This window comes from Sphaerodactylus townsendi, linkage group LG08, assembly GCF_021028975.2.
Source record: "Sphaerodactylus townsendi isolate TG3544 linkage group LG08, MPM_Stown_v2.3, whole genome shotgun sequence".
Lineage (NCBI taxonomy): Eukaryota > Metazoa > Chordata > Lepidosauria > Squamata > Sphaerodactylidae > Sphaerodactylus > Sphaerodactylus townsendi.
The window spans coordinates 10173566-10281860 of NC_059432.1; the positions used below are offsets into that span (position 1 = coordinate 10173566).

At 46.7% G+C, this 108295-nt stretch overlaps 1 protein-coding gene across 1 annotated transcript; it reads left to right on the forward strand.

Annotated features, from left to right (window-relative positions):
• The first annotated feature begins 12527 nt into the window (after positions 1-12527).
• RET (ret proto-oncogene) lies at positions 12528-103412 on the forward strand. The gene is made up of 20 exons (XM_048506854.1): positions 12528-12741; positions 23049-23294; positions 25561-25893; positions 27623-27864; positions 35009-35210; positions 37907-38106; positions 43187-43445; positions 44732-44857; positions 48029-48139; positions 52307-52420; positions 55925-56178; positions 66539-66686; positions 72653-72760; positions 78200-78414; positions 78500-78622; positions 81713-81783; positions 88033-88170; positions 92491-92590; positions 99323-99470; positions 101293-103412. The coding sequence occupies exons 1-20, from the start codon at positions 12528-12530 to the stop codon at positions 101448-101450; spliced, it is 3510 nt and encodes a 1169-aa protein (XP_048362811.1). The 3' UTR covers positions 101451-103412.
• Positions 103413-108295: the final 4883 nt, after the last annotated feature.

Here is a 108295-nt window from a genome sequence, read left to right on the forward strand (position 1 = left end):
ACACACCTTTTACCGCACACGCACGCACGCACGCACGCACACACACACACACACACACAAACTTTCAAATGGATGGGGGAAGTCCAGGATGTTGAGTTCTGTGGAAGAGGAATATACAACCCTACTAACATCTTTTTCTGAGACAGACTATAGCAAACTTTTCAATTATTTTATTTTGGAACCTTGTATTCTATTGGGGCAGCATCTTGCAATATGGAGGGTAAAGGACATATACAGCGTAGGACATATACAATATGGAGGGTAAAGGACATATACAGCGTAGGACATATCCAGAAGATGGGATCAGCAACCATCTGTCAAAAGCTCTGTGACATGTTTAGTTTGACAGAAAAATCAGTATATGGAACACAATCCAGCAGAATCTAAAGCGTCCACTGGGAACTTTTGTATGCACTAATATGTGCTAGTTTATAGATCCAGCAGGAGCTGCGTGGCTTAGTGGTTAAGTGCTTGCACTGCCACTCACAGGGTCAGCAGTTCGAGCCCCCTGTGGGTCAGATATCCTGGCAGCTAGCTCATGGTCAATTCAACCATCCATCCATTCCTTGGTCGGTAAATGAGTACCTAGCGCATAGCTAGGGGGTAAAGAATAGCTGGGGAAAGCAATGGCAGATCAATTCCCACAAAAACGGCTTGCCTATGAAATCACTGCTTGCAGTGGTACCCCAGGGTCGAACACGACTGAAGGGGAAACTTTACCTTTATAGATCCAGCATCTGTGCATGTGTAGCAACCCCAACAGCTCAGCCTAGCCTGATCTCATCGTAAGCAGGGTTGGTAATTGGATGGGAGACCACCAAAGAAGGCAATGGAGAAACCTCATCTGCTCATCTCTTGCCTTGAGAATCCCATGAGTTGGAACTTCATGGAGTCACGAGTCACTTCCGATTTGGCACTTTCTTTTAGCTTTATACATACGTGCATGATGAAGCCTTGTGCTCAGAGGTGGGATCCAGCAGGTTCTCACAGGTTCCCGAGAGTAGGTGACTAATTATTTGTGTGTGCCGAGAGCGGGTTACTAATTGGTGATTTTGCCACGTGATTTTTGCCTTAGTGACGCCCCTCCTCTCAGCAGTAGCGCACAGAACTTGAAGCAGTCTTGCAGGAGGTGCACCGGCGTGCGTAGCAGCCTGAGCCTGCGTGCATTCATTTCCTGCCCAAGGACTGGCACAACGGCTGCGTCCTTGCCACATTCCCCGCCCGGAATGCCTCCACACGCCCCATGGTGCCCCGCCCAGCCCCATTGGCTCTACGCCACTGTTTGAATCCCACCACCATGGAAACCTGTTACTAAAATTTTTGGATCCCACCACTGCTTGTGCTTCTTGAAGTGTAGAACTTCTACTGAAACTAAGGTTTCCTATGGGCTGTTGCTTGCCAGGAGGGTGATGCCAGAAGTTGTGGAAGCCCGTGTTTACTTTTGTAAGCTCCTTGGGCAGTTAGTCAATGAAAGAAAAAAGAAAGTATTCGGGCTCTGATATATTGACAATCTCCACTTGCAGATAGACTGAGAAGTTGTGTCACTTCTATCTTGAACTCCTTGCTTCTGTTGACACAGAGTAGACCCGTCTGTACTGGGTTTTTTTTTTCCGTTCCAATCCCAACATCACTGGGTTTTTTTAAAAAAAATTATTGATATTTTGGTTTGTTACAGATTTATATTATACATCTTTATATTTCATCCTCCATATCCTTTTACCCCCTTTCCCCCCTTTCCCCCCTCCTCCTCCTTCTTTTCTTCTTTAAATGTGCAGCAGCTAGGTCCATTCCTTCTTTTTTCTTAATCTTCTTTTCCAGATTTTTTCTTCTCTCTGTGATTCCACCTTCTGTTTAGCCAGTCTCTTTGAATCTCAGTCCAGATCCACTTCCTTTATGTATCTTTTTGTTGTTTTCTTGCCATATTTGGTTTCTTGACATTCACGTCAAAAAATTCCAATCTGCATTTGTTCCCCATATATATTCCAAACCATTTTCTGTATTCGTCCAGATTCTTTTGTCCTTCCACCCTCATGCTATTACTGCATGGGCTTCTGATCATAAGTTTAAATAGCTTTCTCTTTCTTTGTTCTATTATTGTATAATCCAGTACGCCTATGAATAATAGATCTATATTTCCGTCTGTACTGTTGAGACACCTTGAGAGTGGGCATTACAGAGACCATTTTGAAGGGGTTTCCGTTTTTTATTTTTTGATCCAACAGACCTAAAGACTTCTTAGGTGACTGGATCAGATGTGCGGGATTTGTCAAAGGCTTTCACAGCTGGAATCACTGGGGTGTTGAGGGTTTCCAGGCTGCATGGCCAATGTTAATAGCATTTTTTTTGTTTTTTTTTTTTTTTTTTTTTTCTTCTCTCATAGCTAAGCCTTCAGAGGCCTGTGGCTGGCATCTTCAGAGGATCCTCTGAAGCTGCCAGCCACCGATGCAGGCGAAACATCAGGAGAAAATGCTACTGGAACACGGCCATGCAGCCCGGAAACCCCACAACACCCTGGTTGTGGGATTTGTTCCACCCACCCTAGTGGAGGGAGAGGGAGGGGGAGGGAGGGGGAGGGGTGGCATGCAAGGGAGGGGAGGAAGGAGTGTCATGCAAGGGAGGGGAGGGGGCCCGACATCTGGACATGGCCCACCCACCATAGCAGAGGGAGGGAGGGGGAGGTGTGGCATGCAAGGGAAGGGGAGCAAGGGAGGGGAGGGGGGAAGGGGGGAGGGAGGAGTGTCATGCAAGGGAGGGGAGGGAAAGGGAGGGGGCCTGACATCTGGACATGGCCCACCCACCCTAGCAGAGGGAGGGAGGGAGGGGTGGCATGCAAGGGAAGGGGAGCAAGGGAGGGGAGGGGGAAGGGAGGAGGGTGGAGTGTCATGCAAGGGAGGGGAGGGAAGGGGAGGGGATCCGACATCTGGACATGGCCCACCCACCCTAGTGGAGGAAGAGGGAGTGGATGGAGGAGAAGGGGTGCCATGCAAGGGAAGGGAAGGGAGGGGTGGCATGCAAGGGAGGGGAAGGAGGGGGAGGGGTGGAATTTGTTTTGACATGACCTGTCTTTTCAACATTACTTTGCCATGACTTGGATGGCCCAAACTCGCCATCTCTCGTCAGATCACGGAAATTAAGCTAGGTCGGCTCTACCATGTACTTGGATGGAGGACCACCAAGCAAGGCAGGAGTTTCTGTTCAGAGGTAGCCAGTGGGAAACCACCTCTGTCCATCTCTTGCCTTGAAAAACTCATTGGGAGTTGTGACTTGACAGAACTTTCCTGCACTTTCCTCCACCGTCCGACCTTTAAGTGAGGTAGTTCACAGTTCTGTGGTTGGGTTTCATCAGTAGACCCAGCCAAACTGATCATCTGGATCCGTGCTTCTATAACTTCCAGACTGGATTGTTGCTGTAGGTGGGACTGTCCTTGAAGACCGTATATAAATGCCAGTTCATACAGAATGAAGCTGCTCTTATTGGAGCACCTAGATTTCAACACAACACAAGCCTTTATTGGCGTATAAAACAGGACAAAATTTTAAAACAAAACAAGGTTAAGAAATACAGTTAAAATTACTAATTTCCAGTATAAAATTTGCAGCAGTTTCACAGAAGAGTACATCAGAGCTGTTCAGGAGATTGGGTATCTTATAACACTCATGCCACTGAGAACATTGCAAGAAAATGGAATTCATATATTTCATGCGTATCTGATTGTATTTAGGGCATCGAAACAAAGAATGGTCAAGTGTTTCTAAATCCGTGAGTCATGTCAACATGAATGCAAACTCTTTTTAGAACGCTTCCATATTCTTAAATCTTCCTTCTCCAGCAGAGCTGATGGCAGCACATTACATCCTTGCAGCAGCCAAGGCTCTCCTTCTGGGTGGGATTAATCAGCAGACGAAGATATGTTGCCATAATTCCACGCCGCATGGGATTAATAATGTAGTCGGAGAACAAGGTTGTCTTTGGCAGCACACGTGAAGGTCAAATTATGAAAATCAAAGATCCAAGAGCCTATTTCTTAACTAGTCTTGAAGGTTTCCACCTTTGTGAGCATAAGGAGTGATTCCAAGGGGAAACCAATAGCTTCAACCTTCCTAAAGATCAAAAGTGTATACCATTCTGAAATAAAGTGATCTGATAACAGAGAGGGAATATAGCTATTGGATCCCACTAGAAAATGTATATGCAGCCAATATTTTATGGCCCTTATCCATGCCAAGGTTTCTAGAGTTGTTTGGCCCATCTCAATGCACAACGCAGCATAAGGCACACATCTAGGGAGCCCCATTAGTTTCCGAAGGAATTTGGAATGCACCTAGATTTAATCATGCCATCCCTAATTTAAAACATCCACAGTGGGTTATCTTACGTTTCCAGTTTCAGTCCAAAGCTCTTTACAACTTCAGTCGAACTTCAATCTTTTTGTCTTGGACGGCTTGTAAAAAAGCAGTGTAAATTTGACCCAGATGTATAGTGATGCCATAAAATGGCCAATAAAACTAGATTATGCTGGTCTGCGTGTCCCTCATAGCAAAATCCTCTTCCCTTCAATAGGACTCTCTTATCCAGCAGTTAAATCTCATCCACTTATTCCTTACCTATTGAACTTTACTCATGGATGGGAAGAAACCATCATTAGAGTAGACGCTGCATCTTTCTCTTCCTAAAAGGAGTTAGGTATTTAGGATACAACCTCCACAAATGCGTTCGTAAGGTGGCGTCGAGTTGCAGGTGGTTTATGGCAACCCTTTCAATGCAATAGGGCGGCGAACAGATGCAATTTGCCATTGCCTGCCTCCGCATAGCAACTCTGAACTTCCTTGGTGTAGAACAGGAATATCACATCTTGTTGGGGCAAGCAAACAAATCATGCTCACCCCTCTCTGTCGGAATAATGCCGGAACAGGGGCACATAGCCAAATATCTTGAATTATTAACTGAACCCCAACAGAGATGGATTATCACAAGGGCCAGATCCAATACCTTCCCATCGGCCATTACAAAGGGTCGCTACTTATCCATCCCTCTCCAGGATCGGGTTTGTCCACACTGTAAAAATCAAGTGGAGACTCTTGCTCGCATTATTCTTGACTGTCCGAGATATGTGAGCATCAGGAATTTCTCTCCCAGGCTGGCCCTAGACCAGTGGTGGCGAACCTTTGGCACTCCAGATGTTATGGACTACAATTCCCATCAGCCCCTGCCAGCATGGCCAATTGGCCATACTGGCAGGGGCTGATGGGAATTGCAGTCCATAACATCTGGAGTGCCAAAGGTTCGCCACCACGGCCCTAGCCAAATCTGAACGTGACCCTGACTGTTCTGTTGTGGAGCTTCTGTTAAACAACACAGATGTCATGCTCTTGGAAAAAGTAGCAAAATTTCTTTTACAAGTGACAGAACTTTCTAAGTAATGTATACTGCTATATACAGTCTTCCTGTCTGCGCTTTGAATGTACTCTTGATTTGTATTTCAAAAATGTCTGGCAATGCTCTAGAACCTATTTTTAAATGCCAAATAAAGGTTGTTGTTGTTGTTGCTGTAGAACTTCCTTGGTGGTCTCCCATCCAAAAACTAACCAAGACTGACCCTGCTTGGTTTCGGCCAAGCTAGCCTGGGCCATTCACGTCAGGGCAAGGGTGGTGATTTAGTAAACCTGAATCACCTGAAAACCCAAACAAATTTTTACTGAAACAAACCCAGGTTTTTCAGCAGAACCTAGGCCCGTGGTGGCGAACCTTTGGCACTCCAGATGTTATGGACTACAATTCCCATCAGCCCCTGCCAGCATGGCCATGCTGGCAGGGGCTGATGGGAATTGTAGTCCATAACATCTGGAGTGCCAAAGGTTTGCCACCACTGACCTAGGCCCTTTCCACATGGTCCAATAAACCTGGGATAGCAATGGTAAAAAACCTGTTCGGGGTGGGGGGGGACGGGACTTTGCACGGATCCCAACCCTAAAGCGAGTCTGCCCCGTGTTATTTTTTCCAAAACGCGTTATTCAAGAACCACACTAGCCACGATTCCTTTTTGAAATCCCGCATTGCAGCTGCTTCCAAGCAAATGGCCGGGCAGGGAGGCACTTTATTTGGCTGCACGTTCCGTTCTAAAATCTTCCCGGTGCCCATCTGCGTGGCCATGCAGGCGCAAAGGGTCGTAACATCAGATAGCATGGCTGTGGGGGTTCACTCGTGCATTCCTGCGTAGCTATGCATCTGTGGGAGGTAAATAAAAAAATAATACATGCCTCTGTGCGAAGGCACGCGCCCCAGCCAATTCGCTCGCTGACCACGGGACAGCCAGCCACGCAAATGACCCGGGGCCATGGCGGATTCATTTATCGCGGATGCAACCCGCTTTACGTTCGCTGTGCGTAAAGGGCCCTAATTCGCCTGGTGTTGAAAAAAACTGAATAGGTTTTTTGGCTTTTCCTTGCAAAGCTCTCCACTCTCTGCACGCAACCCCCCTCACACACATCCTGATAGGGGAGGGAGCTGGGTTGCTTGCAGAGTTCAGAGCACTCTAGTCCAGTGGTGGCGAACCTATGGCACGGGTGCCAGAAGTGGCACTCAGAGCCCTCTCTGTGGGCACGCGCAAACAGAGTCGCCCCCCCCCCCCATCTAGGCTGGCCTGGGCCACTGGGCTCGATTATTAGCATTAAACCTAAGACCTAGTTTTGGGGAGGCAGTGTAGATAACCCTGTTTAGCGCTGTTAAACCCCACTGATTTTCATGCGAAGAACTAAAGCGCGATCCTTTACCAGGGAGTAAGCTCGGTTGTTGGCAATGGGGCTTGCTTCTGAGTAAACCCTCCGACTACCACCAAGCTTACTCCTGAGTAACGCGCGCCTCAGAACCAACCGGTTTTTCTAAACTGAAACCTCAGTATTCAGGTTAAATTGCCGTGTTGGCACTTTGCGATAAATAAGTGGGTTTGGGGTTGCAATTTGGGCACTCGGTCTCGAAAAGGTTCGCCATCACTGCTCTAGTCTGTCCCCGGGGTGGGGAGTTCTCTCTGCCGCCGCTTCTCAAGTCCTCGTGAACTAGAGAAGCAATAGCAAGGAGAACGGCAATTTCTCACGTGTGGGTTTTTAAAAGAAGAAGAAGAAGAGTTTGGATTTATATCCCCCCTTTCTCTCCTGCAGGAGACTCAAAGGGGCTTACAATCTCCTTGCCCTTCCCCCCCTCACAACAAACACCCTGTGAGGTGGGTGGGGCTGAGAGAGCTCAGAAGAACTGTGACTAGCCCAAGGTCACCCAGCTGACATGTATTGGAGTGCACAGGCTAATCTGAATTCCCCAGATAAGCCTCCACAGCTCAGGCAGCAGAGCAGGGAATCAAACCCGGTTCCTCCAGATTAGATACACGAGCTCTTAACCTCCTACGCCACTGCCGAATAATTTAACCTGAATAATTGAACCTGAATAATTTCAGTTAAAAGCCGAAAAAAAGCTGATGTGTCAGCTTTATTCGGCTTTACCAAGAAGTTCTAGGTTTTAAAAACTCGAACCCGATATTTACTGTTCACAGTTGTTTGTGCTCAGCCCTTGTCAGGGCAACCTCCACATCACTGTAGGCCAGTGGTGGCGAACCTTTGGCACTCCATATGTCATGGACTACAATTCCCATCAGCCCCTTCCAGCATGGCCAATTGGCTATGCTGGCAGGGGCTGATGGGAATTGTAGTCCATAACATCTGGAGTGCCAAAGGTTCGCCACCACAGCTGTAGGCAGATCAGCCTTTTAGGTACTATACGTGGTTGGGGGGGGGGTTCCTGCTCCAGGAGAGATCTTCTTTATCTATGTTCCACTTCTGTTAATGACGCACATCTGGCTCCCAATTCAGTGTTCACCCAGGCATGTTTCAGTTTGGGTTTATTTTAATTGAGACACCTGTCATGTTTATCTGTGAAACGTTTTTTCCCCCCCGCACTTCAAATAAAAACTTTTGTTTAAAATCAAAGTCTGTTTTTATCAAACGATGTTCTGGGCAGGTGAGGGAAAGTTGGCCTCATGGTACTCACAATCACCGGCCGGCCAGATTTTTCTGCAATCTGGGAAAACCCATTGCTTTTGAGCACAACTCTCTTGGGAAAAATCTTATGCCAATCCATAGGGGCTTTCTGACTCAAACTGTGTTCACCTTTACGCACTCTCATTATAGATTGAAAATATTTGTACATCACCTATTAAAGGAACCAAACGCCCAAAACCAGACTGGAGGTGATGAAGAGAAAGTGCAGTACAACAAAAAAGCAATAAAATGCATAAAACCAGAGGTGGGATCCAGCAGGTTCTCACAGGTTCCCGAGAGTAGGTGACTAATTATTGGTGTGTGCCGAGAGGGGGTTACTCATTGGTGATTTTGTCACGTGATTTTTGCCTGAGTTGCGCCCCTCCTCTCAGCAGTAGCGCGCAGAACTTGAAGCAGTCTAGCAGGAGGTGCACCGGCGTGCGTGGCAGCCTGCGCCTGCGTGCATTCGTTTCCCGCCCAAGGACTGGTGCAGCAGCTGTGTCCTTGCCACAGCCCCGCCCAGGAATGCCCGGCCACACCCCCGTCGTGTCCCCGCCCAGCCCCGTTGGCGCTACACCACAGTTTGAATCCCACCACCATGGGAAACTGTTACTAAAATTTTTGGATCCCACCACTGCATAAAGCATGTAAAATCACAAACAATGGCAACAGAATAAAAAAACCAGATCACTCAAGGACTCTTCAAATCCGTTTTGCAGCTATTCCCAATGCAGAATGTCTGTACTGTTGATAGAAGCCATTTCCAGAGTATTGCAGCGAAAACAGAAAATTCTTTGGAATGGTCCAGTGTAATTGGCCCCTCCTTTCAATGGAGTTTTCAGGCATAGTTATTGGGAGAAACGACGATGGTGGATATTGGGAGGGGACCTATAAGTTGTCTATGACCTTTATTTTTCCAGCATTTTCCCCCAAGGAGACAAATGAACCCCATAACTTATTTTGAAATTGATGAAGGAAAGATCTTGTGAGATTGGAACAACTTGTGAAGAAGACATCCCTTAGTGACTCCTGGCCAGGATGACTAAAAGTACCCGCCAAATTCAGAGGCAGCAAATTGTTGAGTATCAGTGGCAACATTGGAGGAAGATGAAGAGGAATTTGGATTTATACCCCACCTTTCTCTCCTGTAAGGGGACTCAAAGGAGCTTACAAACTCCTTTCCCTTCCTCTCCCCACAGTAGTCAGGTTGTGAGGTAGGTGGGGCTGACAGAGTTCTGAACGAACTGTGATTAACCCAAGGTAACCCAGCAGGAATGTAGGAGTGGGAGAAACAAATCTGGTTCACCAGACAAGACTCCTCTCATATGGAGGAGTGTGGAATCAAACCTGGTTCTCCAGATCAGAGTTCATCTGCTCTTAACCATTACACCAGTGATGGCAAACCTTTTCGAGACCGAGTGCCCAAATTGCAACTCAAAACCCACCTTGTTGGCACTTTGTGATAAAAGGTAAAGGATCACGCTTTAGTTCTTCACATGAAAATCAGTGCAATTTAACAGCGCTTAACAGGGTTCCCTACACTGGTTCCCCAAACTAGGTCTTAAGTTTAATGCTAATAATCGAGCCCAGCGGCCCAGGCCAGCCTAGATGTGAGTGGGGGAGGGGTGATTTCCCCTCCCCCCCCCGACAAACTCTATTTGTGCGTGCCCACAGAGAGGGCTCTGAGTGCCACCTCTGGCACCCGTGCCATAGGTTCGCCATCACTGCATTACACCATGCTACCTCCCAAAGAAAGCCTTCGCCTCAGCCCCGTTTGTTGGACCTCTGGAGAAACTGGTGGGCTGCTCTGTCAGGCAGGTTGCTAGACTAGATGAACCACTTGTCTGATCTAGCCGTGCCAGTATGGTGCAGTTGTTCAGAGAGGTGGACCCTAATCTGCGGAACTGGTTTTGACTCCTCACTCCTGCACATGAAGCCTGCTGGGTGACCTTGGGCTAGTCACAGTTCTCTCTGATCTCTCTCAGCCCCGCCTGTCTCACAAGGTGTCCCTTGTGCAGAGGGGAAGGGAAGGAGTTCTTGAACTGCCTTGAGACTCCTTACAGTTGAGAAAAGTGGGATATCAATCCAAACTCCTCCTCCTGTAAATGTATTTGTTTGGTTAATGTACTCGTTTGTTATTTATACCTTGCCTTTCTTTCCAGAATGGCTTACACCACAGGTGTCAAACTCGCGGCCCTCCAGATGTTATGGACTACAGTTCCCATCATCCCCTGCCAGCATGATGCTGGCAGGGATGATGGGAACTGTAGTCCATAACATCTGGAGGGCCGCGAGTTTGGCACCTATGGCTGACATCATTCCCCTACCCTCCATTTTATCCTCAGAACAATGCTGTGAAGCAGGTGAACGTGAAGAGAGGCAGTGTGGTGAAGTGGTTATAGGTCAGACTCGCATTCCCATTTGCTCCATGGACGCTTGCTGAGTGACAGCCACACATTCTTAGACCTGACCCTGGCTAGTATTTGGATGGGATGCCTCCAAGGAATACCAGGGGCGTGGCACAGAGGCGGGCAATGGCAAGTCACTTTTCAGGTCTCTTGCCTTGAAAACCCTATGGCATTGGTGGCGAACCTACGGCACGGGTGCCAGAGGTGGCACTCAGAGCCCTCTCTGTGGGCACGCGCAAACAGAGTGCTCCCCCAACACATCTAGGCTGGCCTGGGCCGCTGGGCTCGATTATTAGCATTAAACCTAAGACCTAATTTTGGGAAGCAGTGTAGGTAACCCTGTTAAGCGCTGTTAAACCCCACTGATTTTCATGCGAAGAACTAAAGCGTGATCCTTTACCTGGGAGTAAGCTTGGTTGCTGGCAATGGGGCTTGCTTCTGAGTAAACCCTCCTAGAGTCGTGATTCACCCGTTGGAAGAGTTGCACAGTTGCTTCAGAGCAAAGCCTCCGACTACCACCAAGCTTACTCCTGAGTAACACATGCCTTGGAGCCAACCGTTTTTTCTAAACTAATACCTCAATATTCAGGTTAAATTGCCGTGTTGGCACTTTGCGATAAATAAGTGGGTTTTGGGTAGCAATATGAGCACTCGGTCTCGAAAAGGTTCTCCACCACTGCCCTATGGGGTCACCATAAATCAGATGTGGTTTGACAACCCCCCCCCCCCATTAGTTATGCTGAGGATGTGTTATGCTGAGGATGCGTTAGTTATTCTGAGGATGCGTGCCCGGACCAAGGTTACCCAGCAAGCTTCCCTACCGGAGTGGCGATTTAAATCCCAATCTCCCAGATACTAGTCTTGCACTCTAACCACTATGCCACCCTTCCTTTGCAGCTTTCTGGGTCTACACAGAGTTGATAGTTCAAGGACCTTAGTGTATTTGAAGAGCTGAAAGGTTAAAAAAAAGTATTCATCCTCTGTTCAAATAGCCATCCATAAAGGTTTCTTCAAGCTGATGTCAGTGTCTTTAATTCCTTTCAACGTTTCCAGTCACACTTACCTAATTTTCTTTTCTGGATGAATGCCCAGCAAGAAAAATGACAGAAAGATGTGCAGTTGCATTAACATGACACAGACACACACACAGACACACACACACAAATTCTGAACAAAAGCCCAGGGTTTATTTTTGTTCCTGCTTAGCATCAGCCACTCGGGAAGAAGTTTTCTTTGGGAGTTTCCTATTATAGAATCCACAAAAACAAAGTATAGTTACTTATATTTTTAACCAACCTCTCCACTGAGGAGCTGAGATCATTGGATCTCATTTCTGTCTCCCCTCCCTCCATCTTATCCTCACAACGGCCTGTGAAGTAGGTCAGACTAACCCAAAGGTGACCCAGCAAGCTTCACGGCGAAGCAGGGATTGGAACCGAGGTCTCCCGGATCCGCATTTAGCCTCCTAGCCCCTACCGTATCGAGCTACAAAAGTGCCTGCAACAGGTGATAATTTTTTCCTACAGATTGTTCCATTTGCATCCCACCTCCTCAGACATTCATGTGTGATCTATTTGAACAAGGTCTAATAATGTCAAAGCCAACGTACATAGGCCTGAAAAGAGCAGTCAGATTTTCTCATGCAATATAGCAACAGACTGTGTAATTAGGCCTTGTGTGTAATTAGGAGCAGCAGTGGCGTAGCAGGTTAAGAGCTCGTGTATCTAATCTGGAGGAACCGGGTTTGATTCCCCGTTCTGCTGCCTGAGCTGTGGAGGCTTATCTGGGGAATTCAGATTAGCCTGTGCACTCCCACACACGCCAGCTGGGTGACCTTGGGCTAGTCCAGGGGTCGGGAACCTTTTCCCTTCAAAGAGCCATTTGGCTCACCACCACCCCCGCTTACCCCCCACCCACTCGCTCGCACACACCCCATCCGCTCCCCCGCCCACTTGCTTGCTCGCCCCCCCCCCCCGCTCACTTCGGGCCGCAGGAGGCAACCAGCGGGACGGGTGGGAGGCACAGCCCACGGCGCGGCCTAGCCAGCCATGGGCGAGGGATGCACCCGCCCTGCAGGCAGCAGGGCGGGCAAAGATGGGGCTGCCAGCTCGGCTTGGCCGGCCACCGGGAGAGCGCCCGCCCCGGAAGCAGTGGGGCAGGCGGGAGGCACAGCCCGTGGCGCGGCATAGCCAGCCGTGGGCGAGGGATGCACCCCCCCTGCTGCCTGTAGGGCGGGCGAAGATGGGGCTGCCAGCTCAGCTTGGCCGCCGGAGCACCCGCCTCGCTAAACCAGCCGGGCAGGCGGAAGGCACAGCCATACGCCGCCCAGCCAGCCGGGCTTAGGGATGCTCACTGCCGCCTGTAGGCGGCTAAGATGGGGCCAGCGGCTCGGCTCATGGAGCCACAGAACAGCAGCGGAAGAGCCGCATGCGGCTCGTGAGCCGCAGGTTCCCGACCCCTGGGCTAGTCACAACTTTTCGGAACTCTCTCAGCCCCACCTACCTCACAGGGTGTTTGTTGTGAGGGGAAGGGCAAGGAGATTGTAAGCCCCTTTGAGTCTCCTACAGGAGAGAAAGGGGGGATATAAATCCAAACTCTTCTTCTTTTCTTCTTATGTAGATTTCTTTTCACACCCAGACATACACACACACTGACTATCACATGCACACATTGATCCCCCCCGAATAAGCATGAACTGGATTGTCCTAGTTTTTTTTTCTTCAAATATCTTCCTGATATCTGATACAGGTAAGTATCTGTAAGTAATATTTAATCTGTATGTCATATTTGGTCTGTAAGTTATATTTAATATTTGCTCTGTAAGTTACATTTAATATTTAAAGTTAGCCTTGCCTGTGCAGAATGAAAATTAACTGCGTTTAACTAGACGAAGTACAAAACCCATTTGTGCTGTTATATATGTGCTATCCACCAAGTCATGCGCAAAACCCTAAATGTTCTATCGTTCAGGGCCAGTGGAGGTAGAACGTTTGATTCTCTTCTTCAAGTGATGCTGACCATTGGTTACAGACAGGTTAAGTTGAAATAGATGAACCAAAGAGTTGCTGTTCTCCAGGCTGGGCCTGAATTATCACTGGCCTTCAAACTACAGGGATTGGTTCCCCTGGAGAAAATGGCTGCTTTGGAGGGCGGGCTCTATGACGTTATGCTGCGCTGAAGCCCTGCCCCTTCCCAAGCATCAGTCCTGAATCTCCAGGAATTTCCCAACCTGTCGTTGAAAACCCTAACTCACTTTTCTAGCAATTATCGTGTGAATGAGAAAGAAGTTGAAGGATAGTTCTGGCAACAAGTGACTATAAGGTTCTACGTACAGCATAGGTGTCAAACGCGCGGCCCTCCAGATGTTATGGACTACAGTTCCCATCATCCCATCATCCCCTGCCAACATACTTCCCTTGCAGACGAAGTATGTTGCTGTTGACGTCCACCAGATGGCACTGTTGCGGAACAAAACTATGGTTCCAACTGTCACAGGTGTGGCATGTACACAATACCTCTCACAGTTAGGCTGAAATGCACCCCTAAGAGATGTGTGTATGAAAGGTTATCCGTTTCTACTTGACTTTTGGTTCCTATGTGGGAGGGGGGGGAGAACTGGGCAGAACGTAGCTTGTTATCATGGTTTACCTGGGACAGGTGTGGTACATGAGCTAGGTAAGTAGCTTAAAACACACTGGGAGACATGAGCTACATTGTGTTCAAATTTCAGAGCGTTTGGTCCATCAAACCCCCAGGCCCTGCCTCACCTTCCCCTTCCTCCGCTAGGGTGGGTGGGCCATGTCCAGATGGCAGGCACCGTCCCTTTCACTCCAGGTGGCAGGGGTTTTCAAAGGCAGCATGGTTGTTTCCCTTTTATCAGAGGATGTTGCTTTGACTGCCAGCAGATGGCGCTGTTGCAGTACAGAACTGTGGTTCCAACTGTCACAGGTGTGGCATGTACACAATAACTGTCACAGTTGTGACATGTACACAACAGGAGGTGTGGAAACAGTATGAGAACCTGGCTGCATGCGAATGTGACATTGTGTGAAAATTTCAAAGTAATCGGTCTAGGCGTTTCGGCATTAGAGCATCAGTAACAAATACACTGTTAGCTTTTTATAGGTTTTCATTACCTGTGGTAAATTGCAGTTCCAAGTGGAGAAAAAAGGCAGGTAGTGTGCCAAGTGGCCCTGTTCAAATCGGACAGGGGGAGCAAGTTTTCTTGGCTGCAGTGACTAGGGTGGAGAACTCTGTCCAATAGTCGGCCTTTTCATTTTATGTAAGCTTCTTTGTAGGACAAAGCGAATCCGCTGGCAATAGTTAATAGTTAACATGTATATTGTTTGCAGATTTTAACTTCTCACGACGTGTTTTCCAGATGATCTACTTGTTCCACACCCAGTTCAATGTAAATAGCACTTCCTTGGGTCCAAAGGAAAAAGACTCTCATCCCTCTTCATAGACGTGCAGTACAGTAAAGGATATTCTCTAGTCCCTTCTTCAACATCCGATTGTATCGCGAGCATGAACTCCACAGGTAGAGTTCATGGATCAGACTGCTACTATACAGCTGTGAACATGACATATGAGCATTCTCCTTAACTAGGAGCAGCAGTGGCGTAGGAGGTTAAGAGCTCGTGTATATAATCTGAAGGAACCCGGTTTGATTCCCAACTCTGCCGCCTGAGCTGCGGAGGCTTATCTGGGGAATTCAGATTGGCCCGTGCACTCCCACCCACACCAGCTGGGTGACCTTGGGCTAGTCACAGCTTCTCAGAGCTCTCTTAGCCCTACCCACCTCACAGGGTGTTTGTTGTGAGGGGGGAAGGGCAAGGAGATTGTCAGCCCCTTTGAGTCTCCTGCAGGAGAGAAAGGGGGGATATAAATCCAAACTCTTCTTCTTCTATATGAGTCAAATCAGTTCAATACTGGCAACGTAATAAGAAATAAAGTATTAGAACATTTCATACTTGTGCACTAAGCAATACGCATCACTTTCCTGGGAGACAGAAGATGTGTCCATAGGCCCATAGATTTTGCTGTTGCTTTTCTTCATAACCTGTCAAAAGCGTAAGTGAAATTGACTTTGTGCAGATTTCCTTCCGAGACCATCAACTACTTACGCCTGTCTATAATTTTAGGCTGCGACGGGGAAACAGCAGGTAGTTAAATATTTGCAGTGAAACCTATTTGTCAGTCATCGTTAATAGACGTAACCATTTTAAGTCCTCTCCCTGGTCCGTCCTCCCGTCCTAATTGATTGCTGAAATCTGACCCTTAGCCACAAATAGCATATTATTAATAGCAAGGTTCCATGTTTGTCTGGTTACTTCATTATCTCTCTACCTAAACAAGGGCTCGGCTTAACAATTGAAATGGATAGGAATATAATTATATTAATAACAGGAACCTGTTTTCAGTCAGATGTGGTAACTTGCTGGAACAAGAAGTGGTATTTCGCCCCCACAGTGGGGCCCGGCTTGCCCTCGGTACACATAAAATGCTATCACCTGAAAGTACCACCAAATAAGAAAATTTTGAAATTACGCTATTTGAATCTATACCACAGTGATGGCGAACCTTTTCTAGACCGAGTGCCCAAACTGTAACCCAAAACCCACTTATTTATCGCAAAGTGCCAACACGGCAATTTAACCTGAACACTGAGGTTTCAGTTTAGAAAAAATGGTTGGCTCTGAGGCGTGCGTTACTCGGGAGTAAGCTTGGTGGTAGTTGTTGGCTGTGCTTTGAAGCAACCATGCAACTCTTCAAACGGGTGAATCACAACCCTAGGGGGGTTTACTCAGAAGCAAGCCCCATTGCCAGCAACCGAGCTTACTCCTAGGTAAAGGATCGCACTTTAGTTCTTTGCATGAAAATCAGTGGGGTTTAACAGCTTAACAGGGTTACCTACACTGCTTCCCCAAAACTAGGTCTTAGGTTTAATGCTAATAATTGAGCCCAGAGGCCCAGGCCAGCCTAGATGTGTGTGTGGGGGGGAGCGATTTCCCCCCCACATGATGAACTCTGTGCATGCCCACAGAGAGGGCTCTGAGTGCCACCTCTGGCACCCATGCCATAGGTTCGCCAACACTGCTATAGCACTTAGAACTTAACATTATTGATCATTCTGAAGTGGTGGGAAAGACATACCTTAAAGCTACTATGATCTGGGTGATTGTTGACTCTAATGTCACATCATCTGCTGAGGTGGACTGAGGGAAACTCTGAACTATCTGTCTATAATATGGGGTAAGGTTACCAACCTCCAGGTGACAGCTGGAGATCTGCTATCATAACTGATCTCCAGATGAGAAATATCAGTTTCCCTGGAGAAATTGGCTGCTTTGGAAGGTGGACTCTGGCATTATACCCTGTTGAAGTTGCTCCTCTCCTCTCCCCAAACCATGCCCTCCTCGGGCTCCACCCCAAAATTCTCCAGGGATTTCCCAATCCCATTGCCAACTCTGTGTCAGACTCTCGAACGTGGAAATAACAGAGACCGTAGGAAAGTCCAAAAGCAGTTTATTCCAGGTGATGCGAAGAGTAACAATGTAAAGCAGGATCTGAGCTAGAGAGCTCAGATCCAGGACTTATATTTTTACCCCCCCCCCCGTTTCGCCCCACACCAAATGTCCATTACAGTTTCTACTACAAAACTACAAAGAACCTTGGAACCTTTCACACCTCTTTGAAGATGGGCAGGCGCCAGGAGATTGCTAACAGGAGATTGCTAGGAAGGGAAGAGGGAAACAGGAAAACAATTGCAAATCACACACAGCAAGACATCAAGATACTGACAGGCATGGTCCTGATGGTCTGGAGATCCTGGAAGACTGGAGTGACCTGAGGAGAGGAGGACTTGGGAAGAGTTGGGAGCTCAGTGGAGTATAATGCCATAAAGTCCACCTTCCAAAGCAGCCATTTCTCCATCTGGAGACCAGCTGTAATTCAGGGGAAACTCCAGACCCCATCTAGAGGTGAGCAGCCCAAGCAAGCACCTGTCTGGCTAACTGCACTTTCGTACCATTATCTCTAATGTTCAACAAACACTTACCGTATATACTCGTGTATAAGTCGACCCGCATATAAGTCGAGGCACCTAATTTTACCACAAAAACCTGGGAAAACTTATTGACTTGCGTATAAGTCGAGGGTGGGAAATGCAGCAGCTGCTGGTAAATTTCAAAAATAAAAAGATGACAATAAAATTACATCAATTGAGGCATCAGTAGGTTAAATGTTTTTGAATATTTATTTCAAAGAAAACCAGTAAACTGGCTCTGTAAATGGAAAAGAGGGTCAACAAGAACAATATGGTATCAACAATAACTCTAAAAGTACAAAAACCTTAGCTCAACCAGCAATGGAAGCTAAAACACAAGAGTTAAAATCCTTTAAAACTGGATTCCTCATCATCATCTGTATGTCCAAATGTAACCCAACTTAGATTTTAAGAGGGATATTATCTACTATTAGCTTCCATTGTAAACAATGGGGGATGGGGCATCCCCTTTGGGGATCAATAACTTTGGATCCCCTGACCCAAACTTCACCAAACCTGGCTGGTATAATAAAGAGACTCTCCTGATGAGACCAGCTAGGTTTAGAAGTTTAGCTCAGGGTCCAAAGTTATGGACCCTCAAAAGGAGTAGACCCATCTACTAATAACCCCATTGAAAACAATGGGAATGGGGCACCTCCTTTGGGGGTCCATAACTTTGGACCTCCTGAACCAAACTTTACCAAACTTGGCTGGTATCATCAGGGATGTCCTCTGAGGGTACCCTGAAATTGTGGTGCCACTAGCATAAAAACTGCGCCCCCTGCTGGCCGGCCAAGTAAAAACACACACAAAAAATTAATGACCCACATATAAGTCGAGGGGAGCTTTTTCAGCATTAAAAATGTGCTGAAAAATTCGACTTATACATGAGTATATACGGTAAATGATTCGAAATAAGCTTTTATACTCTGTTGAACTTAACAACGTAAACAATACGTACATATTGTGTGATAATCATTGTGTGATAATTTACGCATTATTGGGTGGTAATTTACACAAAGATTCCTAAACCAAGTAGGCCCTCTGCGGAGGGCTCTCGGCAACAGATTAACATGAACAATATGCACATGGGCTGTTGAGTGACTTCATGAAACCTTTACAGTGCCAGTGATCTTGTGATTAAAAAAAAATCCTTAAGGTTCATTTATGCACTCCGGCATAAGAACGGGCTCTCCAGGATAGAGACTCCACCAGGGGTCTGCAACCTGCGGCTCTCCAGATGTTCATGGACTACAATTCCCATCAGCCCCTGCCAGCATGGCCCATTGGGGCCGATGGGAATTGTAGTTCATGAACATCTGGAGAGCCGCAGGTTGCAGACCCCTGCTTAGCCTGACGCTCTGCTCTGGTCTCAATGCCTCAATGCCACTCTGTTCTCAATGCCAAGCAGCAGTCGCGTAGGAGGTTAAGAGCTCGTGTGTCTAATCTGGAGGAACCGGGTTTGATTCCCAGCTCTGCCGCCTGAGCTGTGGAGGCTTCTCTGGGGAATTCAGATTAGCCTGTGCACTCCCACGCACGCCAGCTGGGTGACCTTGGGCTAGTCACAGCTTCTCGGAGCTCTCTCAGCCCCACCTACCTCACAGGGTGTTTGTTGTGAGGGGGGAAGGAGAGAAAGGAGGGATATACATCCAAACTCTTCTTCTTCTTCACAGTGCCAGTGATTTTGTAATTAAAAAAAATCCTTAAGGCTCATTTATGCTCTCCTGCATAAGAACTGGCTCTCCAGGATAGAGACTCCACCAGGGGTCTGCAACCTGTGGCTCTCCAGATGTTCATGGACTACCATTCCCATCAGCCCCTGCCAGCATGGCCAATTGGGGCTGATGGGAATTGTGATTCACGAATATCTGGAGAGCCGCAGGTTGCAGACCCCTGCTTAGCCTGACGCTCCGCTCTGTTCTCAATGCCAAGCAGCAGTGGCGTAGGAGGTTAAGAGCTCGTGTATCTAATCTGGAGGAACCAGGTTTGATTCCCCGCTCTGCCGCCTGAGCTGTGGAGGCTTATCTGGGGAATTCAGATTAGCCTGTACACTCCCACACACGCCAGCTGGGTGACCTTGGGCTAGTCACAGCTTCTCGGAGCTCTCTCAGCCCCACCTACCTCATAGGGTGTTTGTTGTGAGGGGGGGAAGGGCAAAGAGATTGTAAGCCCCTTTGAGTCTCCTGCAGGAGAGAAAGGGGGGATATAAATCCAAACTCCTCCTCCTCCTCTTCTTCTTCTTCTTCTTCTTCTTCTTCTCCTCCTCCTCTTCTGGCGACTGGCAACCCTAAATAAGGCATGCTAATACTGGCCTATTAATTGGACCATATGTTTGAAGCACTTTGAATACTGAGAGTACCACAGAAACGCTTGTTGAAATGGGCTGCGGGAATGGTTTTGGGGGGACAGGGAGGGAGAGAAAAATATATTTTTTTTAAATCACGCTGTTTATTAAAAGAAGGGTTAGAGCAAATGTCATGACATGAATTTACAATTGGTTATAATTGACGGGGAAGATTTCCAGGGTTCAACCAAACACTCTGACGAAATGAACGAGGACTTGGGAGGGAAAGAATAAGGTAGCCATGCTTAGGTGTTCTGTGAGGAAGGGAAGGGGCAAGGGAGAATTGGCAGAGTTGTGCTTGTGATATGAGAATTTATATTCTTAAGTGTGTGTGGTTGTGTGTGTGTGCGTGTGTGTTCCAGAATGGCACATTTAGAAAAGATTAATGTCTAATAATGTGTCATATGCAACACATTTGGTAAAGGCACAAAAAGAAAATGCCTATAGTGTCTTTTTCATAATGCTTTCCCCCCATTTTGCTACTTTATGGCTCTTCTCTGTTCAATGACAAACTATTCATAAGTGTTCACCTGCTTTATTACTTCATCCCAGATTATTAGTTGAACGAACAATATGCATTGAACAAATACGCAGCTATAATTCATGAAGTCAGCATTCATCATGGCATCCGGTGATGTCATGGTTCATGTTTTAAGAGAATTATGTTTCAAAATGGAAGCATGGGTCTGTGATTCACGGTATTCCCCTGGATTTTCTGTGGCAACGGGCAGGTACTGCTTGGCTCAGTTGTCAAAACAGTTGGATAAATGCTTGTTGTTGTGTTTTCTGAATCCAGTTCCAGGTGGCTGAAAGCTGGCCTTGCTCTAGATCAGGGGTCTTCAAACTATGGCCCTCCAGATGTTCATGGACTACAATTCCCATCAGCCCCTGCCAGCATGGCCAAGTGGTAGGGCTCATGGGAATTGTAGTCTATGAACATCTGGAGGGCCATAGTTTGAAGACCCCTGCTCTAGATGACGTCTCTGTGCAGTGGGGTTTCTGGTTGCCCATGTCGGTTTTCAAGCCCACCCTTAGGAACTCCCAAGACGTCTCTGGCGTAACAAGGTCACCTGACAGAGCAGCATAAATATAATGTCTTTAGGATGTTATGAAAAGATCCGTTTGGGGATTTTGTGTTCCCACAGCATGGGAGAACACAAGCGTTGTCAGGCAAAACGAATCTTTTTTTCCCGCCTACTGCACGGATCTCCTATCAATTTGACAGTGGGACCCACTGTTTTGTGGGCTGCAGGAGATTCTCTGGGGAAAACCGCATGGAGATTTCCTCTCCTTGCAACTCTTCCATTTATCATTCATTCATTCATTCATTCATTCATTCATTCATTCATTCATTCATTCATTCATTCATTCATTCATTCATTCATTCATTTGGTTTTTGTACCTCTCTTCCAAAGCTCAGGGCAGCTTACAATGCAATAAATATCCCAATATAAAATTAAAGCCAACACTTACTCCAATATTACAGTATTCAGCTCTAATCAAAGTGCTTAGTATCAGGGAGAGAAATAAATGTGGTATTCAATATCCATTGAGAATACATAGCATGGGATTCCTTGTTTTTATCAAAACCAGGATCCACAAACATTTTGAGTCTTTCTGTCCAACATGCGTATGTAAGACTTGAAAATGTCTCTTGACTGTTAAATTGATGAACATCTTTAGTGCAGATATGTTACTTTACAAAGAAGTGCTGATCTGATAACCACCAATATTGGGTTCATGATTTCTATTTGTTTATCTTTGTACATATTTCCTGCCTTTCACCAAAGTCCCTGGGCGGGGTACAGTCATCATCTTATTTAGCCATTGGAATCATATTTAACCATAATTATATATAACTACTGGAAGAAGCATATCAGTTCCTAAGGTAATTACAAATAGGAAAAGTCTAGAACGGAAATGACGGGATATGGCTTCCTTTATTGACTCCGTTCATCTCATGTTGGATTTTCCCCCTTACCTTTTCCTAGCATTATTGCCTTTTCTAGTGAATCTTGTCTTCTCACGATTAACCAAAGTTTGATAGTCTCAGTTTATTCATTTTAGCCTCTAGTTCAGGCTTCACTTGATCTAGCTCCCACCTGTGTTTCTCCATATATTATGGTGGTCCATGGTATCCATAAAACTCTCTTCCAACACCAAACTTCAAATTAATCAGTTTTCTTCCTGTCACCTTTCTTTATTGCCCGTTTGAAAAACTAGCTTGGCCGGTGATCTTGTGCACGTTGGTGTTCTCCATTGCCACCGCCGAAGTATTTTATTAAACCGCTATCTTTTTTGTTAATAGTTTTGACAATTTGGTGCCTACGCCGTGTTTAAATTATTTGAGAGAGATAATACCATCTGCGTAAGTCTTGTTGGGGTTGGTGCCTGGTGTGCTTTTGACTTTCCTCTTTAGCTTTAACTTTATTTGTAGTGGTAAGAAAAGAGCTGTACTCCGGTCAGATGAATTGGTTTAGTTTGAGTCGCCGACCTGTTCCAGTTGGCGTCATCCAGACAGTGAGCCAAAGAAAAATGCTTTTCATTCAAACACCCTATGGCAGGGCTGTCCAACTCTGACACTTCAGGTTCATGGACTACAATTTTATTGCTTAATAAACCCTGTTCAAAGGAGAGCCATAATGCTCGCCAGGTTTAATGTTATGCCTTCTGCCTTGTTACATGGCAGATTTAATAAGCAAGAAAAGGCTAAAAGATTGTGCCCATGTAACGATGGCTCAGTTGAATCTCTGGCCCACCAATTACTCACTGTCTCAGATTCAAGGAAATCAGATCCAAGTATGTGAATCTCACTCCTTTACATTTACCCCATCTCCCCGATTTAATTAGATTACACTACTTGTTGGACAACCCTGATCCTTCTCTCTGTATGACAGTGGCAGACTTTCTCCTGGAAATTACTAAATGCCAGTAGATTTCCTTCGTCCTAACACGTATATCCTGTATTGTATATGCTTTTTAATCTGTTTTTATTATTGTTGTACTGCTGTCTATGCCAATAAAGGCTTGCTTCGACTACAATTCCCATCAGCCCCTGCTGGCATGGCCAATTGGGAATTGGCTGATGGGAATTGTAGTCCATGAACATCTGAAGCGCCAGAGTTGGACAGCCCTATGGCTTTGTTCAACGTCATTTCCAAATAGGTCTGCTAAGATCTCATGCATATTGCAATAACTTCGATCAATGTCTGTTCCTTTCCAGTGGCCTTTGGATTGTACTTTCCCAGGAAGGAATACCAGGAGAACATCTACGTGGACGAGTCAGTGGGGACTCCTTTACTGCGCATCCACGCCTTGAAGGACTCTGAGGAGGAGGAGGCCCACTTTGGGATCTGTCCTGATATCATTATCCAGAGAGAGATGCATAAAAACCACTGGTTTCAAATCCAAGAGAATACCGGACTGATCTCCCTCAACAGGAGTCTGGAGAAAGACTTGGATAAAATCCGTAAGTCACACCCGTGATGTCCTTGCTACGGTGGTGGAAACAACTTATAAGCATAAGCATTAAGCATAAGCATAAGCATTTATTGTCCTTGTGCACGCACAACGAAAATTTACAGCAGCATTCCTCAATGCACACAATTTCAGACTCATACCCCATCCTCACTTTCCCCTTCCTCCACCCATCCCTACACAGCCCCAAACACATCAACACGAAGCCGCGGAGTTCAGCATCGCCACAGCTCTAGAGTAGAAGCTGTCTCTAAGCCTCTTTGTCCTAGTTTTGATAGACCTGTCTCGTCTGCCGGATGGTAACAGTTCAAAAAGAGAGTGTGCTGGATGAGACGGGTCCCTCAGAATATTTTGGGCTTTCTTTAGGCTTCGGGAATGATAAGAGTTCTTCCAAGGAGGGGAGAGGGCAGCCGATAATCCTCTGTGCAGTAGTGATCACCCTTTGGAGCGCCTTCCTATCTGCCACTGGGCAACTGGAGAACCATACACAGATGCAGTAGGTGAAGACACTCTCTATAGCACAGCGGTAAAAGGACACCAGGAGTTTTCCATTCAGTTGTTGTTTCCTTAACAGTCTAAGATATGATCTTGGTCTTACTGTCCAACTGGTGGAGTTTGCCCACGGTTAGGTATCATATGGATGCAGTCTTTTCTTTTTTCGGTGACTGCGGAGTTTTCAAGAAAGTCTTGAGAATGAGTTTAGGGTAATTTATCATTAACAGTGAGGTGGCATTCGAGAACACTAGCCAGGTTTGTCTTTTGCAGCCCAAGAATGAAGTCACAACCAGCGCCGGTTCCAGGTTTGGTGGGGGCTCAAGCAAAAAGAACCAGCCCCCCCCCAACCAACCATGTGCCTACCATCAGCTCGTGTATCTAATCTGGAGGAACCAGGTTTGATTCCCAGCTCTGCCGCCTGAGCTGTGGAGGCTTATCTGGGGAATTCAGATTAGCCTGTGCACTCCCACACACGCCAGCTGGGTGACCTTGGGCTAGTCACAGCTTCTCGGAGCTCTCTCAGCCCCACCCACCTCCCAGGGTGTTTGTTGTGAGGGGGGGAAGGGCAAGGAGATTGTCAGCCCCTTTGAGTCTCCTGCAGGAGAGAAAGGGGGGATATAAATCCAAACTCCTCCTCCTCCTCCTCCTCCTCCTCCTCCTCCTCCTCTTCTTCTTCTTCTTCTTCTTCTTCTTCCTGGATGCTCCCCACCTGCCTGTACGCCCTCCCACCATTAGCACTCATTGCCCTCACTCGAGAGCCAGCCTGATATGGTGGGTAAGAGCAGTGGACTCTAATCTGGGCAACCGGGTTTGATTCTCCTCTTCCCCACCTGACTAGAGGACTGTTATCCAATGAACTGGATTTGTTTCCACTCTCCTCCACATGAAGCCCGCTGGGTGACTTTAAACCAGTCACAACTCTCTCAGCGTGGTGTCGTGGTTAAGAGCAGGTGCACTTTAATCTGGAGAACCGGGTTTGATTCCCTGCCATGCCACTTGAGCTGTGGAGGCTTATCTGGTGATCCAGATTAGCCTGTGCACTCTAGCACATACCAGCCGGGTGACCTGGAGCTAGTCACAGTTCTTAGGAGCTCACTCAGCCCCACCCACCTCACAGGGTGTTTGTTGTGAGGGGGGGGAAGGGAAAGGAGTTTGTAAGCCCCTTTGAATCTCCTTACAGAAGAGAAAGGGGGATATAAATCCAACTCTTCTTCTTCACAACTCTCTCAATCTCACCTACCTCTAAATACCTGTAGAGCCGTTGGTCTGTTTAATGGTATGCATTTCATTTTTTATTTTATTTAAATTTATAAATAGATTAAAAAATGAAACGAAACACATATGTTTGTTTTTCCTGTTATTCTAACACAAGAGAAAAATTAAATGAGACCACAAACTATGTAAGTCAGCCCTGACTTGAATTCCCACCCCCACCCCGGTACCTATTCAGAACTGTAGATAGGAAAGCACTAGACAGGGGGTGTCCAACTCTGGGGCTTCAGATGTTCATGGACTACAATTCCCATCAGGCCCAATTGGCCATGCCAGCAGAGGCTGATGGGAATTGTAGTCCATGAACATCTGAAGCCCCAGAGTTGGACACTCCTGGACTAGGGTCAGGAAAGTGAATCTTGAGGAAAACTTGAGTTTCAGTATTGGGCTCCCACCATTCAGGAGGAAATTAACAGTTGAACATAGCTAGGTGGAATAATGGGGGAAATGCCCAAATCCTACCTTCTTTTGTAACTTTTTTCCCATTACAGCTGTCGGAGGAAGTTGGGCGGCGTCATCGAAACTGGCATTCTTCGTTTTCCTGTCCTCCCAACCTTTGCAAGGGAACGAATGTCAAACTGTGTCTCAGTATCATTTCTACGCCAGATTGTCACATCTGGCGTACGCCAAAGTGACGCTCTCCGTCATCAACGCTACCATGTCGTCTTGCCGTTCCCCGGCACTGAGCCAGCTGTGCTTTGCGGACAAGGACCTCTCTTTCCAAATCAAGGAGAACAAACCAGCGGGACCCTTCCACCAGCTCCAGCTGCCTTCTCAGCAGCAGCCGTGCCAAAACATCAGCATTTCATACAAGGTGATAGCAGGTAAAGCCACATTATTGCCAGTTGGCGGCTCCCTGGGAGGGGTAGCAACATTGGTTCATTGGCACTGTGGCAAAACTTTGCTGCTGTGTAGAAACTGTGTCATCTTTATCAGCAAACAAATAGTTTACCACAAAGTCGTCATGATATCCAGGGTGGCCAAAAGTTCCATGCAGCAAAGGTAAAATTCAACAGCTTCTTAGCATGCCTGTGCCACTCACACACAATAAAGTAAGATACGAGCGAGTGTTTCCTCTACACCAGCGCTACAGGGGCATATATGGCCCCTCGATGATACGGCTGGCCTCCACGCGGGCCAGGGCCTTTACAGCCCTGGCCCCAGCCTGGTGGAACGCTCTTCCACCAGCTGTCCGGGCCCTGCGGGACCTTACGGAATTCCGCAGGGCCTGTAAGACGGAGTTGTTCCGCTGGACCTTTGGAGGAACCAGCCGTTGATGGTGCCCCCCCCCCCCCACCATGGCCTTTACATCTGTGCCTTTTGTCATCTTGGTATCTGCTGTCCTTCCCCCCCTGAAAGAGGGTTTGAAAACGAAATTGTTGGACGCCATCTTGCAAATTAATTTTAGTCATTATACTTAGTTTTTCATTTTATCGCTGCTTTTAAAGGTTTTAGCTGTTTAGCTCTCTCTCTCTCTCTCTCTCTCTCTCTCTCTCTCTCTCTCTCTCTCTCTCTCTCTCTCTATCTATCTATCTATCTATCTATCTATCTATCTATCTATCTATCTATCTGATTTTAAGCCGCCCATCCCCGAAGGGCTCTGGGCGGCGTACAGCAGGCCTGCAACAACAATACATAATAACCTTAAACACAGCAGGCTAAAAACAACATTTTACACATAAAAACTAGGGTAATTTAAAACAATTTACAGATCTAGAACCATAAAACACAGCAGCAGCAATAACATATGGTGCCCGATCCCGAGGCCGGGAGGGGACAGTACTGATTAGATAGTATATCAGGCGTGCCAATGATGGCACGCAACACAAGGGCATCCTAGAGGGGGAATCCGTGGCTGGCCTCACCAAAGGTTAGATATGGGGCAGCAGAAGGACAGGCTGTGGCAAACCACCTCCCAACGTCTCTTGCCTTGAAGCCCCTATGGCATTGATCGCGAACCTTTTCGAGACCGAGTGCCCAAATTGCAACCCAAACCCCACTTATTTATCGCAAAGTGCCAACCCGGCAATTTAACCTGAATGCTGAGGTTTTAGTTTTGAAAAACCGGTTGGCTCCCTCTTCCTCCGCCCCACCCACTCGAGCAGGGGCCAGCCTGCTGTAGCCTCCAGCAAGTCCCACGTGCACCGCTCTATACCTCTCTAGCATCTCTGCCTCCTCTGCCCCCCCCCCCCGGCAGCAGCCACCCGGAACACAGGCACCAGGCCCGCCAGCCGAGTCCTCCCTGCTCACTACGGTGCGCGCACGTCATGCTCTGTGGCCCAGGCCAGCCTAGGTGTGTGTGTAATTTTTTTGCCCCCCACATAACAAACTCTGTGTTCACGTGCCCACAGAGAGGGCTCCGAGTGCCACCTCTGGCACCCGTGCCATAGGTTCGCCATCACTGCCCTACGGGGTCGCCGTAAGTCAGATGCAACGGGAGAAAAAAGTGCGCAGCTGTCAGTCTTCCCCTCCCCCTTTCCCCCCCCCCAAATATGAGCCGCTCCTGTTAGCGACGCATGCAAAACAGACGTGCTTCCTGCTCTTCCCTTTCAGATGAATCGCTGCCCTTTCACTATGACGGGAGCAGCATGAGCGTCAGGGTGACGCAGTCTCTGGACCGGGAGTTGCGGGAGAAGTACGAGCTGCTGGCCCAGTGCACCGTGCGAGAGGGCGCCAAAGAGACCACCCAAGAGGTGCCCTTGCTTGTCACAGTGCTGGATGAAGACGACATGCCCCCTTTCCTTATCAATGGCACCAACGTGGCGGAGGCGGTTGTGGAGTTCAGCAGGAAAGAGGTATTTGCTTTTCTCCCCTGCCCGGGGTTTTATGTCGTGCGCCCGGTCCCTGCCCTGGATGGCCCAGGCTAGCCTGGCCTCATCAGGTCTCAGAAGCTGGGCTGACCCCGGTTCATACTCGGATGGGAGACCACCAAGGAAGTCCGAGGTCACTGGGCAAAAGGAAGAAAATGGCAAACTAACTCGGCGTCTCTCGTTTCAAAAACTTTACTGGGTTGCCGGAAGTCGGCTGCCACCTGACATCGCTTAACATGTAAGAACATATGAACATAAGAACAAGCCAGCTGGATCAGGCCAGAGTCCATCTAGTCCAGCTCTCTGCTACTCGCAGTGGCCCACCAGGTGCCTTTGGGAGCTCACATGCAGGAGGTGAAAGCAAGGGCCTTCTGCAGCTGTTGCTCCCGAGCACCTGGACTGTTAAGGCATTTGCAATCTCAGATCAAAGAGGATCAAGATTGGTAGCCATAAATCGACTTCTCCTCCATAAATCTGTCCAAGCCCCTTTTCAAGCTATCCAGGTGAGTGGCCATCACCACCTCCTGTGGCAGCATATTCCAAACACCAGTCACACGTTGCGTGAGGAAGTGTTTCCTTTTATTAGTCCTCATTCTTCCCCCCAGCATTTTCAATGGATGTCTCCTGGTTCTAGTATTGTGAGAAAGAGAGAAAAATTTCTCTCTGTCAACATTTTCTACCCCATGCATAATTTTATAGACTTCAATCATATCCCCCCTCAGACGTCTCCTCTCCAAACTAAAGAGTCCCAAACGCTGCAGCCTCTCCTCATAAGGAAGGTGCTCCAATCCTTCAATCATTCTCGTTGCCCTTCTTTGCACTTTTTCTATCTCCTCAATATCCTTTTTGAGATGTGGCGACCAGAACTGAACACAGTACTACAAGTGCGGTCGCACCACTGCTTTATATAAGAGTATGACAATCTTTGCAGTTTTATTATCAACTCCTAATTATCCCCAGCATAGAGTTTGCCTTTTTCACAGCTGCCATGCATTGAGTTGACATTCCCATGGAACTAGTCGGCTGCCACCTGACATCGCTTAACATGGACACCATGTGCCTGTGTTGTTGTTTTTTTTACCTAATAATTTTGATTTATTTCCAAATTTATAACATACAGAAGAAACATGAACAAAATTTAGAGGGGAAAAAAACCTTATTCAATATGACAAAAAAAAAGAAAGAAAGAGGGATCTTAACTGTTATGGTGAATTCTCCAGACGGCCACCACTTACATTATAAGAGAGCCTTACTGACAATTATTCATTTGTAATCTATCTATCTATATAAAAAGCTAACCGTGTATGTGTTGATGACAGGGTACCTCAGTAACTGCTGGGCCAATTCCTCTGAAAATTCCCAGCCACTATAGTCAGTCAGGCGAGAGTGTTTTCAGATGTTCACATACCTGAAATTTCATACCTGGCCCAGGTAAAAACGCCTTTTTCCTGGCGCTCCCTGGTGAAGGACAGGGAGGGGCCTGTGCGTAACTGTCACCCTTAGAATGTTCGTGCCCATTAGCAATGTTCACCACTCCAGATGGCCCAAAAGATGAGCAGTGGAAGCAGCACATAGGCAGTAACTCGAGTGGAAGTGAAACACATACACACACATACACACGAGGGAGAGGGGAGGAGGAGGAGGAGGAGAAGAAGAGGAAAAGGAGGAGGAGGAGTTTGGATTTATATCCCCCCTTTCTCTCCTGTAGGAGACTCAAAGGGGCTGACAATCTCCTTGCCCTTCCCCCCTCACAACAAACACCCTGTGAGGTGGTAGGTGGGAGCTAGAGAGAGCTCCAAGAAGCTGTGACTAGCCCAAGGTCACCCAGCTGGCGTGTGTGTGGGAGTGTACAGGCTACTCTGAATTCCCCAGATAAGCGCACCTCCCACAGCTCAGAGGCTGACAGAGAGCGAGGAGAATCAAACCCGGTTCCTTCAAGATTAGATACACGAGCTCTTTAACCTCCACTGCCACTGAAAGGAGGGAGGAGGTGGCATCAGAGATGGGATCCAGCAGTTTCTCACAGGTTCCCGAGGAAGTGAGGTTACTAATTATTTATTATTGTGTGAGAGAGGGTTACTAATTGGTGATTTTGTCCACGTGATTTTTGCCTTAGTTACGCCCCTTCTCTCAAGAAGTAGCGCGCAGAACTTGAAGCAGAGATCTAGCAGGAGGTGCACCAGCGTGCGTGGCAGCCTGCGCCTGCGTGCATTCGTTTCCCAGCCAAGGACCCGGCACAGTGGCTGCGTCCTTGCCACAGCCCAGCCCAGTAATGCCCCGCCCCTGGAATGGCCTGGCCACGCCCCCGTCGTTGCCCCGCCCAGCCCCATTGAGCGCTACGCCACAGTTTGAATCCCCGCCACCATGGGAACCTGTTTACTAAAATTTTTTGGATCCCACCACTGGGTGGCATGCATTACAGGGGAAGAGGGAGGGAGGGAGAGAGAAAGGGGCGGTTGGGGGGAGGCATGCAAGGAAGAGAAGTGAGAGAGGGGGAGACAGTGAGCTGTGGCATGCAAGGGAGGGAGGCAGGGGGCCCAGCATCTTGATATGACCCACCCACCTAAGCCCGGAGGGAAGAAGGGAAGGGAGGGAGGGAGGGAGGGGTGGCATGCAAGAGGAAGAGAGAAGTGAGGGAGGAAGAGAGTGAGGGGTGGCATGCAAGGGAGGGAGGGAGGCAGGGGCCCAGCATCTTGATATGACCCACCCACCCCTAGGCCCTGAGAGGAGGAGAAAGGGAAGGGAGGGAGGGAGGTAGCAATGCAAAGGAAGAGAAGGGAGGGAGGGAAGAGAGTGAGAGGCTGACTTGCAAAGGGGCCGGGGAGGAGGGGCCAGAGCACCCTAGATTCCCTGAATACTGCAGTTACAGTTAAAGAAAACCAGGCACGCATTACTCAGGAGTAAGCTCCAGTACACAGCAACCATGACATACTTTGAATGGCAAGCTGTGTCGCACTTCGTCAGAGGGTTTCCTCAAGCGACACCCATTGCCACCAACCAAACTTACTCCCAGGTAAAGGGATCATGACCAACCAGCCTAGATATGTGGGAGGGGTGCCTTTCCATTTCCCCAGGAATCGCGAGGCACACACATCACTGACATCGCACAGTATCCAGGCCTGCATGTTTGCATGAGCATGTACTGCTGGCCTCTACGGGATGATTTGCTGCTACTGTTCCCTTTCCCATTTCACCACAATAAGCCACAGCAGCAGCGTGGCAGACCTGCCTTAGTATATATATAAAAATCTATCAGTGCGTTTTTTAGGCTGACACAGGTAATCTCCCAAACTACTGGACCCGGTGCTTTGCAGAAATTTTCACACAACCTGCTCGCATTCCAGAGTTTTCCATACTGTTTTCACACCTCCTGTTGTGTATTTGTCACAACTGTGCCAGTTATTGTGTACATGCCACACCATGTGACGGAGTTGGAACCACAGTTCATGTTTCCACCCAACAAGAAACGCCATCTGCTGCTTGCCGTCAAAAGCAACACCCTCTGATACAAGGGAAACAACCATGCGCTTCCCTTGAAAACCGCTGCCATCTGGAGTGAAAAAGATGGGGCCCGCCATCTGCATATGGCCCCACCAACCCTAGCAGAGGAAAGAGGGGAAGGTGAGGGAGGGTCCGGGGGTTTGCTGGATCAAAGCGATTCTGAGAATTTGAACACAACGTGGCTCATGCCTCCCAGCGTGTTTTAAGCTAGAGTGAATTCGCCTGCAAGGGAAGGGGAGTGAAAGAGAGACGGGGTCCGCCACCTGGACATGGCCCACCAGCCCTAGCAGAGGGAAAAGGAGATGATGTTAAGGGAGAGGGACTGAGGCGTGGTGCCATGCAAGGGGAATGGGAGAGAGGGAGGGAGGTGAGGGGCCTGCCCCTCCCACTCCCTTTGCCAAGCACGTTGATGCAATGACACATGTTCGAACCATTCGCTTCCCCTTTTCTTTCTTTTCCACTTCACCAGACTGAGCCATAGCAATGCGTGGCTGGGCCCGCTAGTAATATATAATAACCTTCTCATCTGCTTCATATTTTAGCAGTAAACTCGTAACAATTTATCCTTTTATTCTTACCCCAACAAATTCATTCAACCTTTATGTAACTTGATATAAATTTACCATTATCTATTAAGTATTATTTCTACCCTTTATTGTTTAATCACTCAGTTACATTTTTAGTCTACCAGATTAGTTTTACATGATTAGTCTGCACATTGGCCCATTTTGCACAGACAACATGAACAGGTTAAATGAATCTGTGTTACCTGGGTCGCCATTTGCTTGGTGGATGCAGAGACCACTGGGATCACTGGAATCCCGACGTCAGGATGTGGGATGGTTTGCACAGGAAATGTTGGGTTTCCCTGAGAACTGCACATCCAAGAATCCCCCCCACCCAAGAATCCCCCCCACACACTCTTACTGGCCAAAAATGGTGGCGACTTAGAGAATCTACTCTAATGGCTAATCCACCATAATGGCTGAGGGAAGGGTGGGGGAATAGAACCCTTCCTGCTTGCCATAGTTCGTATGTATGGAATCACCCATTGTTGACTTATACAATTGGCCTTTGGGGAATCACCCATGGTTGGCTTATACAATTGACTGTGAAGTGTTGTGCAGTGGCAGGGACAACAATTCTGTTGGAGGGGAGAATCCCCTCACACGAAAAATCCCAGACACATGCTTGCCGGCACAAAATGGCGACCGTCTGGAGAATTCACCATAACGGTGAACGGAGGGAGGGGAATAGAACGCTTCCTGATTGCCGCAGTTTGCGCAGGCATGCAGGAAGCCTCTGGAACCTGGGTTAAAGTGGAAAAGCCACTAATTTAGCAACTTTGATTTAACCTGGGTTCAGCCAAATATAATGGATTAGAAACGTTTGGGGGGGGCAAGCTCTGTGGGACCTTCTCCCCCTTTTGCACCCCTGAACACGTTATATATGTGGCTTGTGCAGAATCATCCCTGTAAAATTTATTTATTTATTGATCGATTGATTGATTGATTGTTTGGTTTTGTAGACCGCCCCATCCCTGAAGGGCTCTGGGCAGTGCACAACAATATCCACATGTGTACAATTATAATAACAGTCAGTACATTTACTAAAACCAATAAAATCCATTAAAAACAGCGGTTAGTGCAAAGATACCAGGCGTCCCAAAACCCAATTTATTGAAAGGCCTCTCTAAAAAATAAAGTTTTCATTATGTAAAGACATTGCACAGTACAAAAAGTATAATTCTAACTTTTCATTCAACTCCTGTTTTGGCCATCTGTTTACAAGGTTAGTTAGCTTAGGTATTGTTGCATATTCATGATGTTCCTGGTTGATGATTTGAGTGAGCACAGATGCCTAAAAGCACAGCTGTCAGTGGCCCTCCAGATGTTATAGACTACAGTTCCCATCATCCCCTGCCAGCATGATGCTGGCAGGGGGTGATGGGAACTGTAGTCCATAACATCTGGAGGGCCGCGAGTTTGACACCTATGCCTAAAAGGCTTTGGTGATCTCGCCCCACAATGTTTTACATTCTCCTTTTTATGTTTGGAAATGCTTTTGTGCAAAGATGCGGAAATGTGATTCTGGGACTCATTTATCTATTCGAATGACTTATTATCACTCTTCCTTAAGATACTTAAAATACATTTAAAAAGCAACTTTTAAATTCACAATTCAGGGAAGATTTCCCTGTTGAAAGCAAATAGCTGTTATTTCAGTGTTCTCCTGTAAAATAATTGTATTAAAATGTTCAGCAACAAGTCATGACACACTCAACTTCTTTTAGCGGAGTTTCCAGTTGTATTTTAAAAATTCATTTAAGTTTTCATTTCTACCGTCTCTTAATGCCAGTGGCGGTGAGGTGCATTTCTTGGGTAGTTTCCCAGGTCCTGTGATTTCCAATTTAAAGAAGCATACCATTTTTGGATGTTTGCTGCCACCTTCAGGCCAAACTTTATCTTTGTTGCTTGGTTATAGATATCTAGAAAGGAAACAGAAGGACTGATAAATAGTCAATCGGCAAAATAATACTGGTTGTGGTGGGTTTTCCGGGCAAAATAATAGTCTGTACGTTGCGGATTAACTCTGACTGTAGGAAAATCGTGACGCTATAAATAGTAATCTAGGTTATGAATTAGCCGTTTTATATTCCAGTTAAAAGTCACTGAGACGGAACAGCCGTGCTGCTCAGAGGATTACATCTGTATTCTTGTATTTTCAAAGTTCAAAAGTAAAGGCCCTGTAACACCTTTTACTAAAATTGACCAAATAAGCATAGCACCATGTACAAGCTTTTGAGTTTTCCAGGAAATTTCATGAGTCTCGATGTTAAAAGGGGAAGAAGAGGAATCTCTCAGACCCAGAGATGTATCGGGGGGAACGGCGCCCAGGGGCAACACCTGATCAAGCGCACCCCCCCATGCCCCACTTATGGTGGCAGCACTGGTGGGTGGCATAGGCAGGTGCCGTGGGGACAGGCCAGCTCCTGCCCTCCCCATCAGCAGGGAGGGCAGGAAGCCAGAACCCCCCTTTGCAGGGGGGCTTTCGACCATGCGGTGGGGTGCGGCCTTGGTGCCGGCTGGGCACCAAGTGCTGCTGGCACACCCAGACAATGCCAGCGCAATCCCCCGGTGGAGGAGAGGCCTTCTGGCTGCGTGGCTGGACCTGGCCCTGGGTGCCAGTGAGAGGTGCCCCGCCAGCCATGGCCAGGTCGCTGTGCCACAGCAGAGGCCAGGCACATGGACCCAGACAACACCCAGCAACCCCCCCTTGACCGAAAAGCGTGCGCCTGGGGCCATGGGTTATCCTATGTCCCTATGGACGGTACGCCCCTGCTCAGACTGTGATCTTTTAAAGAAAAAATGCAAGACTATTCACATAGCTGTGTGAACAGAAGACCACAAACTGCTTATAAGGATTATAAAGAGAACCAATATATGATGGACGCTTTGAGTGAACTTGATCTAATGTATTTTTCCATCATCTTGTTGGAAACAGTCATGTAAATCCATCTTCCATGGATGCACCTTTGATCAAAATTGCTGTTTTTATAGTGTTTATGTTCCAGTCCGGCAATGTACCAACGACAACTCTCCGTTGCCTGTTCCCTGTTCTTTTAAAGGGCACTGTCCTAGCGACACTGATGGTCTACGATGCGGATACCACCCCTATTTTCCCTCTTGAGAGCAGCAGGAAGAAGTACACCGGCACGATCAGCACGTCAGATCCATGGATAAAAGAGACGTTTCGTGTGGATCATAAATTCAATGAGATTTATTTCAGCCCAAATGGCAGCCAAGTGAGAGGAACCCAACACGAATACAGTAAGTTTGTGGTCATCCTTCTTTACCAGTGGGATAGTTGTGTGCTTAAAAGCAATCACATCTGCGTTTAGTTGCCTCGTTAATCTTCTGAATCATTAGTAGGAGGAGTGAGATAATTAATTATGGTTTCAGACATGATAAATGAGGGGGGAAATGTTTGCTGAGACAATGATCCAGGACCTAGTGCCAGCACTACAGAAATTATGAGCCGCCCATGTAGGTTGTATTAATCCGTTCTTTCAGGCAATAATAAACAGTAGAGAGAAATCCACAGTATCACAGGCCAGAATGAGCATGGATATGGGCACACACCAGCATTCCCATTCAATCCAATTCCAAAGCCTTTATTGGCATTATAAATTACAGAGTTAGTAAAAAGGGGCATTTATCTAACTGAGACATTAAAACATTAAAATACAATAAAACAACGTTGAACATTTACAACGCCTTGTAAACCGCACACATAAAATAATTTAGCCGTTACTACCATGTAGGCAATGATTGCGCCTGACCAAATAGTGCCTCAAAAAACTTGCAACGTTCTCATATACAAAATCATTCCCATTCAGTTCAATGGGACACCTCTAATTTTGGGGGTAGTGCCTTTTATCCATATTGAGATAGTCCTCATTAGAGTTGCAGGTGGATTTCCATCTCTGGACTGAGTCAAGATTGGAGTGTTATGGGGTTTCTGGGCTGCATGGCCGTGTTCCAGTAGCGTTTTCTCCTGATGTTTCGCCTGCATCTGTGGCTGGCATCTTCAGAGGCCAACTGGCCAACTGGCATTCTAGAACAGGGGTCTGGCATTCTAGAACAGGGGTCTGCAACCTGCGGCTCTCCAGATGTTCATGGACTACAAATCCTATCAGCCCCTGCCAGCATGTCTCACTTGACAGAGCATTTCTTTAGGCTGGGGCCAGAGCAAAAAAACCTCTAGTCCTGGCTGAGACCAGCCCAACAGCTTTCGGGTCAAAAAACACCAGTAAGTTTTTACTTGTCAAGCACAGGGCTCATTGGGGAACGTCCCAAACCCACTTTACAGCATAAGTTTTAGTAACTTGCACTTGACTGCTATCAAAAGACAGGTTATAAATATGAAGTAATGAATAATGAAATAGGTGTATGATGCGGAGCATATTTTTTGGAATGCATTGTGGGTCTAGTGCAGGGGTCTGCAACCTGCAACTCTCCAGATGTTCATGGACTACAATTCCCATGGCCATGCTGGCAGGGGCTGATGGGAATTGTAGTCCATGAACATCTGGAGAGCTGCAGGTTGCAGACCCCTGTTCTAGAATGCCAGTTGGCCATGCTGGCAGGGGCTGATGGGATTTGTAGTTCATCAACATCTGGAGAGCTGCAGGTTGCAGACCCCTGGTCTAGTGTGTATTTCTGACCCTCCATCCATCTAATTTGGATCCTGATCCTGAACTGCGGATCCCAAAACCTGCACAGTAGGGTTACTTACACATGTGAAGCTGCTGAATACTGAATCAGACTGTTAGTCTATCAAGGTCAGCATTGTCTGCTGAGACTAACAGTGGCTCGCCGGGGTCTCAGGTGGAGGTATTCTGCATCACCTGGGCTTTTTCGCTGGAGACTGAGCCTGCGAATTTCCGTTTGCAACGCAGCGACTCTTCCTCAGCCCCTCCTCACTTCTCTTCCTTGAAGTTTCTGCAAATCTGCTAGAAACGGTAACTTTGTTTATTTTTTTTTTAAAAAAGATGATGGAATAACATTTTAAACATTTCAAGATAGGGAGATCTTGTGCAACTAAGTAACGGGATCTTGGCATCTCTTTTGGATTGATTACGCAACTGCCGATAACAGCCTGCCTAGATAGTCAAAAATGGCTGATGCTGTTCTTTTTAGAAACCTGAACTAAGGAACTGGCAGGCAGAAAAGCCAAGAAGTAAGATCAGGGGTGGGGAGTAAATTCACATTGCAGGGATTTAAAATATGGAGCGGAAGGAAGGAAGGAAGGAAGGAAGGAAGGAAGGAAGGAAGGAAGGAAGGAAGGAAGGAAGGAAGGAAGGAAGGAAGGAAGGAAGGAAGGAAGGAAGGAAGGAAGGAAGGAAGGAAGGAGGGAGGGAGGGAGGGAGGGAGGGAGGGAAGAAGGGAGGGAGGGAGGGAGGGAGGAAGAGGAAGGAAGGAGGGAGGGAGAGAGTGAGGGAGGGAAAGAGGGGGGAAGAGGGAGGGAGCAGGGAAAGGGGAGAAGGTGGGAAGGCTGCAAGGGGGGGATGCAGAGGTGACACTGGAAAGATCTTCTGCTCCTGGTGAATTGTGAACATAAGAACATAAGAAAGAGCCTTGCTGGATCAGACCAGAGTCCATCTAGTCCAGCACTCTGCTACTTGCAGTGGCCCACCAGGTGCCTTTGGGAGCTTGTGGTGGATCCCCTGCTAGTTCCTTTCTAAGTCTTCATTTTTCAGTCCTGGCATCTATGTTTCAAGACTGAACCAGATCGCTGTCAGCCGTCAAAGGGATTTTGTCCCTCCTTGACGCACATACTCAGCTGTGAATCCCCATCTCAGTTTCCGTGCTAACCGCTTCCTTGACTAATGTGCGTTTTCTCTTCGTTTGTCCTACTTTTTCTGTCCATCGGGTGTCTCTCTCCATCCCTCATTTGCTTTCCCCGAAGAGCCTCGTTCCCCACTGTGCTTACTACAAATGGAATCTTTCTTTCTCTTTTGCAGAACTGGTCTTAAATAAAGTTGTTTCCATTACTGAGAACCGCTCCTTCCAGCTAGATGTTGTGGTTAATGACACGGAATACCAGGGCCCGGACAAATACCTGATGCTCCATTTCAACGTCTCCATCCTTCCAGTCAGCATCCAGTTTCCAAATACCACGTACCAGTTCACAGTGAACAGAAATGCTGCCAACTTTTCACAAGTAAGGATGACTTCCTTTTCAGTTCTGCTGTTGAAAGTGAAGCTTTTTGAACTGAATCGCCTTGCAGGAGTATCCGTAGAAATAAATATCCTCTTGTGGCCTAACTTCATCCTAACTACAACACAACACAAGCCTTTATTGGCATATAAAACAGGACAAAATTTTAAAACAAAACAAGGTTAAGAAATACAGTTAAAATTACTAATTTCCAGTATAAAATTTGCAACAGTTTCACAAAAGAGCACTTCAGAGCTGTTCAGGAGATTGGGTATCTTATAACACTCGTGCCACTGAGAACATTGCAAGAAAATGGAATTCACATATTTCATGCGTATCTTATTGTATTTAGGGCATAGAAACAAAGAATGGTCAAGTGTTTCAACCTTAGTCATATCACATGAACAAACTCTTTTAGAACGTTCCATATTCTTAAATCTTCCCTCCAGCAGAGCTGATGGCAGCACATTACATCTTGCAGTAGCCAAGGCTCTCCTCTGGGTGGGATTAATCAGCAGATCGAAGATATGCTGCCATAATTCCACCGCATGGGATGTAATAATGTAGTCGGAGAACAGGTTGTCTTGGCAGCACGAGTCAAATTATGAAAATCAAGATCCAAGAGCCTATTCTTAACTAGTCTGAAGGCTTCCACCTTTGTGAGCATAAGGAGTGATTCCAAGGGGAAACCAATAGCTTCAACCTTTCTAAAGATCAAAGTATACCATTCTGAAATAAAGTGATCTGATAACAGAGAGGGAATATAGCTATTGGATCCCACTAGAAAATGTATATGCAGCCAATATTTTATGATCATCCTAACTATTTGTGGCAGGTTCAGGCAGCCTCCTAACTGTGCTGGACAGGTTTTTACGTTTTTTCTATGACTTAACTGTTTTGATGGTAGTGTATGAGGTGTTTAAACCATATCTGCTCAACCTTACAAACCCCAGAAAGGTAAAGGAAGCCTGTTTTTCTTTCTGTATCTCTTCATTTTTTCAGTCCTAGCATTACTAGTGTATATTTCCCCTTTTGGCAAATCCCCCTTTGTGCAAACAAGATGTGATTGGGAGATATTTCAAATGAATGGCAATCCAGCAGGAGATTTGCATATACAAATACAGTGGAACCTCGGTTTTCATTGCCTTCGGTTTTCATCGGTTTCGGTTTTCATCGATTTTTTCAGTGAAAAATTTGTCTCGGTTTTCATCGATTTGCCTCGGTTTTCATCGATTTGCAGTAAGGTGCAGGGGTTTGTGGAGAAAAATCACCCGGACAAAGCTGTTGCAGGCTGTGTCTGGAACTTGTTTAATGACAATGTCTTGCCCCATTTCATACAAATCTTAAAGAGGCATCAGAAACAGACCTCTTTGGTCAGCTTTCTGGTGCGACATTGGTCCACTGGCTCTGAAGCTGGTCCTGGTGTTATTGTTTGTTACTGTTTTCAGCATTAAACACTATGTTTAGTCACCAAAAAATGTGTGTTTTGGTATGTTTTTTGGAGTGCCTAGAACGGATTGATTGGATTTACATTGATTCCTATGGAAAAGTTTGCCTCGGTTTTCATCGGTTTCGGTTTTCATCGATTCTTTTTGGACGGATTACCAACGGCGACCGAGGTTCCACTGTATCAGTTTTTAGCACATGACCAGATGCTGCCCCTTCCCCCAGGGTGGATGGGCCAGGACCAGATGCCAGGACCCCTTCCCCTCCTCTCAGGGTGGGTAAGCCATGACCAGATGATGGGCCCCCTCCCTCCTCCCCTTCTCTACCATGATTCTGGCTCCTCCAGTACCTCCTCAGAGAACTCTAAGTCCCATTATGCATGGAGCCCTTTCCTCGAGGCTCTTCACTCTGTAGCGGGGTCACCTCGTGTTTCTCTGTTTACATGCGAGGAAGTGCCCCACTGCCTGCTCTGCGAGTTGCCTACCCCCACTTCTGGGTCACTCCCGATCTGTCGCAAGATTGTTGTTGTTTTTTTATATTGTTTGTTTGTTTGTTTATAATCAATTTTATATACCGCCCCTCCCCCGAAGGGCTCTGGGCGGTGAACATCATAAAACCAAACACTCACATTAAAACCCAGTTAAAACAGCGAATGAAACAAAACTACAGCGGCGTCCAGCATAAAACTTCATACAATATAATAAACCCACCCTGGAAGAAACAAACCCAGAGAGCTGAGGCCTCATAAATTAAAGGCCCAGAATGTAAAAAAAGGGGGGGGAGGGCGCACATCAGCGGCTGGCCCCTCCAAACGCCCGGTTATCAAGCCATCACTGTCGGGATAGCTCGTTGTTGTTAATTTGTGTGTGTTTTTTTAAAAAAAAGATGGCTACCAATTCCCTGGAATTGCCTCCAAGTAGTGGGCAGGGAAAGGTGGAGAGGAGAAGAAACCCCAAAGCAGGGAAAATATCGGGGTTTGCCCACTTTCAGGAACCACAGGGCTTCTGAATCGGCTGTGACTTCTGCTTGAGTGCATTTGCAATCAGAACTCTGCTGTGAAGGAGATGTACCTTCACTGCAGGTCAGAGCACCAGCGTATTATCAGCCTAGGTCGGAGTCCAGAGCCAGCTCAGGGGGGATTGTGACCGGCACCTTCGTGCAATCCCCTTTTATTTCCCTTACTTTATATCCCACCTCGCCATTCGCTTTGAACGACTTGTGAGTTATCAGCCCATTATAGCACAGTTCCTGCCGCTAATATAATACCGCCTGAAATCTATTAAATCAGATGAGGACACGATCATAAATCTCTGGTTGCTCAACAAAAACATGAGCTCTGCTGAAAGTAACATGAGGAAGGGGCTGCACTCCACATCCCCTGAAAAATGAGGCATAATATGGTTTGATTAGCCAGCACTATGGAAAGCACAAATGGAACCTGAGTGAAGGCTGAACGGCCTTTAGCCCTGAGGAAAACGCAGGAGTGTGAGGAAGCCATTAACCTTTGCCCTGATGCCATTTCTCGGTTTTGACGACCAAAACGAGCGAATCAACAGGACTACAGCTTGGCAACAGCCTTGCTGAAATCAGATTTATCTCTTAAATAGCCGTGAAGCGTCAAGTATGGTCCATGTTTGCTCAGTTGCAGCTACTGTCTGCCATTTTGATGAGGGAGGGTTGAGGTTAATTTCATGCAGGTCATTTCGTTTGGCAGCAGAGACAGGGATGTGTGTGACTTGTTTGAGATATTTTCAGGTCTGTTCAACAACACAGAGGGGGAGGGGGTCTCATCGGCACCGACCCGTTCGCAGCCTGGGGGTCCACCTGGATTCGTCTCTTTCAATGGAGACCCAGGTGGCCCATGTAACCCGGGTTGCGTTTTTCCATCTCCGTCAGGGCCGGCGACTGGCCCCCTTCCTCTCCCGAGCGGATCTAGCCACTGTGATCCATGCAACGGTCACCTCCAGATTAGACTATTGCAACTTGCTCTACGCGGGCCTTCCCTTGCGTCTGACTCGGAAATTGAAACTGGTCCAGCATGTGGCGGCTCGTTTGCTCACAGGAGGTGCCATTAGAGAGCACATCTTACCTGTGTTACGCCGCCTACACTGGCTCCCAGTGGAATTCCGAATCATTTTCAAGGTATTGGTATTAACCTTCAAGGCCTTACGCGGTCTGCGACCCTCATATTTATGGGACCGTCTGGCCCCATACGTCCCAACTCGACCTCTGCATTTGGTGGTCCCCGGCCCCTCTATGATGCGGCTAGCTTCCACTAGGGCCAGGGCTTTTACAGCCCTGGCCCCTGCCTGGTGGAACGCTCTCCCTCCAGCTGTCCGGGCCCTGCGGGACCTTAATGAATTCCGCAGGGCCTGTCAGACTGAGATGTTCCACTGGGCTTTTGGGGAGGCCAGCCGCTGATGTCCGCCCCCTGCCCCCCCTTTTTAACCGTGGGAGCCCTACTGTCCCCCCCACTAGGGGAGTTTTAAGCTGTTGGACGCCATCTGTTGTTGTTTTATAATGAAATGTCATAATTGAACACTGCTTTTTAATAAGAACCGGTACTAAATGTACCGACTTTATCCATTTTTATTTGTGTTGTATATGTATGTTGTGAACCGCCCTGAGCCCTCCGGGGGAGGGCAGTATACAAGCCTAATAAATAGGCAGGCAGGCAGGCAGGCAGGCAGACAGGCAGGCAGATAGATAGATAGATAGAATCATTGTTATCATCATCATGTGGAAGTGGAAATTGCATTCAAGTCACATGGTGACCCTTTAGTGTTTTTAAAGCAAGAAAATTTTTTAAATGGTTTGCCATTGCCTGCCCCCACGTGAGCTGAGAGATTCCAGAGAGAAAAGTGACAGGCCCAAGATCGACCAGCAGGCTTTGCGCAGAGGAGCGGGAGACTGGATCCACTTCTGCAAATTACGATCCAGTAGATTACGAACTATTTTTGCAGATATGACTGGGCCCGTCCGTAGACCCAAACATGATTGTATGGTAAACAACTCATGCAGATACACAGAAGCTGTCTTGCTTATTTTGGGGAGGGGATGCAATTTGTATTCTTCATTCAAAGTGAATGATTTGATTGTAATGTTTTGGGGAGAAAAGTGTGGATAAAACGGGAACATGTTTATGTGTGAGGAAGGGAAGGAGGGAAGCATTTGAGCTAGAATGGGAAGGAGAGCGGAGAGGTAACCTGGGTTAGGACAATCAGGCAGAACAACAGAAACATGATTGCTGTGCCAGACAGCCCAATGTGGGTTCTCTAACTGTGAAGATTCAGAAATTGCTAGTCACTGCAAGACATTAATTTTTACCAATCTACCAGCTCCCTAAGTTTGTGTAAAATAGTATGCATAGCAGTGGTGGCGAACCTTTGGCACTCCAGATGTTTTGGACTACAATTCCCATCAACCCCTGCCCCAATTGGCCATGCTGGTAGGGGCTGATGGGAATTGTAGTCCATAACATCTGGAGTGCCAAAGGTTCGCCACCACAGGCATAGAGTCTCAGGGATACTGACAGCCTCTAATACATGGTTTTAATGTGTTTGTCTGGGACTCGCAACTCCATTTTTTTTGCTTTGGTAATCTTTTTTGGTTGGGTTTTGTGTTTTTTTGAGCCCAGATCGGAAAAATCTGCATCAACAACTGCATGAGGTTTTGGGGCATCAACGTCGTGTACAGCTTGCAACCGCCAAACATCAGCTGCTATGCGGTGAAGATTGCGCAAAGCCACGAAGACAAGTATGGACTCCTGTATGTGAACGATTCCACCGTGCTGCGAAGACCCGAATGCAAAGAAGTCCAGTACCCTGTCCTAGCTGTGGAAAAACAGAGCAAGAAAGAAGCCCACACCTATCTCACAGTTGTCGTGGATGGAAAAAGTAAGTCTGGCGTGGCTCTTCCCATTGCTTTCCCATTGCTTTCACCTCCTGCACGTGAGCTCCCCAAGGCACCTGGTGGGCCACTGCGGGTAGCAGAGTGCTGGACTAGATGGACTCTGGTCTGATCCAGCTGGCTTGTTCTTGTGTTCTTATGTTCTTCTAGTGCAGTGGTGGCGAACCTTTGGCACTCCAGATGTTATGGACTACAATTCCCATCAGCCCCTGCCAGCATGGCCAATTGGCCATGCTGGCAGGGGCTGATGGGAATTGTAGTCCATAACATCTGGAGTGCCAAAGGTTCGCCACCACGGTTCTAGTGAGATGGGTTCTGGACAGTGGGGAGCAACATTCAAAATGTCTCCTTATACTCAGATGGCTTCATGCAACAGCTCCTTTCTCCTGCTCAAATAAGAGCAGGTAGATTTGGGATTGGGGGCAGTACTTGGGGCCAGATGCAAAGGAACTCCTGGGGGGGAGTGGCTGGCCTTATTTTAGGAGTAAAGGTACCTGTTGGTGTCATCCTGTCTGTCTCTGCCTCATTTCTCATGATTCACTACCTGGCGTCAGCTATGAGGGCTGAGTGTCCTTACAGTTTGAGGAAAGGCAGCCGAAGGCTTCTTTGTGGTGTATTTCACAGATGTAAGACTTGATGTTGCAAATGAAGAGCTGCCATTTTAAGTGGCCCCCAATGAAGGTGCTCCCCAAGAGAATTTGAACACACTGGAGTTGGACTTGCATATTCATGGTATACTCCAAGAATCCCTGTGGGTTTTTTTTTTAAGAAGATCAACTCTATGTATGTAACACTGAAGTCTTGGATGGAAAAAGTAAGGCTGGCTGGGTCTTCTAGTGAGAGGGGACGTCTCTCTGCCGGAAGCAACTAAATGGATTAAAATGCCAGGCAGCTGCTATGCAGATCCCCTCACTAATTGATTATGCACCTTCAGTGTTACATACATATGCTCAAATGGGTGGATTCCACTTAACACATGCAAATTGCACTCGCAAATTGCACGCTTAACTCTTTTAACTAATGCAAATGGTTCTTTCTCCCACCCTGGACATTCCACAGGTATACATACTTCACTTGCTTTACTACCATCAGACCCTCTGAAGATGCCAGCCACAGATGCAGTCAAAACGTCAGGAAAAAATGCGACTAGAACTCGGCCATACAACCCGAAAAACCCACAACACCCCTAGTGATTCCGGCCGTGAAAGCCTTCGACAATACTATTTCTTTTATGCTTGTCCGATGGTGATAACAGTCTTCTGATTCTCCACAGTTATACTTAACGACGAAGGATGCTTAGACTCGTGTGCCAGAAGCAAGTCTCGAGCCGAGTGTGTGGAGTGCGGGGGCCTCGGAGTGTTAAAGGGAAGGTGTGAATGGAGAAAGGGAAGCGGGACAGGTATGCTTGGATATTTATTTTATTTATTTGTTTTTATTTATTTATTATTTAGATTTGTAAACCGCCCCATCCCCAAGGGGCTCTGGGCGGTGCACATCAGTGTCAATATATATACAAGGTATAACAAGGATCACAATAGTGACCACATTTACTAAAATCCATTAAAATCCATTAAAACAGTGGCCAAAACAATAATAACTAGGCGTCCCATAACCCAGTTCATTAAAAACCTCCCCAAAAAGAGGGAACGGCCGGACTCCTCCCTAGGAGTTGTAAAAATAAGGGAGCAAAGGGGGGCGCCCTACTCAGCGACTGGACACTCCAAAGGCCCGGTGGAACAACTCAGTCTTGCAGGCCCTGCGGAATTCACCAAGGTCCCGCAGGGCCCGGACAGCTGGAGGAAGAGTGTTCCACCAGGCCAGGGCCAGGGCCGTAAAGGCCGTAAAGGCCCTGGCCCGTAAAGGCCCTGGCCTGTGTGGAGGCCAGCCGCATCATTGAGGGGCCAGGGACCACCAGCAAATTGGCCTCTGCCGAACACAGAGGCCGAGTAGGGGCATATGGGGTAATGCGATCTCTAAGGTATGAGTTGACTACTGGTACCAGTAGTCTACTTTGGTACCAGTTGACTACTTTGAGTCAGATGCGTGATGCGTACAGCATCCGACCAAAAGAGTGACTCCACTGACAGGAATTTCATTCTGAATTCCTGAAAAGAAGGGAGACAGAATCTCCCATGTTTTCCTGTTATTCCGCAGGTGTCAAAGGAAATAATTTCTTGTTTTCCTTGTGACGAGCCTTCGCTGCTCTTCATTTTCCAACTACAATTTCGATGATTTTCGGTGATATTCGGCCAGTTGCAGGTGATATTCGGCCAGTTGCAGCCGGGCAAGCAATTGAAGATTTCTTTCATTGCTTCTCTGATCTTTTTGTATACTTCTCCCACCAAAAAACAAAACAAAAAACCTGTGTGAAATTTTGTGCAGGATTATGGGAAATATTTTTGACAACCGGTGTTGTTTATGATATCATCTATGACGTTATCATCTATCATCTGATCTAAGGATATAATGAAGACAGGCACAATTAAAATAAATATACCACATTCAGGATGAATGTTTTTATGTATTTTATGTATTTTAAGACGTTTTATTGACGGAGCCTATGTTTGTATTGTATTGGATTTGCTCCTACTTATTGTTTATATATTATGTTGTTCACCGCCCGGAGCCCTTTGGGGATCGGGCGGTATAGAAATTGAATAAATAATAAATAATAATAATAATAACGTTTGCAATGGCAGGCAATGAATTTGGATTTAAATGATGGATGCCCAGTTTCATCGGTCATTGTCGCTTTGATTAGAGCTGGTTGGCTTTAGTATTGGAATTATAAACGCATGAGTGGATTGTAGGTCTTGTTAATTTTTGCTCATGTTTAATTTTCCCCTTATCCATCACTGTGGCACGTCCGTTCCCTTCCATCGATGGCCATGTGTCTCTCTTCCCACATTGTGCCTCTTTTTAAACCTAGCATCCCCTCCACCCCAGAATTAATTTTGTGAGCTACAGAGATGCAACATTTTTTGAAAAGTTTTCTGGAGGGTTTTTTTAAAAAAAATATAAAGATCACAAAGTTTGGGGAGAAAACCTCTTTGGAACTTTTTCCTTATGAGAAAGAATACATTTCCTTTTCACCCCATTCCGTCCCTCCTCCTCACTCTGCCCTTTAATACAGTTATAACCTTTTTTTTATATAGCTTACTGGCTTTCAGAGCATTGCAAGCTGGGGGATGGGGAGCAGCATGTCGCATAATGTACAAAGGGCAAGCACTGCCGTTTACAGTTCAGGGCATGACTGGTTTTTAAAGGGAGTGGTTGTTGTGGGTTTTCCGGGCTGTGTGGCCGTGGTCTGGTAGATCTCGTTCCTGACATTTCGCCTGCATCTGTGACTGGCATCTTCAGAGGTGACTCACAGAGAGAAGTCTGTTACACACTGTGTCTAGTGTGTGTAACAGTGTGTCACTAGACACAGTGTGTAACAGACTTCTCTCTGTGATACACCTCTGAAGTTGCCAGCCACAGATGCAGGCGAAACGTTAGGAACAAGATCTACCAGACCACGGCCACACAGCCCGGGAGACCCACCACAACCAGTTGAATCCGGCTGTGAAAGCCTTCGACAATACATTTAAAGGGAGAGTTCAGAAGAGATCGGTATGAGTTTTCTAGAGCCTGTTGTTTTTTTGCACAATGGGCTTTATTGCTCGTAAATATATATATATATATTCCTCGAGTTCACTTTATGCACCTGGGAAAGTGTTTTGTTCTATTTGCAGTGTGTTTACACACACGTGCACACACACACAGGCACACATAAAGCTGCAGACAGGAAAGAGGCAAGGAGGAGCAACAACAAAAAACACAAAAGGCCCAGCATCTCGAGACATGTGAGCACAGTTATTGGACCTTCCTACCAATAATTGGGCCATTCTCCTGAATGAGCAAAGGAGGACAAAGTTTTCCTTTTGTCCTTCCCTGGGGCTGCGAACCAGAGACTTGAAGGCCACCAAACAATCATAGCCAGTCAGTCATTCATCCCACTCTTTTATTGTACCATTCACAGATATGGTCCTGTGGTAGTTCAAGACCGATATCCCCAAAAGAAAACAGGTGATCAGTGACATCTGAAAGGCTAGCACAGTTTACCTGAGTGTGGAGGTTTGCCACTACAGACCGATGCAATTATCAATCTGGAACTCTCCTAAAGAGTATGCAAAGAGTTTTCAACTGCAGAAAATTATGCAAGCTGATAAATCTTCAGTATTTGCAGTCTGTTCTTTGTCTTGCATGGAATTAGTATGCCGAATTATTGTATGATCTAGGGCAGCGGTTCTCAACCTTCCTAATGCCGCGACCCTTTAATACAGTTCCTCATGTTGTGGTGACCCCCAACCCTAACATTTATCCATTTTACAGATGGAGAACACTGATGCAGAGAGTCTTAGGCGACCCCTGTGAAAGGGTCGTTCGACCCCCAAAGGGGTCCCGACCCCCAGGTTGAGAACCACTGATCTAGGGTGACGCTTAAATTGATCGCATTTGCACTGTAGAGTTTCTGGAGGTGCTAGAAGCGATGCGGAATGGTCTTGCTTTAACTTGTTTTCTGCTTTAGGAATTACTCCAAACTATTCTACTTGCAGTCCAAGCATCAGTACATGTCCAGATGGGAAATGCGATGCAGTTGAGATGAAGGATACAAGGATTTGTCCTCAAGATTGCACAAGTACGTAAGCTAGCCCTTTCCACATTTGCTTGTACACTACTGGTTCAATCAGGACTAGCTACTGTGATCCACAGTTATATCTGGGCTGGACTACTGCAATGCTCTATTGTACTTGAGGCTACCCTTGAAGACCATTCAGAATGCTGCAGCTAAATAGGTGGTTGGGGCCAGCTATCAGGAGCACGTGACCACTATCAGAATAGGAGCAGTGGCCACTTTCAGGGAATCAGGCAGTCAGTAATCATCCCAGGAAGAAAATGTATGTTCCCGTTGATCTATTTTATACCATGTTTCCCCGAAAATAAGACAGTGTTTTATATTAATTTTTGCTCTCAAAGATGCACTATGTCTTATTTTCACGGGATGTCTTATTTTTCTGTGTTCTGTTTGTCGGGCATGCTTCCAAACAAAAACTTTGCTATGTCTTACTTTTGGGGGATGCCTTATATTTCGCACTTCAGCAAATCCTCTACAACATCTTATTTTCTGGGGATGTCTTATATTCAGGGAAACAGGGTACCATTTCCCTTTTTTACATGCTGACTCTATAGATTTGAGTACACAGTACACATTTTAATTGTTTATGTATACAACTTATTTCGGTAGAGGTTTAAATGGATATAATCCCATTGGCCGCAGTCTTTGAAACTCCTTTAGTTGGGTGGAAGAGATTTGATCCCTGGAATGTTCTTGTTGAGGAGGGGGGGTTACCTGGTTCTAATCTGGTTAGCCCCGGCTGGCTTGATTTTATCAGATCTCAGAAGCTAAGCAGGGTTGACTCTGGTTATCCCTTGAATGGGAGACTGTTTGGTGGGCAGGTAATGACAAACCACCTCTAAAGCTCTCTTGCCTTGAGAACCCCTCTGGGGTCCCCGTACGATGGCTGTGATTTTATGGCACTTTCTGCCGCCAGCCGAAGTGTCCAACCACAACTCCGGCAGGGGGTGGACTCTAATCTGGTGAACTGGGTTTGATCCCGCGCTCCTCCCTGTGAAACCTGCCAGATGACCTTGGGTCAGTCACAGTTCTCTCAGAACTCTCTCAGCCCCACCCCACGCAGCAGTGGCGTAGGAGGTTAAGAGCTCGTGTATCTAATCTGGAGGAACCGGGTTTGATTCCCAGCTCTGCCGCCTGAGCTGTGGAGGCTTATCTGGGGAATTCAGATTAGCCTGTGCACTCCCACATACGCCAGCTGGGTGACCTTGGGCTAGTCACAGTTCTTCTGAGCTCTCTCAGCCCCACCTACCTCACAGGGTGTTTGTTGTGAGGGGGGGAAGGGCAAGGAGATTGTCAGCCCCTTTGAGTCTCCTGCAGGAGAGAAAGGGGGGATATAAATCCAAACTCTTCTTCTTCTTCTTCTTCTTCTACCTTACAAGGTGTCTGTTATGGGGAGAGGAAGGGAAAGGAGCCTAAGCTGTTTTGAGGCTTCTTACAGTCAAGAAAAGTGGGGCATGAATCCAAACTCCTCTTCTTCCATTTCTCAGTTTTCCAGTTGCAGGATTGGAATTGATGTAGATGCAACACGATGTTAATAATGAAGTTTGCATCTTGAGATAAGTGGTTTTCTTAGTAGCCATTATTAGATTAGGCCAACCTGTGCTGTGAGTTTTAGTTCCGAAAAAGCGTGGTTGTATTAAATAATACCCTACCCTGCCTAAATGAGTTTAATGCTTGAAGATAACATAATGCTGTTATGACCAGGATTTGCTTGCCTTGCCTCTGAGTGTTGTTAGGTATCATTATTGCTGTTTTAAGGTGAGGAATTTCACTAGGAATAAGACTAACTTACTAATCCAGGGCATGAGGGGGGGGGATTTCCCCCAAGAGTCTAGCATTAGACATTCTGTCTCTTAGTCTGTCTGGTTCACTGTGCAATAAGTCTAACTTTTTGATTTTATTTACTTATTGTCCTGCCAAGTTGCTGAGTGCAGGGTACTGGAGATTCCCCGCCTCTTCCATCCAGACAATTGCAAACGTCTTTGGGGAATTATGCATTTCCCCCTGATCTCAATTTCCTCCCCTCTTTTGAGGCAAGATAAGGGGGGAGGGAAAATATGCATGCTATTCTGCCCAGATTTCACAGAATCATAGAGTTGGAAGAGACCCCAAGGACCATCAAGTTCAACCCCCTGCAATGCAGGAACACACAATCAAAGCACCCCTGACAGATGGCCATCCAGACTCCCTTTAAAAACCTCCAAAGAAGGAGACTCTACCACACTCTGAGGTAGTGCATTCCACTGTCGAACGTCCCTTTCCTGTCAGGAAGTTTTTCCTGATGTTTAGGTGGAATCTCTTTTCCTTCACCTTGAACCCATTACTACTGATCCTAGTCTTTGGAGCAGCAGAAAACAAGTTTGCCCCCTCGCCATCATGGCATCCCTTCAATATCTAAACATGGCTATCATGTCACCTCTTAACCGTCTCTTCACCAAACTAAACATCCCCAGCTCCCTAAGTCTCTCCTCATAGGGCATGGATTCCAGACCTTTTACCATTTTGGTTGCCCTCCTCTGGACCCGTTCCAGCTTGTCAATATCCTTCTTGGATTGCAGTGCCCAGAACTGTACACAATATTCCAGGTGAGGTGTAACCAGCGCAGAATAGAGAGGTATAATTACGTCCCTTGACCTTGACACTATACTCCTATTGATACACCCCAGAATTAAATTGGCTTTCTTGGCTGCCCCATCACACTGCTGACTCATGTTCAGTTTGTGGTCTACTAAGGGTGATTCCGCACACGAGTAAAATAGGTTCGACCCAGTTCCCTGAGAAGGGTACTGACCTAGGTCGAAGCCATTGTTGTTCCCCACTGCAACCAGCTTGATCCCAGCTCGGAGGGCGGAATTATCCTGTGCCTCTTCGCCGCTCTGTTCCGATTGGCTACTGTTCTACGGCCATGTTCCGTCTATCCCCCCACACGTTATTAAAAAAACTGCCACGGGAAAGGAGGGACGAAGGTGGCCTTTTTTGATTGGCCATCTGTACGCATGCCCGAAACACTCAGCTGTGATTGGCTGAATGGGGGACTCCTGGCACCAGAGATTCCGCACTTTACTGGAATCGAGCTGAGTTCGAGCGTGGTTCCCTGAAAAAGTAGTAGTTCCCAACTGGAGTCAGAAATTTGACCGTTACACGGGGCGAAGCTGGTACAAAACCACGTCGATCCCAGTGGTTGTGCGGAGCACTTAGGTCGAACGCAGCTCAAACTTAGGTCTGCAAGTGCGGAATCGACCTAAAACTCCCAGATCCCTTTCACATGTGGTGTTGTCAAGCCAGGTGTCACCTATCCTGTATCTCTGAATTAGACCTTTGGTCCATCAAAGTCAGTATTGCTACTCAGATGGCAGCAGCTCTTCAGAATCCAAGGTCAAGGTCTTCTCCATCACCTACTGCCTAGTCCTTTTTAACTGGAGATGCCAGAAATTGAACCTGGCACCTTTTGCGTGCTGTTCAGAAGGTCACCTGACTTTGAACCTCCGTGTGTCATTGGACAGTTGTGCTATTTCATTAGACTGCTGATGTTCAGGGCAGAAAAAGCAAGGAACCTAGCCCTAGAGATCAGCACTTTGTGCGGAAGTGTGCCCGTTGACATCTCTATCCCTAGCTCTGGGAAGCATGAAACCTGAAAGGGCACAGCTCAAATGTTAATCATCTTGCAAAACACATAGAATAAGCTCTTGTTCTGTCAGCAGTGGCGTAGGAGGTTAAGAGCTCATGTATCTAATCTGGAGGAACCGGGTTTGATTCCCAGCTATGCCGCCTGAGCGGTGGAGGCTTATCTGGGGAATTCAGGTTAGCCTGTCCACTCCCACACATGCCAGCTGGGTGACCTTGGACTAGTCACAGCTTCTCGGAGCTCTCTCAGCCCCACCTACCTCACAGGGTGTTTGTTGTGAGGGGGGAAGGGCAAGGAGATTGTCAGCCCCTTTGAGTCTCCTGCAGGAGAGAAAGGGGGGATATAAATCCAAACTCTTCTTCATCTTCTTCTTGAACGCTGACTCTCAGAAGCATTTGCCAATTTTCTCACCTGTGGTTATTTCCCTTGCTTTAACTCGAGCGAGTTTTCAAATCCTCGCCAGGATAAGCCTGCACAGCATATTGTCGTGAATGGTTGGGCCCTGTCTTTGGCATGGAGCTCGCTGACAGCTGTGTTTCATTTAGAGACCAACATCGTTGGCGGCCACGAGAAAGGTCCTACTGGAATCAAGGCCGGGAATGGAATTTGTTACTGCTTCCCAGATGAAAATTGTTATTGCGAGAAAGACGATATAAAAGGTGAGTCTGAAGATTGTTCGTACAGCAGCAGTACTAAAGGCTCCAGTGCTTTTGTAACATTCTCATCTTGGATCGATGAAAGCTTTTATGTTCTTGTATTATCTGTGTAAGTCACTGCACAGCGCTGCTCGCAGGGCTCAGGAAGAGAGGGCGTCCCTGCATCCGGTCTGGCGCTGGAAGGCTGAGAATCTTCTGTGCTTGTGCCTGGCGGCGGCTCTGAGTTTGGACCTGCGTGGATGGTCTCACTTTCTTCTGGTGCCTCTGCTGGTGGCTGAGGAAAGGATGTGATACCAGTGTCAAGTTCCTCATCTGAGGAGTCCTCAGCACCCCCTGGCACAGCTATGGTCGGCTGGCCTAGTGCTATAGCACTATTTTAATGCCTTTTTGGGGAACAGCCATATTGTGAGCCGCCTCGAGCCCTTTGGGGATGAGGCGGCCTATAAGTTTAATAAATAAATAAATAAATTTTTAAGGGTTTTTTTTACTATGCTGCCACCAATGATGGTACCCCCTCTGTGGAAAATCCTCATTATTGAAGGCTTGCTGAAGAAAATAAACTAACCACTACTGTGGAGATTCAGAGGTAGGGCAGATATAAAGAAAAATCACGACCAAACCAATTCTGACGCTAGTGAATCGCTTGCCAAGGAAATCGGGAGTTAAGTTGTGCGTGTGGAAAAACCTGTTCACTCCTTTCAGAAGTTCTTCAGGTTTTGACAACTTTAGTCATAATAATTTCTCCCTTTAATGTTTCAGAAACAGAAAATGAACCGCATCTCATTACAAAAGGATAACAAAAAAGAGTTTCACATTTGAAAACAATAAAGGTGTATACAACTAGGCATCCCCACCACTGCCAAATTCTTCATAGAAATAAGGGAAATGGTTCACAAGCCATTGTTGCCGTTTCTCTCTCAGTCACGTAAAATCCCACTCAGCATTTGCGTTGGGGGACTCCCTAAACAAATCCCATATACAAAGCAGGCAGGGTGTCTTATAGAGCTGCAATACATTTGCTCGAGGTCAATGTCCCCTAGGAACCAGAACTACCATTGACTCTCCCACTCTGCAGAGCAAATTTAACACTTTACAGATATTTAGAATTATGTAATACTTTTTTCCAACTCTGTAGAGAAGTCAATTGCTGTTAGATGCCTAGAGTTCAGACACCAACATTCATGCTTTGCAGGCAGCTTCATGCTCATAAGCAGGGACCCACTGACCCTAGAGCCAACTCTGCATCTCCGATTCATATCTCTGTGAATCAATAAAAGGCTTGACAACTTTAGTCCAAATGAAGGAAAATCTCTAGGCGTTCTTGAGAAATTCGGGAGAAAAAAAGATGCCAACATTTACATAGTGTTTGTCACATGGACAAGCAAGCAGCCACGTCTCTTAAAATTCCTGAAATACAAGGTTGATATCACTAATGGCTCATAAAAGTTATCCCTAAAACAGGGGTGAGATTGTTAGCCTCAGTATGTCTTGGTGAGGCCAAATACTCCAAACTGTGCCCCAAATGCTGTCTTCAACTATAAGAGGGGGCAAGCAGCAAGCATCAAAAAGTTTGTTAATGCAAAATCCCACCTGCTTGTCCATGAGCAAGAAGCCGTTTTTAAAAATCCCCCAAATCTACTCTGCAGTTTCTGTTGTGGTTGTGATCAAAACAACCACAGAAGAAGGGGTCCAACTAAAAGCAAATAATAATAAAATAGCAATGTAACAGGGTCAACTATTACAAGAAGTACAGACAGACTGAAAGAACATGTCATCCCGGACAATGACTATAAACATGCCACCAAAGAGATATAAATATTGTCACAGCAGGGCAAAAAGTACATTGTAGAGCGAATTAACCTGTCATGTTGAACGATGAATCTAAATGCGCTGAACAATAAATACAACCAACAGGTCCCTGGGCTGTTGACTTGTTTTATGCGAGTGATGTCTTCTGATACTCACACTGAATGGTTTATCCTTTCTCCTTGAGAAGAAAATACTAGTCGTTTCCAATTCAGACATGTAATCAGCTTGGTCTCCCAGTTTCACAGTGTAAGACATCTATCCTGCAGTCTTCCTTTACAAAAAAATGAAGACAAGAATTAACTTCAGATGCCCCCTCTCCATCTTTATCTTATCTGGGGGCTTTCCCCACTCACCTTCTGCTGCGCACCGCTCTCGCGCCCCCTCAGCGCGCGTCATTCCTGGCGCGCTCTCGGGATTCCCCACGACCCCGCGCTCTGCGCTCTGCGCGGGGTCATCAAAAGGTGCAGTTTCTTCAGCGCCAGGAATGACGCGCGCTGAGGTGGTGCAAGAGCGGCAGCGTCGGGGCGGCTGCGTGGTTGCCGCCCTTGCAAGTGGGGAGTGCCACTGGACCCCGCGCTACTTTCCCGGAGTAGCGCACAGCAGAAGGTAAGTGGGGAAAGCCCCATGGTCTCATAGCATGCTCCTGTGTCCCTAGTATGGTACCTGTGAGTACCCAGGCTCCCACCAACACCTTTCCTGGTTCTTACCGGCTATTTTAAGAAGGTGGATGGGGCCAAGTGGTCTGCCCAGCCAAGCTTGAACTTTGGAGATTTGATAGGCTGTGCGGTTATTTGAAAACATTGCTTTGACAGCATCGACCTCCACAGCACGACAATCTTCATGGTGTGACCGAAGGTAAACTGTGGCTGCCATTTTGTGGTTGGCTTCACTTGCTTTGGCAGCCATTTTGTGACTGCCTACCCTACTATGTCAGAATTTCTAGGATGCCCACAATTTCAAAAAGATTGAGGACCCTTGGCATGGATCATTAAAAACCTTGTGATCTGAGGGAGTGGTGTGGAATCCTTCAGTATCTGAGGGATACTTTTCTGAGGTAATTGAAGTGGATGTCTTGTCAGTCCAGATATTTTGCTCTTGTAAGTCTCGTGAGTGAGTCGATTTAGTGGACTTAGAAGGGTGTGAAGCTGCTTGGGATGGTACTGTAAATCTCCCACTAGGTTGCTTTAGTGTTTCAGCCCAACTCAGAGGTCTGTGGTGGCCAGGGACAGTTGTTTCCAATTCAGCTGCCATGCCACAGAGGGGATCCAGGCGGCGTAGGGAGGCAGTGAAAAGAACAAAAGTCCCCAGCCACTAGAGAATCCCTCATACGGTGAAATGCACTTATTCCACCCTGTAGCAGGGATGTTTGTGGGCCAAAAGTCCAGTGGAAGCCAACTGAGGTTGACTTCACTCCTGGGAATGCCCCTAACCTGCCCCCAACTGTGCTGGCACCAGGTTTAGTCTGACTGGGGCCTGCCTTTATGTTTGCCCTCCCTGCTGGCATAAGTGCCACTTATGCTGGTGGGGTGGGCATACGTGCCGGTGTGGGACTGCCCCGGCTTCAAGAGCCGATCCTTTCCCCTTGGATCGGGCTGCCCGTCTTTGACTGTACAGATGTGTTGTGAATATGAATGTGACGTGGCATGGAATGTGAGAAATTGAACTTTGTGGCCTCATGAAACTCCTCTTTGTCAACAGAGCCGTTGTGTGACGACATGTGCAAAACCGTGATCGCAGGGGGCATCCTTCTCTCCTTCATTATTTCGGTGCTGCTTTCGTCCTACTTCATCCATCGTTACCACAAGAATTCTCCCAAGCCGCCTATTGCCTCAGCCGAAATGACCTTCCGGCGCCCGGCTCAGTCCTACCCTATCAGCTACTCATCCACCAATGTCCGGCGGCCGTCAATGGACTCTGAGAACCAAGGGTCGGTAGATGCCTTTAAAATACCCGTAAGTAAAAAACATGTCTTTCCAGCTTATAGTGGCTTAATGTGGAAGGAATCTCGTCAGTGCCTAAGTTGGCGCTTTATCATGTGACAGGAAGGCGTTTAGCATCAGCACGAGAAACTTGAGAATCATACATGATTTGGAGCCGTGATCGTTCAAAAGCAAGAGTTCTTAAGTGTGCTCGTGTGAGTGCACACCAAAGGAACTGTGTCCTTGTGAGTCACCAATAAGTATCGCACACCAATTTAAAACTCAATTTTCTACAGCCCCTGAATGCTCTCCAACAAATTCCGCACATTTCATCATTTGGGAATTAAATAGTTAATAAATGTAAAAAAAAAAAGTAAACTTTTCAGGGTCGTGGGCTTTTTTTTTTTTTTTTTTTGGTTTTTCATCTCTCCGTTGTGACATGCCTGCTGGGTGACCTTGGGCTAGTCACAGTTCTCTCAGAACTCTTTCAGCCCCACCTACCTCATAAGGTGTCTGTTGTGGGGAGAGGAAAGGAAAATAAGTTTATAAGCCACCTTGAGGAGCAACGGAGGTGTAGTGGTTCAGAGCAGGTGTACTCTAATCTGGAGGAACTGGGTTTGATTCCCTGCTCTGTCGCTTGAGCTGTGGAGGCTTACCTGGGGAACGAGGTTAGCCTGTGCACTCCCACACATGCCAGCTGGGTGACCTTGGGCTAGTCACAGCTTTTCGGAGCTCTCTCAGCCCCACCTACCTCACAGGGTGTTTGTTGTGAGGGGGGAAGGGCAAGGAGATTGTAAGCCCCTTTGAATCTCCTACAGGAGAGAAAGGGGGGATATAAATCCAAACTCCTCCTCCTCCTCCTCCTCCTCCTCCTCCTCCTCCTCTTCTTCTTCTTCTTCTTCTTCTTCTTCTTCTTCTTCTTCTTCTTCTTCTTCTTCTTCTTCTTCTTCTTCTTCTTCTTCTTCTTCTTCTTCTTCTTCTTCTTCTTCTTCTTCTTCTTCTTCTTCTTCTTCTTCTTCTTCTTCTTCTTCTTCTTCTTCTTCTTCCAGGAGAGAAAGGCGGGGTATAAATCCAAACTCGTCCTACAATTGTGTCATTCTGTAGACTCCGCACACCTCTTAACATTAAGTTTAGAAATGAATAATAACAATATCCAAGCAACAGTCACCTTTGGTCTTTAGGAGGTACTCAAGAGTCATGTAACATGTAAAAAAAATGTACAGAAAAGCACCCAGAGCCCTTCGGGGTTGGGCGGTATGAAAAATCAAATCAATCAGTCAGTCAATCAATCAGTAAGTTTGGCATCCTCACGCTGAGTAATATTCGCCACACCAAAGCTGTTTTTGATACGTGCTCACGACATTTACTTGGAAGTATTTGGTGCAATGAGCTGTGCCTGGGAGAGCAGGCACAGCACCGTAGCCCTACTTTGACAGTTCTTTCCACCTCCAGTTTCCACAGGAAATGGTTCAGTCCCTTTCTGTTTATGGGTTCACTGTTGAGTCATAAGTCACAAGAAGATTTTCTTTGTTGACATGGACTGACAACTTCAAGTAGAAAAATCCAGGCCAGTGTCCCAACCCTTCCATTCTTAAAGCAAGTTTATATCTAAAGTGATACCAATATGTTTTAATGATCATTCAAAAGCGAGAGTTCTTAAGTGTGCTCATGTGAGTGCACACCAAAGGAACTTTGTCCTTGTGAGTCACCAATAAGTATCACACACCAATTTAAAACTCAATTTTCTACAGCTCTCCCAACAAATTCCGCACATTTCATCATTTGGGAATTAAATAGTTAATAAATGTTTTTTAAAATTAAACTTTTCAGGGTCGTAGGCTTTCTTTTTTGTTTTGTTTTGTTTTTTCATCTCTCCGTTGCGACATTCCTGCTGGGTGACCTTGGGCTAGTCACAGTTCTCTCAGAACTCTTTCAGCCCCACCTACCTCATAAGGTGTCTGTTGTGGGGAGAGGAAGGGAAAAGGAGATTGTCATACTTAGTTCATCATTTGGGAATTAAATAGTTAATAAATGTTTTTAAAAATTAAACTTTTCAGGGTCGTGGGCTTTCTTTTCTGTTTTGTTTTGTTTTTTCATCTCTCCGTTGCGACATTCCTGCTGGGTGACCTTGGGCTAGTCACAGTTCTCTCATAACTCTTTCAGCTCCACCTACCTCATAAGGTGTCTGTTGTGGGGAGAGGAAGGGAAAAGGAGATTGTCATACTTAGTTGTTGGCCTTCAGATTGTTTGCTCTGGCAAACCTCTGAGGAGGAAGATACCACGGTCTGAGATAGTTTGTTTATGTGTCTTCTTCTTCTCTGAATGTCTCTGACATTCAGATGAGGCAACACCCTTGCTAACAAAGTTGCTTGCTAAATGGACATAGAGGAGCAACACTAGAGTTATGGCCAGAACTTCATCCAAAGGAAAAGGTCAAGCACATTTTAGAGTTAGGCAAAATACCTGAGGAGTTTTGAAATAGGTTTTTTTTATATGGGTAAAAGTGTGTGAGGAGGAGGGAAGGCAGCCAGGGGAACTGAACTTAGCATCTCCCTGTTCATAATACCCACCCCAACTAGAATCTTCTATTACTTCACCCCAACAGAGGCCGTCCTTATGCGTGAGCAGCCATATGCGTGCTCATCCCTGCCTGAATCATTCACATGACGCTTACCTCATCTCTACTGAAATTATGTGCATGTGTATCCCCATTAAGGTGATGAATAAGCAGGAATGGAGCCTAAATCTTTAGTTATGGCCAGACTGTTACTTGTGTTCTCATGAAGCTGCTATATGTAGTATGAAGCCAGCAAGGTGTAGTACAGTGATGGCGAACCTTTTTGAGACCGAGTGCCCAAATTGCCACCCAAGCCCCACTTATTTATTGCAAAGTGCCAACCCAGCAATTTAACCTGAATGCTGAGGTTTTAGTTTAGAAAAAAAGGTTGGCTCCTTCTTCCTCCGCCCCACCCGCTCGAGCAGGGGCCAGCCTGTGGTAGGATCCAGCAAGTCCCGCACGCACCGCTCTGTGTCTCTCTAGCATCTCTGCCCGCTTTGCGCCCCCGCCCCCGGGCAGCAGCCACCCAGAGCACAAACACCAGGCCCGCCAGCTGAGTCCTCCCTGCTCACCGCGGTGCGCACACATCATGCTCAGTGCCCCAGGCCAGCCTAGATGTGTGTGTGTGTGTGGGGGGGGGGGGTTATTTTCCAGCCCCACATGACGAACTCTATATGTGCGTGCCCACAGAGAGGGCTCCGAGTGCCACCTTTGGCACCCGTGCCATAGGTTCGCCATCACTGGTGTAGTAGTTAAGAGTATCATCCCGTGCTCCGGGAGTCCAGAATTCAGAACTGCGGTGTGGCACAGAAGCTAGTTAAGTGATCTTGGGACAGCCACTCTTTCTCGGTCTGACCTACCTCGCAGGATTGTTGCTGAGGATAAAAAGGAAGAGGGAAGACCTCTGTTGAATGCTGCTTCCGGTCCCCCCTGGTGGATTCCGCACGGCACAAATATAACATATTCAGGACATTATAGAGTGTTTTGAGGAAGAACTTTGTGCAAAACGACACAGGCCCATTGAATTTTTCTCTAAACTAGCAATCTTTTTGCAAAATCCTGAAGGCAGTCCTGTGCGAACACAGCAGGCAAAAGAGTCTTTAATTTCCTCCCTTTTACTCATTCACTTTAGCTTCCGCCACCATTTGCCATTCCAGGAAGCATATGCCAGCCTGCCTTGTTGTACATTTTTTCCCAGCACCTAGTAGGCTGGTTGTCCAAGCGCTTGCCATTTCACAAGTCCCCCAAGCCCATTTTCTCCCCGTGGCAGCGAGTCTGACTGCCATTTCACTCCAGATCTACAGCAACACATTCCTTGGGAGCAGCAGTGGCGAAGTGGTTAAGAGCAGGTGCATTCTAATCTAGAGGAACCGAGATTGATTCCCTATTCTGCCATTTGAGCTGTGGAGGCTTATCGGGGGAGCAGCAGTGGCATAGGAGGGTAAGAGCTCGTGTATCTAATCTGGAGGAACTGGGTTTGATTCCCAGCTCTGCCGCCTGAGCTGTGGGGGCTTATCTGGGGAATTCAGATTAGCCTGTACACTCCCACACATGCCAGCTGGGTGACCTGGGGCTAGTCACAGCTTCTCGGAGCTCTCTCAGCCCCACCTACCTCACAGGGTGTTTGTTGTGAGGGGGGAAGGGCAAGGAGATTGTAAGCCCCTTTGAGTCTCCTTACAGGAGAGAAAGGGGGAATATAAATCCAAACTCCTCCTCCTCCTCCTCCTCCTCCTCTTCTTCTTCTTCTTCTATGGTCCAGTCCGTGTAATTAAAGCTAGAGTCCAAACCAGAACTGACAGCAACCACAGTTATGACCTGCAGATGCCACCCCCATTTTGAAGGGCTTTTAAAATGCCACTAAGGGTGGTGGTCATTTCAGCAATTAAAAAGGTGTGGCGGAGGGGGACAAGGCAGTCTCCATCTCCTCCTCCTCCTCCTCTTCTTCTTCTTCTTCTTCTTCTTCTTCTTCTTCTTCTTCTTCTTCTTCTTCTTGTTGTTGTTGTTGTTGTTGTTGTTGTTGTTGTTGTTGTTGTTGTTCTTCTTCTTCTTCTTCTTCTTCTTCTTCTTCTTCTTCTTCTTCTTCTTCTTCTTCTTCTTCTTCTTCTTCTTCTTCTTCTTCTTCTTCTTCTTCTTCTTCTTCTTCTTCTTGAGTTCTCTCAGCCCCACGTACTTCCCAGGGTGTTTGTTGTGAGTGGGGAAGGGAAAGGAGTTTGTAAGCCCCTTTGAGTCTCTTTACAGGAGAGAAAGGGGGGATATAAATCCAACTCTTCTTCTTATTATTATTTCCTGGCCATTGTAAGACAGTCTCTTTTTCCATTTTTTAAAAATTGTGCGTTGACCATGCGAAGCTACGCAGGAGCAGCCAATTGGATTGTGGGACGATCAGGGTTCATTTCAGCATGTCTGCACAACTGCGCATGCATTGTAAAAAAAGAAAGAAACATTTTCATGTGGAGGCACGAAAACAACCCGAATTGTTTTCATGGTCTCGAGTTGCCTCCTGAACGCGTAAATGGCACACGTGTGAACAGAAAAAAAGGAAAATGGGTTCATTTATAATGACTGCAACCCGTTATAAATATGTTGTGCAGAATCCACCATTGGGGAGATAAATAATACAGTGGTTGCGAGCACCCATTTCAAATGTCCTGACCTCGTCTCTGCCAGGAAATCCTCAGTGGCCTGAGGCATAGACAAATCATTCGATCTCGCTCATGTTTCCTGCTGCAATTGGGAATCATAATTTTGCCCTTGTTAACAGCCCTGCAAACATATTATAGACAACATCTCAAACTTTCTCTCTGCGTGTACATGATAATTATTATTTTTTTGCTTCCTTCCTTTGGGGGAACAAAATGGTTTTCATATGTGTTTTGTGAATTTTGAAAACAAACTTGCCTTGTGTTATCTGCCCGAAGACTGGACCTGTGTGAGTAGAAAATGTTCCGCTCAATTCTGTGACTGTTCAATCTAATACAATAGTTTGTTTGTTAAGTGACATGTCCTTCAGTATGGAACCATAAATGATCATTTGTTCTACTGGAATGAACAATTAGATTACAGTAAACTAGTCCTCCGGAAAGCCTGCAACTTATTATTTGAATGTTTCCTAGCAACTCCATTGCATGGGCATTCCCCGTTGCAGCTGTACGAACTGTACTAGCGCAACAATATAAAGTTCTTTTTTTGTGACTGAGAGATTATTATCTTTTCGTCTGCATTTAAGTATTGGTTTGGTTTTGCCATGCTTAAATGGTCCCCGGGAGTTTCTGTTTGCCCCAGAGGGGAAATCTTACTTGTACTCAAATGTTAGAGAACTCAAAATGAGGATAACTAGGTAGGCTGGCCAGTGGCGTAGCTACAAGGGGACAGGGGGGAATGTGTTGCACCGGGCACGTGCCTGGGGGGCGGAAATATTCGCCCCTGCCTCACCCACTTTTCTTTGATGTGCATCTGTGCGGAGGGCAGGGCAAGGGCGGAGGAGGTGCCCGGGCGCCATTTTGCCCCAGGTGCCATTTTCTACCCCTACGCAGCAGCAGTGGCGTAGGAGGTTAAGAGCTCATGTATCTAATCTGGAGGAACCGGGTTTGATTCCCAGCTCTGCCGCCTGAGCTGTGGAGGCTTATCTGGGGAATTCAGATTAGCCTGTACACTCCCACACACGCCAGCTGGGTGACCTTGGGCTAGTCTCAGCTCTTCTGAGCTCTCTCAGCCCCACCCACCTCACAGGGTGTTTGTTGTGAGGGGGGAAGGGCAAGGGGATTGTAAGCCCCTTTGAGTCTCCTGCAGGAGAAAAAGGGGGGATATAAATCCAAACTCTTCTTCTTCTTCTTCTTCTATGCCCCTGAGGCTCGCCCAATCCTTCAAATAACTAGGTAGGCTGGTCCCATCCAAAATTCTACTCCTGTGAATTTGTAATAATGATAAAACTCCTTCAAATCAAGAGATTTTAATCACAAAATAATAACATCTAGAGATTCCAGAACCACAGACTGGCCATCCAAAAGGACAGAAGTCATCCGACCATACCCAGTGTGAAAACCAGCATTCGCAGGTCCAAAATTAATATTAACAGTGTCATTTTTATTGCCCAAGAACGCCAGGGGCTGAGTTCCAGAGGCATTAAGCCACCGATTGTCACTCAGTGGTTATACAGCCATTTGTGGCTCTGTTTACCTGCCACGTGGCGGCTGTTCTGAGCACCATGTCCCAATGTGGCACCTCCCCGTGCTTCAGAGAATGGGCTTTTGGTTGATGGTGATGGTGAATATGGCCTCCGTGGGCCAAGGAGTTATTGGCTCTTTCTGCACAAATCTCATAAAAAAATGTTTTCAATCCCCCCTTTAGCATAATGTATGTCCGCACCCAAACCCTTGAAATGGTTCATGCCCACTATTATACATTTCCCCCTTTTTGCCATGCTTTGCATAATCGATGCCTTGAAGAATACCACCCAAAAATAAAGAAACTCGCCCAAATGATGAAATGTACAAGTGAGGGAGAACGAAGAGTGATGTCACAAAATGGCGCCGAGGAGGAAGTTTGGGATAGCCGAGAGACATGGACAGCACAACAGTGAAGCTGTTTTGAAAATGTTTCAGCCTAAAAAGAGAGCAGCAGTGGCGTAGGAGGTTAAGAGCTCGTGTATCTAATCTGGAGGAACCGGGTTTGATTCCCAGCTCTGCCGCCTGAGCTGTGGAGGCTTATCTGGGGAATTCAGGTTAGCCTGTACACTCCCACACACGCCAGCTGGGTGACCTTGGGCTAGTCAGAGCTTGGGCTACCTCACAGACCTTGGGCTACCTCACAGGGTGTTTGTTGTGAGGGGGGAAGGGCAAGGGGGGAAGGGCAAGGAGGGGGGGAAGGGCAAGAAGATTGTAAGCCCCTTTGAGTCTCCTGCGGGGGAGAAAGGGGGGATATAAATCCAAACTCCTCCTCCTCCTCCTCCTCCTCCTCCGCCTCCTCCTCCTCCTCCTCTTCTTCTTCTTCTTCTTCTTCTTCTTCTTCTTCTTCTTCTTCTTCTTCTTCTTCTTCTTCTTCTTCTTCTTCAGAATAGTTTTTGAAGGGGATTCGCTGAAAACGTTTTCAGAACAGAATGGGGGGGGGGAGGATGCAGAACTCCATGGAGGAAACATTTTATTTCCTGCCTCAAAACATTTCAAAAGGTTTCTGTGGAAAGGGCCGTTATCACTGCAAAGTTCAGCATGGTTGGCGGAAAAAAAAGTTAACTGTAGGATTTGAGATGTATGAAGCAGGTCCCCTGTGTAATTTCTTTTTTAACCTGGCATTATATCAGAGGTATTTAGAAGAGTGCTTGTGAGTGAAACATTTACCCGTTTGTGCCGTTCATATGACCACCTGTGATCCATTTGAATTTTTGGGGCTGATGGTTTCATAGAAGCCCAAGCATGGTATGCTTCTATTTCTGAGCTGGTTTATATAGTCATCTCTGTTCTGTGACTGTCGGAGAGACCGTTGTCTGCAATGGATAGATGAGTTCTCAAAGCACATTTTTACTGTTTAAAACTGGGGTAAAATGTTTTTTGTTTCGTTTTTGCAGTGATGTTTTATCCTCTTTCCAAGCAACACTGATGCTTGGTGTGGAGGGAATACATGACCTACCATAACTGTTACGGGCTCCATGCACTGCCTGAACGGGTTAAGGGCACACATGTGAATGGGAAAAAGGAAAACAAGTTCCTTTTTAATGACCATGGCAACGCCCTTGCTGAAAAGATGCTTACTAGATGGACATAGGGGTACATTGGCCATGCTGGCAGGGGCTGATGGGTATTGTAGTCCATGAACATCTGGAGCATCATAGGTTGGCCACCCCTATCCTACCCCCACACAGCCATAGCCCGTCCTTGAACATGAAGATAAAATAAGCCTGGTCTGATCCTGTGACATAGGAAGCACATTTCTGTATTATACTCACTCACACTTCCATAAAACATTTTGTACAGAGAATGAATTTGCAAAGCACTGGAGGATTTCCCCCCTCCCCTTGGCACATTACAACGTTTGGGTTTTTCCAGAATTCCAATTTTTGGCAATCTCTGCAGTGCTGGCAGGATCCAGCTAGTGAATTATGTATTCCAACAGTACTAATTTAGCTCATGTGTTTATGAATTCCAGGTTTGTGCACCGGATTGTATTTTAGTTTGCACTTTATTCCCCCCACCCCACCCTTCTCAAACCGCCTGCAGTCGCCTAATGGAAAATTCCAATATTTGTCAAGTTCCAGTTTCCAGACACCTGAAACAGAGGAGGTCTCTATAGATGCAGGTCGGCTGTGTCTGGCTCAGAAATCTTGCAGATCCCAAGCTTGACAAAACCACTGCGAAGATAGGCTTAACCGAACTTGACTTAGGTAGAGAACGATGTCTCTGTGCACCCACTCACCCTGCCCTTAGCAGTTCAGACTCAACTGTCTCCCACCACTAGAATGGTTTGTTTTGTGCAATCTAACATTTTAAAAAAGCCACAAAACTCAAAAACCACTGGGGGAAACATTTTAATTATCCAGGTCATTCCATTGCTGACCTAAGAGTAGGACTCCTCACATAGAGAAGCTTCAAAGGAAGATTACAATGTGAGAATGCTGAAGTTGAGTTCATTCACAAGTTCAAAACCATGAACCCCTCATCCTTTAGGGCTGAATAGGGACATAGGATTCCAATGCGAATTTTCTGCTCCCATGCATTCCTTCTGCTTGAATCAAGCTGATTACTCATACCTCTACGTCCTAAGAGCCTTCTTTGCAATACCCTCCCACCTTCTGACTGGGACAGAAGGACCCAGAGATCTCCATTCCGGCTCATAATTGATGAAGGGAAAATCTTCTTGGTCTCTGAGGTCGAATCCCCACTACCGTCTTAGCCAGGTTTCAGAACACAAACTGACCAGGTTTGAGGTCGTTTGTGTTCCGAAACCTGGCTAAGACGGTAGTGGGGATTCGACCGGGGAGGTCATCCCTCAAACCTGGTTAGTTTGTGTTCTGAAACCTGGCTAAGACGGTAGTGGGGATTCAACCTGAGGTGCTACTGGACTCCAGTTGTTTCGCATAAGGACAGAGAAATCTTTTCTCAACAGGGGATTTGCTTCCTATACTTCCTGATTGGCCCAAATCAGACTGGCATTCACAGAGGACCAAGTAGGGAGGAGAGGATAATACAAATGGTTTATTTATTGAGATACTTATACTCCACTTTGTACACCCAAAGCAACGTAGAATGGCATTCTCCCCTCCTCCATTTTATCCTCTCAGAAATAACCCTGTGAGGTAGATGAGGCACAAAGAATGTGATTGGGCCGAGGTTCTTCAGGTATTCAGCCAGAGGTGGGATCCAGCAAGTTCTCACAGGTTCCCGAGAGTAGGTTACTAATTATTTGTGTGTGCCGAGAGGGGGTTACTAATTGGTGATTTTGCCACGTGATTTTTGCCTTAGTTACGCCCCTCCTCTCAGCAGTAGCGCACAGAACTTGAAGCAGTCTAGCAGGAGGTGCACCGGCGTGCGTGGCAGCCTGCGCCTGCGTGCATTCGTTTCCCGCCCAAGGACCGGCGCAGCGGCTGCGTCCTTGCCACAGCCCTGCCCAGGAATGCCCCGCCTCTGGAATGCCTGGCCACGCCCCCGTCGTGCCCCGCCCTGCCCCATTGGCGCTACACCACAGTTTGAATCCCACCACCATGGGAACCTGTTACTAAATTTTTTGGATCCCACCACTGTATTCAGACCCAAGTCTCCCAGAGGCTAGTGTGACACTCCAACCACTACACTTAAATGTTGGTGGACTTGTGGCTTATCCCGTTGTGCTCCTCCATCTTGTCCGCAGGAGGATCCAAAGTGGGAATTTCCTCGGAAGAATCTGGTGCTCGGCAAGACGCTCGGAGAAGGAGAATTTGGAAAGGTCGTCAAGGCGACTGCGTTCAGACTCAAAGGGAAGGCTGGTTACACAACAGTGGCTGTGAAAATGCTAAAAGGTATTGTCGCTCTGTTGCCTGGACAGACCTTAGATGACTGGATAATTTCTTCAGACATTTGTAAGGAAGCAAAAAGCTGCCCGTGAGCAGTCAATTCCCCCTCCCTCCACACACACACACACACAGACACACACACACACACACAAAGACACACACACACACACACACACACACACACACACACACAGACACTCACACTATATCCAGGTGTCTGGAAGTACTCTGTTTATATTCCTGTATGACATGTCCTTGTTGCTGGTCAAATAAGGCCAGTCATTAGCATGAGGGCACCTTGATTCAGTAGGCTCCACTCATTTAAACTCCCATTTCTCAAAGGCACCTCAAAAGCGTTTCAGAAGGCTTGTTTTTCAAAGTTGTTTTTCAACAAAGTTGGGGAAATAATCTCAAGCGATAAATCTGTAGGGCTCGAAAGAAGCTGAAGGTCACCTCGCCAAGCTCTCCGGGCGAGGTAGAATCATCTAAGCTCTTAATGCTTTTCAGAGATTAGTTTGTGTAATAACCCAAATTGTACAGTTGCCAGTTGTTTACTCAACAATCATGCCATTATCATGCATTCCGGACAAGTAGTAATAGCCAGTTTGAGGCACTTCTTATGGTCTGTCTAGGGCAGTGGTGGCGAACCTTTGGCACTCCAGATGTTATGGACTATGGACCAATTGGCCATGCTGGCAGGGGCTGATTGGAATTGTAGTCCATAACATCTGAAGTCCCAAAGGTTCGCCACCACGGGTCTAGGGTATAATAGTGTGTGTTTTTTAATGTGAGAAGGTATCTGAATAATTATGATTTTTCTTGGGGGGATAAATCTTTTGGGGGAAATAATAAACAATAGTGAAGTAGTGATAATGATCGAGTGTTTTCAGTTGGATCTCTTCAGAGTCACTGCGGTGGATTCTGCACAGCATAAATATAACATCTATAGGACATTATTAAAAAATCAATTTTGACATTTTGGTTCCCACAGCGAAAGAACACAAGTATTAGCAGCCAAAATCGATCTTTTTTTCCTGCCTGCTTCATCAAGCACTTGTCAGTTTCACAGTGGCACCCGCCATTTTGTGTTCTGCAGTAGATCCTCTGTGAAGATTCCCCATGGAAGTTTCTTTCCTCTGCTTGCAGCTCATCCATGCACGCTTTCGTAAAAGGTAGATGAATAAAGTTTGTTGTGCTTAGCAATCCTGCACACATGTCTTTTTTCCTCTTTTGTTTTGAGGGGAATGTCTGTGGTCGCTTCCCCACTTACTGTCTGCTGCGCGCTACTCTCCCCAAGTAGCGCGGGGTCCCGCGGCACTCCCCACTACAGGGGCGGCGACAACGCAGCCGCCCCGACGCTGCCTCTCTCGCACCCCCTCAGTGCGCGTCATTCCTGGCACTCCTCAAAACGGCGCCTTTTGATGACCCCGCCCAGAGCGCAGGGTTGTGGGGAAGCCCGGGAGCGCGCCAGAAATGATGCGTGCTGAGAGTAGCGCGCAGCAAAGGGTAGTCGAGGTAAGTGGGGAAACAACCTGAGAAGCTACAGCAACACAAATATGCTCCTATTGCAGCTTCTCTAATCATGTCACCATAGCTTTGCAGACATCCCCCTCAAAACAAAAAAAAGGAAAAATGGCACGTGCATGGGATTGCTAGGCAAAAAAAACTTTATTCATCTACTTTTTACAGCGAAATCACATGCAGAAGAGCTGCGAGCAGAGGAAACCACCGTGGGGTATCTTCACGGTAAATCTGCTGCAGCACACAAAATGGCAAGCGTGAGTGGCAAAAATGAAAGAAAAAGATTTGGGCTGGAGGCAGGAAACGTCTTCAACCTGGGTTGTGGGGAAAAGATCGCTAGTTCAGTGATTTTTGAAAAACCCAGGTTGGGAGAAATAAAATGGGCTAAAGTCATTTTGCGGGAGAGAGCTATGTGAAGTTCTTCCCCAAAATGCTTTTTATAATATCCTAAAGACATTATACTTTTGCTGTCCAGAATCCACCTATGAGTTCCTTACACTTGTTTGTTCGGTCCATGCATTTCCTTTTGCCAGATCAGCCCTTTCAAGCAAAATCATCCAAGTCATCAACTCATCTAGTTTGAAGGATAAGTAGTAACTCCTGAGCCTGCATCCAATGTTCTTGGAGCTTTCTCTGTAGTAGAATGATGGAACTGAAACTTTGGGGGCTGCTAGGGCAACCGTAGGCCAACAAGGCATGCGAGTTGAGGAATCTGGTGGGGCCAAGTACTGGAGTCTAACCAATTAGGATCAGTTTCCAAAAATGAAAGAATGGATTCCAACACACAGTGGAGAAGTTTTGCCCTGTTAACTGACCACCCTAGTTGCTATCCTTGAATTCTCTCATCTCATAGATTTGTTTAAAAATGCCTTTTTGTCAGTTCTGAGTCTACTTAACAAATATAGACTTTGAAAATATACATTGAAGGATGCTTGCAGAGAAGCAAGCTGGCAAGTTTGAGGTGAAATATGCTTGCTTAATCTTCTGTTCATGAGAAGACCCGTCCTTTTGGTTCCTGCAAATCCTATAGAAGCTCAAGGAATCTGTTTCAAGTCATATTGACAGTAGGATCCATGTTGTAGGAGAATCTGCCTTTAGCACACTTAGGGCGATTCCGCACACGAGTAAAATAGGTTCGACCCAGTTCCCTGAGAAGGGTACTGACCTAGGTTGAAGCCATTGTTGTTCCCCACTGCAACCAGCTTGATCCCAGCTCGGAGGGCGGAATCATCCTGTGCCTCTTCACTGCTCCGTTCCGATTGGCTACTGTTCTACGGCCATGTTCTGTCTATCCCCACACACGTTATAAAAAAACTGCCACAGGAATGGAGGGACGAAGGTGGCGTTTTTTGATTGGCCGGCTGTACGCATGCCCAAAACACTCAGCTGTGATTGGCTGAATGGGGGACTCCTGGCACCAGAGATTCCGCACTTTACTGGAATCGAGCTGAATTCGAGCATGGTTCCCTGAAAAAGTAGTCGTTCCCAACTGGAGTTGGAAATTTGACCATTACACGGGGCGAAGCTGGTACAAAACCACGTCGATCCCAGTGGCTGTGCGGAGCACTTAGGTCGAACGCAGCTCGAACTTAGGTCAATAACCCAAGTGCGGAATCGACCTAAGAAGTACATATTGTTCTCCCCGTTTGGGAGTCCAGATCTGGGGCTCTGGTGTTGCATGCAGTCACATCAGTCAAAATGACAGAGAGTGAGAGGCAAAAGAAACTTTATTTTATTTAGACTGTAGTCAAAATAGGCATCTGGCTAAAGGCAGAAGCAGGATTAGAATCATAGTTCAAGGGTTATATAGAAAAACAGATGCTGATCACTCTTACATCACTTATTACATCACTTTGCCACAACCTTTTACATGAAAAGGCAGGTGAAAATCCCTTCAGACATCTTCACAGGATCCATGACCAGAACAAGGGAGGGGAAAGCTCCTTGAAGGTAGAGATTTTACTATGCTAGTGAGACCTAGGACAACATTCCCATTCAGTTGACACAGTTGACACAGGAGCAGCAGTGGCGTAGGGGGTTAAGAGCTCGTGTATCTAATCTGGAGGAACCGGGTTTGATTCCCAGCTCTGCCGCCTGAGTTGTGGAGGCTAATCTGGGGAATTCAGGTTAGCCTGTACACTCCCACACACGCCAGCTGGGTGACCTTGGGCTAGTCACAGCTTTTCGGAGCTCTCTCAGCCCCACCCACCTCACAGGGTGTTTGTTGTGAGGGGGGGAGGGCAAGGAGATTGTCAGCCCCTTTGAGTTTCCTCCAGGAGAGAAAGGGGGGATATAAATCCAAACTCTTATTCTCTTCTTCCCTTCCTTTCTGAGGCCACAGGGGTCTTCAAACTATGGCCCTCCAGATGTTCATGGGCTACAATTCCCATCAGCCCCTGCCAGCATGGCTAAGTGGCAGGGCTGATGGGAATTGTAGTTCATGAACATCTGGGGGGGGCATAGTTTGAAGACCCCTGCCGTAGAACAATGACTCAACATCTAATTTACAATTTAATTTAACAGTATCTTCATATTCTAGCTCGTCATGCACGATCAGGGGCTAGTGACCTCATTTGTGACCTCACAAAGTCAAGCTTTGTGCTGACTGGATGACGGGTTACCAAATTTAGGACAAGTAACTCTCTTTGGGTTGGCAAAGAAAGAGAAAGCTAGTTTTTTTTTCTTTTGGTGGAAAGTGTGCATCTCAGCAGGCAGGCCGCACCTGTCTCAGGAGAACAAAAGTTGTGCTTTCCCACCCCCTCGGGGTTTGTTTTCCGAAAAGAACAGCAGGATATAAATATTAAAAGGATGTAAATAAATACCTGCAATAGCTGAACACCTGCGTTCCAGTGAGAAAAAAAATGGCTGTGCTGTCACATTATATAGGCAATTATCCCATGAAAAAAACTACCATTTGTTTTTTTTCCTCGAAATCATACAGCACGGTGATTTGCAGCACTAAAGTAAGCACTAAGGACAACCAAGATACTTGCCTCAGGATACTGTAATATTGGCCCTTTCTGCTCCAATTCCTGAAACATTTCTAGTCCCCCACTTCACAACAATGCATGTCTGCACTCACCTTGCCCCCGAAACAATTCCTGACCACCATTACGTTATTCGCCCCCATTTTTAAATACTGTGTTGAATGGATGTTTCAATGCTTTGCAGCCTTGTGCTGCGATTCTCATATACTCGATGCTTCAAAGATTGCCCCCCCCTCCATGAAAGAACAGAGAAATGCCGCAAATAAACCGGAAAGGGGGAACAGAGCGAGCTCAAAAAATGGCGCCAAGGAGGAAATGTAGGGAAGCAGAGAAGCGTGGCATATGTGGTCGATAAATCGCGCAGCAACCGAAGACGTTTTCCAAACGTTTCAACCGGAGAATCATTTTAAAATGGGATTCATTTAAAACATTCCCAGGCTGGAAATGAAACGTTGGGGGTAAAACAATGCGGAACTCTATGGAGGAAACGTTTTATTTCCTGCCTCAATTTTTTTTTTAAGATTTGTATGGAAAGAGCCCGTGTGTGTGTGTGTGTGTGTGTGTGTGTGTGTGTGTGTGTGTGTGTGTTTGTATGTGTTATGTGCCATCAAAATTGCTCCTGACATATGGTGACCCCATAAATTAATGACCAGAAAAACATCCTAGCCCTACCTTAGATGGTTCAGGCTAGCTCAATCTCGTCACATCTCAACAGGGTTAGTACTGGGATGGGGACCACCAGGGAAACCAGAGGTTTTGACTCATAGGCAGGCCTGTTTGCCTCTTGCCTTCAAAACCCTACGGGGTTGCCATAAGTCGGTTGTGACTTGACAGCATTTTGCACCACCCGCCAAAACATCTGAATTGGGAATTCCCAAAACAAACTGAAGTCTGTGGCTGCCTTTATGGAGACAATCCATTTCATGTTGGGTCGTCTTCTTCTTTGCCTTCGACTTTTCCTAGCATTATCTTTTCCTGTGAGTCTTGTAGGGGAACTAGGGTTGCCAGTCCTCTAACAAGGGCAGGAGATCCCCTGATCTGAAGCCCCTCCCGCACCCCCTACTCCAGTCAGGTGACCAGCAGAAAATTTACTGGCAGGAAAACTAGGCCTAGGCCTTATGTTGCTGGCAACATGGCGATTTCCCTTCTAGTGTGCACAGGAAGTGACATCATCATGTGGCAGCAACACAGGGCTGCTCTGGTGCTTGGACAAAAGCTGTGTGATAAAAATGACTTCTACCATAGAGTTTGTGCTGAAATACCAGAGTGTCCCTGCATTGCTGGCAACACAATGGGGTCAGTTCCAATGCACTAAGGAATTGACATCGCCATATTATTGGTGATGCACACCTAGGCCTAGTTTTCCTATCAGTAAGTCCCCCTACCCCACCCCCTGGTTGCCTGTGGGTACGTGGCAGCCCTGTTGAGAACTAACTGCATCTGCTTTCTTGCCTCCTTCTGCAGAAAACGCTTCCCAGAGCGAGCTGAGAGATTTGCTTTCAGAGTTCAATCTTTTGAAACAAGTCAACCATCCACACGTCATCAAACTGTATGGAGCTTGCACCCAGGATGGTAAGTGCGAGGACTTGCGTAGCCGTCGGTGGGAGCAAAAAGCTGTATCAGTAATTCAGTATAACCTGTGTGCCTGTGTAAGAGTAGTGCTATAGTAGGTCTTGGCAAGGCATAGTGGTTAAAAGCAGGTGTACTCTAATCTGAGGAACCGGGTTTGATTCCCCACTCTGCCACTTGAGCTGTGGAGACTTATCTGGGGAATTCAGATTAGCCTGTGCACTCCTACGCACGCCAGCTGGGTGACCTTGGGCCAGTCACAGTCCTTCAGAGCTCTCTCAGCCCCACCTACCTCATAGGAGCAGCAGTGGCGTAGGAGGTTAAGAGCTCGTGTATCTAATCTGGAGGAACCGGGTTTGATTCCCAGCTCTGCCGCCTGAGCTGTGGAGGCTTATCTGGGGAATTCAGATTAGCCTGTACACTCCCACACGCTCCAGCTGGGTGACCTTGGGCTAGTCACAGCTTCTCGGAGCTCTCTCAGCCCCACCTACCACACAGGGTGTTTGTTGTGGGGGGGGAGGGCAGGGAGATTGTAAGCCCCTTTGAGTCTCCTGCAGGAGAGAAAGGGGGATATAAATCCAAACTCTTCTTCTTCTTCTTCTTCACGTGGGGGGAAGGGAAAGGAGTTTGTAAGCCCCTTTGAGTCTCCTACAGGAGAGAAAGGGGGGGAGGTATAAATCCAACTCTTCTTCTTCTAAAGAAAGAGGCTCCATCATTAAAAGATTTCCTAGTATCAAAGGATTCACCAACAGAAAAGAATATGGGTGATTTATTTCTCTGGTTTTGCTTTCTTTCCCAGTCATGGGGGCAGGTAATTTTGGCATGTGTTTACCTCAGGTATCATGTTGTTCAGGGGAAATGGCTGCTTCGGAAGGTGGATTTTATGGCATCATCCCTCCCCTCTCCAATCTCTATTCTCAAATTCTCCAGGTATTTCCCGATCCAGCGCTGACAACCCTAATTGGAACTGTGAACGCATCAAATGTTGTTTCTATGTGACCATGAACAGCACATTGTAGACCCCTGTAGTAACTTGTTAAGGGTGCAGGGATAGACAAGATTCAATTAGACTGTCATATATATTAATAGCACACTATTTATTGGAATGGCTTTGGTGGTAATTGTTGTTGCATAGCAACCATTTTTTATTTTAAGGAAATCTTGCTAGAAGCCGCCGATCCATAATTTGTAACTTTGCCATAGCGGGGGGTACCACAATACTTTCAGTGAACACCCCGCGCAAGATAATCTCTTCATAACCTGGAATTTCTTTATTTTGTCTCTTTTTTTAGGCTTATTATGTCAACTTTATTAATGTTCAGTTTCAAAAATATACAACTTCAAAACTTTAAGTTTTCATTCTAACAAGTGTTGCCCTTTAAATTCAAGCAAAGACTTCCCACTTCTTCGCTAATTTCTTTTTTTTATGTTGCCACTTGCTATCATATTGGTATGCAAGTCAAGTCAAATATTTATTGTTTGAGCCATTGGCTATAACAATACAGAGATACATGCAGTTAAAACATTTAAATTAAAGCAATAACTTAGTTTTACATTAAAATATAAATTATTTGTATTCGCAATTTCTAAATTAAAATGCCCCATCAAATACTTCCACGTCAGATGTTTTTGCAGCTTCTTCAGCTAGTCTAAGTTAACCTCCAGTACTTTGGAACATCAGTTCAAACAGCACTTTAAATACTTTGCTCGTAATTTCCTAGCCGCCAGGGCAAAGAGAGCCATCTTGTAAGATGATTGTAAGAAACATAGGAATCAATATCAGATAGTAAGAAAATCAGTTTCTCATCATCGGACAAAAAAGCTGTCCTAGGTAGTATTGGCTCCAAAAACCTTTTCCTTATTTCTGAATATAAAGGACAGGAGAGTATATAATGAAAGAGATCCTCAGGCTCTTGTTTTCCACAGACAAAAGCACTGAGAAAATGGTATTCATGTGTATCTACCACTAAGCAACGGCTGCACGTTGGTATACTTTGAACACTGTCTTATTTCTCCTTAGCACACCAAGTAATCCCAGTCTAATAAAAGTTTGTGTGACTCTAGTTTTAGCAATGGGCTCGTGGATAGAATTCTGTGATAGCATCCTCCATGAGACGGGCAGGAGGATTAAAAATGCTGGACAGTGTATTTGTGTCTGGACTGAACATTTGTTAAAGAGATCTTAGGGATCATGAACAGGAGGAGTCCATGCAACAAGACTTTTCCCCCTTTCTGTGCAGCGCCCCCCCCCCCCCCAGCTGCTCCTGAGGGTTGAAAGAATCGAAAGGGTGCCGCCAAAAAAGACACCTGACCGGGGCTGCAACAAGAAGGGGTCACTGGCAGCAATCACCTCTTTCTGCATTAGCCAAATAATTACACCCACAAAGCAAAATATTAAAGGCAGTTTCTCTTGCAGCCTTCCCACTCTTCTCCCAAGGGCTCCCGTAGCCTCTGGTGTAACGTTTCTGGGTTCCAAAATACAGACTGGAAGAATAAGGAGTACTTCAGACAGTTTGAATCTAAGGAGCAACTCCAGTTGGTTCAAGCAATTCGTCCGAACATGGACTAGCACACGGCCATACAGCCCAGAAACCACACAGCGCCCCAGTGATTCCAGCCGTGAAAGCCTTCGACAGTACAATTAGTCCGAATTCACTGGACCTCCTCCTTGATTGTGTGATCTTTAAAAAAAAGCATTTTATTGTCATTGTGCACGCACAACGAAATTTACAGCAGCATTCCTCGATGCACACAATTTCAGACTCATACCCCATCCTCACTTTCCCCTTCCTCCACCCATCCCTACACAGCCCCAAACACATCTACACGAAGCCATGGAGTTTAGCACAGCCACAGCTCTAGAGTAGAAGCTGTCTCTAGGCCTCTTTGTCCTAGTTTTGATAGACCTGTATCGTCTGCCGGATGGTAACAGTTCAAAAAGAGAGTGTGCTGGATGAGACGGGTCTCTCAGAATATTTTGGGCTTTCTTTAGGCTTCGGGAATGATAGAGTTCTTCCAAGGAGGGGAGAGGGCAGCCGATAATCCTCTGTGCAGTAGTGATCACCCTTTGGAGCGCCTTCCTATCTGCCACTGTGCAACTGGAGAACCATACACAGATGCAGTAGGTTAAGACACTCTCTATAGCACAGCGGTAAAAGGACACCAGGAGTTTTCCATTCAGTTGTTGTTTCCTTAACAGTCTCAGATAGTACAGTCTTTGCTGGGCCTTCTTAACCACCGCGGCAGTCTGTACGCCCTTCCGGAAGGTCTCCAAATTAACACGCGACTCATAGAAGGGAATATCTTAAGCCTGAGTTCTGTTACAACACCGGGGAACAGTTTTCAAAAGGTGCAGGAACACAGCAGGCAGGGAAGAGGTTCCCTCCGCAATCTTCTGTTTGCAATTTCATAGGAGTCGTCCTTATCTGTTTTGAGTGTTGCGCGTTCGACATTGCAGCGCTGCCAAGATGATTCATGCGGGCGGCTGGGAGGAAGAGCTTTGCTAATGGACCGAAATGTCAGGACCCTTTTTGTGAAAGCATACCCTTGAAAGCTTTAAAAAGCCATACCTAATTAGCGTGCAGAAAGAATGAAGATACTGTGAGAATTACCAGAGGCTGCCAGCTGTAATGCGCTCATTTTAAACTCTGCTCTTCGTGCAAACCAATTTTCATGAAGAGCTGCCTTAAACATCCTATGAAGAAATTTAAAATGTCACAGGTTTGTTCGTTTTGACTCAGGAAGAAATGCTGTTGCTCTATTAATTAGTGTGTCACCCGAGGCCTGTTTCCAGAAATGAGCACGTTTCCTCTCTTTTCATGTGAGAAAGCCTTTCTGTGAGGTCACTATCTACGCTGGATAACTTTTCAGCATGCAAATCCCCACCCGAGGTCTCTGAATTCTGTCCTTTCGCGAGCGTGCGAAATTCTCCTTCAGGCTTTCTCCCGTGTAGGAAACAAAAAATAACGTATCGGGTTATAAAAATGAAAAGCAGCATGATAAAAATGTGGTTTGGGTGGCATTATTTCAAAATGTAAGTTTTGACAGACTAGAACCAGGGGGCATTCGTTGAAAATGCTGGGGGGAAGAATTAGGACTCATAAAAGGAAACACTTCTTCACGCAACGTGTGATTGGTGTTTGGAATATGCTGCCACAGGAGGTGGTGATGGCCACTCACCTGGATAGCTTTAAAAGGGGCTTGAACAGATTTATGGAGGAGAAGTCGATCTATGGCTACCAATCTTGATCCTCTTTGATCTGAGGTTGCAAATGCCTTAACAGACCAGGTGATCGGGAGCAACAGCCGCAGAAGGCCATTGCTTTCACCTCCTGCATGTGAGCTCCCAAAGGCACCTGGTGGACCACTGCGAGTAGCAGAGAGCTGGACTAGATGGACTCTGGTCTGATCCAGCTGGCTTGTTCTTATGTTCTTATGTTCTTAAGGAAGGCAAGGCACTATATATTCTGTGTATTTGCAGAACTCTTTGGAATGAGATACTTGGCACGGAGTTTCGCGTGCTGTAGATCTCTGCTTTTAAAACAAATCAAATTTCTATCTCTTCAGGTAGTGAAGAAAGAGTTAAAAAGACCTACTCTACATCTGACAAAATGGCAGAATGAGACAAAGCAGACATCAAGGGGCGGAGTTTGGGGGCTATATACAATCCTTTCTCTGCTCGTTTTCTAGGGGAAAATGTTGCATAATAAACAATATATTCATAAGAACATAAGAGCTAGCCTGCTGGATCAGACCAGAGTCCATCTAGTCCAGCTCTCTGCTACTCGCAGTGGCCCACCAGGTGCCATTGGGAGCTCACATGCAGGATGTGAAAGCAATGGCCTTCTGCGGCTGTTGCTCCCAAGCACCTGGACTGTTAAGGCATTTGCAGTCTCAGATCAAAGAGGATCAAGATTGGTAGCCATAAACCGACTTCTCCTCCATAAATCTGTCCAAACCCCTTTTAAAGCTATCCAGGTTAGTGGCCATCACCACCTCCTGTGGCAGCATATTCCAAACACCAATCACACGTTGCGTGAAGAAGTGTTTCCTTTTATTAGTCCTAATTCTTCCCCCCAGCATTTTCAATGAATGCCCCCTGGTTCTAGTATTGTGAGAAAGAGAGAAAAATGTCTCTCTGTCAACATTTTCTACCCCATGCCTAATTTTATAGACTTCAATCCTATCCTCCCTCAGACGTCTCCTCTCCAAACTAAAGAGTCCCAAACGCTGCAGCCTCTCCTCATAGGGAAGGTGCTCCAGTCCCCCAATCATTCAAATTCTCTTTGATTGGGATAATTTATGCAGATCACACAACAAATGGAGATTTAATTTTTTTTTTAAAGGTAAACGTATCCCTGGTGATAAATATGTAATTATGTCATCCGATTCTTGGCAAGCAAGTTGGTCCAACTCTGCTTCTGAATTTTGTCTTTACCTCAGGGCCTTTATATTTAATCGTTGAATACGCCAAGTATGGCTCCTTGCGCAGTTTTCTGAGGGAAAGCCGAAAAGTGGGGCCCAGTTACATGGGCAGTGATGCCAACAGGAATTCCAGCTACTTGGACAATCCCGACGAGCGGGCCTTGACAATGGGCGACCTCATCTCTTTCGCCTGGCAGATATCGCGTGGAATGCAGTATCTGGCTGAAATGAAGGTACGCCCTCCTCCCTTCCTCAACGTTTCCGGCCCTTCCAGGAATCCGGCGGGATGGTTTAATTTCTTCTGTCCTTTCTCCAAAGCTCGTCCATCGAGATTTAGCAGCCAGAAACGTCTTGGTGGCAGAAGGGCGTAAGATGAAGATTTCTGATTTTGGGCTGTCACGTGATGTTTACGAGGAGGACTCCTATGTCAAGCGGAGCAAGGTATAGCACGGAATCACTGATATCTGCAATTGGTTTTGTGCTCAGGAAATGTACCAGGTGTCCGTAAAAACTACCGGCCTCAGCATGTCATGACATCTATTTTCAGCCAAGGAAGAGAGACCTGAACTTATTTTTAACACATTGCCTGAGGTATTAGAGTTAACTGCAGTTCAGCCTTATTTAGAAGAGTGCTATCTGCCTTCAGACTTCTGCTCAGTATAGAACTGGGTCTCAAAAGCCATCAGCTGTGGTTAGAAGTGTGGCAAAAGCCAGATGCATTCAACCTTGTGCCTCAAAGTGTCCCAAACACAAAGACCGTATGACTGAACTTCATGAGATACTCTGTAATCTACAACAACAAAGTGGTACCTCACGTGTAACAAAATTACAATGTTGGATATTTATTTAACACTAGCGGGGCCCGGCCACGCATTGCTGTGGCAGTTGTCCTTCTCATCACAGTCCGCAACCCACACAGATGTCCATTCAGGTCCAATGATCCGCAGCATAGCCTTTTGGGGTGGTCAAATGGAATCCCTCTTTCCCTTTTCAATTCACATTGTTATATGGTGCTGTCTTGTTTTTTTAGTATAAGGTAACCCTTTCCATTCCACAACCGAACTGTCCAGAGTGCGAATCCCGCTGTCCATGAAGCTGGTTGACACGCACAGTCCTGGCTTGGGTAAGGCAGAACTGGGGCAAGCAGGCTATCCCAGTCAGGCAGCAGAGGCGGGGTGGTGAGGCGCTCAGACTGAGTTCTTAAAGGGCCACGTGCAAAAGAAGCGGACCCGGTAGTGTTGGTTCGCCCCCACCCCGCGGATTTTCTTTGAAGAAAAAGGCAAACTCCAGCTTGCTTTTAGTAAAAGAGCTGTGGCGAATATGGGTGAGGAAGTGGGTAAGTGGTGGTTGGATGTGAGGGAGGGCAGAGTGAGGTGTGTGAGGATGAGCTGGATGTGTGTTGTGTGGTAGCAGTGGGTGAGGCACAGAGAGTGAAAGTTACTGTGTGTGAGGGGGGGGACCCCACCTGACATCTCACATGGCAAAGTGTGTATGTGTTTCACTTCCACTCGTATTACCTAACAGTATGACCTATTTAGTGTTTTCACTGCTCATCTCTGCCCATCTGCGCGAACATCCTAAACCCTCATACCAAGTTCTCAGGCCGCAGACAGACAGGCCGCACGAACATTCTAAGGGTGACAGTTAAACACAGCCAGCTTCATGGCCTGGTGCGCCAGGAAAAAGACGTTTTACCAGGCTCAGGCGTGGACTTTCGGCGATTTGAATGTCCGATTACCTGCCCAGAACAGTGTGTCCAAGTTTAAGATACATGTTATAAATATGTAGTCTTTTTCATCCTAGATATAACTTTTTTAAAGCCAAGGGGGCTTTTATGTTTAGAGGAATTGCTTCCCTCGTTTGTTTGTTTGTTTATTGGTCTTGCATGCGGCCCTTCCCCAGATGTGCTCTGGGTGGCTCAAATACAAGCCAATATAAATACATTGAAAACATTTAAAAAATTTAATCTCCTGACTTTTTAACTTGGGTGGCACTGAGAATATGATATCGAGGAGAGGGGCGAGGGGAGGCCAATCGGAAGGAACAGCTCTGTTAGTAGAAGAATGGATGCTTCCATTCTTCACTGCTTCATGCTGCAATTCTCCATACTTTGCATAATCGATGCCTCAAAGATTAGCCCCTCCCCCTCAAATACCAAAAACTCACAGAAATAAATACACAGGCGAGGGCAAACTGAGAGTGAGCTCACAATACGGCACCAAGTTGGAAGTCCGGGAATGGCCGAGAGACGTGGAAAAATGTTTTCAAAACACATCGCAGCAGCAAAGCCGTTTTGAAAACATTTCAGCCCAAAGAACTGTTTTTGAAGGGCATTCACTGAAAGCATTTTGAGGCTGGAAATAAAATGTTTGCAGAACAAAAGGGGAGGAGAAAGCAATGCAGAACTCTTTGGAGGAAAAGTTTCCTGCTGCAAAACATTTGAAAAGATTCACGTGGAAAGGGCCACGGACTCAGGGTGACCTCTAGGGCCTGGGAGTTTTCTAGACAAGGGGTGAGCAGAGATGGTTTCCTGTGTTTATCTCCTTAGTAAGCTCCCACTCAAGTACTAAACAGGGCTGACCCTGCTTTCCCAGCAAGCTCTGATAAAGACTTAACTGGGCTGGACTGTTCAGGCTTATCTATCGGTGCGTTTTTCTGCTGACAGGTAATCTCCTAAACTACTGGACCGATTGCTTTGAAATTTTTACACAACGTCGCATTTGCGTGCAGCCAGGTTTCCATACTGTTTCCACACCTCTTGTTGTGTACGTGTCACAACTGTGTCCGTTATTGTGTACATGCCACACCTGTGACAGTTGGAACCACAGTTCTGTTCCACAACAGCGCCATCTGCTGGCTGTCAAAGCAGCACCCTCTGATACAAGGGAACCAACCATGCCTTCCTTGAAAACCACTGCCTTATGCAGTGAAAGGGATGGGGCGGGCCATCTGCACATGGCCCACCCACCCTAGCGGAGGAATGGGAAGTTGAGGGAGGGTCCAGGGGTTTGTTGGACCAAACACTCTGAAATTTGAACACAACGTAGCTCAGGCCTCCCAGCGTGTTGTACGCTAGATAATTTGCCTGCAAGGGAAGGGAATGAAAGGGACAGGACCAGCCCACCTGCACATGGCCCACCCACCCTAGCAGAGAAAGAGGAATGTTAAGGAGGGATGGGGCGGGTTGCCATGCAAGGGAACGGGAGAGAGGGAGGGGAGAGAGGGGCCCCTTGCCCTTCCCCTCCCTTGCAATCATTGTGTAATGACACATGTTCGAACCGTTTGCTTCCCCTTTTCTTTCTTTTCCACTTCACCAGACTCAGCCACAGCAATGCGTGGCCGGGCCCGCTAGTTTCTTTCTAAATAGGTACAAAATAGGGGGAAGGCACTTTCTGAGAAGCATCACACAAGAGCGGCCAGCAACGTGCACAAGATCAATGCGGCCGAAGTGAAATGTCCCTGTTAGGTGTGATGCGAGAAGCTATGCTAAAGCTCCCTCACGAGCCATAATCTTCTTGCTTCTTCCCTCAGGGCCGGATACCCGTCAAATGGATGGCAATAGAATCCCTTTTCGATCATATCTATACAACGCAAAGTGACGTGTAAGTCTGTATAATTACTTGTAAAGAAAGAGCTATCAAGCCCTAGGGCTCATCTGGAGATATGGCTTGGCCAACTTTGTTCTGCCCCATGTCTCTGGGGTGAGAAATATTAACCAGCTGCTGGTGGTGAACATTTGCTTAAATTCTCTCCTGACGTTTCGCCTGCATCTGTGGCTGGCATCTTCAGAGGATCTGATAGTAGGAAAGCAAGTGGAATATATATACCTGTGATTAACAATGAAGACAGCAAGGTCAATAGGTGAGGGCATCTGAATAGAAGTAGCCTGGCATGTGAGTAACAATGAAGTATATAACATGTAAGTAACAATGAAGATAGCAAGGTCAATAGGTGAGGGCATCTGAATAGAAGTAGCCTGGCCTTTGTTCCCTTTGATTGTTTACTGTCTATAGTCATCCTGTGATTGTGTGGAGCTGATTAGTCACTGTCGTCACTCTAGTGTTTTTCAACACTGGCAGTTAAGTACTCCACTTGCTTTCCTACTATCAGATCCTCTGAAGATGCCAGCCACAGATGCAGGCGAAATGTCAGGAGAGAATGCTGCCAGAACATGACAGCCCGGAAACCACACAGCCCGGAAACCAGACACCCAGCAATTGGCCATGCTGGCAGGGGCTGATGGGAATTGTAGTCCATAACATCTGGAGTGCCAAAAGTTCGCCACCACTGACCTATAAGTACCAGTTTCCGAGAGCAAATGGGAGCGATGGCTATATCCCCTTCATGACCTTTTTGTGAGCCCCCAGAAACATTTTGCTGACCACTCTTGGAAACAAAAGGCAGGACTAGACACCTTTCATATAAAGTGGCAAGGCCATACATACCTGTTTACACCTGATACCCAAGGTTTAAATTCTAACAGTGAACAGGACTGAGTGTATGGTGGCATCTAGTTTCTGTTCTGGTGTCTTTTCCCTATCTGAGCAGGAAAAACTCAGAGGGAAAGCCGAGAGGGAGTGTAACGTAAGCGATTAGAAGCTTACTATGTTTCGTTGGGTAGAGCACACCCTGGCTCTGGAGTAAGAGGATTGCCTTTCCCCGTAGGGGCACGTCACTGCTCCCGGGAGCCTGCAGAGCTTTTGTGATAACTGTGTCAGCCTGCCCATTTTCATCTCAGCCCTATTTGCACGATTACAAACCAACTCGCAGACGCTGCCTCGCCGCAGTGTCTCGGAAGCCAGGGGTCAAAAAGGACCGTAGCTCATGAAGGGGTGAATCAGCCAGCACTGACCCACCATTCAGAAGAAGAAGAAGAGGAGTTTGGATTTATATCTGCCTGCCTGGACCACCTTGGTTGGGCCCTAATTCCACCTTGGGCCCTGCCTATCTCCTCCCTTTCCTCCTTCTTCCTTTTCTTTCTTCTTTGGCGTTAGATCGGGTGCCTGCGTGTATATGTGTTTTTACACAATCTGGTTGTTTTAATTCATTTATTAATTGCTGCTGAGTTTTAATGGCCTAACTTTTATGCTGTATTATGCTGTAATGGCCTAACTTTTATGCTGTATTAATTTGCTGTTAGAAACAGCCGTGTTCTGAGCCGCCTCGAGCCCTTCGGGGATGAGGCGGCCTGTAAATTTAATAAATAAATAAATATCCCCCCTTTCTCTCCTGTAAGGAGACTCAAAGGGGCTGACAATCTCCTTTCCCTTCTCCCCCCCCCCCCGGTGATGTGGGTGGGGCTGAAAGAGCTCGGAAGAACTGTGACTAGCCCAAGGTCACCCAGCTGGCATGTGTTGGAGTGCACAAGCTAATCTTGTACCCCAGATAAGCCTCCACAGCTCAAGTGGCAGAGCGGGGAATCAAACCTGGTTCTTTAGATTAGAGTGCACATGCTCTTAACCACTAAACCACACCGGCTCTTCAGTTAAAGCTCGTGTTGTATAGCCTTTCCATAAATACTTTCCATTTTGTCAGTATTTTACTCTCTTTTTTTTCCAAATTTAATGGGAGCTTCCACAAGGTGTTACGCTTGCTGTGAGCATGGCTTCCCATTTTTTCTTGCCTCCTTCTCTCTCTCCCCCCCACCCCCAACCAGTCTTTTAAGGACACCTCTCCATAGCCAGCTTGGATTTATTGCAAGTTACGGTGTTTTCCAATCTGGCTCAGAAAACACCCCAGCTTGGATTTCTTGTAGCTCAGCCACATGATACAGCAGTGCCAGCCCACACACGGAGGTTCGTAGGCTAATTTATGCATCCGTGACGCTCCTAAAATACTTAGAATCTCTCCCACCACCTCTTGAGTTTGGTTGCAGGATTAACCAAACTACAAATGCGTTGAAGAAGAAGAAGAAGAGGAGGAGGAGGAGGAGGAGGAGGAGGAGGAGGAGGAGGAGGAGGAGGAGGAGGAGGAGGAGGAGGAGGAGGAGTTGGTTTTTATATATACTTGTGTTAAAGTAGTCCTCCGAGCTAAATCTTCCATTGGAAACAATGGGAAACTGAATCAGAAAGATGAAGGGGCCCATAAAAATGTGGACCCCTGATCCAAACTTTTTCCAAACTTGGGGGTTCTTCTTTGGAGAATCACTGGCAAGTGTGCTGCAAATTTGGTGCCTTTACCTTAAAACACAGCCCCCCACTAGACACGAAAAAATTCCCTATAGACTTTAATGGAGCCCAAAATTTTCGCAAAAAAATCTTTGAAAAAGGTGGTGGTGCGGGGGGAATACTGGTATGTGTATTCAGCTTTTTTCGGCTTTTCTGAAAAATTTCAAGTTTAATCAATGTGAATCTGAAAAACACTGAATACACACCCTAATCCCAACTGCCAAAATCTCTCCTATGGATGTATTCCATAGGAGATGGCAGTATGGATGTAGGCTAGTTGCTCAAGCACAGTGGAATTTGTTTTGGCTTCAAGTTAGGTGCTTGTGACCTTTCACTCCAGATTTGGATTTATCCCCCCCCCCTTTCTCTCCTGCAGGAGACTCAAAGGGGCTGACAAACGCCTTTCCCTTCCCCCCCTCACAACAAACACCCTGTGAGGTAGGTGGGGCTGAGAGAGCTCCAAAGAACTGGGACTAGCCCAAGGTCACCCAGCTGGCGTGTGTGGGAGTGTACAGGCTAATCTGAATTCCCCAGAGAAGCCTCCACAGCTCAGGCGGCAGAGCGGGGAATCAAACCCGGTTCCTCCAGACTAGATACATGAGCTCTTAACCTCCTGCACCCACCTGCAACTGACTGCCGGAAAAGCATGAAAAAAATCACCAGCATGAACATTATCTTCTCACAACTGAGGACCAGTGGGCTAGACTGGGTCCGATCTTGATTGGGGGGACCCTTCTTCAAACCTCTGCTCAGCCACAACGTTTACTGTGTGATGTTAGCCCAGTCCCTGGCGCTGGTTCAAAGGATTTCTGGGATCAGGTTTCCCAATGTGGTGTCCACAGGCACCGTGGCACCTGCCAGCACCTCCTTTGGCACCTGCTGAGCTTTTCAGAAAACAGACAGGGTCATTGTAAGGCAGACCTTGTTATTGGCTGCCCTCATTCAAATAAAAGGGTTTTCCCTGGAGAATCAAGAGGGCTGGCAAGCACCTGGGCTTTCCTCAGTGTGTGGTTCCATTTCCTCTTCTGGCCTTCCTTTCCCACTTTAGGAGCAGCAGTGGCATAGTGGTTAAGAGCAGGTGCATTCTAATCTGGAGGAACCGGGTTTGATTCCCTGCTCTGCCACTTGAGCTGTGGAGGCTTATCTGGGGAACTAGATTAGCCTGTGCACTCCCATACACGCTAGCTGGGTGACCTTGGGCTAGTCACAGCTTTTCGGAGCTCTCTCAGCCCCACCCACCTCACAGAGTGTTTGTTGTGAGGGGGGAAGGGCAAGGAGATTGTAAGCCCCTTGGAGTCTCCTACAGGAGAGAAAGGGGGGGATATAAATCCAAACTCCTCCTCCTCCTCCTCCTCTTCCTCTTCCTCCTGCTCCTCCTGCTCCTCCTCCTCTTCCTCCTCCTCCTCCTCCTCCTCCTCCTCCTCCTTCTTCTTCTTCTTCTTCTTCTTCCTTCTTCTTCTTCTTCTTCTTCTTCTTCTTCTTCTTCTTCTTCTTCTTCTTCTTCTTCTTCTTCTCAAAATTCCAGGTGCGTCTGCCAGCTCCAAAAGATTGGTGACACCCGGTTTTGAGGATAAATTTAGGGGCAGGACCTAATAGGATGTGTGTGCAGCAAAAATGAAAACAGTGTTTTGCTTGACCAAGTGCGGTCCTTAGAAATAAATTCCAAATCAGCGTAAAACCTATTTGGCATCACTAGAGAGAGAATTAGAACCCGGTGCGGAGGAGGAAGTAACTAAAAGGCATGAAAGGGAGAACAGATGGATGCCAGAAATATTGTGAGAGGTTATCACAGTGGTTCCAGGCTCCAAGGAAGCTGTGCCAAGGATTTTTGTTTTGTTTTATGCTAATCATGGTGTATTAGTGATAAAAAATGTCATCTGTCCAAGTGAACGGAGCAAATGTTCAGTGTTCCACTATGCAGTTGCTCAGTAGAGAGAATTCTGCTATGGAGAGGGGGGAACGTTAGCGGCCCAGAAAGTTTCTGTGTGGTTTTCTGAGGGGTGTCGGAGAGTTAAGTCCAGCTTGGCGATGCAAATCCTAATGAATCAGTCCGCCAGCCACAACTGCCAGGCAGGCCTCAAGTCTCCCGCAAATCAATAAGAAAATGCACCTCTCAGCTCTTTGGAGTTTCTGGTTGCCGCAGGGCAGTCTGGTTGCCGCAGTCTTTCTCTGGACTGTGTTTTGTGACCGATTATTAGTCCTTGTTTGTTTATAAGCAAGTAAGTTTCAGACTCCTGTTCAGCTCCCTTTCAACTTTTTTTTAAAAATGACAGGATTTGAAGTGTGGTCAGAATTTAATAACCTGCCCTGAAAACTGATTTTGACATCCTAAAATTCAGAAGCAAGCCTTTATTGGCATAGACAACAGTACAACAATAATAAAAAACAGATTAAAAAGCATATACAATACAGGAAGTAAATGTTAGGTCGAAGGAAATCTACTGGCGTTTAGTAATTTCCAGGAGAAAGTCTGCCACTATCATACAGAGAGAAGGATCAGGGTTGTCCAACAAGTAGTGTAATTAATTAAATCGGGGAGATGGGGTAAATGTAAAGGAGTAAGATTCACATACTTGGATCTGATTTCCTAGAATCTGAGACAGTGTAGTAATTACGCGGCCTGGGACCCTCGTACCTTCGGGACCGCATTACCCCATATGTCCCCACTCGCCCTCTGCGTTCAGCAGAGGCGAATTTACTGGTAGTCCCTGGCCCCTCCGTGACGCGGCTGGCCTCCACGCGGGCCAGGGCCTTTACGGCCCTGGCCCCGGCCTGGTGGAACACTCTTCCTCCAGCTGTCCGGGCCCTGCGGGATCTCGGTGAGTTCCGCAGGGCCTGTAAGACCGAGTTGTTCCGCCGGGCCTTTGGAGCAACCAGCCGCTGAGTATGGCGCCCCTGTTCGATTACATCAAGATTACATCCTCCTATGGAGAAGTCCGATTACTCCCCAGGGGAGGGTTTTAAAGGAAAGGATTCTCCGGGTGCCTTTATTATGAAATTACCGCTGTTTTAATGAAATTTAGTATGTTTTTATGTCGGAGTTTTATGGGCTGTTGTTGTTTTATTTGTATGGTTGCCCTAATTTATCTGTATTAATTGTTGTACACCGCCCGGAGCCCCTCGGGGACGGGGCGGTATAAAAATCGAAATAATAAATAAATAAATAAATAAATAAATAAATAATTGGTGGGCCAGAGATTCAACTGAGCCAACGTTACACGGGCACAATCTTTTAGCCTTTTCTTGCTTATTAAATCTGCCATGTAACAAGGCAGAAGGCATAACATTAAACTTGGCTAGCATTATGGCTCTCCTTTGAACAGGGTTTATTAAGCAATACAGGTAGGGCGCCAAGTGGCCCCGTTCAAATGGGAGAGAAAAATACAGGGGGGAGCACGTTTTCTTGGCTGCGGTGATTAGGGTAGAGAACTCTCTATCCAATAGTTGACCTTTTAATTTCCTATAAGCTTCTGAACATCCTAAAATTCAAAACAAGCACATTCCGCTCTCTTTGCCGCTGCGGGCGTGACTGTACGCAGCTCAGACGACCTCGTCTGAGCTGTACAGTTTGTCACTGTACTTTCACCCCTCTTGATTCACATGCAATTGCAGGGACGGTGACCTTTCATAAAAACCCATTAAGTGCCGACGCTCCCAGTAAATGCCTTTCTCTCTTCCCCGCAGATGGTCCTTTGGAGTTCTGCTGTGGGAGATTGTCACCCTGGGTGGTAACCCTTATCCAGGTATTGCTCCAGAGAGGCTGTTTAACCTCTTGAAAACAGGCTACAGGATGGAGAAGCCAGAAAACTGCAGTGAAGAAATGTAAGTCACGCCCAGCTGTGGGCTCTTGTGGATCCAACAACCCTGCCCAAACCCCCCTCCTTGATGATAACATTGTGGTCAGCAGCTCCATTTAGGGCTTTACCAAGCAGGGAGTTTTATTCTGCACTGGCAGCAGTAACTAGTATTGTACTAAGTACTAAGTACTATTGTACTAAGTACTAAGCAGTAACTAGTATTGTACTCAGTATTGTACTGGAGCACCTTCCTTATGAGGAGAGGCTGCAGCATTTGGGACTCTTTAGTTTGGAGAGGAGACGGCTGAGGGGGGATATGATTGAAGTCTATAAAATTATGCATGGGGTAGAAAATGTTGACAGAGAGAAATTTTGGGAGCTCACATGCAGGATGTGAAAGCAATGGCCTTCTGCTGCTGCTGCTCCTGAGCACCTGGTCTGCTAAGGCATTTGCAATCTCAGATCAAGGAGGATCAAAATTGGTGGCCATAGATCTCCTCCATAAATCTGTCCAAGCCCTTTTTAAAGCTATCCAGGTTAGTGGCCATCACCACCTCCTGTGGCAACATATTCCAAACACCAATCACAATTAAGTGCCATCAAGTCACCGCCAACCTGTGCCACCCCCGAAGAGTTTCCCAGGCACGAGATGAATGCAGGGTTTTTTCCATTGCCAGCCTTTGCATATCAGGCCTGGAATCCCTTGCTGGCACCAACCAGGGCCGACCCGGCTTAGCTCTCAAGATCTGATGAGATCCAGCTACTCAGGGGCATCCAGGACGGGGCAGCACCCGAAAGAACCGTTCTTGTGGGAAATGGGTGGGCTCAGCCCCCAGCCAGTTTCGATATATTGGATCGTTAGTCAGTCTGCTGAAATTATCTGGAGTCTTTGTTCTTCCCTGATTATGTTCTACTTTTAATTGCTCCCTGCTGCAGCGCATTGAATTGCAATTAGTACAACTAGGCTTGAATTGAGATGGGTTTTTTTAAAAAAAACAATTGAGAGGGTATTCCTGGCTACACTAATCAGCTCCCGATTGTAGAAGCAGTGAGCTCAGAGATATAACTGGCATGTGAAGGGATCGAGGGTATGAGCAAGAAGATGGCATGCTCGGTAGAAGACCCGGCAGGTTTTCCTGATGCACCCACAGGATGCTGCATTCTGTGCTCAGCAGGGGATAAAAACGGAGTGCTGTGTTGACAGGTTGCCCTTAATTTTCACACATTCTGGGTGAGCCATGCCTTTGCAGGGATGAAGGAGCGGGGTTGCCCAAACACTGCCCTGCCTACGAGCAAGCCTATTGTGAGCCAAGCAAGGTGTAGCAGTTGAGAGCGGTGGACTCTAATCTGGGGAACCAGGTTTGATTCCACATTTCTCTATGTGAGCGGCCAACTCTTATCTGGTGAACTGGATTTGTTCCCCCGCTCTTCCACATGAAACTTGTTATCGAGGAGCCGCTGCAATACCATTCGGATCTCGGTCAATAGCTTTTACAGGGTATCAAACAGGCCCCCCGCCAAGATAGTGTAAACAAAGCAGAGTTTCACACAAGCAAGCGAGAGAGAGATAACCAAAACAGCAAAATTCCCCTTCCGGGCAGAGAGCCAGGAACCTCCGGCGGGAGCCTCTCAAGGTCGGAACGCACACACTCACCACAACCTTACAGTGACCTTGGGCCAGTCACAGTTCTCTCAGAACTCTCTCAGCTCCACCTGCCTCACAAGGTGTCTGTTTTGGGGAAGGAAAAAGGAGTTTGTAAGACACCTTGAATCTCCTAACAGTAGAAATCCAGACTCTTATTCTTTTTTCCTTCTATATTTTTGAAAATTTTTCTATTCTCTTTTTCTATTCTCCCCCACTGCTAGAAGAACAATTAGATGGACACGTGTACAGGGGAATGCGACAGGGGACTCACCACGTGGCATTGCTCCTCCCCTTTCCCCCACAGGGTGTCAAGCCTGTGGCTGGGCTGCATGCCAACAGCCCCCCCCCCATCCATCTGATCAGCACATTAAAGTATTCCCCGTGGCGCCTCGGAGGCGTTCTCATAAAATCAGCTCCCACGTAGCTAGGATCACATTTAAAGGGCTGTTTCTCTACTTCTTCCGAAGAGGGCGGGGGCTTCTTCCTGATGCTCTCTGCAAACACGTTCCTCGCTTTTCCTTTTCCTTTTCATTGGCAGCTTATTTTTCTGGGTCATCCCAGCAAAACTTGTTTTCTTCTGTTGCGGTCTCGGCTGCCAGGTGGTCATTAAAAAAAGACCAACTCAAGTTTGATTCAACCTTGCATTGCCTGTTGAACATCCTTCCTGGTTGTTCTGACCTGCCAGCCGCTGTAATGTTTCTCCGTATTCTGTATTTTTTAGAAAATGCACCTGCCCTGGTAAAGTTGAATTCTGTCCCAGTGTGTAAGGTTGCTAGCTTTTTAAAAAAAAAATATTGGACCCTCTAGGAGTGGTGCCTCCTCCCAGGGCAAAGCACTTGGCTCACACAGGGAAGAGCAATCGGCCCTACCAACATGGGCACGAAGCAGCAGAAAAGTTTTGTGCTTTGGCTTGGTGCAACCTCCTTCCAGGGCAACCAGTGTGAAGCATGCCATTTGTACTGGGAGGAGCATCTCTAGTCTGAGTACGAAGCAGCAGCAGCTGTGTCTGACTTGCAGTGGCGTAGCGCCAAGGGGCCCAGGTAGGGCACAGTGCACCGGGCATGTGCCTGTGCGGGGGCAGGGCGGGGTTGTTCTGGGGGCTCAGGACGCAGGCATGCCCCGGGCGCAGTTCCCCCTTGCTCCACCCCTGCTAACTTGGCACCAACTTCTGGGATGATCACCCAGCTCAGACAAGGATGTCCAGTATTTTTTCAGATTTTTTTCCTGGGCAGTCAGTGAAAACACCGAACTGTGTCTGGGTCAAAGGTAAAGTCTTTATTTACAGGCATTATTTACAGTCAATGACCAAATACCTGTCTGGGTCAATACCAGACACCTGGCAACCTTCCTGTCCATATTGGGCAAATTATACAAATGGGGTCTGTCGTTTTTGTGATTTGATATAATTTGGTCTGGTTTTCCTGGTCAGTGGGGGAGTCAAAGCTCTGAAGCCCCTCTGCCAACCCCGAAAAACCCTACTTGGCTACTCCTTCAGTTTCTAAGATTTCAGCAGATGATTGCATGCACATTTGCATAGTCATAATGAGAAATTTTTTTGTCTTCTGAAGAGTAGATTTGTCTTGTTTTTTGTCTTCTGAAGAGTAGATTTGCTCAGGAAGCCGAACAATGCTAGCTCTCCCACATTCTGCATGCTAACAGTCCTCACAGTAAAACAGGGACCTGTGTGCATGTGGTCCGATTACACTTCCACGGGGACATTTGCTTTATGAATAGCTGTCCGGAACACACTGAGTGTTATGAAAGAATCCACCCGCTGCGAGGGCCTTCTTTCTGCATAGGTTCCTGTTACGGTTCACCGGTCGGCATATGGAAACGGTTCATGATTTGCACAGGAGAAAAAACACTTGGGGAACATAATGTCGGAGGATTCTGACAGTTTGGAAGTTAATGCCCACAAGTGTTGTAAAACCTCAACAGGGTTACCTACACTGCTTCCCCAAAACTTAGTCTTAGGTTTAATGCTAATAATCAAGCCCAGTGGCCCATGCCAGCCTAGGGTGTGTGTGTGTGGGGGGGGGATTTCCCCCCCACATGGCGAACTCTGTTTGTACGTGCCCACAGAGAGGGCTTTGAGTGCCACCTCTGGCACCCGTGCCACAACTGGACTAGGGGATGCAGAGAGCCTTCCATTTCTGTGTCTTCACTTGGTGTTCAGTTACATGCCTGGCATGGTGGGAAGGCTTCACACACTAGTAGAAGAAGAAGAGTTTGGATTTATATCCCCCCTTTCTCTCCTGCAGGAGACTCAATGGGGCTTACAATCTCCTTGCCCTTCCCCCTTCACAACAAACACCCTGTGAGGTAGGTGGGGCTGAGAGAGCTCCGAGAAGCTGTGACTAGCCCAAGGTCACCCAGCTGGCGTGTGTGGGAGTGTACAAGCTAATCTGAATTCCCCAGATAAGCCTCCACAGCTCAGGCAGCAGAGCTGGGAATCAAACCCGGTTCCTCCAGATTAGATACACGAGCTCTTAACCTCCTACGCCACTGCTGCTCCACAAAGTCCATGAAGCCTGCTCCCAGGGGCTGGTGCATGGTGTTTCCCCTTTCGATTGGTGCAGATGCCAACATCTGGGCCTGGGTCGTCTTCCTTCACGTCCAGAGGATTAGAACAGGCCCCTAATTAGGAAATGTTTGGCCCTTTGTTTGACGTGCCGCCTCTTATTCTGTGATTTCCCGCAGGTACAATCTGATGCTACGCTGCTGGAAGCAGGAACCAGACAAAAGGCCGACGTTTGCTGAGATCAGTAAAGAGTTAGAGAAAATGATGGTAAAAAGTAGGGTAAGTGCTGTGCGTGATTTCGCGTTCTTTGTGAAAACTGGCAGGAAAGATGTTCTCCCCCCGTGCGAGGATTTATGTGCAACCCATTGGTAAGACTTTGTCCAGGAGACTCTGTTTTTCTGTGTTCGTATTTGAACTGGGATGAGGAGAAAGCAGCAGCGTTTGACAGAGGAATAAAAGAGAGATCACTCTCGAAAGAGGCTTATCACACAATGCCATTTTCTGGCATTTGATTAGAGCAGGGGTCTGCAACCTGCGGCTCTCCAGATGTTCATGGACTACAATTGGCCATGCTGGCAGGGGCTGATGGGAATTGTAGCTCATGAACATCTGGAGAGCCGCAGGTTTGCAGACCCCTGGTTAGAGAAGGGGAAGGCTCAGTGTAGAGCATTTTGTGGGGCATGCAGGAGACCCCAGTTCAATTCCCCAGGAGCTCCAGTTAAAAAGGACCAACCGGTAGGTGACGTGGAAGATTTCTTACTAGGTCTCTGGAGAACTTCTGCTGATCTGAGCAGACAGTGGTGATCTTGAAGGACCCGTGGTCTGAGTCTGTACAAGGCAGCTTCACACATGTTCGGTTCAGGTTAAAGAGAGTACAGCTATAAGAGCAAGATGCAAGGATGAAGAAGAAGAGGAAGAGTTTGGATTTATATCTCGCCTTTCTCTCCTGTAAGGAAACTCAAATTGACTTATAAGCCAGTTGTGGTGGGCTTTCCGGGCTGTGTGGCCGTGGTCTGGTAGTTCTAACGTGTTGCCTGCATCTGTGGCTGGCATCTTCAGAGGTGTATCCCAGGGCGTTTCCCCACTTGCCACGACCCCCCGTATGCCGCATGCTGCTCTCAGCGCGTGTCATTTCTGGCGCGCGCCCAGGCTTCCCCACGGCCCTGCGCTCTGCGCGGGGTCATCAAAAGGCGCCGTTTGGAAGAGCGCCAGGAATGACTCGCACTGAGGGGGCGCGACAGCAGCAGCATCGGGGCGGCTGCGTTGTCACCGCCCCTGTAATGGGGAGTTCCGGGGGACCCCGCGCTACTTGCCTACAGTAGCACGGGGCAGAAGGTAAGTGGGAAAACGCCCACAGAGAGAAGTGTGTTACACACTGTGTCCAGTGATCTACAAGCTCCTTTCCCTTCCTCTTCCCACAACAGACACCTTGTGATGTTGGTGGGGCTGAGAGAGTTTTGAGAAAACGGTGACTTGTTCAAGGTCACCCAGCAGGCTTCATGTGGAGGAGTGGGGAATCAAACCCGGTTCTCCAGATTAGAGTCCATCTGCTCTTAACCACATCCGCCTGACCTGCATGCCTCAAGCGAGCTTTGTCTTGTCAGATCTTGGAAGCTAGGGAGGGTCACTCTTGGCTAATACTTGGATAGGAGAACACCAGGGAAAGTCTAGGGTTGCTATGCAAGAGGCAGGCAATGGCAAACCACCTCTGAATGTCATTTGTTCTGTCTTTATCAGCAGTTCGATGTTTAAAGACAGAAAACAACAAACAAAAGAGTCCACCACCCCCCCCCCACCCCTCCCCTGGGAAGCGACGGCACGTGGGGATTGTTTAACTGATCCTCAAATGCTGCCGAATCCCAAATGGCAATACAAGCCGATCCGAATACTTTGTGTTCGGGGCCATGGTATGCGGGGCTGTGGTGTGGTGGGCAATCGCCAATCCTAGTTTTTACAAACCTTCTTGACTCACACATTGAGCTCATTCCTGGGTATGTATCCTGGGTATACACGCTACAGGGGTCAGTGCTATCAGTCACAGACCAGGAAAGGGATTTGGGCGTCTTAGTTGATAGTTCCATGGGAATGTCAACTCAATGCATGGCAGCTGTGAAAAAGGCAAACTCTATGCTGGGGATAATTAGGAAAGGAGTTGATAATAAAACTGCCAGGATTGTCATGCTCTTATATAAAGCCGTGGTGTGACTGCACTTGGAGTACTGTGTTCAGTTCTGGTCGCCACATCTCAAAAAGGATAGAAAAAGTGCAGAGAAGGGCAACAAGGATGATTGAGGGACTGGAGCACCTTCCCTATGAGGAGAGGCTGCAGCGTTTGGGACTCTTTAGTTTGGAGAGGAGACGTCTGAGGGGGATATGATTGAAGTCTATAAAATTATGCATGGGGTAGAAAATGTTGACAGAGAGAAATTTCTCTCTCTTTCTCACAATACTAGAACCAGGGGGCATCCATTGAAAATGCTGGGGGGAAGAATTCGGACTAATAAAAGGAAACACTTCTTCATGCAACGTGTGATTGGTGTTTGGAATATGCTGCCACAGGAGGTGGTGATGGCCACTAACCTGGATAGCTTTAAAAAGGGCTTGGACAGATTTATGGAGGAGAAGTTGATCTATGGCTACCAATCTTGATCCTCTTTGATCTGAGATTGCAAATGCCTTAACAGTCCAGGTGCTCGGGAGCAACAGCCGCAGAAGGCCATTGCTTTCACCTCCTGCCTGTGAGCTCCCAAAGGCACCTGGTGGGCCACTGCGAGTAGCAGAGAGCTGGACTAGATGGACTCTGGTCTGATCCAGCTGGCTTGTTCTTATGTTCTTATGTTAAAATCACACACACAAACAAAAAATGCAATTGCTATGCTTGCCACTCGCTCCATCACAGACAGGCTGTCTGTTTCCCTTCTGTGGGTTTGGTGACATCTCAGTTGTTCATATAAACCCACACAGTCTATTTCTCCATTTACTACAGCACGAAGAGCAATTTAAGGGAAAATGGGCACAGAGAGTTTACACTCTAGAGATGCCTTAGTTCAATAGACAATATACGTTAATTAGGAAATGACCATATCAGCCGGCATTCACACATAAAATGGAAGGAAATATTTCTGAAACGGGCTTTTTAAAATGCCTTCTTTATCCCTAGTTGGCATAAAAGACGAGGCACTTACAGAATTAGTAACCTGGATTTTTTTCCCCGGGTCGTTTTAAAGAATCCAAAATGGTATCAGCCTAGAAAATGTGCCATTTGGGGTGTTTAAAAACCTAATCTGGATAATTAAATGGGCCTTATTTTTTGGTACCATCAATGGAAAGGGGATGTTTGCTTTATAGCCAGAGTCAGAAATGTTTTCTTCAGTCTTTCATGTTAATGCCAAATTATTCTGATTTCTTTTTTTTTTTGTGCATCGTACCTGCTTCATCCAGTCATCCAGAGAGAGATTCAGACCTGACTTAGAGATTTGGGGGGGGGGGGGGTTGGAGCCTGAGGAACGTGGGATTTGGGGAGAACAGGGACCAAGAAATCCACCTTACAAAGCAGTCATTTTCTGCAGGTTCACTTATCTCTGTCACCTGGAGATCAGCAGGGGGATATTTCCAGCTACCATCTGGAATTCACAACTCTAGTGCCAGGACAACATCATCATCATCATCATCAATCATCATCATCATCAACATTGTTGTTGTTTACTACATGGGGGAAGACCTCTATGCCCTGTTGTTGGCTCTCCAGAGGAACTGACTAGCTATTTTAGGGTTGCCATCTGGAAATTGCTAGAGGTTAAATGGTACATATATACATATACCTTTATTGGCATTACAAATATAATCCATTATAATAATTAAAAGGAGACACAACTGATTAACATTAAAAAGGTAATAGAAAACAAAATAGAAAACAAAATTATATAAATATGCACATATTTTACAATACCTAAAATTAGCACTCATTCTTAACGTCGTGAAGGTTTATAGCACCCCGTGGGAAACTAGCTGCCCTCTCGCACCGATCTGCAGAAGGGCTATTGAATAAAGAGGACATCAAAGCTGCAACGGAGGAGTCGGTTGTCAGAGCAAAAATAAGGGTTAAGAACGGGCATTTCCCCACTCTCATCAATCCCCCCTATGCCGCGTGCTGCTCTCAGCGCACGGCATCCCTGGCGCGCGCCCGGGCGTCCCCACGACCCCATGCTCTGTGCGGGGTCATCCAGAGGCGCCCTTTGCAAGAGCGCCAGGGATGCCGCGTGCTGAGGGGGCGCGACAGCGGCAGCGTCGGGGCGGCTGCGCTGTCTCTGCCCCTTCTCATGGGGAGTGCCGGGGGACACGCGCTACTCTCCTGAAGTAGCGCGGGGCTTTAGGTAAGTGGGGAAAGGCACAGGAGCAGGAGAATAAAATAAGTTGTGCTGTTTCAGTAGCTCCTGAATCCCGAGGGCAGACTCTTTTCTGAGTTTGGTGTTTTCTGGTGGATGGCATCCCATTAAAGCGAGCGAGGGCGTAAGCTCTGCGCTGCGTCCGATTTTGTAAGAGGGAAAGATACTCAACTATAAGGCCTGGCGTGCTTGGGGTTCGCAGGGTCAATGGAGAGTAGAGATTACATCATTGAATTTGAAGAGGGCAGGGGGTTTTTTTTGGGGGGGGAGGGAATCTCAGCAGGGTATAGTGCCCCAGAGTCCACCTTCTTAATGAAACTTAGTATGTTTTAATGTTGGAGTTTTATGGGCTGCTGTTGTTCTATTTGTATGGTTTGCCCTAATTTATTGTATTAATTTTGTTGTACACCGCCCGGAGCCCCTCAGGGATAGGGCGGTAAAAAAATCGAAATAATCAATCAATCAATCAATCAATCAATCAATCAATCAATCAACCATTTTCTCCAGGTGAATTGATCTCTGTCGGCTGGAGATTGGTTGCAATCCCAGGAGATCTCCAGCCACCGCCTGGAAGTTGGCAGCCCTAGCGGGGCTCTTTCAGACTTCGGCAGGCTTTCTGCCTGAATTGTCGGCCAGAATCATCACGGAAATCCAGACCTCCTGAGACAGAGTGACAGATGTCAGGGCATGAATTACTCTGGGGGGCTTCTGTACTTGGCTGATCATCTTACTCAATAGCCTCCCGCTACCCGGGAAGAGGCACAAGATTCGGGAAAGGGGGAGTGTGTGTGTGTGTGTGTGTGTGTGTGTGTGTGTGAGAGAGAGAGAGAGAGAGAGAGAGAGAGAGAGAGAGAGAGGCTTTCCAAGTCTGCCTGCCAGACCTACTGTGTTAACTCACTGGCAAGGAGCAGGTTTCGTGGGGAGCAGTAATTGGGCATATGTCTGCGGGAGCGTGGCTAGTGTTACTCCAAATGAACGCGTCACCAAGGATACCACACTCGCAGGAAGCAGGAGCTGCTGCTGATCTCATCTGCGCCGCTGTGAGCCTTTTAGTTGTTTGGTTTGAGGGGTGAGAAATAAGCGTAGACACTCTAGCCAACTGTAGCGACATAAAGGACTGGCAACTCCAAGCCGGGATTTGGGATGGGGTGAGGGCCTTCAAGAGTTGTGGTGTTAAATTTTGGGGTTTTGTGTTTCCCATTTATTTTGTGGGTTTTTTTTAACCTAAGTTTAGAAGCTGCCTTGAACTCCATAAGGAAGAAAAGTGGCTGATAAATGTGTTAAATAAAACAAGCAGGCTGTAATAACATAGAGTTGCCCCTCCAAAGCAGCCAGTCTCTCTTAGAGGAGCTGATCTCAGGGTGGTTCTGCACAGGCCAAATGTAACGGGTTCAGGGGTGCGAAAAAAAAGTGTTTCAGGGGAGAGGTTTCCACAGAACTCACCCCCCAAATGCTTCTGACCCATTACATTTGGCTGAACCTGGGTTAAATGAAAGTCGCTAAATTAGTGACCTTTCCCCCTTTAACCCGGGTTTCATTCTACTCCCCCCCCCACACACACATACACACACACACCCCTTACGTCCACCATTATGGTGGGTTCTCTAGGCCAGTGGTGGCGAACCTATGGCACGGGTGCCAGAGGTGGCACTCAGAGCCCTTTCTGTGGGCACGTGCATACAGAGTCCCCCCCCCACACACACACATCTAGGCCGGCCTGGGTCGCTGGGCTCGATTATTAGCATTAAACCTAAGACCTAGTTTTGGGGAAGCAGTGTAGGTAACACTGTTAAGCGCTGTTAAACCCCACTGATTTTCATGTGAAGAACTAAAGTACGATCCTTTACCTGGGAGTAAGCTCGGTTGCTGGCTATGGGGCTTGCTTCTGAGTAAACCTTCCTAAGGTCGTGAGTCACCTGTTGGAAGAGTTGCACGGTTGCTTCAAAGCAAAGCCACCAACTACCACCAAGCTTACTCCTGAATAACACATGCCTCGGAGCCAACCGTTTTTTCTAAACTTAAACCGCAGCATTCAGGTTAAATTGCCATGTTGGCACTTTGCGATAAATAAGTGGGTTTTGGGTTGCAGTTTGGGCACTCAATCTCAAGAAGGTTCTCTATCACTGCTCTAGGCAGCCATTTTGTACCGGTAAGTGTGTGTGAGAGAGTCTCGGGTGGGGGAAATTCTCAAGTGTGTGGTTCGCAAGGAAACACAGCGTTTCCTGTGCGACCCGGGCCACATCCTGATGCCAGGATTTCAGCAATCCCAGACGATCCCTGCACCCACCGTGCAAACAGCACCGCAGGGAACTCCGGTTCATTTAACCCACAGGTGTCAAACTCGCGACCCTCCAGATGTTCATGAACTACAATTCCCATCAGCCCTTGCCAATATAGCCAATGCTCATGTTGGGAGGGACTGATGGGAATTGTAGTTCATGAACATCTGGAGGGTCGCAAGTTTGACACCCTTGATTTAACCCGTTTTGAGTTGCCTGTGCAAAACGGGCCACTGTTGTTTGGAGATTAGTTGTATTCCAGGACATCGCCAGGGCCCGCCTGGAGGTTGGGAACCCTCCCAAAGAACTGACCAGCCCTAATCTTGTGCTTCTTTTTATCTGCTCAGGACTATTTGGATCTTGCAGCTTCCACCCCCTCGGACTCCTTGCTTTACGATGACGGGCTCTCAGAAGAGGAGACTCCCCTCGTGGATTGTAATAATGCTCCCCTCCCTCGAACCCTCCCTTCCACATGGATTGAAAACAAACTCTATGGTAGAATTTCACATGCCTTTACTCGATTCTAGCCACGCGCACACACCCCCCAAAGTGATTTTCTTCTGCACTGTCCTCACACTTTCTGTAACACCCTTTAGAGTGTTCTTTGTCTGAATGAAACCAACCGAAATTTGCTTGGCAGGGCCTTTTGTTTGTTTGTTTGTCCGTCCGTTAGTTCGTTTCCTTTGTCGCTGTCCGACTCTGCATTGGGTTCTTCCTTTAGCCGTTTTTGCAGCTGTGTTTAAGAACGAAATTTCGAAAGGATGTGAAAACAGGCAACGTTGCTAGATATACGCTGTACGGTTTTTTTAAACAAAACCCAAAATCAGGAAGGTATTCTCAGGGGGAATTAAAACAAAAATGCTAGCAGATTTTTCAATTCAGACTATACTTTTGTGTAATCTACGGGGTGGGAAGGCTTATATTTCGCATCTCGAATTTTTCGGCAGTAAACGTTTTTTCTTTAATTAACAATATCCATTCGGCGTTTGGGGTTTTCCCACATATTTCACTGTTGGAATCCATTGCTCGGCCTTCTCGTTTTTATTTGGGTGGATTCCTGAATCTCAGCTGTCCTCTGTATAAATTTTACGTTTCCAGTCAGCTGTGGCTTTTTAGTAAGCATCGGAATTTAAGAGAGGGGTTAAAGAAGTAGAGAGAGAGCTTATAATATAGGGAAGTCGGAGCAGAGGGAGGGAAGCTGGATGGTTCTCCGGGAGGCAAGGACCACGACAGGACAATCTCTGCTGTTTTCACATGCTTTTCTTTTGGTTTCTCATGACAATGTCAGCATCTAAGCCATGTTTTAAATGTTGTCGTAAGTGTCTTTAAAACGAATGTGCTTGAATATTGTGGTGGTGAGATGGACAGTAAAGACGGTTCTTGCCAAAACTCCTACTTTTTTTTGTTTCAACCTCAGAATCAAATACATGCCATTTTTACTCTTGGAATTTATTTTGATTCCACCTGCGGAGTTCCCCCTCTCCTGGCCTTCGCCCCATTTTTTAAAAAAATCAATATCTAGGTACTGATTAATTGGCTTAATTTTGAAGCCCATATTGTCAAAACAGGTTCATATATATGGGTTTGCAAATTAATAGTCTTTTTTAAAAAATATATATAACGCTGGGCTAGAAGTTGAGGAGTTATTTGAATGAACCTTGGGCTATCACTATTAGGTTCCGGTTTCAAAAGAGATGCTTGAATCGGGCTTTTAGTTCTGAGAGCCTCGAAGCAGCTCTTGCCGATGAGCAGTCTTTCATTTCCCCCTCCCCTAACAAAACAGAAACAACTGAGCCATTTGGGAAGATGGCCAAACAGGAGCTGGGCTGTACAGAAGTCAGGAGGCCGAAGGGAAACTGTTCCCGAGCCCCGCAATCGCAGAAAACAACCACTTTTATACATACAGTCCTGTTGTTTTCAGTGTTCAGGACCCCATAGGCCTATTACTGTTTTGAGCACTTTATTATCACAGGAATATTCCACCGCCATAACCAACTTGCCATTGTATCCCCATCAAAACATCCAAAGACTTATCAGGCACAGGTGTGTTTAGCTTGACCAGGGATATCTCCGAAGAGCACTTTATTTTTTTTTTTTCTCTCCGTTCTGTTTTGGACCCGCGTTGCCTCCTTTGCTCTTTTCAGTGCCTTCAAAACATGGTTTTCGTGTCTGTTTTCTGGGGGAAGTGGGGGGGATGCGTCCCATTTTTGCAAATTTGGCTCGCCATCGTTGAAGGGAGTTTTGCCAAGGGCCTTACTGTCTGCACGTGAAGTTTTGGTTCTTCAGTGCAGAAAAAATTATCTGTTTTCATTTTTAGGCATGTCATACCCGAACTGGCCTGAAGAGAGCCCCGTTCCACTCACGAGATGCGATGGGCCTATGTCTGTGTTTTCAAGATATGCAAATGATAGTGTATATGCTAACTGGATGGTTTCACCCTCAGCGGCAAAATTTATGGACAAGTTTGATAGTTAACAGTGTCTTGGTGAAAGGTAAATGGACTCAGGAGGGGGAGTAGATCTCCAAAGTGGCTTTCTCCTTGGCACATTCTTTGTATAATAACTGGTTACGGCAACAGGAGTTCCTCCAACGGGGAACCGTTCCCCTAATTTTCGGTAGTTCCTACCACGGCTTCCCCTACCCCTTTTTGTCGTGATGAATACTATTGTTGACTCTCTCCCCTGTTAAAAGCATATCAAACTGGGTCACGTTACAGTCCCAGTGTTTTTTGGGCTCATGCCAGTCTCTGGGTTGTCCAGTTTGGTACCTGTGCATTACTTGTGGCCAATGGACTTCACACTTACGGTGTTTCGGGCAACAGCCCAGGACTTGAGCTGCCGGAAAGGGAGTGGGGAAGGAAACCCTGTTGTCGCTTGACGAACTGCTGCTTTGGTGGTCGATGCGAAGGAAAAGACCAAATTGAGCGAAGCATGAAGCACAAATTATACAGTGGGAACAATTTGCTCCAAAAAAAAATCCCTGAGTTTGCTCTAGATTTCAATGTTACCGTGTTGTTGGTAGTTAACAAGAGCGATTCAGGTTGGTGTTGAGAGTTGACATTAGAAATTGTGGGAACCTGTAGAAAAATATATTGCTCTGAATACGAAAAGAGGGTTTTTTGTTTTCAAACCAGGGTTAATCTGTTCTAACATTTAGCACAATGGAAAACTTTGATACCAGATATGCTGTATTAGAGTCTTGATAAGTTTTATTTTCATTTGCGTTTGTTTTCGAGATGTCTCAGAATCTCCTCAGGATGTTTCGAAATGAGCTAAAATGAAGGGAGCTGGTATGGGGTTGCGACCAGTGGGTTTTCATCTTCTCAGCTCAAATTCTTAATTTCTATCATACGTCGCGTAAAGCTGTCTGCTGCTAAAATGTGATGGACGAGCTGAGAATCAGCCTCGAGAAAGCACGTTTCCTTACAGCCAATTTCCCTCCGTGTCTTTCCTCGCCATCCTTAATTGTAGCTTATTGACAGTAGTATTAACCACATTTAAGGTTAAATTGGGTTTCCTGTATCCCCAGATCTGAAGCCCATTCCAATCTGCATCATTATCCTTGGTTAACATGAAAGGGAAGAAAGTCTATAGTAGGAAGCATGTGATCCCGAGGGTGATTCCCAATTGGTTAAAACAGGCAGCAGCGTTTCATTTGTGCCAGCGTCTGGAAAACATGCAATTGACACAACTCTGAATCATTTTCTCTTGCAAATCATCCGCATACAAACTTTTCATTCACTATTGTTAAGTCTCTGTTCCTTTTTTTTTTTTTAATGTGCTCACATTTCTCCACAAGTACAGAAAATGTGTCTGGAATATTTTTTTTTTAAAAAAGAGTAAAGCTAATAAAGGATATGTTGTTCAACTTTGATGTGGTGTTTTGGAAGACGGTCTCTTACGGAGCTTTTACGAGATGATTCACAGACCGGGAATCACATGACTGCATTGTATTGGTCATTTCATGATGTCAAAAAGAGAGGAGGATTTAAAAAATAAAACGTGTTTTTTCTAAAGAATGCCAGAACGGTCACCCAGTGTTCTTTTTGGGGGACTCTAGCATAGTCAAAGATTATACCAAAGTATTGCTTCTGCCTCTTCGGTTTCTGTTGTGTGGTTCTGTGTGTCCTCCGTTCCTTGTTTCCATTATTCCAGAAATCCATGAGTCAGATTGCCAAACGCTGTAACCGTTCTCTTCATGCAAGAGGTCCGGACACCTCGTTAGGATTAAAAAAAAATGGGTTGAAAGCAAACCCCTGCTCAGACTAAAAGGGAGCAGGGCAAAACTTTCTTTCTATAAGCTAACTACTACTCTAGATACTGTGTTTACAAAAGAAGAAGAAAACCTTCATATAACTGCCTACAGAGATGTGAAACAGCCTTGAGTGTATTGTAACAAGCAATCATCTCAAATTATAATAAAAAAATGTAAATGGAATAGATGTGCCAGTTCATTCTTTTCTGGAGAGGAACGATATGCGTGGACTCAGGGCAACTGTGGGTATCACTGGCACCTGAATGGGTCGGGTCAGGATTCGTTCTGTGTGCTGGCCAGAGGGTCAAATGATATGTGGTCCTCTGGGAGCTTTGAGATCAGGTGTGCTGGTTATTCTGAGTAACTGGCCAGTCGTATCCTTCTAAACATCACTGTCACACCCTATGTTGCTTCTACCTTTGCTTTGTTCCTTCTGCCCATGATCTACACAAGTCAAAAGCTGGTCCCAAACCTTTCAGGACCTTAAATGAGGTTCCTCGTAAGCCGTGCGGCCATGTGACCACCAAACCAGTGTCGAGTAAAAAGGGGGAAACTCTCCCAGGCAGTTCAGTTCCACACAACACTGGAAGGGGCTTTCCGCACTGACAGAGTTGTACTGGTTTCTACCTGGTTTCTACCTAGGTTCCCCACTGCCACCGAGCTCAACATTGTTTTGTCTCAGTTCCCCCCCCCCCCTCAGAACTGCGACATCCTTGTCGCAGTTATGAACTACACTTTTCTGCCAGGACAAGGTCGATACCGCTTCGAAGCTTCGAAGTGCGGACGCATCGAAACGACACCTCATCCATTCAACCAATCAGGAGCCGCTTTTGTGGCATGCGCAGAACAAGAGAGTCGTGGCGGGCAGAAAGCGCATGTAACTGTAAACTGTAAAAACTGTAAAAAAAACCAGCGCTCCCATTTCCCGTGGTAACACAAGCTCCAATCACGATCGAGGAGCAAGACAGGCACCAAGATGATCCCGCCCACTTAGCTCGGTTCCAGGGGGCCAAGTAAGTTGCTGTGCGGACAGCCTGGAATCGCCCTCCACTGAAGGGAACCGAGTCGACCTTAGCTCCCTTCTGTAGTGTGGAAAGCCCCGAAGACTTCTGTGCAGCAACCGGAAATGCTTAGAGGGACTATTGGCCTTAAAATAAGAACCAGACCTTTGAACTGCACCTGGGAACAAAGGCAAATAGATACAGATCCATCTTGGAAGGCACCAAAAAAACAGTAATCACTGCGTTTGGACCAATTTAAGTTTCTGAGGCAGCCCCCGTATAGGGTGCATTACATAATTCAGCTTTACAATAATCAGTTTAAATTTGCAGGAGCTGCGAAGCAAAGGTAAGGGCAGACTTTCTGGTAATATGCACACAATGTTGGCGTAACACCTTTACCCCTTCAAACCTGATTGATGTGAAATAGTTCAGCTAAACCACCAGAACTTGCTGGTGATGCCATAAATATCTGTGGGCGCATTCTGTACTTCTGTTACTCTATTTACTTCTGAGTCAATCTTTGACCATAACCGTTCGTTCATCCACATACTAGACGGCCCTCAAAATGATGATAATGCAGGCTGCAAGAAGAAAGAACCAAACCATGCAAGAACCAAGTCCATTAAAGCGGTTGAATGTTCCGCAGGTGGGGAGTTGATTACAACGTTAGTATAAAACCTCCGATCAGGAATATAGAAATGCTCACACGCATGCAGAGGTACAAAAAAAAATAAAAGAAGAAATAATGCGAAGCATCAAGTAATATGGATCATCAAAGAAAAACAAGGTAATAGAATGCTATCGCGTATAAACTGATTTTTTTTACTGGACCTGTTGAATAGGCCTTTGGAGGGACCAGCCGCTGAAATGGTGCCCCCCCCCCCCAAGTTGGCTCTTTACATCTGGGCCTATCATCTAATGGGACTCGCCATCCCCCTCTCCTGGGGAGGATTTTAAAAATGGGGTTGGCCGGACGCCTTTTATTACTGTTATCGCTGTTTTAAAGGTTTTAGTAACTTGTTTATAATGATATTTTATGTTGTACACCGCCCAGAGCCCCTCGGGGATGGGGCGGTATAAAAGTCCAAACAATCAATCAATCAATAAATCAATCAATCAATCAATAAATAAATGTTGAAAAACTAAGGCACATTCTGAATTTTCTGCACTAGCGAATGATCATAGTCATAGATCATTAGTGAAGCATATTGATGTTAAAAGGAACTGAAGCTGAATAAGAGTTTAGGTTCTTCAGTCCAAGAATAGGAGCTCAGGTGCTTAATAGTATCTTCCACGTCCAGCCCAGGTAAAGTCACAGCACTACCTACCATTCTGAAACTCCAGCGTTGCCCATGTCTTCTGAGTCTCAACTGGGCTATCCCCTGAGCACGCACCATTCCAGAAAGCTCCCGGGCTGCATCTTAGCCTTAGTCTCCTAGGTTCCAGCCCCACAGTTCCTTGCTCTCTCTACTGGGTCTACAGCCTAGGCTCTCTCCACTCCATCCTCAAGATGTTCCCAGCTGGTGCCTTTTTGACCTGAAATGACTGCCCACTTTCTATTCATCCTATCCTCTTTCTCCTCAGAGCCATGGATCCAGTTCAGCAGAAAGCATCCTCCACCCCGGAATGCCCCAACCTGGAATGCCCCCACCACGCCCCCGGAACACCCTTGCCATATCCCCACAGGCAGAGGTGGGATCCAGCAGGTTCTCACAGGCTCCTGAGAGTAGGTTACTAATTATTTGTGCATGCCGAGAGGGGGTTACTAATGGGTGATTTTGCCACGTGATTTTTGCCTTAGTTACGCCCTTCCTCTCAGCAGTAGCGCGCAGAACTTGAAGCCGTCTAGCAGGAGGTGCACCGGCATGCATGGCAGCCTGTCCCTGCGTGCATTCGTTTCCCGCCCAAGGACCGGCGCAGCGACTGCGTCATTGCCACAGCCCCGCCCAGAAATGCCCCGCCCCGGAATGCCCAGCCACACCCCCGTCGTGCCCTGCCCAGCCCCATTGGCACTACACCACAGTTTGAATCCCACCAACAGGGGAACCTGTTACTAAAATGTTTGGATCCCACCACTGCCCACAGGGGCGCGCCCCCGGTGCGTCCCCCAGTCCCCTTGGAGCTATGCCTCTGCTGTTCAGCTTTTCCTAGGCCTACATATGACCATTTTTGACCTTCCTCACACAAGTCATTTACTTCATATCCAGTCCACTAATGTCTTGCTTTTTCTAGCAATGTACGCACTCCCCCTCCCCCCCCCCATTTCATTCTGAAAATGTTTCCAGAGCACCTTTACCTTCGGCGGTCTAACAAACAGTGTTTGTTACAGTGTTTCCCCCAGAAACATTTCCAAGCTTAATTCCTTCACTGGTGCATTCATAATGATGCACAGAAAAAGCAAGAACAATTAAGGGTGTGTCCACTGCGTAACGAATGATGTCTGAACAATACATTTTTGGGCACCTGCACAGAAAAAGCAAAAATCATATCCAGTTTGGCAAAGAGCAGCGTTTGGAGAACGGGCGTGGGGACAAACTTCATTCAAAGCTATTGAATCGAAAACACCTAGAAAACAAGGTAGACAACTTGTGTGGAAAATGCCTTGTTGGTGTTCAGTTAAACTGTATCTAATCTATCTTGCGTGGTGCTCACTAGTTGATTTCAGCCCGCAGGAAACCCTTGTCTAACTGACCTTGTGTGTTCTTCACGAGTTGATTTCAACAGTTCTCCTGCAAGGCATGCTATAGCCACGGCCCAAGAATTTAAGAAAATATGTTCCCTGTGAACCTTCCCTTATAAGGTCTGTTGACTTTGACCTGATTGGAGCCCCATATACAGTGGAACCTCGGTTTTCGTTGGTAATCTGTCTGAAAAGGATTGATGAAAACCGAAACCGATGAAAACCGAGACAAACTCTTCCATAGGCATCAATGTGAATCCAATTAATCTGTTCTAGGCACTCCAAAAAACATTCAGTTTTCATAAGAAAAATTCAACTTTAAGCGACTACCTTGTAGGTGATGTGTTTAACGGGTTAATGCTTATTGGACGTGACTTACTATCTTGTTAATTTCACTCCAAAAAACATACCAAAACAAACATTTTTGGCGAATAAACATAGTGGTTAATGCTGAAAACAATAACAAACAATAACTCTAGGACCAGCTTCAGAGCCAGTGGACCAATGTCGCACCAGAAAGCTGTCCAAAGAGGTCTGTTTCTGACGCCTTTTTAAGATTTGTCTGAAATGGGGCAAGACATTGTCATTAAACAAGTTGTAGACACGGCCTGCAACAGCTTTCTCCGGGTGATTTTTCTCCACAAACCCCTGCACCTTACTGCAAATCGATGAAAACCGAGGCAAATCGATGAAAACCAAGGCACATTTTTCACTGAAAAAATCGATGAAAACCGAAACCGATGAAAACCGAAGGCAATGAAAACCAAGGTTCCACTGTACATCTAGTAACCTAACATCATAGTTTAACTGACTCAGTTTCAATGAGCAGGCTACTAAAGTCTGGCCAAGATGGTAGGCGAGGTAATAACCAGTGGCACGCCAGTTTTGAAAATCTGCACTTTTTCATGTTCTACCCAGAACTCCCAAGAATTTAGCGCAATCTAATACTAACTTCTATTGGTACTCTTACATTGATCCATGTACATTGATTAACATTACTTCACATTGTATTCAGGTCAGCAGATTTAGAAGTATTTCAGTTCAGACACTTATTTTAGGGCCTTAAACACAACGGAATCCCACCACAGCTGAACATGAGGCCAGTACAAAAATACATGAAAGGAATATCTCAAAAAGGTGCCTGAATACCACAGCTTTCCATTTTTCTATTTAACGTACAAAAGAGAATGGAATGGGAACATTGGCAACATTTCAAAGGGCTTATCTACCTGTCCTGTCCCCCCGTCCCTCGCACGCGGTTGGTTCTGGTCCCATAGTACCTTAGCTTAAGCTGACCATCCGTCCCGCTTTTGGCGGGACATTCACGCTTTGAAAGAACTTGTCCTGTGTCCCGCGGGTTTTCCCCAATGTCCCGGGTTTTGGAA

What these genes read in the sequence shown, in the direction of transcription:
- RET (XM_048506854.1), top strand. Translation starts at nt 12,528, where the DNA reads ATGGGGCTGCCAGCTCGGCTTGGCCGGCCACCGGGAGAGCGCCCGCCC. An exon ending in GAAAGACTTGGATAAAATCC is followed by an intron (nt 23,295 to 25,560) that starts GTAAGTCACACC and finishes TTCCCATTACAG; the next exon opens with CTGTCGGAGGAAGTTGGGCG. An exon ending in TTCATACAAGGTGATAGCAG is followed by an intron (nt 25,894 to 27,622) that starts GTAAAGCCACAT and finishes CTTCCCTTTCAG; the next exon opens with ATGAATCGCTGCCCTTTCAC.